Consider the following 144,179-nt stretch of genomic DNA (forward strand, 5'->3'; position numbering starts at 1 on the left):
GATCTTTGACAAAGCAAACAAAAACATAAAGTGGGGAAAGGACGCCCTTTTCATCAAATGGTGCTGGGATAATTGGCTAGCCACATGCAGGAGAATGAAACTGGATCCTTATCTCTCACCTTATACAAAAATAAACTCAAGATGGATTAAGGACTTAAACCTAAGACCTGAAACTAACAATTCTAGAAGATAACATTGGAAAAACCCTTCTAGACATTGGCTTAGGCAAGGATTTCATGGCCAAGAACCCAAAAGCAAATGTCATAAAAACAAAGATAAATAGCTGGGACCTAACTAAAGAGCTTTTGCACAGCAAAAGGAATAGTCAACAGAGTCAACAGACAACAATAGAGTGAGAGAAAATCTTCAAAATCTATACATCTGACAAAGGACTAATATCCAGAATCTACAACGAACTCAAATCAGTAAGAAAAAAACAAATAAGCCCATCACAATGTGGGCTAAGGACATGAAGAGACAATTCTCAAAAGAAAATATACAAATGGCCAACAAACCTATGAAAAAATGCTCAAAATCACTAATGATCAGGGAAATGCAAATCGAAACCACAATGTGATACCACCACACTCCTGCAAGAATGGTCATAATTGAAGAATAAAAAAACAAGAGATTCTGGCGTGGATGTGGTAAACAGGGAACACTTCTGCACTGCTGGTGGGAATGTAAACTAGTGCAACCACTATGGAAAACAGTGTGGAGATTCCTTAAAGAATTAAAAAGCAGAACTAACATTTGATTCAGCAATCCCACTACTGGGTATCTACCCAGAGGAAAAGTCATTATTTGAAAAAGATACTTGCACACACATGTTTATAGCAGCACAATTCACAATTGCATAATCGTGGAACCAATCCAAATGTCCATCAATCAACAAGCGGATAAAGACACTGTGGTGGGCGTGTGTGTGTATATATATATGTGTATATATGTATGTGTATTTATATAATGGAATACTACGCAGCCATAAAAAGGAATGAATTAACAGCATTTGCCATGACCTGGATGAGACTGGAGACTATTATTCTAAGTGAAGTAACTCAGGAATAGAAAACCAAACATCATATGTTCTCACTGGTATGTGGGAGCTAAGCTATGAGGACACAAAGGCATAAGAATGATACAATGGACTTTGGGGACTTGGCCAGGGGGGCGGGGGGGAGGCAAGTGATTAAAAGACCACAAATATGGTGCAGTGTGTATACTGCTCAGGTGATACGTGCACCAAAATCTCACAAATCATCACTAAAGAACTTACTCATATAACCAAATACCACCTGTACCCCAGTAACTTATGGAAAAAATTTTTTTTTTTTTTTCCAAAACAGAGTCTTGCTCTGTTGCCCAGGCTGGAGTGCAGTGGCACGATCTCGGCTCACTGCAACCTCCGCCTCCCAGGTTCAAGTGATCCTCCTGCTTCAGCCCCCCTAGTAGCTGGGACTACAGGTGCACACCATCATCCTCGGCTAATTTTTGTATTTTTAGTAGAGATGAGGTTTTGCTGTGTTAGCCGGGCTGGTCTCAAACTCCTGACCTCAGGTGATCCACCCGCCTCGGCCTCCCAAAGTGCTGGGATTACAGGCATGAGCCACCGTTCTTGGCCAAAAAATAATTTAAAAAAAAAAGTCACTGCCCCCCCCCCCCCAAAAAGAAAATTACAAGAAGCTACATTAGCTGGGCACTGGGTTGCATGCCCATAGTCCCAGCTAGGAGGCTTAGGTGGGAACGTCAGTTGAGCCCAAGAGTTTGAGTCCAGCGTAGGCAACACAGTGAGACCCCCATCTCTAAAAGTTAATTTAAAAGTAAAATAATAATGAAACTACAAATAAACAGTCTCTTCTCTAGAACAGCAATGCTTAGATATAATTCAAAACAGCAACAACCATGAACATATAAAACTGAATGCAAAAGTCACATAAAATTTTAAATTATAAGATTAGAATTCAAAGAAATTTTACTCTTCTAAAGCATTAATTCAGGCTGTTTCCAAATATCACAGGAATATTCATTTACCTTTGTTACTAAAGATATTCCAGTGGAAAAGTTGGCGAAGCTCCAACCTGTGGTGACTTAGGTTATTTTCACACTAATAAGAAAGTCTAACTCAGCAACCATTTACTGCGAGTTTCTTTTTCTCTTATAGTCCCTATGAGACTTTATGGGATAGGATGTTTTACTCTTCTTTATACCTTCCTGTGGCAGGCTGAACACTGGCCCTCAAAGATACAAAGGTCTTAATTCCTGGAACCTATGACTGTTTCATTATATGACAAAAGGGACTTTACAAAGTATCTTGAGAGTATCCTTGTTTATCTGGGGGGTCCTTAATATAATCACAAATGTCCTCATAAGAGAGGCAGAGGTGACTACAGATGAGAAAGTGGTATAATGATAGAGTGATGTGCTGTGCAGAAAAGAGCCACAAGCCAAGGAAGACAGGCAGTCACTACAAGCTGAAAAAGGTAAGGAAATGGATCTTCCTTTCACAGCCTCCAGAAGGAATTGGGCCTGCAACACTTTGACTTTAGTCCAGTGAAAGTGATTTCACACTTCTGATCTCCAGAACTAAAAGAGAATAAATGAGGCTGAGCATGGTGGCTCATGCCAGTAACGCCAGAACTTTGGGAGGCCAAGGTGGAAGGACTGCTTGAGCCCAGGAGTTTGAGACCCACCTGGACAACATAGTGAGACCTCATCTCTACCAAAAAAAAAAAAAAAAAGGAAGAGGTGACTCTCTTGAGTAAATCTGCACTCCCCTTTCTTAAGTGTGTACTTTTCACCAAAGGAAAAAAAAAGAAAGAAAGAAACAAAGGCAGAAAGAATAAATGTGTGTTATTTGAAGTCACTAAATTTGTTGTAATTTGTTACAGCAGCTATATGAACTAAATACATCCTTTTGACAGTTTGGCGATAATCTGTACATAATCTGCCCTAAAATATTGAACAGAATTAACATAAAGACCATTCCAGTTCAGATTTATCAAAATTCTCTTGTATTTTCTACCAAGTAAATGAAAATATCTTAAATACATAGAAATCATTGAAAATGTAGTTCTTTAAAGCACATAGGGAAAAAGTAAAAAAGCAGTAGCATCTTCAGTCGTATTTGCAGCTCATAGTATCAGTTGCAGAAAAAGTAGTTATGACTTTAGTACAAAAGTACAACTCAAAAACTTCAGGGTTTGGCACAGTGGCTCGTGTGTAATCCCTGCCACTTGGGAGGCTGAGGCAGGAGGATCACTTGAGCCCAGAAGTTCGAGGCTGCAGTGAGCTAAGACTGTGCCACCGTACTCCCGTCTGGAAAAACACCCTGCATGGATCATAATACAAAGTGAGAGAAAAGAACCCAAAAAGTAGTTACATGGGCTTGATTTTACTTTTGCTTTACAATAGCTACAACAGTCTAAGGTAAAGAATACAAACCAGGTAAGTAACATAGCTGCATTCACAGGAAAGTATTCCTGAATACCGAACAAGGAGATAAGCAGTCCATAGACGTTTCAGAGGATTTCTCACTTCAATGGTACTTGACTGCAAGTTACCACTGTTTTACTCGGCCATAGGTTGCAGGGCAGTCCAGGCTCCACAAGAAAGAATTTGAAAAGCAGAAACAGTCACTTGGCTTTCATCGGTAACATATTTTGTATCTATTAAATTTTTTAATCCTCAGAACTCTAAGTAGTCAAGTTTGGTATTTATTTCAATTATACAGGTGAAAAAGCTGATGCTGACTTGTCCAGTCAAAGGTCAATAACTGGCGCCTACTGCGATGTCTTTCCTCTAGATCATTTTACTTTGGTAACAGTCAATTAATTCACTTCTAGGTGTGTTTTATTGACTTTTTTTTTTTTCTTTTTTTTGAGACGTTGTCTCACTCTGTCGCCCAGGCTGGAGTGCAGCAGCACGATCTTGGCTCACTGCAACCTCCGCCTCCCGGGTTCAAGAGATTCTCCTGCCTCAGCCTCCCGAGTAGCTGGGACTACAGGCGCCCGCCACATTTTTGTATTTGTAGTAGAGACGGGGGTTTCACCATGTTGACCAGGCTGGTCTCGAACTCTTGACCTGGTGAACCGCCCGCCCCGGCCTCCCAAAGTGCTGGGATTACCGGCGTGAGCCACCGCGCCCAGGCTTTTATTGACTTCTTAAATAATTTCAAACTAGTAAAGAAAACGGCCGGGCACAGTGGCTCACGCCTGTAGTCCCAACACTTTGGGAAGCAGAGGCGAGTGGATCACCTGAAGTCAGGAGTTCAAGACCAGCCTGACCAGTATGGTGAAACCCCCGTCTCTACTAAAAATACAAAAATTAGCCGGGCGTGGTGCCAGGCGCCTATGATCCCGGCTACTCGGGAGGCTGAGGCTGGAGAATCGCTTGAACCCGGGAGGCAGAGGTTGCAGTAAGCCGAGATCGCCCCACTGCACTCCAGCCTGCGCGACAGACTGAGACTCCATCTCAAAAAAAAAAAAAGAAAAGAAACCAGCAGCAAAATTTTACAAATTATACCATCTTTTAATTTTACATCCATGGAAGCTGAATGCCACAATTTGTCAGAGACAAGCTAAAGAAAACACAAGAATGAGTAATGTCTAACACTGCTCCTTCCCGTGAAAATGAGAACACTCACAGTACCTACCTCTTTAGATAGCCATGTGGTTTAAATGATATAATAGACCAGTTGCTGGTATCATACCACATCCCATACTACGGGTCGTCTCTTCCCAAGTGAAAATCTGCTTTCTGGCCTACAAAAGGATTATACTAAACCCAGAAGGTGGTGGGGATAGTATCCGTGGAGAGGGAAGAGCAGGAGGAAACAGATCTTTCCCTGAAAATGAGCAAGGGCGTTTGGCTTTTACTGAAAAACGCCCCAGAGGAAGTACTGGGAACGGCAGCGGCAACAGCAGCCTGATCCGCAGAAGGTTCTTTGGCCAGGGCCAGCACAGGTTTGACCCGATGGCTCCGACCGCGGAGCGAGACTTCCAACACGTGCACGCTCCGTCCAAGACCTCCCACTTCCCTCCGCGCTCCCGCGATAGCTGTCCAGCGACTCTAGCTTTCTAGACTCAACCACGGCGTCGCCGCTCGTCGAGAAGGCTGCCCATCCCGGGGACCCGCCCAGCCTGGCCCAGCAAAATGTACCTTTGTAGCCTCAACCTGCACCGGAGAAAACGCTGGTTGCGCGGCGGCTTAGAGCGGTCAACTGGAATCCCGCCTCGACCTCTCTGATTGGGTAATGCGCACAAGAAAATCAAGAGGATTCGTCGGCTGCAGAGAGGCGGGCCGTAACGCCACGCGAAAGAAGTGGGGCATAGAGGCCCGGGGAATTCTTGATAGCTTCCGATTGGACGAGAGTATAACGCCTGCGCCTTCGTAGACCCAGCGTACGTACAACGCTCACACCACCACGCCATACGCTGCGTTAGCGGAAGTTTAATGGCCCCATTGGTGGGATGCGTGGCCAATAAAGGGCAAGAATAAGGCGGATTCCGCCTTCCTCGTGGCTGACTGGATGCATCCGCTGGTACTGATGTACGGGGGCTGAATGGATGCATCCGCTGGTACTGATGTACGTGAGTTTCAGCATTTAGAAGTTCCGAGTTTCCACCGAGCCAGAGTTGGGTAGAGAGTTATTAAGATGACTAGGAGACTAATGCGGGGAGAAATAATTTAGTAGTTAGACTTAGGCCCTGAAACTACAACTCGTGTTCAGAAAGTCTACGTAATACCTTATTGTTTTCACGCGAAGAAACCAGCTCTTCAGGCCGGGCTGAATGTGGTTTAGGGATTCTCTGGCTGTCATTGGGTGAAAAAGCTATCAGTTTGAAGGTAGCTCCGCCTCGGCTCTAGGGAACTCTGGGATTTGTAGTCCGGAACTTTCGAGTCCTGTAGCTTTAAATGTGGTTGTTGCTACTGAGTTCTTCCATATTGTTAATAACACCCGTTGACATTTATTGTGGTTTGTTGGACTTTTTATCCTTTCGTTTATCAGCAGCATTAAAGACAACATTTAAGAAATGTGTAAACACTGCATGTATGTTCGTAAACAATAAATGTTAGTGTTTCCAACAATTTACTGCTGTGCCTAGCTCTATGCTGTATGTTCATGATTACTGTACTAAGTAGATACTAAAATTATTTGTTTCTAAAACTTTTGCTGTTACAAAACAGTCTGATTTTCATATTAGTGTCCATTTACGATTATCTGAACCCTACATTTAGCAATTATGTGTACTGTGATGCCATGGGTAGCAGCTGCTTCCATGAATCAAGTGTTGTTATGACATGAAGCAGAACTGGCTGCTGTCTTGACAGGAAAATAGGGCTATGCTTAAAATGTCAAGCAAGACCACCATCAGGAGAAATACACATTGTATATTATTAAAGACTGTATTATAATGTCTATTTTCAGCCTTTATTAAAACAGTTTAGGACAGGCTTTTCCTGACTCTATAGAATCCTGAACTCTTCTGTGAGCTAATTTAGCGATATTTCATTTTTGTGTCTAGCAAAAGTAAAACCATTAATAAATACCAAAAACTTCCTGAGTAGACTTTTCGCTTTCGAAAAATTTTAATATTTTTTTCCTATTTTACATGTAATACAAACTTTCGACTGTAGAAGGAAAAAAACATGATATCGAATGTATATAATACTTCTACATTTCTAGATTAAAATTAAGTACACTTTACAGAATTAAAGCTAAGCAAAAACTGCTTTCATTACTGATGCTTGTGATTATTGCATTTTTGTTTAAAATATTGAATTATTTTTGTCATTTTTGTGTCTTATTTCTAAATGATTAGAGAAGGTTTCAGGTTGTTTGTAAAGGAAACATTACCGATTTAGCTCTTTGTTTTGTTTTGTTTTGTTTTGGAGACAGGGTCTCGCTCTGTCATCCAGGCTGGAGTGCACTGGCAGGAGGTGGGATCATGGTTCACTGCAGCCCCGACGTCCTAGGCTCAAGTGAGCCTGCCACCTCAGCCTCCTGAATTGCTGAGACTATTGGCACACGCCACCAAGCCCAGATTTTTTTTTTTTTTTTTTTTTTTTGAGATGGAGTCTCGCTCTGTCGCCCAGGCTGGAGTGCAGTGGCGCGATCTCAGCTCACTGCAACCTCCGCCTCCCGGGTTCAAGAGATTCTCCTGCCTCAGCCTCCCAAGCAGCTGGGACTACAGGCACGTGCCACCATGCCCGGCTAATCTTTTGTATTTTTAGTAGAGATGGGGTTTCACCGTGTTAGCCAGGATGGTCTCAAACTCCTGAGCTTGTGATCCACCTGCCTCGGCCCCCAAAAGTGCTAGGATTACAGGCGTGAGCCACCGCGCCCGGCCATATTTTTTGTGTAGACAGAGATTCACTATGTTGCCCAGGCTGGTCTCGAACTCGAGTTCAAACGAGGCTCCTGCCTCGGCTTCCCAAAGTGCTGGGATTACAAGCTCCTGCTCGTTTTTATTCCCAATAAATGAACAGGGAAATTGGGTGTAAATCATCGATATATTTATCCTTGTAATATTCTATATGATGTAGTAGGTGAAACGTATGGATGGGTGAAGATGACTCTGTGGCAAAAATGCAGAATTACATTTTTAATGCTTTTCATTAGCTAGCATTTTAATGGTATTTTCCTTTTGCCTCTTATTTTAAATCAGTAGTTCATTTAACATGTGAATTAAATGTCATATAACTAAGAATAAACACCATTAAAAACTGAATCAAGGCTACTGTGGTTAGCGCTGTTTAGCTGAATGATAGATTAGCTGAGTGACTAAACTGTGGCCACATTTGGCTGATTTAAATTCTAAGTGTTCTCTTAGCACTTTTGGAAGCTTCTAAAATGTTTCATTTATTTGTTTATTTTTTAGATGTAGTCTCCCTCTGTCACCCAGGCTGGAGTGCAGTGGCACAATCTCGGCTCATTGCAACCTCCACCTCCCAGGTTCAAGCGATTCTCATGCTTCAGCCTCCCGAATAGCAGGGATTACAGGCGCGTGCCACCACGCCCAGCTAATTTTTTCTATTTTCAGTAGAGACTGGGTTTTGCTATGTTGGCCAGGCTGGTCTTGAGCTCCTGGCCTCAAGAGATCCACCTGTCTTGGCTTCCCAAAGTGCTGGGATTACAGGTGTGAACCACTGAGCTGGCCAAAATGTTCTATTTTAAAGAAAAAAAATTATTATGTTGAGAATTTAAAAAACATATTTAAACAGGCACCATTACTACCTTTAACAGTGTGAACCTGTGAATCACCTTTGTACTCTGTTGGGAAATAGTTTAAGAAGTGAACTCAGGCTGGGTATGGTAGTGCACACCTGTAATCCCAGCAGTTTGGGAGGCTGAGATGGGAGAATTGCTTCAGCCCAGGAGACAGAGGTTACAATGAATCATCATCTCGACACTGCACTCCAGCCTGGATGACAGAGTGAGACCCTGTCTAAAACAAAACTAAACAAAAAAAAGAACCAAGTAAACTCAAAGTGAGATGAATGAAACGACTCTTGAGATGCAGGAAGAGAATATTAGAACCCTTATTTGTATGTCCTTTTTATTCTCAACATTTTTCTTTACATTTCTGTGTTTTTAAATTTTTTACGTATAACAATATAAGCGTTTTAAAAAATCTTTTGTTTGTTTTTTGTTTTGTTTTGAGACAGAGTTTCGCTGTTGTTGCCCAGGCTGGAATGCAGTGGTGCGATCTGGCTCACCACAACCTCTGCCTTCCGGATTCAAGCGATTCTCCTGTCTCAGCCTCCCCAGTAGCTGGGATTACAGGCATTCACCACATGCCTGGCTAATTGTATTTTGAGTAGAGATGGAATTTCTCCATGTTGGTCAGGCTGGTCTCGAAGTCCCGATCTCAGGTGAGCCACCATGCCTGGCCCCTTTTTTTTTTTCTTTAATAGGGGCAGGGTCTCACTATGTTGGCCAGGCTGGTCTCAAACTCCTGGCCTCAAGTGGATCCTTCCACCTCAGCCTCCAAAGTGCCAGAATTACAGGCTTGAGCCACCAAGCCTGGCTGTTTTTGCAATGTATATGTAAAAATATATATGTATTGAGTAAGTGGTAAAATTTTTTTGAGAAGTATGTGATCAAAACCATATTTGGAGGTCAGTGATTTAGGACATGACAACTGCAATTTGAAGATCTTGTGGGGAGAGAAGTCAAAGAAAAAAACACGAATGTTTTAGTTAGTATCTGATATGAAAGAATGATATTGGCCAGTTAGCTCAGGTGGTTAGAACTGTGAAAAGAAGATAATCTCAGGACCCCAAAATCACTAAGCCAAAAGGAAAAGTCAAGCTGGGAACTGTATCGGGCAAACCTGCCTCCCATTCTATTCCTCAATGAGGTAGCTGCAAGGATAAAACAACTGCTTACCTCCTTCATCACAATTTGCCACAAGGAAATTCCTTGTGGACTTCCTCCCTACTTCAAGTTATTCCACCTTTCCAGACTGAACCAATGTACATTACATATATTAATTGATGTCTTGTCTCCCTAAAATGTATAAAACCAAGCTGTGCCCCGAACACCTGGGGCACATGTCCTCAGGACCTCCGGAGGCTGTCATGGACACATCCTTGGCAAAATAAACTTCCTAAATTGATGAGGCTTGTCTCAGATACTCTGGTTTGCATAATGTATTGCTGATATGAAGGAAAACTTGAGTTCTTATATCTAAAGTAGAAAAAAAATAGGCTGAATGCTATTCTTTAATTTGTCACTTAAGAGCTACTTAGAAGAAAAAAAAAAAAACCAACTTTTTATCTGAAGAATGCAAGCCCTGGCTGGGCGCGGTGGCTCACGCCTGTAATCCCAGCACTTTGGGAGGCCGAGGTGGGTGGATCATGAGGTCAGCAGTTCGAGATCAGCCTGATCAACATGGTGAAATCCCCTCTGTACTAAAAATACAAAAATTAGCCAGGTGTGGTAGCGGGTGCCTGTATTCCCAGCTACTGGAGAGGCTGAGGCAGGAGAATCGCTTGAACCTGGGAGGCAGAGGTTGCAGTGAGCCAAGACTGCACCACTGTACTCCAGCCTGGGCAACAGAGCGAGACTCTGTCTCAAAAGAAAAAAAAAAAAAACAGAATGCAAGCCCCTTTAAATTATCAGGCCCAGGGAGGCATTTGCAATGTAACAGCATTCTTGTCTCACTCTCCCTTGCACTAAATAATTACTCTTGAAACCATTTGTTATATAGTCTCTAGACTGACGCCAAGTAGCCATAGAATGCCATGCATCCTGTAATTCAACAGTGTATAGCCAATCACTAGCCAATGTTATTTCTGTAAACCAGTGAGAATTCCTAATGAACAAGTTTTTTAATTGTCCCTTCTCCTGATTCATCCTATTTTCTTCAAAAACTTGAGCCTCTCTCTGTTTTGTTCTCTGGAGCACTCAAGGCAACTTGGAAGTGTCCTGAAATGCAGTCCTCAAGCTTAGCCCCCTCAAAAGTTACTTTTGCCTCAACTTCTTCCTTTTAGGTTGATACTACCATGAAAAAAAATGTAAAGAAATGGTTTTAAATTGCAGCGTTAAGGGTTTAAGTCATTAAGAAACGATTTACCATTAAAAATTATATATACCCACACATACACTCATATATATTGTTAAAATATGCCATGAAGTCCAAATTATACACAATACTTAAATAAATAACTAATGAGCTGGGTGCAGTGATGCACCCTTGTAATCCCAGCTACTTGGGAAGCTGAAGCAAGAGGATCACTTGAGCCCAGAAAGAAGTTCAAGACCAGCCTGAGCAACATAGCAAGACCCTGTCTCAAAAAAAAAAACAAAAAAAACAAATTGTATGTCATACTGCTTGCAAGTTCTCATGCTCAATCACTGTATCAGGGCTCCATCAGGAAAATAAAATCAATAGGAGACATATATTAAGGTTTTTTTTGGCAAGGAGTTGACATACAGTTGTGGCAGCTCCCTAGGTAAGTCTAAAATCGGTAGAGCAAGCCATCAGGAAAGGCAGGCTGGAACTCAGGCATGAGCTGAAGCTGCAGTCTAAAGCAGAATTTTGGCTGGACGCGGTTGCTCATGCCTGTAATCCCAGCACTTTGGGAGGCTGAGGCAGGAGCATTACTTGATCCCAGGAGTTCAAGGCTGCAGTGAGTTAATGATCACAGCACTCCATCCTGGGCAACAGCGAGACTCCATCTCAAAAAAAGAGAAGGAAAAGCAACTCAGAGCAGCCTAAGCTATGTGAAGTATGCAAAACTTGTTAGGCTTACAGAGACATGACTTTGAGACCTCAGTCATCCCCCACCCACACCAACCCACGCTGTAACTGCCCGGTGGATTCACCTTCCCCGCTGCCTAGACAGAGGTGATTTATCAAGACAGGGGAATTGCATGGAGAAAGAGTAATTCACATAGAACCGGCTGTGTGGGAGACAAGTATTATTACTCAAATCAGTATCCTTGAGCTTGATCAGAGTTTTTAAAGACAATTTGACAAGTAGGGGCTTGGGAAGGGGGAAGTACTGATTGGTCAGAATGGGGATGGAATCATAGGGGGTCAAAGTGTGTTTTTCTTGCTGTTTTCTGTTCCTGGGTGGGATGGCAGAACTGGTTGAGCCAGATTACTGGTCTGGGTCTGGGTGGTGTCAGTTGATCCATTGAGTGCAAGGTCTGCAAATATCTCAAGCACTGATCTTAGGTTTTACAAAAGTGATGTTATCCCCAGGAGCAATTTGAGGAGGTTCAGAGGAGCCGGAGGTTGCATGGTTGCATGACCCGTAAACTAATTTCTAATCTTTTTTTTTTTTTTTTTTTTGAGACGGAGTTTTGCTCTTGTTGCCCAGGCTGGAGTGCAATGGCATGATTTCAGCTCTCCGCAACCTCCGGCCCCCGGGTTCAAGGATTCTCCTGCCTCGGCCTCCTGAGTAGTTGGGATTACAGGCGCCCGCCACCAAGCCTGGCTAATTTTGTATTTTTAGTAGAGAGGGGGTTTGTCCATGTTTGTCAGGCTGATCTTGAACTCCCGACCTCAGGTGATCCACCCGCCTTGGCCTCCCAAAGTGCTGAGATTACAGGTGTGAGCCACCCTGCCTGGCCCTGTAATTTCTAATCTCGTAGCTAATTTGTTAGTCCTGCAAAGGCAGACTGGTCCCCAGGCAAGAAGGGGGTCTTTATGGGAAAGGGCTGTTATCAGTTTATTTTATTTCATTTTTTGAGACAGAATCTTTCTCTGTCACTCAGGCTAGAGTGCAGTGGTGTGATCTTGGCTCACTGCAATGTCCACCTCCCGGGTTCAGGTGATTCTCCTGCCTCAGCCTCCTGAGCAGCTGGCATTACAGGTGCCTGCCACCATGCCCAGATAATTTTTGTATTTTTAGTAGAGACAGGGTTTCACCATGTTGGCCAGGCTAGTCTTGAACTCCTGACCTGAAATAATCTGCTCTCCCTCTCCCTCTCCCTCTCCCTCTCCCTCTCCCTCTCCCTCTCCCTCTTTTCGGTCTCCCTCTCCTTCTTTTTTCGGTCTCCCTCTGTTGCCGAAGCTGGACTGTACTGCCGGGATCTCGGCTCGCTGCAACCTCCCTGCCTCGGGCTCCTGTGACTCTCCTGCCTCGGCCTGCCGAGTGCCTGGGATTGCAGTCGCGCGCCGCCACGCCTGAATGGTTTTTGTATTTTTGGTGGAGATGGGGTTTCACCGTGTTGACCGGGCTGGTCTCCAGCTCCTGGCCTCGAGTGATCTGCCTGCCTCGGCCTCCCGAGGTGCTGGGATTGCAGACGGAGTCTCGCTAACTCAATGCTCAATGGTGCTCAGGCTGGAGTGCAGTGGTGTGATCTCGGCTCTCTGCAACCTCCACCTACCAGCCTCCTGCCTTGGCCTCTTAAAGTGCTAAGATTACAGCCTCTGCCCCACCGCCACCCCGTCTAGGAAGTGAGGAGCGTCTCTGCCTGGCCGCCCATCGTCTGGGATGTGAGGAGCCCCTCTGCCCGGCCGCCCTATCTGGGAGGTGAGGAGCGCCTCTGCCCGGCCGCCCATCATCTGGGATGTGAGGAGCGCCTCTGCCCGGCTGCCACCCCGTCTGGGAGGAAGTGAGGAGCGCCTCTGCCCGGCTGCCCCGTCTGGGAGGAAGTGAGGAGCGCCTCTGCCCTGTTGCCCTATCTGGGAAGTGAGGAGCGCCTCTGCCTGGCCACCACCCCGTCTGGGAAGTGAGGAGCGCCTCTGCCCGGCTGCCACCCCATATGGGAAGTGAGGAGCGCCTCTGCCCAGCCGCCCCTTCTGGGAGGTGAGGAGCGCCTCTGCCCAGCCGCCCCGTCTGGGAGGTGAGGAGTGCCTCTGCCCGGCCGCCCCGTCTGGGAGGTGAGGAGCGCCTCTGCCTGGCCGCCACCCCGTCTGAGAGGAAGTGAGGAGCACCTCTGCCCAGCTGCCCCGTCTGGGAAGTGAGGAGCGCCTCTGCCCAGCTGCCACCCCCTATGGGAAGTGAGGAGCGCCTCTGCCCGGCCGCCCACTCTGGGAAGTGAGGAGCGCCTCTGCCCGGCCGCCCACTCTGGGAAGTGAGGAGCGCCTCTGCCCGGCCGCCCACTCTGGGAGGTGAGGAGTGCCTCTGCCCGGCCGCCCCGTCTTGGAGGTGAGGAGCACCTCTGCCTGGCCGCCACCCCGTCTGGGAGGAAGTGAGGAGCACCTCTGCCCGGCCGCCCACTCTGGGAGGTGAGGAGCGCCTCTGCCTGGCCACTCCGTCTGGGAAGGGAGGAGCGCCTCTGCCCGGCCACCCCGTCTGGGAGGTGAGGAGCGCCTCTGCCCGGCTGCCACCCCGTCTGGGAGGAAGTGAGGAGCACCTCTGCCCGGCTGCCCCATCTGGGAAGTGAGGAGCGCCTCTGCCCGGCCGCCACCCCATATGGGAAGTGAGGAGCGCCTCTGCCTGACCACTCCGTCTGGGAGGTGAGGAGCGCCTCTGCCCGGCTGCCACCCCGTCTGGGAGGAAGTGAGGAGCACCTCTGCCCGGCCGCCCCGTCTGGGAGGTGAGGAGCGCCTCTGCCCGGCCGCCCCGTCTGGGAGGTGAGGAGTGCCTCCGCCCGGCCGTCACCCCGTCTGGGAGGAAGTGAGGAGCACCTCTGCCCGGCTGCCCCGTCTGGGAGATGAGGAGCACCTCTGCCCGGCCGCCCCGTCTGGGAGATGTGGAGCACCTCTGCCCGGCCGCCCCGTCTGGGAGGTGAGGAGCACCTCTGCCCGGCTGCCACCCCATCTGGGAGGAAGTGAGGAGCGCCTCTGCCCGGCCGCCCCCTCTGGGAAGTGAGGAGCGCCTCTGCCTGGCCGCCACCCCGTCTGGGAGGAAGTGAGGAGCGCCTCTGCCTGGCTGCCCCATCTGGGAAGGGAGGAGCACCTCTGCCCGGCCGCCACACCGTCTGGGAAGTGAGGAGCGCCTCTGCCTGGTCGCCCCGTCTAGGAGGTGAGGAGCGCCTCTGCCCGGCCGCCCAGTCTGGGAAGTGAGGAGCGCCTCTGCCCGGCCGCCCTGCCTGGGAGGTGAGGAGCGCCTCTGCCCGGCTGCCACCCGGTCTGGGAGGAACTGAGGAGCGCCTCTGCCCGGGCGGCCCCGTCTGGGAAGCGAGGAGCGCCTCTGCCCGGGCGGCCCCGTCGGGGAAGTGAGGAGCGCCTCTGCCCGGCCGCCCCGTCTGGGAGGAGAGGAGCGCCTCTGCCCGGGCGGCCCCGTCTGGGAAGCGAGGGGCGCCTCTGCCCAGCCGCCCTGTCTGGGAGGTGAGGAGCGCCTCTGCCCGGCTGCCCTGTCTGGGAGGTGTACCCAACAGCTCCGAAGAGACAGCGACCATCGGGAGCGGGCCATGAGGACGATGGCGGTTTTGTTGAAGAGAAGGGGAGGAAGTGTGGGGAAAGGAAGGAGAGATCAGATTGTTGCTGTGTCTGTGTAGAAAGGGGTGGGCATAGGAGACTCCATTTTGTTCTGACTAGGAGAAATTCTTCTGCCTTGGGATGCTGTTGATCTATGGCCTTTCCCCCAGCCCCCTGCTCTCTGAAACATGTGCTGTGTCAACTCAGGGTTAAATGGATTAAGGGTGGTGCAAGATGTGCTTTGTTAAACAGATGCTTGAAGGCAGCATGCTCTTTAAGAGTCATCACCACTCCCTAATCTCAAGTACTCAGGGGCACAAACACTGCAGAAGGCCGCAGGGTCCTCTGCCTAGGAAAACCAGAGACCTTTGTTCATGTGTTTATCTCCTGACCTTCTCTCCACTATTATCCTATGATCCTGCCATATCCCCCTCTCCGAGAAACACCCAAGAATGATCAATAAATACTTCAGAAATAAAAAAAAAAAAAAAAAGAAATAATCTGCCTGCCTCATCCTTCCAAAGTGCTGGGATTACAGGCATGAGCCACCGCGCCTGGCCATGTCATGAATTTTGTTTCATAGTCAAACCATGAACTGAATTCCTTCCCAAAGTTAGCTTGGCCTACGTGCAGGAATGAACAAGGACAGCTTAAAGGCTAGAAGCAAGATGGAGTCAATTAGGTCTGATTTATTTCACTGTCATAATTTCCTCAGGTATAATTTCGTCGGTTGTAATTTTGCAAAGGCTGTTTCAATACCCAGGGGCAACTGTTTAAAGACGTTTTATTCTGTCCGGGTGTGGCGGCTCACGCCTATGATCCCAGCACTTTGGGAAGCGAGGCACATGGATCACTTGAGGCCAGGAGTTCTGAGACCAGCCTGACCAACATGGTAAAACCCCGTCTCTACTAAAAATACAAAAATTAGCCGGGCATGGTGGCGCATTCCTGTAATCCCAGCTACTCGGGCGGCTGAGGCAGGAGAATCCGTTTGAACCAAGGAGGCAGAGCTTGCAGTGAGTCAAGATCGCACCACTGCACTCCAGCCTGGGCAGCAGAGTGAGGCTCTGTCATCGCGAGGCTCTGTCACAGCGATGACAGAGTGAGGCTTGGCACAGCGATATATATATACATGTATATATATATATATCATGTGTATATGTATATATATCATATATACATATATGTATCGTATATATACATATATATGATAAAGATATTTTATTCTTTCTTTCCCTGTAGTTGCCAGACTAGCTGATAAATTACCTAAAAAAGTAGGACCCTCACCCATTATCCTCATGTTCCTGGAATTTGTGGTACAAGGAACAGTGTATTGCCAATCAATAGCTTATGTTATTTGAATGAACCAATGTAAGAACTGCCCCACTCTTTAAAACCCCCCTGAATATATGCTGCTAATCAGAGCATATATTCAAGGCAACTTGAATCTGTGTCTCCCAGGTTGCAGTCCTCAAATTTGACCTAAATAAACTCTACTTATATTAATTTTTGCCTCAGTTTCTTTAGGTTGACAGTCTTATATTTGTGGGAGTGAGTCAGTATAAGCATACAAGATGTACAAACTAATCCTATTTTCCCCTCTTTTTTTTTTTGTTTGTTGTTGTGGCAGGGTCTTGCTCCATAGCTCAGGCTGGAATGCAGTGGTCCAATCTTGGCTCGATAATCCCTCTCTGTTAAAATACATTTAAAAGGAACAGCCCTAACCTCACACTCCATTCCAGCCTGGCTGTCTCACCCTCAAACTCCATTCCAGCCTGGCTCTCTAACTTTCTGCCTCATTCCACTGGCTAGTCCTTAAAACCCTGACCTAATACTCTCTTTTTGAAGTCTCTGGCTCCAATCTTAAGCACCATATTCTTTTGCCCAAATCTGGAATCCCAGGGCCTCTTGAAGGTTTCCCAATACATGTAAGGCCCACTCATAGGCATGTATGCATGCCTCTACTATGTAAGGAGTACTTCTGGAAGCCACCAGCTCTAGAGTTTCCGAAAATGTCAACAAGACTGCCTTTGAAACCAGAGGGTGGGTGGTGGTGAGAACATCCTGTGAAGGGTGCCAGCTGGTTTATACCAGTCAGTGTGCCAAACTGCTCTTCTAAAGATAAAAGGTGGTGCTGTTTTAATTCCTTCAGTTTTAAGATGCACTTTACTATTACCCTTTTTAGTTTAGAAAGATGAAAGTTGACGAAGAGGCAGGGCTAGCTCTGAAACCGATAATTATGTTAATCAAAAATCCCACCCACCTCCAGAAAACCTTTTCACAGAGCTGCCAAAAGTGGTGAATTGATTGGTTTAAGCTGTATGTTCTCTTCATGCCACTTTCTTTTTTTTTTTTCTTCCTGCCACTTTGAAGCTAAAAGAGTGAACAAATAGTAAAATAGCTACACTAAATGGAGTTAAGAGGAGAAAAAAAGAAGTCCAGACTATCTAACAAACCAGTGTCTGGGTCTTCTATTTAAGAATTAGAGGCCAGAATTCCAGCACTTTAGGAGGCCAAGGTGGGTGGATCACCTGAGGTCAGGAGTTCAAGGCCAGCCTGACCAACATGGTGAAAGCCTGTCTCTACTAAAAATACAAAACTTAGCCGGGCGTGGTGGCAGGCTCCTGTAATCCCAGCTACTTGGGAGGCTGAGACAGGAGAATCACTTGAACCCTGGAGGCAGAGGTTGCAGTGAGCCAAGATTGCGTCATTGCACTCCAGCCTGGGCAACAAGAGAGAGACTCCGTCTCAAAAAAATAAATAAAAAATAAGAATTAGGACCATACTTTTATTTTATTTTATTATTTTTTAGACAGGAACCACTCAGACTGCATCCTTTCTTTCTTACTCTCCTGCAGGAAGAGAATGATCATGAAGGGTAAATGGCAGTGAAGCAAGAAGAGCTGGCTTCAGGCTCAGAAGAGAATGCTGTGCCTCTTCCTCATGGTTTCTGGTGCCCTGCATGTTCAGAGAAACTTCTCTAGTAATGAATGAACTATAGAAATGATCCCTGAAAATATGGTCTTGATACTTTATTTTTGTGGTGGTTTTTTTTGTTTTGTTTTGTTTTTGATGGAATTTTGCTCTTGTTGCCCAGGCTGGAGTGCAATGGCACGATCTCCACTCACTGCAACCTCCACCTCCCAGGTTCAAGCAATTCTCCTGCCTCAGCCTCCCAAGTAGCTGGGATTATAGGCATGTGCCACCACGCCCAGCTAATTTTGTATTTTTAGTAGAGACGGTTTCTCCATGTTGGTCAGGCTGGTCTCGAACTCCCTACCTCAGGTGATCCACCCGCCTTGGCCTCCCAAAGTGCTGGGATTACAGGGGTGAGCCACTGCACCAGGCCAGGGCCAAAAGGAGCAGCTTGGGATCCTTGTTCTGTGAAAAGAAGTTCACTTCTTTCTTAATTAAGATTTTATGCTGGGCAAGGTGGCTCACGCCTTTAATCCCAACACTTTGAGAGGCCAAGGTGGGCAGATCACTTGAGGTCAGGAGTTCGAGATCAGCCTGGCCAACGTGGTGAAAACCCGTCTCTACTAAAAATGCAAAAATTAGCTGGGCGTGGTGGTGCACACCTGTAGTCCCAGCCACTCAGGAGGCTGAGGCACAGGAATCCCTTGAACCCAGGAGGCAGAGGTTGCAGTGAGCGAGATTGTGCCACTGCTCCCCAGCCTGGGCAACAGAGCAAGACTCCGTCTCAGGCAAAAAGAAAAAAAGAAAAAAAGATTTTAAAATACCTATTTGCCAATTCATATGTAGCTGATTTGGAGCATGTACTACAAGATTGGTTCTAAATATACATAAATTAAGAGCTGAGAAAGTTATTGCTAAGCTAAATTCAACCAATTACACTGTTTTTTCTGCTCTCTCCTTGCACCTATTTTATTCTAATTCTGTTTGTCAGGCTACTTACTTTTATAATCTTTTTAGTGTGGAAACAGTAGAAAAAAGGTAGAAAAAAATGATATCATGAACACTTGTTTTTAATTAAAAAATTTGTTTTTAAATAGAGATGAGGTCTCACTATGTTGCTCAGGTTGGTCTCAAACTCCTGAGCTCAAGCGATCCTCCCTCTTTGGCCACCCAAGGTGATGCGATTACAGATATGAGCCATCACAGCAGGCCCAAAGCAGATGTTTTAATAAGCACTATTACTCAAAGCTAGATATGTGATTTTGAGCAAGGTATTTTATTTTCCTCTAAACTCCAAATTACTCATCAAGTGACAATGTCTCTTGTTCAGGGGTTTTATGAAAATTAAGTAACAATAAAAGTAAGATAGCACAGTGTAGGCATTCAGGAATTATAAGTTGAAGTTCCAACTCTTCCTCTACCTATAGCCCTTACTTTGTGAGATTACAGGAAGGATGACAAAAAAGGATATGTTGGGGTTTTTTTTATTTTTTGTTTTTTTCTTTTGAGACAGAGTTTCACTCTTGTTGCCCAGGCTGGAGTACAATGGTGTGATCTCAGCTCACTGCACCCTCCACCTCCCAGGTTCAAGTGATTCTCCTGTCTCAGCCTCCCGAGTAGCTGGGATTACAGGTGCATGCCACCACGCCCAGCTAATTTTTGTATTTTCAGTAGCATTTCATCATATTGGTCAGACTGGTCTCGAACTCCTGACCTCAGGTGATTCACCTGTCTCAGCCTCCCAAAGTGCTGGGATTACAGGAATGAGCCACCACGCCTGGCCTTTTTTGTTTTTTTGAGACAGAGTCTCCCTTTGTTGCCCAGGCTGGATGGAGTGCAGTGGCACAGTCTCGGCTCCCTGCAACCTCCGCCTCCCAGTTTCAAGCGATTCTCCTACCTCAGCCTCCTGAGTAGCTGGCATTACAGGTGTGCTACCACACCCAGCTAATTTTTGTATTTTTAGTAGAGACGAGGTTTCGCCATGTTGGCCAGGCTAGTCTCGTACTCCTGACCTCAAGTGATCCACCCACCTCGGCTTCCCAAAGTGCTGGGATTACAGGTGTGAGTCACTGCGTCCAGCCCAAAAAAGGATATGTTTGCTGAGCCCTTTAATTGTTGAAAATGAACCTTGAAAAAAAGAAAAATTAATGATAGGACTAGGAATGTACACCAGCCAGGAGGTAGAATTAAGAAAGTTTAAATGCAATAGATGAAAACTATACTCAGGCTGGGCGCAGTGGCTCACGCCTGTAATCATAACACTTAGGGAGGCCGAGGCCGATGGATCACTTGAGCTCAGGAGTTTGAGACCAGCCCGGGCAACATAGTGAAACCCCATCTCTACAAAAAAAATACAAAAATTAGCAGGGCATGGTGGCTCATGCCTTTACTCCCAGGTACTTGGGGGATGAGGCGGGAGGATTGCTTGAGCCCAGGAGGCGGAGGTTGCAGTGAGCCCAGATCTCTCCACTGCACTCCGGTCTGGGCGACAGAGTCAGATCCTGTCTCAAAACAAAAAAGAAGAAAATTATAGGCAAAAAAATGTAGATTTCTTTTATTTAATATTTAAAAGAGTTGTTGTGAAGTTGATATGAATTTATGTGAAATAAGACTACCAAGGCCGGGCGCTTGGCTCACGCCTATAATCCCAGCACTTTGGGAGGCCAAGGTGGGAGGATCACCTATGGTCAGGAGTTCGAGACCAGCCTGGCCAACATGGCGAAACCTCGTCTCTACTAAAAATACAAAAATTAACTGGGTGTGGTAGCGCACCTGTAATGCCAGCTACTCAGGAGGCTGAGGCAGAAGAATTGCTTGAAACTGGGAGGCGGAGGTTGCAGTGAACTGAGATTGCACCACTGCACTCCAGCCTGGGCAACAGAGCAAAACTCCATCTCAAAAAAAAAAAAAAAAAAAAAAAGACTAGCAGACTAATGTGGTATTTTTAGGATTTTTTCTTTTTTTCTTTTTTTTTTTTTGAGATGGCCCGGCCTGTTCTTTTTTATCATATGATCTCTAACTGATGTATGTGACACAACAATACAAAACTATTTGAGCTATGAAAGAAATATGAAAGGCTTCTGTTTTCTTTTGTAGGCCTTCTGGAACTTTTTGCCTCAGACTCAAACACCAATGAGTCCTAATCATACCAATATCCCTACTCATTGCCTACTTGTTTCTGGATTTACATATTATTTGACTCTCTGATCTCATATCCTAGAGAAGTATTTAGTAAGAGTTGGATCTGTCCAGGTAGAGTGGCTAACACCTGTAATCCTAGCACTTTGGGAGGCTGAGGTGGGTGGATCACCTAAGGACAGGAGTTGGAGAGCAGCCTGGCCAACATGGTGAAACCCCGTCTCTACTAAAAATACAAAGATTAGCTGGGTGTGGTGGTGGGCGCCTGTAATCCCAGCTACTTGGGAGGCTGAGGCAGGAGAATTACTTGAACACTGGGGGCGGAGTTTGCAGTGAGCCAAGATCGTGCCACTGGACTCCAGCCTGGGCGACAGAGTGAGACTCTGTCGCAAAAAAAAAAAAAAAAAAAAAAAAAGTTGGATTTAATTTCCTAAGCATTAGGTTAAAATTTTTTTGCTAGATAGCACGGTGTCCTGAGATAAGCCAAGCATTATAAAGATGGCTCTGATGATTGCCAGGAACGTATTATGTATGCAGTAATAATAACACATTGCAACAAAGCCATGTTTTCTCCCATTTTTAAAAACATGTTTTGATGATGAAGGATATAAAATACAGAGTCACAGTGAAAGCCTGCAGCTTGAGTACATTTGTAATCAGATGATTACAGATGATTGCTATGAGGCTAATGAAGTGAAATTTACTCCTAGGTTTGAGAGTAGATGATAAAAGGAACATTAAGAAGATTATAGTCTCAATCATTAATTAACATTTTCCTACCTTTGAATTTAAATATCAAAAGTTGATACGTGATAGTTGTTGATTTGTAATACAAAATTTACTACTTTTGATAGTCATTTCTCACTTAAGCTTGTAGCATGTAATAATTTTTTTTTCCCACAAATCTTTTCCTGCATTAAAAAAAATACATAAAAAACTTGGCTGGGCGTGGTGGCTCTCACCTGTAATCCCAGCACTTTGGGAGGCCAAGGTGGGTGGATCACCTGAGGTCATGAGTTCGAGAACGGCCTAGCCAACATGGCTGAATCCCGTCTCTACTAAAAATACAAAAATTAGCCAGGCATGGTGCCGCATGCCTGTAGTACTAGCTACTCAGAAGGCTGAGGCAGGAGAATCACTTGAACCTGGGAGGCGGAGGCTGCAGTGAGCCAAGATCGTGCCACTGCACTCCAGCCTAGGCAACAGGGCGAGACTCCGTCTTAAGGAAAAAAAAAAACAAAAAACTTATTTGGGTTGGGCACAGCGGCTCGCGCCTATAATCCCAGCATATTGGGAGGCCATGGTGGGCGGATCACTTGAAGTCAGGAGTTTGAGACCATCCTAGGCAAAATGGTGAAACCTAGTCTCAACAAAAAATACAAAAAACTAGCTGGGTGTGGTGGCACTTGCCTGTAGTCCCAGCTACTGGGGAAGCTGAGGCATGATCACCTGAGCCTAGGAGGTGGAAGCTGCAGTGAGCAGAGATTGCAGGATTACACCACTGCACTCCAGCCTGGGCAACAGAGTGAAACTCTGTCTCTAAAACAAACAAACAAACAAAAAAACCTTATTTGACTACTTCTTAAAGCAAAATGCACAGTGAAAAGAAAACTGTTTCCTTCAAAAAACAAAATCATAAATATATACCTAGTATAAGCAGGATAAATTATACCCTTTGTCCTCAGCCCCTGCGAGAATGCTCAGGGCAGAAGATAAATCTCCCTTTCCCCATACAGATGCCTTAACTACCTATTTGATCAGCTAAGATAAGGAAAAGCAAGGATTTCAAAGCCTTGCTGGGTCCTTGAGTATTAGATGATAGCCCTGCAGGTAGAAGACTCTGTAACATGAAACTATCATTATGGTTCTCATTCCTTATGTGCAAGTAGGCCCTGGGCGTGATTAGGAAATTGGAGGATAAAAAATGAGGAACAGAAACCACTCTGCACAAATAACATAAAGTACTACATTACATGGAATGTGTTTTATTTAGAAAAATATTACTCTTTAATGTGATTCATTCAAGAGATGTTATTCATCACCTATTAGCGCCAGATATATTCTGAGTCCCGGAGAGACAACATTTAACAAAGTCCCTGTCCTCATGTAGTTTATTTTTTCGTGGGCAAACAGACAATATCTATTATTTTTATTAAAAACAATATAACATAATTTCAGCCAATGATAAGTACGCTGCTGGGTGGGATATTCAAAATATTTAACACAGGTATGGCCAGCTTGGTATCACATCTTCATGTTCTCTCTTGTATTTGCTGTCTTCCTTCCTGCCTCACTTCCCTTTCCTGCTCACTCCAATTTCCTTGACATTGAACTTCCCAAAAAAGTGTTAGTATATAAGCTTTAGTTTGTGATTGTGTTCCTTTATACTCCCCATCTTACCCCCACATCACCCCCAATTAGAACATAGGCCAACCTTAGCCTTCTTGTGACTAGTGTTATACTTTTAGTTGCTGGATCTTGGGAAGGTCTAGGAGATGCTGGGATAGCAAGATCAGGGGATGTCTTGGGAAACACCACACCATCCTCTAGTTCTCCTCCATCCCAGTTCTCTTTCAGTCCCTTTGATTCCCCTAAATGTAAGTGTCCCAAAGTCCACAAAAAACTTCTGTGTTCCCTCTTTTAGTGGCTTCACCATCCCAGTCAACCACACTAAAAGACTTAACATCACTTTTGACGCTCAACCTAATCCTCTGCGCTTGGTCACACATTCATAGCACTGTGTGGGGAAGAAAAAGCGTTTTCATGCACTCTTGCTGTCCCTCTGGATAACACCCTAATTCAGCCTGTCATTATGATTTGTTTGGATTTTGCAATAGCTTGAAACCAACTTTGCATGCCTCCATTTTCCACCTCTTCCAGCCCTTTGTATTAAGGCACCAATGTTTTAGTGCCTTAAAAGATCCGGTGGATCGCTTGATGTCAGGAGTTCAAGACCAGCCTGGCCAACATGGTAAAACTCCGCCTCTACTAAAAATAAAAAAATTAGCTGAGCGTGGTGGCATGCGCCTATAGTCCAAGTTACTCAGGAAGCTGAGGCAGGAGAATCGCTTGAACCCGGGAGGCGGAGGTTGCAGTGAGCCAAGATCGCGCTAGTGCACTCCAGCCTGGATGACAAAAGTAAGACTCTGTCTCAAAAAATAAATAAATAAATAATAAATAAATAAATAAAAAGACGAAATCCTTAACTCTCTTACAATGAACTTTTGGTTTAAATAGTGGAGTACCGTAAGAGCATCTCACTTCTTTCTCCCATTTTATTTTTTCTTTTCTTTTCTTTTTAGATGGAGTCTCACTCAGTCACCCAGGCTGGACTGCAGGGGCATGATCTTGGCTCACTGCAACCTCCCTCTCAGATTCAAGCGATTCTTTCACCCTAGCCTCCCAAGTAGTAGAGACAGGGTTTCACTATGTTGGCCAGGCTGACCTCAAGTGATCTGCCCAACTCAGCCTCCCAAAGTGCTGGGATTACAGGTGTAAGCCACTGCGCCCGGCTTTTCTCCCATTTTCTTATTTATTTATTTATTTTAAATTATTTTTTATTTTTGTGAGATGGAGTCTCGCTCTCTCGCCAGGCTGGAGTGTGGTGGCGCGATCTCGGCTCACTGCATCCTCCGCCTCCCGGGTTCAAGCAATTCTTCTGCCTCAGCCTCCTGAGTGGCTGGGACTACAGGCAAGTACAACCAGGCCCAGCTAATTTTTGTATTTTTAGTAGAGATGCTGTTTTACCATGTTGGCCAGGATGGTCCCGATTTCTTGACCTTGTGATCTGCCTGCCTCAGCCTCCCAAAGTGCTGGGATTACAGGTGTGAGCCATCGCACCCGGCCTTTTTTTTTTTTTTTTGAGATGGAGTCTTGTTCTGTCGCCCAGGCTGGAGTATAATGGTGCGATCTTGGCTCACTGCAACCTCTGCCTCCTGGGTTCAAGTGATTCTCCTGCCTCAGTCTTCTGAGTAGCTGGGATTACAGGTGTCTGCCACCATGCCCAGCTAATTTTTGTACTTTTAGTAGAGACAGGGTTTCATCATGTTGGCCAGGCTGGTCTCAAACTCCTGACCTTGTGATCTGCCCACCTGGGCTTCCCAAAGTGCTGAGAACACAGGCGTGAGCCGCTGCACGCAGCCTTTTCTCCCATTTTCTAAGGTAACCATAAAAAATTTTCTTATCTTGGGCTGGGCATGGTGGCTCACGCTTGTAATCCCAGCACTTTGGGAGGCCGAGGTGGGTGGATCACGAGGTCAGGAGTTCGAGAACAGCCTGACTAACAGGGTGAAACCTCATCTCTACTAAAAATACAAAAAATTAGCTGGGTGTGGTGGTGGCGTGCACCTGTAATCCCAGCTACTCAGGAGGCTGAGGCAGGAGAATTGCTTGAACCCAGGAGGCAGAGGTTGCAGTGAGGTGAGATAGTGCCACTGCACTCCAGTCTGAGCGACAGAGCAAGACTCAGTCTCAAAAAAAAAAAAAAAAAAATTTCTTTTTTTTTCTTTTGAGACAGGGTCACGCTGTGTTGCCCAGGCTGGAGTGCAGTGGTGCAATCTGGGCTCACTGCACACTCCACCTTTGGGGCTCAAGCGATCCTCCCACCTTACCTCTCAAGTAACTGGGACTACAGGTATGCAACACCACACCCAGCTAATTTTTGTATTTTTAGTAGAGATGGGGTTTTTCCATGTTACCTAGCCTCACTTGCCTGCCCGCCTGCCTGCCTGCCTGCCTTCCTTCCTTCCTTCCCTCCCTGTCTCTTTCCTTTCCCTTCCCCTTCCTTCCTTCCCTCCCTGTCTCTCTTTCCTTTCCCTTCCCCTTCCTTTCCCTTTCCCCTCCCCTCCCTTCCCTTCCCCTCCCCTCCGTCTCTCTCTCTCTCTCTCTCTCTCACTCTCACTCTTCTTTTTCTTTTTTTGAGGTGGGATCTCACTATTCTGTCCAGGCTAAACTCCTGGGCTCAAGTCATCCACCTGCCTGGGCCTCCTCTGTAGCTGGGACTACAGGTGCACACCACCATTCCCAGCTTGGCTTTGAATTTTTAAAAGGCTAATAACCCAGAAGGACCAGGCACAGTGTTTCACACCTGTTAATACTGACACTTTGAGAGGCCAACGTGGGAGGATCACTTGAGTCCAAGGAGTTTGAGACCAGCCTGGCAACGTGATGAGACACTGTTTTTACAAAAAATTAAAAAATTAGCTAGGCATGGTGGCGCATGCCTGTAGTCCTAGCTACTCGGGAGGCTGAAGCAGGAGGATTGCTTGAGCCCAAGAGGTCAAGGCTGCAGTGAGCCATGATGGCGCCACTGCACTCCAGCCTGGGCAACAGAGTGAGACTCTGTCTCAAAGGAAGAAACAAATACCAAAAAAACCAGAAGGACAAAGCAAATGAGAGAAGAGATTTTAGTAGATTTATACAAGACAGGCCGGGTGCAGTGGCTCACACCTGTAATCCTAGCACTTTGGTATACTGAGGCGGGTGGATCGCTGGAGCCCAGGAAGTTGAGGTTGCAGTGAACTCTGATCATGCCACTGTACTCCAGCCTGGGCAACAGAGCGAGAACCTGTCTGGGGGGAAAAAAGAAAAGTATGGAAAGCAGAGATATAAAATAGGAGAAAAAAAAAAATTTTTTTTTTTGAGACGGAGTCTCACTCTGTCCCCAGGCTGGAGTGCAGTGGCGCAATCTCGGCTCACTGCAATCTCTGACTCCCTGGTTCAAGCGATTCTCCTGCCTCAGCCTCCCAAGTAGCTGGGATTACAAGCACATGCCACCATGCCCAGCTAACTTTTGTATTTTTAGTAGAGACTGGGTTTCACCATGTTGGCCAGGATGGTCTTGATCTCCTGACCTCGTGATCTGTCTGCTTCAGCCTCCCAAAGTGCTAGGATTACAGGTGTGAGCCACTGCACCTGGCCGAAAAATTTTTTTAAAGGATCACTTCAGGAGGTTCGATTAATATGACATCCAGAAAGGAGAGAAAACAGACACATTTATCAAAGAAACAATACAAGAACATGTCCTAGAACAGAAGGACATGAGTCTCCACTGTGTGCCCACTAAGATACATAATGTGAAATATCAGTATCCTAGGCCCACAGAGAAGACCGAAAAAGGCATCCAAATAACAAAGAGGATGGGCCATGGTAGAACAAATCCTCATCTGCTATGATGGGAAGTCAATATCTAAAGTTACTAAATCAGGCCGGGCACGGTGGCTCATGCCTGTAATCCCAGCACTTTGGGAGGCCAAGGCGGGCAGATCACATGAGGCCAGGAGTTTGAAACCAGCCTGCCCAACATGGTGAAACCCCATCTCTACTAAAAATATGAAAGTTAACCAGACATGGTGGTGAACGTCTGTAATCCCAGCTATTTGGGAGGCTGAGACACAAGAATCACTTGAACCCGGGAGGCAGATGTTGCAGTGACCTGAGATCACCCCACTGCACTCCATCCTGGGTGACACAGTGAGACTCTGTCTCAAAAAATAAACAAATATAAAATAAAATTGCCCAAGTCAAAAATTCCTCTATAGAACATTGTTTAGAAATATGGCTGTTTAGGTAGGTAAAGCTAGAAAGCTTGAGGACAGCTGTCTGGTCCACAGAATGGGAGACAGGTGGAGCAGGGAAATGCTTATAAAGCCTGTTAGTATTATGTCTTTGTCTTTTTTTTTTTTTTTTTTTTTTTTTTTTTTTTTGAGACAAGTCTTGCCTTGTTGCCCAGGCCTGAGTGCAATGGTGCGATCTTGGCTCACTACAACCTCCGCCTCCCAGGTTCAAATGATTCTCCTGCCTCAGCCTCCAGAGTAGCTGGGATTACAGGGGCCCACCACCATGCCCAGCTAGTTATTTTTTTGTATTTTTAGTAGAGGCGGGGTTTCACCATGTTGGCCAGGCTGGTCTCAGTCTCCTGACCTCGTGATCTGCCCGCCTTGGCCTCCCAAAGTGCTGGGATTACAGGCGTGAGCCACTGCACCCAGGCTGTATTATGTCTTTTTAAAAATTTAAACATGTATTGCCTTGGGAAAAAATTAATATTATTAATAAGAAGAAACCTTTAGACTGTACTTTCAGGGATCATTTCTGTAATTCGTTACTAGAGAATTTCTCTGAATGTGTAGAGCAGTTAATTTTTTTATTGTTTTAAATAAAATTAAAAAACAAAACTGGCCGGGTGCAGTGGCTCATCCCTATAATCCCAGCACTTTTGGGAGGCTGAGGCAGGTGGATCACGAGGTCAAGAGATCGAGACCATCCTGGCCAACATGGTGAAACCCCGTCTCTACTGAAAATACAAAAATTAACTGGGCATGGTGGCTCATGCTCGTAGTCCCAGCTACTCGGGAGGCTGAAGCAGAAGAATCGCCTGAACCTGGGAGGTAGAAGTTGCAGTGAGCCGAGATTGTACCACTGCACCCCAGCCTGGTGACAGAGCGAGACTCCAACTCAAAAAAAAAAAAAAAAAAAAAAGAAACCTTTCTAGCTTCCCTGTTCCCTTTTGCCTACATGACAAGGCTTAAATTGCCATATCGCGCTCTTTTAAATCAGGCCTCAGCCTGCCTTCTGAGCTCATCTGACAGCCTTCTCCCCAGCTTCACCCATGCCAGTCACACATTCCTTTAAGGAAATATATTGAGCACCTACGGTATGCTAGTGGGTATAGAAACATGAATAAGACATCCTTAGTTCCTCAATGAATTATCTAATGGCAGAAACAGATGCATAAAAAGTAAATACACTTCAGTGGATTTGATGCTGAAGTAAAAGCAAAGACAATGGCCTCTTCTATGGAAAGGCAAAAAGCAACACTTTGCCCCAGTTTGTCTGTCATTTATGGCTCCATGCCCTTGATAATGCTGGTTTGTTTGGTTGAGGTTTTGTGTGTGGGTGGCTGTACAGAAGGACAACATGACATTTTCTCTTAGCAGTCCTGCCCTCTCCCTCCCCCAAGAAACAAAGGGTTTTTCTTCCTTGCTCACCAATCAGTTTGTCCATTATGCTCTGATTCTATTTCAGTCAGGAAGCATTATAAGACAGTAATTAAGAAGGCCATGCTGGGGACAGTGGCTCACGCCTGTAATCCCAGCACTCTGGGAGACTGAGGTGGGTGGATCACCTGAGGTCAGGAGTTTGAGACCAACCTGGCCAACATGGTGAAACCCCGTTTCTACTAAAAATACAAAAATTAGCCAGCCGTGGTGGTGGGTGCCTGTAATCCCAGCTAGTTGGGAGGCTGAGGTAGGAGAATTGCTTGAACCCGGGAGGTGGAGGTTGCAGTGAGCCGAGATTGTGCCACTGCACTCCAGCCTAGGCAATACAGTGAGACTCTGTCTCAAAAAAAAAAAAAAAAAAAAAGGTAATTCAAGAACATTTAATGGAGACTTTGGGACCTGAACCGGAGTTAAAGGATGGATAACAGCCAGATGGCAGGAGTGGCCAGTGCAAAATTCATCTTTGGGAAAGAGCACATGCATGGGGACTAGTGAAGCAGTCAGCGTGGCTGCAGAGAAGGTGTGTTGCTAGTTAATGGGAGATAAGGTTGGTACATGGGATAAAGTTATGAGCATGAACACAGGCACAGGTGTTTATATCTGAAGTAAACAGGGACTCTGTAGGCTCTTGAGCAAAAATAATCAATACTTGAACATTAGTGTGAAAGTTAGCAGGATGCAAAATGAATTCCTGGAGTGCCTCCTTCCCAAACTCTCCACACTAGATTAGCCACCACACTTGGCATGGAGCTAAATGAAGACTATCCAAGTTTTAGCAACGAAAGGGAAAAAAGAGTCAATGGCTGCCTATAAAGAGCAGCAGGGTTAAACAAAGACAAATTTGAAAAGAAGAGCAGATTTGGAAGAAAACAGCAATATTGTTTTTAATTCACTAAATATTTATTGAGCCTCTAGTACATACAAAACACTGCTAAGTACTGTGCTGAATATACAGTTCCTCTTTTCAAGGAGAGAGTAATACAGGTACACAGCTCTCTATCATGGAATGCAAGAATGCTGGGAGAATAGGAATGAAGAAGAGAGTATTCTAGACAAGTGGCTCTCAAACTTTTTGGTCTCAGGACCCCTCCATACTCTTAAAAATTATTGAAGGCCTCAAAGAGCTTTTGTTTATGTGGGTTTTGTCTATCTATCGATATTTTCAATATTAGAAATTAAAACAAAAATCTGGCTGGGCACGGTGGCTCATGCCTGTAATCCCAGCACTTTGGGAGGCCAAGGCGGGCAGTTCATGAGGTCAAGAGATCAAGACCATCCTGGCCAACATGGTGAAACCCTGTTTCTACTAAAAATACAAAAATTAGCTGGGCATGGTGATATGCGCCTATAGTCCCAGCTACTTGGGAGGCTGAGGCAGGAGAATCGCTTGAACCCATGAGGTGGAGGTTGCAGTGAGCCGAGATTGAGCCACTGCACTCCAGCCTGAGCAACAGACCAAGACTCTGTCTCAAAAAAAAAAAAAAAAAAAAAAAAAAAACCCAAAGTCTAAAAAGATGTATTTACCCATTTTTGAGTAACGATATTAAACCCATTACATGTTATCATAAACATTTTAAGAAAAATGTATTTTCTAAAACAAAAATAGGTACAACAGTTATTCTGTTTAATATATTTGCAGATCTCCTTACTGTCTGGCATATAGAAGAAACCTGGATTCTCATTTCTGACTCTGTCTTCAAACTATTGTGATTTTTTTTTTAAGTATTTGAAGCAAACCTGTCCTCATACAGACATGGAGTAGGAAAAGGGAGGAATTTTCAGACGCCTTGAAAGAGTATTAGGGACCCCCAGGAGTCTAGTTAAAAAAAGGTAGTTCAAGCTTTTTTAAACTATAATTAGTTATATAATCCTCCAGTAGGATTTATTTGTCAAAAAAACTCCCTGCATTCCCAACACTAATGAGAGCTAATAGAATGGGAATGACACTTGTCAGTTGTTTTGTTTGTTTTTTTGCCCAGGCTGGAGTGCAATGGCGCGATCTCGGCTCAAGAGATTCTCCTGCCTCAGCCTCACGAGTAGCTGAGATTACAGGCGCATGCCATCACACGCAGCTAATTTTTGTATTTTTTGTAGAGATGGGGTTTCACCATGTTGCCCAGGCTAATCTCGAACTCCTGAGCTCAAGTGAGCCACCTGCCTCGACCTCCCAAAATGCTGGGATTACAGGTGTGAACCACCGCGACTGGCCTACATTGTTTTTTGTAATCTAAAAAGAGGAAACTAAATTTTACTAATTGTTGTGCCAAACCCCTATTAACCTCTGTAAGGAAGGCACCAGGTTCAAGAGGCCAAAGGAGAGACCCAGAGCCAGCAAATAAGACCTGGGGTTTTATTAGGGGATTACATACATGGAAGAGAATCCAGTGGCAGCAGGCTGGACAGGGGAATTGCCTTAATTATAGAAATGGTCCAGTGGCAGTGGGATGGACAAGATATCTGTCTTACCTACAACCCAATGGTGGCAGGTTGGACAACATGTCCCCCTTCCTATAGTCCAGGGCTGGTGCACTGGACAGCACAGCCACATGGCCCAGTGGCGGCCGGCTGCACAGAAAAACTGCAACCATTTGCAAATAGCATGCAATTAATATAGCATTTTCACCTAACACCCTCCCTCTAACAACCTCCACTTGGCAAACTGCATCCAACCCAAAACTCAGGGCCTTAATCCCCTGTATGGCCCCTGTTCCACTGTGTTATGGGATCCTTGGGGGTGTTGCTTTTCCAGCCGGAAACCTCTGTGGCCAGTGGCGCCTTTGCCTGAGTTTTGTTCAGGCCCACTGGGCCGAATCAGCCTGTCGGGCTGTGCTCAGCTCATGCTACTTGCCAAGATCCCACACTTTCTGAGGTGAGTGGAGTGGAGTGGTGACAAGTGTGTGAGCAAGTAAGCATGGGGCCCAGCCACTGCAAACAGCCAGGCACATTGGCTGCAGTAGGGCAGGCAGCTCCAGGCACCACCATGGGCACTGGCTCCCTGCGAGGCTGCAGCTGAACCAGGTGTACTACAAGTAGCTTCCACAGCTGGCACCAGGGAACGTGGTGCCGCCCAGAAGCTTGGAGATGCCAGGAAATGCAGTGTCAAAGAGTATGTCATAGCCTTGGCTTGGGGAGCTTCTAGGTCTGAGCTCATCAAAGGGCCACAGCTCTTCTCTCCTTGTCTCCTGCAATGTGGCAAGCAAGGGGTGTGTTTCAGCCGTTTGTGTTACAGCTCTTTTAGACCCGCCATGCAGCAGGTCCTGAGTTCTCGTCCTGTGTCCAGAAAGAATGAGGTACGTGGACAACTGGAGGGCGAGCAAGGCGAAGAGGAGCTTTACTGAGCAACAGAACAGCTCAGAGACCCACAGTGGGTAGCTCCTCTTTGAAGGCAGGGTGTCCCATCAAGTGTTCAGCTCTCAGCAGAGACGAGACCCTGGGGTGGGTAGCTCCTCTCCATAGCTGGTCATCCTGTCATCTCCCGGAGTCTGGCTGAGTCTGGGGTTTTCATCAGCAAGGAAGTGCTTGCTGATTGGTCCACGGGCAGCCATGGGCAGGCCCAGAAAAAAGCACAAATTCCCACTCTGGTCTGCAGGGCTGGCAGCCTGGTCCCCAGGCTTCAGGCCTTCCCCAGCTTGAAGGTGGGGCTTCACCAGGGACCTTCCCCTTTCCGCCCAGGAGCCTGCCTGCCTCCTGCCACTGTTCATGGTGCCCAGGCCGCTCTTGCAGAGGGGTGCCTGCAGCCGAGCGCTGAGCTGCCCTCAGACCCCACTCAGCCTCCCTCCCATGCTTGTTTGTGCCCAAAGCCCAGAGAGAGTCAAGGCAGCAGGGGGCTGGCATGTCAGCACTGCCCCAAGCATGAGCACACCTGGCTGGATTGCAACAGCACCTTGGCTCGGCCTCAACTTTGCACCAAGATCTGACTGGGCTCCAGGATTAAGGAGAGGCCAGGCAGTGGGAGCAGGCATTTCTGACCCTGCAGCTGCAGCTTGGGCGGCTGCAGCTGCATTCGGAAGGGTGGGGATCCTGCCTGCTCCATGGAATACACAGCCCCAGCCGCGCCTCCCGGCTGCAGTCAGCATTGTTAGAGAGGCTGCTCCAGATGGGCTGCCACTGCCATGAACAGGGCAGGACAGGGGTTCAGATGTTCATCATTGATAAGGAAAAAATGTCCAGGTTGGCCACTCCCAGATTCCCTAGCTCAGAACACACATTCAGATGCATCTGCCATACAGGGTCATTCTCAGGGTAGGCTTCAGTTATTGCTCTCAGGTGTGTTTACACTACACTAATATTTAGTGTGTAGGTTGACATTTGCATCTTCACCAGTCTGAAGGTCTGATGGTCACATCAGGTAGGGAGTATCAGGGACAAGAGCAAGAATTCCCTAAGTGCCACTTTCACTTGTTTGTTCATTTTCAGCATGACACATTGTACAATGGTTAAGTAAAAGATTTACCAATTATAATATTTAGCCTTAAGTAACTTCAAAAAATGGGTGTTGGTTCCCTGCCCAGATTCTACTTACTGGTCATTGTCCGCATTCCCTCCATGCTGTGACTCTTGGCTGCTAACAGCTCATACCTGTATCTTTCTGTGTAGAAGAACTGACCATAAATGATGGATGCTACCTAATCAGGAACATCACACTCTACCACCACCCTCCTGCACTAACTCTAGGCAGCCCATAGCCCATGACTGAATAATACAGGAATACTAAAGCTTGCTTCCTTGCCTCAAGAAGAGACAAGTCCATGGTGCCATCCACACTCCAGAGCTGCTCGTGGGATCAAAATGAAGATAGATTTCAGCTGAACCCATGTCTTTGCCTAGCCTCTTCCTCTGTCCTATTCTGTTTCTCTCACTCCCTTACAGGTTTCAGCTGACATCACTCTCTCAAAAGAATTGCTGGCACAGGAATCTTCATCTCAAGTTCTGCTTCTTGAGAACGTAGCCTAAAACAATCGTATGATTTTAAAACAATCATGCAAAGAAGACAAGGATTGAAAAGATCAATAATGAAGATAAAAGCAACAACAACAAAATGGCAGAACTAGTTCTTTTCCTACTTCTGGTATAATCTCTTCTTAGCCAAAATATGTGATAAAAATGACAGTTTAATAAAACCTAACAAGACGTCAGTTAAAAGAGAACTACAAAGAGGACTATTTGAAATAAAAATTTCTATCCGCTTTCTTTTTTTTTTTTTCGAGATGGAGCCTTGCTCTGTCAGCCGGCCTGGGCAACAGAGTGAGACCTTGTCTCAAGAAAATTTTTAAAAAGGCAGTATCTTCTGATATTAAGGAAGATGGGTATTTCTAGTGGAATTTCAATAAAAATTTTTGTATAAATAGGGTATAGGACTAAAAAAATGAGTATCCTGATTTTTTACTACTTCTTTGAATCTTGGCATCTTTTTCAGTTATGTTTCTCATCTATGAGAGATATTAAAACCAAGAATTAAAATAAATTGAATGTAAACCCATACCTCCTCAGCAGATCTGTAGAACTTATGTAAAAAAATAAAAATACAAAATAAATAAAACCAGACCTTCAAGCATCTTTATTTCCATGATATTAAACCAAGATTTAAAAAAAAAAAATCTAACGATGGCCGGCACAGTGGCTCACACCTGAAATCTCAGTGCTTGGGAGGTTGAGGCAGGAGGGTCACTTGAGGCCATTGGAGTTCAAGGTTGCAGTGAGCTATGATAATGCCACTGCATTCCAGCCTGGGTGACAGAGTGAGACATTGTTTCTTAAGTAGATAACTTTAATGATTACTATTTATAATGGTAGCAAAATATTTAAAAGTTATTAATAAATAAAGTAGTTGGAGTCTCCCTTACTTGCTGACTATAATAGTCAAAAGAGAAGTGCCACATTGAGCCTTGGCCTTTCACATATTAATTCCACTCAATATAGAAAGATGACTTAGTGGATGTCATATTCTCACCATTTCACCAAACAGGTAAGTCATCAGGATCTATATCCTAGAGCAAAAAAAATAAAAAAATAAAAAATAAATAAAAACAGGTAAATCACTCTTATACTCACAGAGGTGGGGAGAAGACAGCAGCTTCCCCCTTCAAACTTCCAAGAGGGCAGAAGTTTTGACAGATATTCCTAACTTATTAGCTGAAGCAAAAATGTACGAGAATGAGAGAATGGGTTCCCTCAAAAACAAAAAAATCCTAAAGGTAGCTGGTTACATATATAATATACGAAAATCAATAGCTTTCCCATAAATAAAAAAAATGGTTAAAAATAAAATGAATATAAGAGCTCTTATATTATTACAAGAAAAAAGATTATACACCCAGGGACAAACCAAAGAAATGTGCAGAGCCTGTATGGAGCCAACTGGAGGCTATTTAAGATGACTTGAATGTATTTTCCCAGAGTCAGCTCAGTTCTTACTTCAGGGAAGACTGCCCAGACACCCCACCCTCCCAATTAGATAAAATCACTTATTATAAGCTCACCATATCACCACATCTCTCTCCTTCTTAGCACTTCACAACTTTACATTTATTTGTGCAATTATTTGCTTGATCTCTATCTCCTCTTCTGAATTTCTTAAGATCCATGATTACAGATACATTACTTTAGTTACATTTATATCTCTAATGCTTAGCTGAGTTCCTGGTGTAATAAGTACTCAATAAATATTTGAGTGAATGAATGAGAGGAAAATATATGCCTCTAATCCCAGCACTTTGGAAGGCTGAGGCAGGCGGATCACCTGAGGTCGGGAGTTTGAGACCAACCTGACCAACATGGAGAAACCCCGTCTCTACTAAAAATACAAAATTAGCCGGGCATGGTTGTGCATGACTGTAATTCCAGTGACACGGGAGGCTGAGGCAGGAGAATCGCTTGAACCCAGGAGGTGGAGGTTGCAGTGAGCGAGATCATGCCATTGTACTCCAGCCTGGACAACAAGAGCAAAACTCTTTCTAAAAAAAAAAAAAAAGAAAAAAAAAATATATATATACACTGTGCTTCATAAAAAGACAATATTGTAAAAGTATTGTAAAAGTTGTATCTATGTAAATTAATCTGTACATGGATTATAATGACAATCAGAATAGCAACATAGCAACAGCAGTTTGTTTTGTTTTGTTTCTGAGACGGAATCTTGCCTGTGGCCCAGGCTGGAGTGCAATGGCGCAATCTCGGCTCACTGCAACCTCCGCCTCTTGGGTTCAAGCAATTCTCCTGCCTCAGTCTTCCATGTAGCTGGGATTACAGGCGCCCGCCACCATGCCTGGGTAATTTTTTTGTATTTTTAGTAGAGACGGTGTTTCACCATGTTGACCAGGCTGGTTTCGAACTCCTGACCTCAAATGATCCGCCCGCCTCAGCCTCCCAGAGTGCTAGGATTACAGACGTGAACCACCGTCCCTGGCCAACAGCAGTATTTTTTGAAACTTGACAAAATGTTAGTAGTAGGATTTATCTAGATTCCAGAGTTGCAAATAGTTGCACAACAATGTGAATGCACTTAATGCCACAAAACAGCATATGTAAAATAGTTAAGATGGTAAATTTTTTTTTTTTTTTTTGGACAGTCTCACTCTGTTGCCCAAGCTGGAGTGCAATGTCGCAATCTCGGCTCACTGCCACCTCCGCATCCCAGGTTCAAGCAATTCTCCCTGCCTCAGCCTCCCAAGTAGTTGGGATTAGAGGTGCCCACCAACACGCCTGGCTAATTTTTGTATTTTTAGTAGAGATGGGGTTTCTCCATGTTGACTAGGCTGGTCTCGAACTCCTGACCTCAGGTGATACGCCCACTTTGGCCTCCCAAAGTGCTGGGATTACAGGCATGAGCCACCATGCCTGGCCGAAGATGGTAAATTTTATGCTATATAAATTTTACCACAGTAAAAAAAATCTGGCTGGCAAAAAAAATTTATCTAGAAACATGAGAATAACCCAAAAAAACACTTAAAGAGAAATAAAAGATGCCTTGTTACAAATTAAAACATATTATAAAGCTACTTGAAACACTTTGTAGCCAGATAATAAACCAATAAAGCTGAATAAAAAGTCCATAAGTAGATTAATATTTATATGGGAATTTAGTATATAATAAGGATGACATTTCAATTCAATGGGTAAAAGATGGATTATTCAACAAGTTTTGGGGAAACAAGAGCGCCATTTTTAAAAAGGCTGAATTTGAATTATCAATTTCTTTAGAAAAATGGAGAAACAAGTCCTCTCATATGCCATTAGTGATACTATAAATTGATACAATCTATCTGACGATATTTATCAACATAAAAAATCCACTAAAGCTTTGACTAATCAATTTCACTTCCCACAAATGCATAAAGATGTATATGCAGTGATGTCACTCTGTCGCTGTAACTTTTATTTTTAGTGTATTTCTAGAGAGAGAGAGAGAGAGAGAGAGAGGGTCTTGCTCTGTCACCCAGGCTAAAGTACACTGGTGTGATCTCAGCCCATGGCAGCCTTAACATCCTGGGATCAAGCAATCCTCCCACCTTAGCCTCCTAAGTAGCTGGGACCACAGGGGTGGCCACCATGCCTGGCTATTTTTTTGAATTTTTTGTAAAGATAGGGTTTCACCATGTTGCCCAGGCTGATCTTGAATTCCTAGGCTCAAGCAATCCGCCTGTCTCGGCCTCCCAAAGTGTTGGGGATTACAGGTTTGAGACACTGAACCCGGCCCAGAATCTATATTCTTTGACACATAAGAATTGCACATATTTATGGGGTACAATGTGATATTTTTATAGTATACAATGCAGAATAATCAAGTCAGGGTACTTAGTATATGCATCACCTCAAACCTTTACCATATCTTTATGTTGAGAACATTCAAAATCCTCTTTTCTAGCTATTTGAAAATATGAATAAATTATTTTTAACTATATTCACTCTACGGTGCTATAGAACACTAGAATTTATTCCTCCTAACTGTAATTTTGTATCTGTTAACCAACTTCTCCCTATTCCTCTCTTCCCCCTATCCATCCCAGCCTCTAGTTACCACTGTTCCACTCTCTACTTCTATTTGGTCAACTTTTTAGCTCACTGTAACTTTCAAAACCTTGCAATATCATTTAAAAAAAGAAAGAAAAAGAAAAGAGTAAAAACAGAAAGAAAAAACCCTTGCAGTGTCCTAAATATATAAATAGAAAACTAGCTAAAATGTCTAACAAGAATACTATAATAGGCCAGGTGCGGTGGCTCACGCCTGTAATCCCAGCACTTTGGGAGGCCAAGGTGGGCAGATCACGAGGTCAGGCGATCAAGACCATCCTGGCCAACATGGTGAAACCCCGTCTCTACTAAGCATACAAAAATTAGCCGGGCGTGGTGGCACATGCCTGTAGTCCCAGCTACTTGGGAGGCTGAGGCAGGAGAATCGCTTGAACCCGGGAGGCAGAGGCTGCATTGAGCCGAGATTTCGCCACTGCACTCTAGCCTGGTGACACAGCGAGACACTGTCTCAAAAAGAATACAATAATATACAGTTATTAAAATTAGGTAGATCCTTCAGATACATTTCTAAGTGAGAAAAGCTGTACAGAGCCATATATAGCTCACTTTTATTTAAACTAGCTTTTAAAAGGACATATGTGTGTGTATATATTATTTATAATGAAAAAATTTAGGAGAAGGAACTAAGATGTCACTCTTAAGGGTGTAAAAAATGCTTTGAAACTGATGATGCAGATGTTTATTAAACCAGTACTACGATTTTCATTATAAATAAAATGTTGATTACTAAAGAGCATTTTCAATTTTTATCTTAAAAAAAAGGAAAATCAATGATCTTGGCCAGTTACACCAACACAAAATCACACAATTATTGATCTAAATGGTGGGGTCTTAGACCTTCCCTTGCCGATGCAATGTTGACAAATGCAAAGCTGGCACTTTCAGCTTCATGCCCATAGCACAGACTGACTGGTGGAAATTACAAGGACCAAATCACAGTCAGCAGAGAAGGTAAGGGAGGGCCTTGGGTAGCGAGCAAAGGTTCAGCCAAGTCAGCCCTATGACATGTAAATACTGGTTAAATAGCCTGTTTTCTGACCCTGCGTTGATATTATACGAAGAGGCTAGATTTTACTTACTTTAGGTTAAGACCTTAAACAGTCACAAGACTGAAAGGGAGAACTCAGCAAGAAGTAGCATGCTTTCTAGGTGAAGGGATCTTTTTAAGGGATCTGATTAGTTTGAAATGCAGCGCAATATGTAATGGAGTAATGTAAGAGATGTACAAATAAACTTATTTAAAAAACAGAAGACTTTTATTTATTTATTTATTTTGCAGGGCAGGTGCTGCAAATGGGCAGTGAGCCAAAAATTAACAAAACTATATTCCTCACAAATATGGCATAAATTATGTGCAGTTTTGACATGTTAGGCATTGGCTCTGCGTGCCTGAGACTTCTGAGTTCAAGTCATAGAGAGAGAGGAGGTCCTCTCACTTGTGGGGACTGCTGATTTCAAAGGGAATTTTTAGATCCTCAACGTGAAAAAATGATATTTTTTCCAGCTCAAATGTTTTTTAATAGATCACAGCTGGCCAGTCTGGTCCTCAATACCCTTAAAAGACTGTTAGTCTACCCCGACCACTTGAAAGGGTTTAGCATTAGAGAATCTAGGTCAGGCCAACGAAGTGGATTAGTAACTTAATAACTATGTGGTTTATTTAATGAGAAACTGCTGTTACAAGACATTAACTTGCGTGTGCATCTGAATGACCTAGTGGGCCTGTTAAACAAATTGCTTGGTCTTTGGCCCCCACATTTTTGATTCAGTAAGCCTGAGATGGGGCCCAGGAGTCTGCATTTCTAACAAGTTCCCAGGTGATGCTGATGATGCATATTAAGAATCACTGCTCCAGGTAGTTCAGCTAATTCCCTTGCCATGGTTCCCTAATATCCTTGTTGTTTGACAAATGCGAGATAAAAAGTAGATTAACGACTGGGTGCACTGGCTCACGCCTGTAATCCCAGCACCTTGGGAGGCTGAGGCAGGCAAGTCGCTTTAGCCCAGGAGTTCAAGAGCAGCCTGTGCAACATGGTGAAACACTGTCTCCACTAAAAATACAAAAATTAGCTGCCCGTGGTGGCGTGCATCTGTAATCCCAGCTACTTGGGAGGCTGAGATGGGAGGATGGCTTGAGGTGGAGGCTGCAGTGAGCTGAGACTGCACCACTGCACTGCAGTCTGGGCAACAGAGTGACATCCTATCTCAAATGAATGAATGAATGAATGAATGAAAAGAAGAAAAAGTAGATTAATGGTACTAAAATTTATTACTTAAGATCAGGTGCTACAGTCATTTGGGAGTTATTGTTCACTTTAGGTTTTACATTCTTCTTGATTCAGATAGTCTGATCTTAGATTCAATGAGAATTAAAAACTGTATATAATAAAATTCGTTCTAGCATGTACTATCTACCTATTTCATAAATCTTAACCTCGGATACGTACTTACCATCTCATTCCCTAATTTCTTTTTCCCTTTATTTGTTACAATCTGACTACTGCCACTACCACATACACCATTGAAATTGTTCTCTTAGAGGTAAACCAGAAACTTATGCAAGATGTCTGCCTTCAGCCTGAATCTCTCTACTAGTGTTTGATATTGTTTATTGATCACTTTGTTATGAAAACTCTCTTCTCCCTACCAGTGTGGATTTTAGGGACCTTTTCATTGGCTCCATCGTCTTCTATCTCCTCTCCCCCTTTCCCTAGGCAGACATCATTAACTGATCGTGGCACTCCTAGGGCTTCACAGCATAACCCAGCAGGAAAATGCTCTTAGTTGATTGGTGTTTGTCTGTGAGATGAAACGTGTTGTGAAGGCTCCAAACTATCTCCAGGCCAGGCACTGTGGCTCACACCTGTAATCCCAGCACTTTGAGAAGCCAAGGGGGGAGATCACCTGAGGTCAGGAGTTTGAGACCAACCTGCCCTACATGGTGAAACCCCATCTCTACTAAAAATACAAAAATTGGCTGGGCCTGGTGGCACATGCCTGTAACCTCAGCTACCATGGAGGGAGACTGAGGCACGAGAATTGCCTGAACCCGGGAGGTGGAAGTTGCAGTGAGCTGAGATTGTGCCACCACATTCCACCTGGGTGACAAGAGGGAGACTTCATCTCAGAAAAAAAAAACAAAAACAAGAAGTAGAGGAGAACAGAGAATGGGAGTAGAGCATGTCTGTGTGCTGTTAGTAGTGATTTAGTAGACTGAGAAAAGTTGATGTTTCAGGATAAAGATAACTCCAGGAGAGAAATCCTGTATGAACTCCAAGAGATATCATTAATTAAAAAAAAAGGGGGGGAGTGTGGGGGTGTGGGGAGGGGACTTGCAGAATATGTACAATATATTTTTAAAAACCTCAACTTTATATAACACAATTATATATTTCAACATACGTAAATATATAAAAACACACACACACACACACACACACAGAATATATACTCCAAACTGGCAACAGCAGTTACTTCTGAGAGGAGAATACAATTATTATAGTGGGCAAAGGAGGACTTTTTTCCCAAGTATAGAATATATTGCTATTAACTGTAGTCATCATGAGTTAAAATAGATCTCTTGCACTTATTCCTCGTCTGAAATTTTCTTTCCGCTCATTCATTGATGGACACTTAGGCTACTGTAAGTAATGCTGCAATAAACTTGAGAGTGCAGATATTTCTTTGATATACAGATTTCAAATCCTTAGAATATATATTCAGCAGTGAGATTACCGGATCATATGGTAGTTCTATTCTTAGTTTTTAAATATCTCCACACTGTTTTCCATAATGGGTATACTAAAAAGAGGATTTTTGCTGTTCTTGCCATTTGAATTAAAAAAAAAAAAACAAAACCCAGCAATGTATCTATAGATATCTTGTGTAATTTTTCGTAGCAAGTAACTTCTCATTTCCATGAAATAATTTCACTATATAAGAAAACAGCTGACTGACATTCAAGAATAACCTCATGTTTTCTAGCAGAATTTCTTATGAAATTAAAAAAAGACTTTCTGCAGTAGGCACTGTTACATTCTAGAAATGTTCTAATAAAGGTACTGATTTTTTGTTCTCTTTTTTTTTTTTTGAGACAGAGTCTTGCTCTGTTGCCCAGGCTGGAGTGCAGTGGTGTGATCTTGGCTCACCGCAACCTCTGTTTCCCAGGTTCAAGCAATTCTCCTGCCTCAGCCTCCTGAGTAGCTGGGATTACTGGCATGCACCACCACAACCAGTGCATGTATTTTTAGTAGAGACGGGGTTTCACCATGTTGTTTAGGCTGGTCTCGAACTCCTTACCTCAGGTGATCCACCCGCCTCAGCCTCCCAATGTTCTGCTTATTTTTAAAAAACCTTTATGAATAATGTGATTTGCAATTTAAAAATTTATTACAAGGATCTCATTTTCCAAAATATGATTCTGTAAAGTTCATATGAGTTTTATGAGGTAGTTTTACATTCTTTTTCCAGTTTCTCTTTTCTTAGTTCTGAATGAGATTTCTAAAGGAGAGACTTTCTTCTCTTTTTCCTTTACATATCCATCTCTGTAGCTGGCAAGATTTGTTGAATGAATTCTAGAATTACTGAGGTCTTTGGGGTCTAATCTGTCCCTCTCCCCCTCCCCCACTTTTTTTTTTTTTAAACAAAGAACTATCTCTTTAGAGCCACTTCAGCTCAGAACTACTTAGATAGTAGGTTGGATTAGGTTACTTAGGTAAAGTGACCTATTAGTTACTTTAAACCTTGTGATTTAAACAAAAGTTATGACTCTTCTAAAGCAATTACCTCATTGTCTTTCTTTGGTGAAATTTGTTAATTTCCTTAGAGGGGTGTATATACAAACTTTTTAGACAGGAAAAGAGGGAAAGGTTGCTTCAGTGACAAGACATGCTCTCCCAACTCTATTCCCTCAGTGAAGGTGCATTAAAATTCTTTTTGTTAAATTCCAGAATCCTAAGAAACAAAAATACTCCATTTCTTTTTGCACACTTGATCTAACAGAGTTTATTAAATTTTAATAGTGAAAGGGCTCTTAGAGAACATCAAGTCTTACCTCTTCATTTTATCTGTGAGGAAATCATTGATCATTCTGGTGCTAGTACCTAGTTGAAGGAACTTACAATTATAGTCCAAGACAAAACAAAGTCAAAACAAAAATCCTGGTCCTCTGACTTCAGTTAAACACTTTTTTTTTTTTTGAGACAGGTTTTCACTTCTGTCACCCAGGCTGGAGTGCAGTGGTGTGATCTGGACTCACTGTAACTCTGCCTCCTGGGCGCAAGGGATGCTACTGCCTCAGTATCCCAAGTAGCTGGGACTACAGGCATGTGCCACCATGTCCGGCTAATTTTTGTATTTTTAGTACAGACAGATTTTCACTGTGTCACCCGGGCTGGCCTTGAACTCCTGGATTCAAGCGATCCATCCTCCTTGGCCTTCCAAAGTGCTGAGATTGCAGGTATGAGCCACCACACCCAGCCTCAGGGGGAAAAAAAAAAAAGACACAGAATGGGAACATGAAAGTCAGTACAGGTTTGGCACCAGCATCTTCACAAAGAATAGAATTCAATGCAAACATTTTCACAGTAAGTCAATAAAGTGGTATGTCAGGATTTGGGAAATGCCACTGTTTGCAAGCACAAATCTAAAGTCTGTTTTATGACAGACTTGCAAGGGCAAGAATATGGTATAACATATCATGACTGGGAAAAGCTTAAAGCCTCCCAAAGACAGAAATCTGTAATCTTTCCCCCCTACTTAGGAAACCATCTCATGGAAGAGTCACCAAAAGTTTCTTTGAAATGGGAGTTTCAGGTTGATACATAAGGAATGGCTATCTTTACAGACCGGCAATGGCTAGTGACATGTTTGTGGGCCAATTATAAGGTAAATGTAAGTCAGTGTGGTCATTATGTCTTTTTTTATAGGTAATAGACAAACTAATGAGGAAGCCATTAGCCTCTCTGGAATAATACTGAATCAGGAAGAAAGAAGGTGGTTATGGGTGTATTGTGGATTACCTCACAGATGCAGAACATATTCAGGGTATCTCTGTGATTCTGTTAGAAAATATTATTCCTACACCCATGCCACAATCTTCACCAACAGTTGAGATTAGCCAGATGTGTGGTCAGGTCTGATCTCAACGCATAAAGGGAATCTCATGATCTCTTAAGTATGGTGGGATGAGAAATAAGTTCAAGAATACGGTTTCATAGTGAGCAGCAGGTGTATTCCAACCTACCCCTAAAGCCCAAAGAATAAGGCTGACAAATCCAGTTTCTCAGAAAGAAAATATTTCACAGAGATTTGAAAACATAAACAATATCTCAGACAACTGCGAGATGGTGGATCCTCACACCCGTCCTCCAGAAATTATCCTTTAGAAAGCAAGCCTTGGGCCAGGCGCGGTGGCTCACGGCTGTAATCCCAGCACTTTGGGAGGCTGAGGTAGGCGGATCACTGGAGGTCAAGAGTTCGAGACCAGCCTGGCCAACATGGTGAAAACCTGTCTCTACTAAAAATACAAAAATTAGACAGGCATGGTGGCACATGCCTGTAATCCCAGCTATTCAAGTAGGCTGAGGCATGAGAATTGCTTGAACCTGGAAGGCAAAGGTTGCAGTGAACTGAAATCATGCCACTGCACTCCACCTTTGGCGACAGAGCAAGACCCTGCCTCAAAAAAAAAAAAAAAGAAAAGAAAAGAAACAAAAGAAAAAAAAGCCTTTAGGATAAAGACATGTGCAGCTGTTACTTTCTTGTAGAAACTTGTGACCACTGGGGAGGTCAGATAAGCATCTTTATGAGGGTTGTTACAGGCATTGTTTAGAGAACTTGCTGCAGAACACTTTGGCATGCAGAGTCAAACATTAGTCATTACGGAGATTTCACTTCAAGATGGTATCACTCTTGCCATGCAACAGGCTATTTTCCTACAAACACCAACTTTATTCCCAGAGCATACCTGCAAATCCTAGATGGAGTAACTTGGAAGCTCGTCTTCCTTGTAGAACACATTGTAAACTCCTGGTCTGTAATAAAAGTAGCTAGGTCTGCAGACTCTTAACCTAATGACGTCAATCCTCATGGCCTGTGCGTAGGTTTCCAGGTAAGTCATTAATTTGTTACACAACCTTCTTGTGAGGGCTTGGAAGGTGAGGGGAGTATAGCTTCACATCCAAAGTTCTCCTAACTTCCTGGGGACTCCTCTTCTAAATAACAGCAATTATAGCAGTCATGATACCATGTCACCAAAATTCACAGCTTTGGGATTTTTCATGTAAAATCTAGCATTAATATAAAAATTGCCTTATTTCTCCTCTTAATAAGTAAACATGTAATTGTCTTCCGTTATCACAGATTTTAAAAAACAAAAAACCAAACACTTAATAATGAAGTATATATCAAAAAATACTTTTGATTACCTTCAAGTTAGGTGTAATTTCACTCATGAGCTAAGTGAGTAATAGTGCAGCCCTTCTACTGGCAAAGAAAGACAACACTTCACCACACCTATTGTTTACTGGATATTTTAACAAGCTTTTCAACTTTACTCTTACTACTCCCTTGTAGGTACCCTGATGCCCCAGACAAACTACTATTTGTTTGCCAAATATGTCTAACACATTCCCATCTCCATGCTTTGGTTCATCCAATTTCTTTTTCTCTTTTGAGATGGAGTTTTGCTCTTGTCGCCCAGGCTGCAGTGCAATGGCGCAATTTCAGTTCACTGCAACCTCTGCCTCCTGGGTTCAAGCGATTCTCCTGCCTCAGCCTCCCAACAAGCTGGAACTACAGGCACCCACCACCATGCCTGGCTAATTTTTTGTATATTTAGTAGAAACGGGGTTTCACCTTGTTAGCCAGGCTGGTCTCGAACTCCTGACCTTGTGATCTGCCCACCTCAGCTTCCCAAAGTGCTGGGATTACAGGCATGAGCCACCATGCCCGGCCAAATCAATTTGTTATTTTAAAAATTTACAACCTTTGTTCATGAATACTTTCAAGATTTTGAGAATATACTGCTAAGAAGCAAATATTTAAAAATTCTTATTTGTAAAGCTATTTAAAACATTTTATGGTGACAAATGTTGCAGGATTATTATTCAGTTTTTTTACTTTTAAGATTGTTATCACAGATTTCAACCAGTGTATTAGTCTGTTCCTGCATTGCTATTAAAAACTATCGGAGGCCAGGTGCGGTGGCTCACACCTGTAATCCCAGCACTTTCGGAGGCTGAGGCGGGTGGATCACCTGAGGTCAAGAGTTCAAGACCAGCCTGGTCAACGTGGTGAAACCCTGTCTCTACTAAAAATACAAAAATTAGCTGGAAATGGTGGCGTGCACCTGTAGTTCCAGCTGTTCAGGAGGCTGAGGCAGGAGATCCACTTGAACTTGGGAGGCAGAGGTTGCAGTGAGCCAAGATCATGCCACTGCACTCCAGCCTGGGTGATAGCAAGACTCCATCTCAAAAAGGAAAAAAAAAAAAAAAACCTACTGGAGACTGGGTAATTTATTTAAGAAAAAAAAAAAAAGAGGTTTAATTGGCTTATAGTTCTACCAGTGGTACAGGAGGCCTGGCTGGGGAGCCCTCAGGAAACTTACAATCATAGCAGAAGGTAAAGGGGAAGCTGGCACGTCTTACATAGCTGGAGCAGGAGGAAGGGAGGGTGAAGGGGGAGGTGCCACACACTTTTAGACAACCAGATCTTTTTTTTTTTTTTTTGAGACGGAGTTTTGCTCTTATTGCCCAGGCTGGAGTGCAGTGGTGCAATCTTGGCTCACTGCAATCTCCATCTCCCGGGTTCGAGTGATTCTCCTGCCTCAGCCTCCCGAGTAGCTGGGATTACAGGCATGCGCCACCATGCCTGGCTAATTTTGTATTTTCAGTAGAGACGAGGTTTCACTATGTTAGTCAGGCTGGTCTCGAACTCCTGACCTTAGTTGATCCGCCTGCCTCGGCTTCCCAAAGTGCTGGGACTACAGGCGTGAGCCACCATGCCCGGCCAACAACCAGACCTTATGAAAACTCACTATCAGGAGAACAGCCAGAAACATATCTGCTCCCATGATCCAATCACCTCCCATCAGACTCCTCCTCCAACACTGGGGTTACAATTTGACATGACATTTGGGTAGGGACACAAATCCAAACCATATCAACCAAAAATGAGCAAAAATACTGTGCATTAAAATGAGTTTGGTGAATGCTTCCCCTTAAATTAACCCAGATGAAAAAGGAGAAAAACCCTTAAATAGTAGGAAAATTATAATCCATCTTATTGTCACCAACCCCACTGATCCTCTGAATTTGGGCCTGGAGACCTTTGGAGACCAGGGTAGCCTTTCACTTCACTGAAGTAAAAAAAAACACTTGATATTCAAGCTCTGAATATATTTAATCTAAATTTTAATTATAAACATCACTTAAAATTTTTAAATGTAGTTGGTTTTATGAAAAATTAAAGATCAATTGTACAAAATAATATTCTCAGGAACACAATTATTTATTTATTACTAGAAACTAAAAGTTATATCCCTGTATATACAGAATATTTTCTTTTCAGATTTCATTTCAAGTTTAAAAAAAATAAAATCTTAAAACTAATTTGAGTACAACTCACATTCATACAATGGGGTACTGTAGTAATTACATACAAAACTTTCCTAGAATTAAATTATTAGCCCTTCAATATTTGCATGAAAAGGGACAAAATCCTTACTAAACTGGAAGCATTCATTTACAACCTAAACTTTTAAAACAGGTAGACTATTAAGCAATATTAAAATTTTTAGATCATTAATCTCTTTGAGAATCTGATGAATGTTGTAGAAATTTTCCCCAGAAAAATGCACATATTGAAGCCTAAGGACTGAATAATCATGTAATTCATTCAGTATATCCTAATTGAATGCCTACTGTGTCCCAGGGATCCAGAAGTAAAAAGATACATAAGGTCTTTTTCCTCATGAAGCTTACATCATAGGGATAATGACAGAAAACGTAAAAAGTAAATAATACTTCGCTCGCCACTCACTCTTACTGCATCCTACCGCCCTGTGAAGAGGTGCCTTCTGCCATGATTTTAAGTTTCCTGAGGCCTCCCCAGCCATGCAGAACTGTGGGTCAATTAAACCTCTTTCCTTTATAAATTACTCAGTCTTGGGCAGTTCTTTATAACAGCATGAGAATGGACTAATACAGTGATAGATTTCACTGATAGATACAGTAGATTTCAGTTAAGAGGACTCCTAATTTAGGACAAAGGATAAACCTCAACTCTGAGGAATTTTTTAAAAAATCCTTCTCTAGTAAGCATTTTGTCACTTTTCATGCAAATATTGAGGGGCTAATAATTTATTTCTATTGTGAGAATTTTTTTTAAAAAGAGAATCCATTTTATATCTCCTAAGAAAATGTCATCATACAAAAAAGAAAACATTTAAAATTTATTTTTTAGAAAATAGGAAAAAAAAACTCTTAAAAAACAAAAATATTATCATATCCTGTTGCTTGCTGTACCAGAGAATGAGCTTTCTAGACATCCAAGGAGAATGCAACAAAATTAAAAATGATGAAAGGAAAAAAAAATACTCTCTTAGGGGCTCTGGAGCAATGAAAGAATCTGGTTTTCATATTTATAGGCAAGAAAGCTTTCACAATCACTAAGTGAACAGTCAGTACAATAGTTATCAAAGTATATTTTATTCTGCTCATAGACTGCCGCTATCAGATGTAGAATCCCATATTTGGGAGAGAAAGGAAGGAAGGGAAGGGCAAATTAGGAAAAGCCAGCTAGTTGAGATTTAAGAATTAACATTTCTAGCCTGGCACAGTGGCTCACCTACAATCCCAGCACTTTGGGTGGCTGAGGTGGGAGGACTGCTTCAGCCCAGGAGTTCAAGACCAGTCTAGGCAACATAGTGAGGCCCCATCTCCATAAAAATAAAAAAAACTAGCCAGACATGGTGGTACATGCCTGTAGTCTCAGCTACTCGGGAGGTTGAGGCAGGAGGATGGATTAAGCCCAGGAGGTAGAGGCTGTAGTGAGCAGTGATCATGCCATTGCTCCCCAGCCTGCGTGAGAAAGCAAGACCCTATCTCTAAATAAACAAACACATTTATTTCCTTAAACATTTTTATTTTTTTAAAAGTTTATTTTTCTTTGAATTTTCCCTCCTGTGTGTCTCACAAGGAAGGCTTGTTTCCTTATAGAGTGATCTGGTGGCCTTAAAATGAAGAGCTTTCTAAAAGTCCTTCAAAATTAGCATGTTAAAATTTTTATTGTGCTATGTATAACTTATTATAACCACAACCAGAATTCAAGTGTAAAGTTTTTTCTTTTTTCTTTGAGATGGAGTCTCACTTTGTCACCCAGACTGGAGTGCAGTGGTGTGATCTCAGCTCACTGCAATCTCCACCTCCTGGGTTAAAGCAATCCTCCCATCTCAGCTTCCCGAGTAGCTGAGACTACAGGCATGTGCCACCATCCTCAGCTAATGTTTTTGTCTTTTTTTTTTTTTTTTTAGTAGAGACTGGGTTCACCATGTTAGCCAGGCTGGTCTCAAACTCTTGACCTCAAGTGATCCGCCCGCCTCAGCCTCCCAAAGTGTTGGATTACAGGGCCACCGCGACTGGCCAAGTTTTTTCTTTTTAACTTACATATATATTTCAAAAGGAATGGAAGAACTTGATCAAATAACGAGAAAATACCCAGCACAGTAATATCTACTAATTACTTTTTCTCAAACTGCTACCTCTTCCCTTTCTTAAAAAACCTTATCAAACAACAAAAACCCTCTTCAGAAAATCTAATGCAGCTATCAAGTAAAATGTCAAAAACTGATCCTTATTGATGTCCAGATTAAACATTTTACTGGCCGGCTGGGATTACAGGCATGAACCACCACACTTGGCCACATGTTAGGTTTTAAATCTAGAATAAACATTCCTTGTTAATGAGAATAAAATTGTTTACCAATAAAAAATCTTTGTCATATAAAATTGTGTGATCATATCTTTCTCCACTCTCACTGCTTGAGTAGCCTTTAAAAATTTTTGTGATTATATATTTTAAAAAACCACTTTAGTATTTACTTATCTTTATTGAATGCTCTGTTAAAATTTGCCTTTAAGGGAATGAATGACAGGGAGGGTGAGGGAAAATTTGCTTTTAAATTCTATTCATTTCACTGAATTTTTATGTTGTCCTTGAAATATATATTTAATAAACACTACTTGTAAAGAAAGCTACAAAATAAAATAAAAATAATTGTGTCAATCTTGAAGTGGCATTGTTTTATATTAGGTCATATAATTAGTTTCTGGCAGACCTGGTTTTTGCAGTTCACACATCAAGGCATTTTAAAATTACAAAATAAAATGTCCATATGTTTTATTCTGCTTGAAAAAGTACCTGTTCCTAGTTTTATGATTAATCCTTGACATTCATGGAAAAGCAGTAAACTACCTACAATACTATTAGTCACATTTTAGCATGTGCATTTTTGTGCATAAGCTTTTTAAAAGAAATATTATGAAACTTTTTACTAAAAGTACAAAATTAGAAATAATCATAAATGGAACCAAAGTCAGTCTGTACCTCAAAGAATTTCTTCAATGTCTTCTATTGCCAAAACAGCACTTTGATTTTGGACAAAACGCTTCAGAGGAAATATGTGCTAGAATGAAAATCCAAGACATATTTTTAAAATCTCTACCAGATAAAACAGAAACAATTGCCCGGAAGGCAAACAAAACAAAGCAAAACCTTCTTCAATCTTCAATTTGGCTTTTATTTTAAAATACATTTAGCACAAAACTGTCATAGGACAGAAAATAATAAAACACAAAGAAATGGAACATTTTCAAATACCTTTTAAGCTAGACATAAAAATCAACAGGATAGCATAGGCCCAAATTATGGGAAACGGTCCCTAAAATTCAATTCATTAAACATACATTTTGAAAGTAAAGCTCTTATCACATTTTCCAACATACCAATATTTTCCTACATGCCTTGGTTTCCTTTTAACTAATAAGTAAAGGGTAAATTTAGTTGCTTTACTTAAAATTACCAGCTTCAGTTTTGGTAAAAACTACCATGCCCCTAAATTCTCAATCAGAATTATAAAAATATGAGCTCAAATAGTTATGGTGCCCAAAATAGAAACATCTGAAGTGATAGTTCTGGATAATCATATAGATATTGCACTAAAATCAGTAATTTCATACCTGGTATTTGTTTATATGGAAAGTTAATCCTCTTCTTTATGAAAAACTTTCTACAAATACACTTAATGTAAGTACAACCACACTTCAAAATATAAAGGCAGACAGAAAAAAGAATAGTTTAATACTATACGCAAATTTTCCACTGTGAAAATAATAGAAAGTTGAAAAAATAATAGGATCTAAAATACTGATACTAATTTTAGGTTTTATAATTTACCTTAAATAGCCAATAAATGGGTATTAAAAGTTAATGGTGCTAAATCCAATTCTTTCCAAATTATTTAGAAAAATGCTTTGTTTACATATGAAGTATGTGCATTGTCCCATCTATAAATTTCAACTACATTTCCATTCACTGGAAATACCTACCTGCAGTATAAACAATCAAGACAATGTACAAAAAATATATCCTGTTCCTATAACTTACAATGCACAGAAAAATATCTACAAAAAGGGAAGTATTTATCCATTTAGCTTTCTAATAAATTGGTGAGAAAGTTTAGCCCATTCCACATTTCTTTCTAAATAAAGGCTAAAGAGTTAAGGGCAATTTACTTTTATGCCTGTCACCCTGACATACATTTTTAAAAATATTTGCTTGATTATATGTAACTTAAGATAAAGTTAATGTCTTATTTTTATATCACAGTATACATAGCATTTCTTAATTTAACAACGGAAAGGCACAATTAGCAAGCAACAAAATTCAGTACCTGAATTATTAAACTGACGTCCAGAATAGTTGCAAATAAAGTACATTCAAAACAGTATACAGAACTTAAAAAAAAATCCAAAAACTAATTTTTCTAAAAATTTGGTCCATTAAAAATGCCTCCCATGTTCAACATCATGGATAACATGAAAGGTAATGGCAGTGTAAAAACAGGCAGTAAATCAATGTATAGTAGCATATGCATTCTGGTCTAGTAATTACGCAATCCAATTAGGAAATGGCTCCCATAGTAAATAAATGTTAAATATATCTGTTAATAACAACATACCTGTATTTAGTTCAAATACACAGGCACAACTGTTTGCATATTATTATTGATTTTATAATACACTCCCATAGTTTAAAAAAACACTTAGGTATATTATTTTATATATAATATATATCAGATATATAATTGCATATTATGTACCTTATATATATTACATATAAGTTGAATCCATAATACAAAACTCTCCAAACATTACATGAACATTCTAAATGGATACTTATCATTTTCTCAGTAATGAAATAGCTCAGCTCACCTAAAACAGTATCTGGATGTGCAATGATAAAATGCACTGACTCTTATGAATTTACTTAAATAATTATTTAAGTTAAATTCCTGCAAAAGCCTAATTCTGACCTGGCTTTACTTGGAATATATTTTTCGGTATCAGTAACTGATACCCTCCTTTCTTATCATAAACAATATTTCTCCATCAAGAGATACCAATAAAGAAAAATATGTAAGGAACAAAAAATGTGATGGAGAAACCAACCATTCCATAGGTAATATACCGATAAGGAAGTTCAACTTCCATGTGCTGTCTTGCTTTTCGAATATCATCACACGGTATACTGAAGATTTTGCAGGCTAAAGGAATGGTGATCTTTTTCATTACATCTCTGACTATTAGTACAAATACCATCCCTATGAAGATCCGCAATACGGCTTTTCCAAACAGAGTCATAGTAATGGGGAGCCCAGCTAAAGGTAATGTATCTAGAGAAGGATCTAATACTAGACCCATGTTATAAGTAACATGAGATCCACATGCAATTCCAGCACCACTTCCTAGTATCTCAGCTGTGTCTCCTCGGGATGTGCTCCAGGTGTCAAGAGTGAAAGAAAAGATCCCCAAAGCTAAATGAAGCCCGATGATGATGAATGGAGCATATTTGTGAGTTTGGTTGAAGTTGTCAATCAGGTCCACAAATGGATAGAAGACAGCTAAGATTAAAATGGTATATAGGAATCCAGCAATAATATCCTAGGAAAAGATAAAAGTATCGTTGTTTAGTATAATACTGAATATTTTTGGCATTTAAAAAATAATTTATATTTGACATTTCAAACGTTGAATATATATAAATTTTTTAAAGTTGTCAAATTCTCAAAGTAAACTTTATTAACTGACCATATAAGAGGCACTAAAAACTGTATTAATAATAAAAGGATTTATATTTTCATAATTCTACCCTTTTATAAATTAACTACATAAATAATATCCACAAATTTATATTCAAATTCTGAACAACTATGCTAAAATTGTATAGTTTTGAATAATAAGTACACTTATTATTCAAAGAAACGGTTTTCATTTTCATATGTTTATGTATGTGATTATCTCCATGACCACACAGGATATACACCCTAGGTAATTTTCTTTTCTCATTCATTCATTCATTGAACAAATATTTATGAGTACCAACCCCTATTTTAGGGGTTGAGGATACATTGCTTTAAAAAATGACAAGAATGTGGCTGGGCAAGGTAGCTCATGCCTGTAATCCCATCCCTTTGGGAGGCTGAGGTGGGTGGTTCACTTGAGGCCACGAGTTCAAGACCACCAGCCTGGGTAACATAGTGAATCCCTGTCTCTACTAAAAATGCAAAAATTAGCCAGGTATGGTGGCTCCAGCCTGTGGTCCCAGCTACTTGGGGATGGAGGCATGAGAATCGCCAGGAAGTAGAGGTTGCAGTGAGCCAAGATCATGCCATTGCACTCCAGCCTGAATAACAGAGCAAGACTGTTGATAACCACATAAGAAAGCAGATAAATATTACAATTTCAGATTGTTATGAATCTTATGAAGAAACTAAAACAGGACAACAGAATAGTATGATGAAGGACACGATTAGAGTACTGATTGATTAAGGAAGCCTGTCTGAGGGTGGTGACACTTGAGCACAGATCTGATTCTAAACGGAGCCTGTATTTAGAGGCAGAGGAAATGTGTACCAGGTAGAGGGAATATCAAGTGCAAAGGCTTTTGTAGGCTAAGTAAGAGAGTAGATTTTATTTCAAAAGTGATAGGAGCTGGGTGCACTGGCTCATGCCTATAATCCCAACACTTTGTCAAAACTGCTTGAGCCCAGGAGTTGGAGACCAGGCTGGGCAACATAGTGAGACTTTGTCTCTTAAGAATAAAAAGTGAGGCCGGGTGCAGTGGCTCACACCTGTAATCCCAGCACTTTCAGAGGCCGAGGCGGGTGGATCACCTGAGGTCAAGAGTTCAAGACCAGCCTGGCCAACATGGTGAAACCCCGTCTCTACTAGAAATACAAAAGAAAATTAGCTGTGTGTGGTGGCACACACCAATAATCCCAACTACTCGGGAGGCTGAGACAGGAGAATCGCTTGAACCCGGGAGGCAGAGGTTGTGGTGAGTCGAGATCGCACCATTGCACTGCAGCCTGGGCAACAAGAGTGAAACTCCAACTCAAAAATAAATAAATAAATAAATAAACACATACATACAAAAATTAGTCGGGTGTGGTGGCACGTGTTTGTAATCCCAGCTACTCGGGAGGCTGAGGCAGGAGAATTGCCTGAACCCGGGAGGCTGAGGTTGCAGTGAGCCGAGATGGCGCCATTGCACTCCAGCCTGGGTGACAGAGCGAGACTTCATCTCAAAACAACAACAACAACAACAAAATTTTTAAAAAAGAATTGACAACTGTAACTTGATGATGGATTGAATGTGAGAAAGAGCAAGAAGAAAGAGAGGAATCAAAGATGGTTCCTAGTTTTAGGTAGGAGCAATTGTGTAGACTTGATAGAAGACGGTTTACTTGAGGAAACAAAGCTATTAAATAACTTTTTGAATCATTCCTGACAACATACAAAAATGTTCCATATTTCTACCTTATAACAAAACAAATCCCTAGGATCTACTACTACTGAAAAACTTATCAATGTTTATATTCACTGTCTCCACTTCCTCACCTCCGATTTTTCTCTAAATTCACCACTACACTGAAACCACTTTTTTCACGGATACTAGTGGTCTTCAAAAACAATCGTCATTTCTTTCTTTTTTTTTTTTTGAGATGGAGTCTCGCTCTGTCACCCAGGCTGGAGTGCAGCGGCGCGATCTCAGCTCACTGCAAGCTCCGCCTCCCGGGTTCACGCCATTCTCCTGCCTCAGCCTCCCGAGCAGCTGGGACTACAGGCGCCCGCCACCATGACCGACTAATTTTTTGTATTTTTAGTAGAGACGGGGTTTCACCGTGTTAGCCAGGATGGTCTCTATCTCCTGAACTCATGATCCACCCGCTTCAGTCTCCCAAAGTGCTGGGATTACAGGCGTGAGCCACCGTGCCTGGCCAGGTCATTTCTTAACAATATTCAATACAGTTAAGCAACAGACTAGTTGCTTGATGTTTTTGTCTTAACATTTTTTATTACATAGGATTTGATACATAACAAAACACATGTAGAGTGTATATGAAACTATAAAATTCATATCTATGAAATCACTTCCCAACAAAAGAACGATAATATTACAAGAATTGTCAAATCTACTGTTGTGCTGTTTCTCAACCTATCACTCTGCATTCCTCCCTAGAGGCAATTTGCAAGCATGAATTTTGGCTTCATAAATACCTGGGATTTTTTGTTTGTTTGTTTTGTTTTGTTTGTAGATACCAAGTTTCACCAGGTTGCCCAGACTGGTCTTGAACTCCTGGGCTCAAGTGATCCACCTACCTTGGCCTCCCAAAGAGCTAGGATTACAGGTATGAGCCACTGGGCCTGGCCATAAATACCTATTTTTTCAAATCGTTTTACCACATATCTTCAAGCAAAATATTACCTAGTTTGGCCCAGGGGCAGTGGCTCATGCCTGTATTCCCAGCACTTTGGGAGGCCAAGGTGGGAGGATCATCTGAGGTCAGGAGTTCGAGACCAGCCTGGCCAACATGGTGAAACCCCATCTCTATTAAAAATATAAAATTAGCCGGGTGTGGTGGCATATGCCTGTAATCCCAGCTGCTCTGGAAGCTGAGGCAGGAGAATCGCTTAGAACCCCGAAGGTGGAGGTTGCAGTGAGCTGAAATTACGCCACTGCACTCTAGCCTGGGTGACAGAGCAAGACTCTGTCTCAAAAAAAAAAAAAAAAAAAAAATTATCTAGTTTTGCTTCTTTCTGAGCTTTGCTAAAATGTTACAGCAGTCTCTTTTGAACTGCTTTTTACACTTAACATTGAGATTCATTCATTATATTATATGTAGTTATCGGTCATTCACTTTCACAATCATGTAATATTTTGCTGCATCATTATACAATTTATCAGTTTTCCCACTTATGGTCATTTAAGTTGTTTTTGGGTTTTGGATTAGTTAACTGATTACGGTTGAACTTCAATGCTTCTCTGTTTTTTTGTTTTGTTTTGTTTTTTGAGACAGGGTCTGTCGCCCAGGCTGGACTTTGGTGGCACAATCTCAGCTCACTGCAACCTCTACCTCAAGTTGTCCTCCCCACTTCAGCCTCCTGAGTAACTGGGACTACAAGCGTGCATCACCATGCCCAGCTAGGCTAATTTTTGTATTTTTTGTAGACAAGGTTTTGTCATGTTGCCAAGGCTGGTTTCCAACTTCTGAGCTCAAGCAATCCACGTGCCTCAGCCTCACACAGTGTTGGGATTACAGGTGTGAGCCACTGTGCCCAGTTGGGCTATTTCTTTTCTATGCAATAAAAATTGTGTCATGAATGACAGGGTCCGCAGTTGCAGTGCTTGAAGCCATTGTTCTAAAAGAGATATAACTCCAAATCAGAACACTTTGGAATATAAGAATAGCTGGAGAAGAAGATACTGATAATTATGAAAGAGAATACAGTTGAACATTCAACTATAAAATGGTGGGGAAATAGACTATGTTTTGTTCAACCTCAAATATTTTTTGGATGGATGAATGAATAAATAAACAAATCCTTCACATGAATTTGTTTTGTCTAGCAGAATCTACCAAATTACTTGTAAATGAATATCTTTCCTCTCTTTAAATGATGTACTACATGATAGATATAAGAAAATATTTTATTTATTTATTTATATGAGACTGAGCCTCACTCTGTTCCCCTGGCTGGAGTACAGTGGCACCATCTAAGCTCACTGCAATCTCTACCTCCTGGCTTCAAGCAATTCTCCTGTCTCTGCCTCCCAAATAGCTGGGGTTACAGGTGTGCGCCACCAACTACACTCAGCTAATTTTTGTATTTTTAGTAGAGACAGGGTTTCACCATGTTGGGCAGGCTGGTCTCGAACTCCTGACCTCAGGTAATCTGTCCACCTTGGCCTCCCAAAGTGCTGGGGTTACAGGTGTGAGCCACCATGCCCAGCCATGAAAAACATTTTAAAAATTTTATTTAGATATAAAACATATTTTGGCTGATAGCCTCCTATTCTACAATAGTAAGTAAAGTTGCTTAAAATTATAATTGTATTCTCTTTATTTAAATAAGTGATTCCTTTTTTAACAGGTCAAGGAAAGATATTACACAATCAATTAACAAAATGTTTACGCTTGATCTTAGACAAAAGGCTGAGAGGTGATCAATTAACAAAATGTTTAAGAAAGTATTGACTAAAGCAATAAATATCATGTGTGCATTCCAACTCTCAGAAGGACATATAAAGCATTTCATAACTGAGTTTTGTCTATCATTAAGTTTCATTTAATGCCAGATCCCAAAATGAATTTATAGACTATTTCTTCTTGTGTTAGAATTATCCTTCCTACCTATATTTCAGGCAAACTATTATATATTCTTTGAGATTCTCCTCAGGCATCTACCTCCTCCATAAACTTTCTTCTCCTACCCTGTAATAAGAAATTTTCTCTTCTTTGATTCCACTGCATCCTCCACATGCCTGCTATGACTGTTTTCCATTCTTTGCTTGTCTGTTTCTCCAGGAAACCAAAAGTTCATAACCCTTGCTGTAGATTAAAATCAAGTGGAGAACTTGATAAAAATACTGATGCCTGGGACAATATTCAGAGATTATGACTGAACTGAAGTGGGGGTAGGGCATCAGTATTTTTAAAAAATCTCCACAGTGATTCTAATGTACACCCCTGGTTGAAAACAATTGCACTACACTGTTTTATTACATACTGCATATTTAGACTGTGACTACTCAAAGGCAAAGACTTTATTTATACATATATTTTCAGTGCATGAAAAATAATTGTTTGGTTAGTTAAATTAAGACAGTTAAGGTAATTCTTTAAAAATAAAAATAAAAAACAAAAAGAGAAAGAAAAAAGAAAAGAAGAAAGGAAGAAAGAAAAAGACAGTTAAGGTATTCTTTAGACTCATCACATTGACTACATAACCCTGCCTGACAAGAGCTCTATAAAAGAAGCAGAGGATATATCATTTATTGAACCAGGCCTAAGACATTTTTGGAGAATAATAACTTTCTGTACTAAAAACACTGCTTCAATACTTTACAATTATTGTCACATTTAACCATAACAACCAACATGAAACAGCTTGCCTTGAAGAGTCCCATTTTGCTCTTGTCCCCAGGACAGGTATTAAAAGCACCTTTTTCCCTTTCAAAAGTGTGCAAATTTGATGGAAATTTATGGTTACCTTAATCAACAAGTTTTTAACGAAAACTGGAGTAAGGTCACACAGCTGCTTATTTAACCTCTTACATTGAAGGTACTTGACACAGTTGTTACAAAAAGAAGTGAAGAGAAACTAAAAGAGAAGAGAAACTAAAGTGAAGAGAAACTAAATGTTCAACTTCTTTTTTTTTTTTTTTTTTTTTGAGACAGGTCTTGCTGTGTCATTCAGCCTGTAGTGTAGTGGCGTGGTCATAGCTCACTGCAGCCTCAACCCCCTGGGCTCAATTGATCCTCCCACCTCAGCTTCCCAAGTAGCTGGGACTACAGGCGCAAGCCACCAGGCCTGGCTAATATTTTGTATTTTTTTGTAGAGACAGGCTTTCCCCATGTTGCCCAGGCTGGTCTTGAACACCTGGGCTCAAGTGATCCACTCACCTCAGCTTCCCAAAGTGTTGGAATTATAGGCATTACCCACCACACACAGCCTCAACATTTTTTTTTTTTTTGAACAGGATGTCTTCCGAGAAAACTCACTGATACATACTAAAAATTACCAAAGAATTCTGATCAACTGGATTTTATTTCAGTTACTCAAAGATTCCACAAGTGACTCAAACTCTGACCATGCATTTGGATAAGGAGATCTCAAATGATGTGACTGTTAAACCTCTATTCTTCATATTTCTTTTTTTGAGAGAGGATCTCACTCTATGGCCATGGCCTAGGCTGGAGGGGAGATCATGGCTCACCACAGCCTCGACTTCCTGGGCTCAAGCAATCCTCCCACCTCCCAAGTAGCTGGGACCACAGGCGCACACCACCACACCTGGCTAACTTTTTGTATTTATTTATTTTTTTTATAAAGACGGGGTTTTGCCATGTTGCCCAGGCTGATCCAGATATCCTGGGCTCAAGTGATCCACCCGCCTCGGCCTCCCAAAGCGTTGGGATTACAGGCGTGAGCCACTGCACCTGGCCAATTCTTCATATTTCAGAGCACAAATTGCCAAAACAATTTCACCTTATGAGGTTATATTCCCTTTGTTTGCTATCTTACCCTTACTTCCCTACCTTATAATTAAAGGCACAAGTCTTGGTAAATACCCATAGGATTTTGGCCACAAAAATAAAAGCTGCTGTTGCTTTATTTTTTATTTTAAATTTCATGAGTGATTTAGAATTTCATGTTATATGCTAAAGTGAAAATATTCTAAACTTTGCACTTTTCACATAGAATTTATATCAAGTCAGATGTTTCAGACAAATGACAACTGATAAGTTATTTACATAAAGCCATACATATTTACTCTAAGGTTAAGTGAAAGGAAGGGTTAACAGCTCTGAAGTTAGCTTTTTATTAATTATTTTTATTTTTATTTTTAGATAGGATCTTGCTCTGTTGCCCAGGCTGGAGTACAGTGGCAAAATCACAGCTTATTGCAGCCTCCATCTTCCTGGCTCAAGCAACCCTCCCACCTTGACCTCGTGAGTAGCTGGGACTACAGTACAAGCCACCATGACCAACTTATTTTTTAATTTTTTATAGAGACGAAGTCTCCCTACATTGCCCAGGTTGGTCTTGAACTCCTCCCGCCTTGGCATTGCAAATTGTTGGGATTATAGGCGTGGGCTGCTGTGCCCAGCCAGGTATTTTTTTTAAATTATGTAATTTTTCATAATAGATATAAGCATATGTTCAATCCTGTAAAATGTTTCTTTTATAGTACCTTAAAAAATGAAAAAACTGGCCAGGCACAGTGGCTCATGCCTGTAATCCCAGCACATTGAGAGGTCAGGGCAAGTGAATCGCTTGAGATCAGGAATTCGAAAGCAGCCTGGGCAACATGGCCAAACCCTGTCTCTTCCAAAAAGAAAAAATACAAAAATCAGCAGGGCATGGTGGTCCCAGCTACTTGGGAGGCTGAGGTGGGAGGATCGCTTGAGCCCAGGAGGCAAAGGTTGCAGTGAGCAGAGATTACGCCACTGCACTCCAGACTGGGTAACAGAAGAAGACCCTGTCTCAGAAAAAAAAGAAAAAATTCATTAAATATCTTTAAATTGTTATGTTTGATCTCTTTAACATTAAGAATTCTTTAAAATAATAACTTCTCATGTATCAATTGACATAAAAAATCCAATATTTGTTGTCCTCTACTTTTTGTGTATAGCTCCACAAGTATTAAACTTAAGATTGTTCCATACCTTGTCTGACCAGGGAAAAAAAAAAAAAACTTAGATTGCTACAAAACTAGACAAATCTGCTTCCTTTTCTGAGTTTTAAATTGTTTATATTTCCCTAGATAGGGTAAGATAGGGTATATTGAACTTCTATCCAATAGAATCAGAAAAAGAAACATTCAAATTTACGACATAACCATGTTGGCTATCATTTTGATATCAATATAATGGATAACATTAAAATGTATAACTAAGTGGTTTTAAGTGTTAGAGCACAAAGTATGCAATAAAGAACAATTAATGTTAAAGGTAACAAAGAGCTCAAAGTAGCAAATTTTCTAAAAGGAAATTTAGCAAATAATTTTAGCTATTTATTATTATAAATAACTCTTATACCCCCAAAAGTTGTTAATTACACATCTAAATGGAATACTCCAGGTTATCATCAATTTATGATAGATGATATTAAATACCATACATTTAATGAAGATTTATTACGTATTAAATTTGAAATTTTTTTTCATTTATAGTGATGAAACCTAGAGAGGCTAGTGATTTGCTGAGACTGAAATTCAGGTCTCCTATCTCATAATGGCTTTTTTGTTTTTATTTTAACTATAATATATTTCAGGTGTCCTGGTTCCAGTTTAAATATGACAATGATGACAACAGAGTTTCTGACAACAAAATGTATTGTTATAACGCACTGTTTTTGATTATAAAAGCTATGATTAGGGATGACTTTTGAAGTATCTATCTTCTTTCATTAAAATACACATTTAATACATGCTCACTACAGAAAAAGTAAAAATTATAGACAAAAAATAACAAGTAGTTTTTACCTAACAATAATCATTGTTAAAACTCTTAGTGTTAGGCTGGACATAGTGGCTCACATCTGTAATCCCAGCACCTTGAGAGGTTGAGGTGGAAAGATCACTTGAACCAGGAGTTTGGTACCAGCCTGGGCAGCATAGCTAGACTCTATCTCTACAAAAAATGTAAAAATTAGCTGGGCATGGTGGTGCATGTTTGTAGTCCTAGACACCTGGGAGGGTAAGGTGGGAGGATCGCTTGAGCCCAGGCGTTTGAAATTGCAGTGAGCTATGTTTGCACCATCACACTCCAGCCTGGGTGACAGAGCAAGACCTTGTCTCTAAAAAAGCAAACAAACAAAAAAGAACAGATATTGTCCATCCTGGATATTTGACTAACCCAACTAAACATTTCATTTTTTAAAAAGAACAGTATCAGCCAGGCATGGTGGCTCACACCTGTAATCCCAGCACTTTGGGAGGCCAAGGCGGGTGGATCACTTGAGGTCAGGAGTTCGAGACCAGCCTGGCCAACATGGTGAAACCCTGTTTCTACTAAAAATACAAAAATTATCAGGGCATGGTGGCATGCACCTGTAATCTCAGCTACCTGGAAGACTCCCTTGAACCCGGGAGGCGGAAGTTGCAGTGAGCTGAGATCACGCCTCTGCACTTCAGCCTGGGTGACAGAGCAAGACTCCATCTCAAAAACAAACAAACAAACAAAACCAGTTATCTTTGAGATTATATATTCAATGTAATCACATAGATTCTTTTTCTTCCTTGTATGATAATAATGAGTCAAGGGATATTATCTAATATCTTTTTTTCCAAGAAATACCAGGAATTCACTTTTTATCACTAAAGATGCATAACCATTTGGTAGTTTTTTTAGAAGCAGTGATGCTAACTTTTAGGGGTGGAACAGAATAACTCTAAAAACACACAGAAGATAGAAAACATTTTCTTGAAACAAGTATTTGATTTTGCATAAAAATATACTTAATCTGATTACAAAATTAGGAGAGATTAGTCAGAAAGAATTGTATGTAAATTCACAATTCATATTAAATACAAATAATTATAAAAAGTCAAACACAAATAATTTGTTTATTAAAATAGTGTTTAGGGCTGGGCGCAGTGGCTCACATCTGTAATCCCAGCACTTTGGGAGGCCAAGGCAGGTGGATTACCTGAGGTCAGGAGTCTGAGACCAGCCTGGCCAACATGGTGAAACCCTGTCTCTACTAAAAATACAAAAATTAGCCGGGTGTGGTGGTACATGCCTGTAATCCCAGCTACTTAGGAGGTTGAGGCACAAGAATCGCTTGAACCTGGGAGGCAGAAGCTGCAGTGAGCCGAGATTGCGCCACTGCCCTCCAGCCTGGACAACAGAGCAAGACTCTGTCTCAAAAAGAAAAAAAAGTGTTTGGTAGGGACTCTAAAAGGAGAGAAGGGAGAGGGAGGGGGAGGAAAGGGCTGAAAAACTTCCTATTGGGTACTACATTCACCATCTGGGTAATAGGATCAATAGACGCCCAAATCTTGGCATCATACAATATACCTTCGCAAACAAATCTGCTTATGTACTCCTTGAATCTAAAATTACAATTTAAAAAAACCTAGAAACAATGACTAACCCCAAAATTACAGCACACCCTGCCTCCCAACAAAATAAAATAGTGTTTGGGACTTCTGGAAATTTATCTGTGAAGGAGCAGGTGATGGAAGCAAGAAATTTGAGATAGAAACCAACATTTCTGTAACTAAGAAATAAGAGAACGAAATAATATGAGAAAAAAATTCTAAAAATGTTAAGCTGTTAAGGACAAGAAAAAAAACTGATATGACCCATTAGAAACTAGAATTCCATGAATTCTTCCACCTTTTTTTCTGATCCTTTATTTCCATAATACATAATTCATTCATAGATGCCTCATGAGACACCATGTTGGATGCTAAAGGTAGAGTTAAAACACACAGTTGCTGTTCTCAAGGAACTTGGAGTCTAGTATACTTGACAGATAAGGAAAAAAGCAATTGCAATTTAGGATAAGTGGGAAGGGTCACCTCACAAGTCTTGAGAAAGAGAAGATGGGGAAGGTAATAAGGCCTTGAGGGGTTAAGAATATCAATAGTAAGTCTTGAAGAATGAATGGGATAGTTAAGGTAAAGAAAGTGAAAAGGGCATTCCAAGTAAATGTTACAGCATTTGTAAAGTTATGGAGGTAAGAAACCCTTTGCATTGGAGGAATCCTAATAATTCAGTATGGCATCATATTTGTGTTTTGGAAAGTCTACTAAACAGACTGAATACTGGTGGAGCAGTGTCAAACTGGAAGCTGGCTACTAATTAAGACACTATCACAGTAATCTGGTCAAGATATGTTGCAGGCCAGAGCTAAGGGGGTGTCAATAGGGACAGCGAGGAGGGAAAGTGAATGGGTGTGGCTGCAAATAGTACAGGGTCCCTGTGCTGCTGCTTTGGGAACCGAATTGCATTCTCAAAACACAATGTCCACTGTGAGTCCTAACATACTGATGGGAAAGAGAAGAAAAGTAGAATTTAATATGTAAACACAAATGGCACCTGGAAAGTTCTAGTCACTAGTTCTTCAACAATATTTAGGAGCTCTCCTTGGTTTCTGTAGTCACATTGCTGGTTTAGACTCAGTGATAAGAGAGACACAGAAAAGACTGCAAAGGAAAATAAAAGTGAGACTGGAAGGAGGAAGAAATGTTATCTTGATTATAATACTTGGCTATTGTGATTGCTGGAAACTGTTTCTATGAAATATGTGACTACTACATTAATAATTCATAAGTCATCATGTTGATATTTTTGCAAAACAAAGTTAGACAACTTACAATATTTTCTCATTTAGGCTTCAGGTAAGTTTGCAAATGATTAAAAATTATAAGATTTCCTGTCAATGTCATAAAAAATAAAGTATTAAGAAGACAACATTTTCCTTACCAGAATGGAGTGCATTCCCATGTAAATTCTACTTAGGCAAACTAGAGAACACCAGCAGGGAATAAGAATCAGTCCATATATAAGAGGATACTAAAGGGGAAAAAAAGTAAAATTAGTTAAACAAATTTAAGTTAGATATAAACAAACAAAAGACAAATCAAATCACTATTCTATAAAGTCCACTAAAACAAGAAATTTGTGTTTTTACTCCCCATATACTCCCAGCACCTAACCCTGAGTATGGCACACGGCAGACATTCAAGAAATACTTTTCCACAAATGAACAAATGAATGAAATCTCATGTGTCTACATTCTTTATTGTGGGAACTGGCTCATTTCTGCTTCTATGATGAAGATTCAACCACTGGCATGGTATAGGAGGAGAAGGACAGGTAAGAGACATACTTTTAATATGTCCACCAAAATGAAAGGGCCTCTGGAATAGTACCTGAATTTGGTCCATGTAAATGTTTTCATTTTAAATACAAATAATTATAATTTTCATGGAATACTAGGAGCAGAAATCACAAAAGGGAAAAGCATAAACAGAAAGTGTAGACAATTCTTGGTATCAATGGCACTAGTGGAAGAGTTGGCTGTGAATGTCCTGAGACTGGAGGGAAAGAGGAAAGGATGGATGGGCATGGTGGTAAGTTTGTAAAGGGAAGAAGGGAGGGCACATTTGGGGCTGTTTATGCCTGATGACTTCAAATTTCTCAATGAAATTGAAGCCAAGGTGGTTAGGGAAGTTGGGTTGAAATAAAGGAGCAAGGGACTTAAGTAAGCTCGTAAGAAGAGTAGAAAATATTTAGTACGAAATTGTTGTTTTTTGGTGGTTTGTTTTGTTCTGTTTTTTTAGAGAGACAGGGTCTCACTATGTTGCTCAGGCTGGAGTACTGAGGCTATTCCCAGGTGTGATAATAGCTTACTAACACCTTGAACTCCTGGGCCCAAGTGATCCTCCTGCCTTAGTCTCCTGAGTAGCTGGAACTACAGGCAGAGTTGTTTTGTTGTTGTTGTTTGTTTTTTTTACATATCTACTACATTTAACATGGTCCCTCACTTTCTCCTTGAAACTCTAAATACCCTTGATAGTCACAGCTTCATACTCTCCCGGTTCCCCTTTCACCATTTATTTTTTGCTGCATTTCCCACACAAGAGCATACCTTCCTCTTTTTGTTCTTTAAACATTAGTATAAAGAAGGATTCTGTCCTTAGTAGTTACTGACAGTCTTACCTTTTCCTTTTTTTTTTTGAGACAGGGCCTTACTCTGTCACCAAGGCTGATGTGCAGCAGCACAATCATGGCTCACTGCAGCCTCAACCTCCCAGGCTCAAGAGATCCTTCTGCCTCAGCCTCCCAAGCAGCTAGGACTATAGATGGGTATCTCAAACTCCTGAGTTCAAGCGATCCACACACCTTGGCCTCGCAAAGTGCTGAGATTACAGGTGCAGTGAGCCAATGCACCTGGCCCCCTTTCTTATTTTTTAACTGCTACTAGGCATGCTGTAGACCTACCCATTTCCCCGGGTTTAAGAACCATATATCCAACTCTGCACATATCTCCACCTTGAGGTCCCTATGGCGGTAAACCCACTATACCTCAAACCAAACTCATCATCCTATCACCCACACTTGTTCCTCCTCTGATATTCCCTATTTCATTTGGAAACACCAAAAACCATGTAATCCAAATGAGAAACATGAATTATCCTTAATTCTTTCCTTAGCCGTGTAGTCAACAAATAATCAAGTTTTACTAATTTTACACTCTAAATATTCCTTGGGAGAATAATTATATTCTTTTCTGGGAGTATAAGTTCCTATTCTTGCTAGAAGAGGCACTAAATAGTAAACACAAAAGCATGCAAATGATATGTAAATATGTATGTTATATAAAATATATAAATCATATAATAAAACCTGATAGGTAGCATGAAGAAAATAAAAAGAGAACATGTGTTGAAGAAATAGTAATGCTCATTAATATTCCTTGTGCTCCTCCTACATTTTGGATTCACTTACATTAGGGTCATGCAACTAATTTTGGCCAGTGAGCTGGGGAAAAAAGTGACTTATGCCACTTTCAATCTTCCTTTGAACCCTCTCTTTCCTATAGATGTGATCCTGGGAAACTACATGTTGAGATGCATCACAACACAGGCAAGCTTCCATCAGCCTAGGTCCCTGAAGGTCAAAGTGGACAAAGCTGTTTGCTAATGCATAATGGATTTGTAACACAAGATTTTTTTTTTTTTTTTTTTTTTTTGAGATAGGGACTCGCTCTGTTGCCCAGGCTGGAGTGCAGTGGCATGATCTCGGCTCACTGCAACCTCCACCTCTCAGACTCAAGCAACCCTCCTACCTCAGCCTCCAGAGTAGCTGGGACTAGAGGTGTGTCACCACATCCAGCTGATTTTTTAAAAAATATTTTGCAGAGACAGGGTCTCGCCATGTTGCCCATGGCTGGTCTTAAATTCCCGGGTTCAAGCAATTAGCCTGCCTTGGCCTCCCACAGTACTGAGATGAGAGGCCTGAGCCACCACTCCTGGCCAAGATACAAGATTTTGTTGTGTTAAGTCATTGCAATTTGGGGATTAAGTCATTGCCACAGTATAAAAAAGTCTATCTTAATTAAAACAGAAATAAAAATAGGGTCATGAGTTTCAGAGTGTAAATGGGGCAGGTTACAGTATTACACAGAAGATAGTCAACGTAGGCTTTATTGAGAAGTTGAGATTTGAGGCAAGATGGAATGGAGGTGAGGTGAGTATACTTGCCAAGCAGATTATCTGTGGGAATAGCATATACTAGGAGGGGAAATCAGTGAGCAAAGTTTCTGATCACCAAGTATGACTGGCAAGGAGGCTAGCTGTGGCCATAGTAGAGAGAGCAAGTAGAAGAGGTTAGGGAGGTAATGGGGGGCCAGATCAAGTAGAGCCTGGGAGGCCACCATAAGAAATCTGGCTTCTATCGTGAATCAAATGGGGAGCCACTGCAGGGTTTTGAGTAAAGCTGCTATGTAGAGATTAAATTTTAAGAGAGTAAGGCGAAAACAGGGAGACCAGTTAGGAGGCTGTTGGTATAATCTAGATGAGAGATAACAGTGGTGTCTGCCTCTACAGCAGGGACTTGACCTTTAAAGTCTTTAAAAACCTTTAAAGTCTAATTTTTAAAAAGCTGTTGACAGCAAAAAAAAAAAAAAAAAAAAAAGAACTAAAGAAGTGAAAAAAAAAGCCAACTTTAAAAAAATCTTTCTGCGCTTCCTTCTCTTTTTTAACTTGGACTCTATAAGGAAGTAAAAATGTACAAAATTACTGATAAGCGTTCTTTATACACAACAGACTGAAGAAAAAATTACCTATAGAGTCTCAGAAACTAGGGCTGAAGGTAGGGAGGGGAAGGGTAGAGATTTTAAATAGGAGCAATGAAACCAAGTATGACTTAACCCACATTTATTCAATTTTACTATGTCCAAGGTGTTTAAAAAGGAGAGTTGGAATGTTATCAAGCCAGATGCAGAGGCTAAAGAAGCTGAGGCTTTCCTTTTCTCTGCTCCATGGCACCTTCAGATTTCACTGGGATGAGGTGACTAAAGAAAACAAAATAAGTCATTTTTATTGACTGACTTTTTTGGGTCTTTAGTCTCTACCTTTATGATATGTTCTCTAGATTTTTTTATGGAAAAAAAACATTTTGGGGCCAAGCACGGTGGCTCATGCCTGTAATCCCAGCAGCACTTTGGAAGGTCGAGGCAGGCAGATCACTTGAGATCAGGAGTTCGAGACCAGCCTAGCCAACAGGATGAAACCTTGTCTCTACTAAAAATACAAAAATTAGCCAGGTGTAGTGGCACGCACCTGTAGTCCAAGCTACTTGGGAGGCTGAGGCATAAGAATCGCTTGAACCTGGGAGGCAGAGGTTGCAGTGAGCCGAGATCGCGCCACTGCACTCCAGCCTGGGTGACGAAGCGAGACTCTGTCTAAAAAAAAATAAAAAATAAAAAAAATTTTTGGGAACACTTGATCCAGTTCTGACTACATGATGACTTTCATATTTACTCTCCGTTGAATAACAGAATTCTGAACTTCTAAGTGTCAAAGTAAAAAAGAATTTCATCAGTAAGCAGACAAAAAGACTACAGATCTTAATGACTAAAGGAAATAACAAATTGGATAAAGTGATATTTCTTTTTTTTTTTACTGTGCCTAATTTATAAATTAAACTTTATCATAGATACATATGTACAGGAAAAAAACAGTATATATAGGGTTGAGTACTATCCACAGTTTCAGGCACACACTGGGAGTCGTGGAACATATCCTCTTATCCTCTGCTGATGAGGGGGGCTACTACATCCCTATTCACAGATGCAGTGATCCTAAAGATAGAAAATCTCAAATAATCCATGAAGAAAACATATTAGAATTAATAAATGAATTCAGATAAGTTGCAGGGTATAAGATCAACACTCACAAATCAGCTGTGTTTCTATATACCAGCAATAAAAAAAATCCTAAAATGAAAGTAAGAAAAATAATTCCACTTTCAATAGCATCCTAAAGAATAAAATACCTACACCTAGGAATAAATTTAACTAAGGAAGTGAAAGGTTTGTCCAATGAAAACTATAAAACATTACTGAAAGAAATTAAAGACCTAATTAAGGCCAGGGGCAATGGCTCATGCCTATAATCCCAGCACTTTGGGAGGCTGAGGAGGGCGGATCACAAGGTCAAGAGATCGAGACCATCCTGGCCAACATGGTGAAACCCTGTCTATACTAAAAATAGAAAAATTAGCTGGGCGTGGTGGCACACGCCTGGAGTCCCAGCTACTTGGCAGGCTGAAGCAAGAGAATTGCTTGAACCCGGGAGGCAGAGGTTGCAGTGAGCTGAGATTGCACCCCTGCACTCCAGCCTGGCGACAGAGTGAGAGAGATTCCATCTCAAAAAAAAAAAAAAAAAAAAAAGACCTAATTAATGAAAAGACATCCCATGTTTATGCATTAGAAGACTTAACACATTAAAACTTAATATGTTAAGATGGCACTATTATCTAAAGTGATCTATAGTCACAATGTTATCCCCATTGAAGTTTTTCTTTTTTTTTTTTTGGCGGTGGGTGGGGAGTGGAGTCTCACTTTATCACCTAGGCTGGAGTGCAATCTGGCAGTGGTTCAATCATAGTTCACCATAGCCTCCAACTCCTGGACTCATGTGATCCTCCCAATGCAGCCTCCCATGTAGCTGGGACTACAGGTGTGCACCACCATACCCTGCTAATTTTTTAATGTTTTATAGAGATGGGGGTCTCACTATGTTGCCCAGGCTGGTCTCAAACTCCTGGGCTCAAGTGATCCTCCCATTTTAGCCTCCCAAAGCACTGGAATTACAGGCCTAAGCCACCATGCCCAGCCCTTCTGTCAAAGTTCTAATTGCATTTTTGCAGATACTGAAAAGCTGATCCTCAAATTTATATGGAATTGCAAAAGGTCCTGAAGAGCCAAAACAATACTAAAAAAGAAGAACAATGTGGAAGACTCATATTTTCTGATTTCAAAATTTACTACGGTATTCAAAACAGTGTGATACTGACATAAGGTCAGACATATAGATCAGTGAAATAGAATCATGGGCCCCAAACTAAACCCATATGTATGGTTAACTGATTTTCAATAAGAATGCCAAGACCATTAAACAGGTAAAGAATAGTCTCTTTAACAAATAGTGCTAGGATGTCTGAATATCTACACGCAAAATGATGAAGTTGGACTCCTATCTCATACCATATATACACTCAAAATGGGTCAACAACTTAAATATAAGAGCTAAAAACTTTTAGAAGAAAACATAGGGGCTGGGTGTGGTGACTCACACCTGTAATTCCAGCACTTCGGGAGGCCGAGGCAGAAGGATCGCTTGAGCCCAGGTGTTCAAGACCAGCCTGGACAACACAGTAAGACCCTGTCTCAATAAAGAAAGAAAATCTTAAAAAAATTTTTTTAAAGAAAACACAGGGATAAATCTTTATGACTCTGGATTAGGCAACAAATTCTTAACTCTGACACCAAAAGCATGTGTAACAAAAGAAAAACATAGGTAAACTGGAATTTCATCAAAATTTACAACTTGGCAGGGTGTGGCGGTTCAGGCCTGTAATCTCAGCACTTTGGGAAGCCTAGGCGGGAATACCACTTGAGGTCAGGAATTTGAGACCAGCCTGGCCAACATGGTGAAACCCTGTCTCTACGAAAAATACAAAAAATTAGCCAGGCGTGGTGATTTTGTGCCTGTAGTCCCAGCTACTTGGGAGGCTGAGGTGGGAGACTCGCTTGAACCCGGGAGGCAGGGGTTGCAGTGAGCCAAGATCATGCCATTGCAATCCAGCGTGGGTAACAGGGCGAGACTCTGTCTTTAAAAAAAAAACAACAAACATAACAAAACACTCATGTACATCAAAGGAAATTATCAAGAAAGTGAAAAGACAGTTTACTAAATGGGAGAAAATATTTGCAAATGATATATTTAATAAGGATCTAGTATGCAGAATTTGTAAAGAACTCTTACAACTCAAAAACAAAAAGACAATACAACTGAAAAATGGGCAAAGGACTTGAATAGACATTTCTCCAAAGAAGATATACAAATGGCCAACAAGCACATGAAAATATGCTCGCCTGGCATAGCGGCTCACACTTGTAATCCCAGCACTTTGGGGGCCGAGGTGGGCAGATTGCTTGAGCCCAGGAGTTTGAGATGAGCCTGGGCAACATGGAGAAACCCCATCTCTAACAAAAATACAAAAATTAGCCAGGCGTGGTGGCGTGCACTTGTGGTCCCAGGTACTTGGGAGGCTGAGGTAGGTGGATCACTTGAGCCTGGGAGGTAAAGGTTGCCATGAGCTGAGATCATGCCATTGCGTTCTAGCCTGGGTGACAAAGTGAAACCCTGTCTCAAAAAATGGGAAATGAAAATGAAAAATGAAAATCAAAATCACAGTGAGGTACAACTTCATACTCCACTAGGATAGCTATAATAATTAACAGAAAGAAGAAAGACAGGAAAGTAACAAGTATTGGTGAGTATGTGGGGAAATTGGAAGCTTTGTACATTGCTGTTGGGATGTAAAATGATGCAGCTGCTATGAAAAGCAGTTTAGCAGTTCCTCAAAAAGTTAAACACAGAATTACCATATGACCTACACATTTCCACTTTTAACTATATCCCCTCAAGAAATGAAAACCAGTACTCAAACAAATACATTTATACATATGTTCATACCAGTACTATTCACAATAACCAAAAGGCGAGCATAGCCCAAGTGTTCATCAACAGATGAATGGGTAAATTATTTGTGGTATATACAAACAATGGAATAGTAGTCAACACAAAAGGGATGAAGTACTGATGCATGCTACAACATGGATGAACTTTAAAAACATTATGTTAAGTGAATGAAGCCAGACACCAAAGGTCACATATTATACAATTTCATTTATATGAAATATCCAGAATAGGTAAACCTATAGAGCCACAACATGGATGATTGCCAGAAGTCACGGGGAGAGAGAAACGGGGAGCAAATGCTTAATGGGTAGAGGGTTCCCTTTTGGGGTGATGAAAGTGTTTTGGAACTAGATAGAAACAACGGTTGTACGACATTGTGAATGTACTAGAGCTGAATTATTCACTTCAAAATTATTAATTTTATGTAAGTTTTACCTCAAGTTAAAAAAACAAACAAAACCAAAAATAAACATATCCAGAATGTGACCACTTCTACCTCTACCATTATTACCTGCTGTAAGCCACCAGCAATTCTCTCCTGCCTGTATTACTATAATATGTGTCTGGCACATAGTGGGCAGTCAATTAATACTTGTTGAATGAAGTAAACATAAGCCTTCAGCCACCAGTCTTACCATATTATATTCATGAAAACATGTGTCAAAGGCCATAGTATCATTCAGTTCCTGGCATCAAATATGGGCTGTGTTAACCCTTAGTTCTAAGAGCATCTGTGAAATCCACCATAACAAATTGCAATCCGAAAATCCTTTTGAGTAAACTTAAGAAACAGAATCCCAGCACTTTGGGAGGCTGAGATAGGTGGATCACTTGAGGTCAGGAGTTTGAGACCAGCCTGGCCAATGTGGCGAAACCTTGTCTCTACTAAAAATACAAAAATTAGCTGGGCCTGGTGGCATGCGCCTGTAGTCCCAGCTATTCAGGAGGCTGAGGTGGAAGAATCACTTGAACCTGGGAGGCAGAGGTTGCAATGAGTGAGATCATGCCACTGCACTCCAGCCTGGGCGACACAGTGAGACTCTGTCTCAAAAAAAAAAAAATTACCCATATGTAATCATTTAATGCACACATTAAATGACAAAAATATAATTTAAAACATTCTCAATCTGTGGTTTTGACCTATTCGCATCTAATGTCAGTGTTATTACTGTTTCTCTTTTGAACTCTTAAGTTACAAAGAATCAATTTAGCAACTGAACTCACCATATACACATTATAATTAAAAATATATTTTATATCAAAAACCACAGTAAGGGAAGTGCTATTTGCTACCATACTAGTTGATATAATCTTACGTTAAAAAAACAGGATCTGTGTTCCAGTTCCTATTAAGGAAAGAATCTGTGAAGAAAGAGTAGGGCTACATGTTATAGCTTGTAACACATCAGAGCTGCAGGCAGGCCCCAGCATTCCAGATGATGAGGAAGAAATTCCTGATTGCCTCTCCAGAAACCAATAAATATAGACTTCCAGGCAGTTTCCAAGTCATTAGTACTTCTTCATTATCTACTGATTTTTTTTTTTTTTTTTTTTTTGAGATGGAGTTTCTCTCTTGTTGCCCAGGCTGGAGTGCAATGGCGCGATCTCGGCTCACCGCAACCTCTGCCTCCCGGGTTCAGGCAGTTCTCCTGCTGGTCAGGCTGGTCTTGAACTGCCAACCTCAGGTGATCCACCTACCTCAGCCTCCCAAAGTGCTGGGATTACAGGCATGAGCCACTGCACCAAGCCCTTATTAAGTATTTTTTTATGTCTTAGATAATCCAGCCTCATCTGCTTTGAGGCTCCAGAAAACTTCTCCAGTGTCTTGTGTGGATTCTGTGCAGATTTTTTTTTTTAATCCCTATTCAAACCTCCAGGGTTGAGAACAAATCTAGTCTGTGGTGACAATAGTTGTATAGCTGCCTCGGCACTCAGGAAAAAGTGAGTGTGGTAGGCTCATTAAGTACAATAACTTTCAAAATACAAAACGCATTACAATAGCAAACTCAAATTCTGTCTTTTCCACATTAGTAAATTTAGCAATTCTGTAAGAGCTTAGTTTCTATTTTATAAAAAGTCAGAACTAGGGGGACTATCTCTTCCCCCATTTCTCAGTCACAGCAATCTAACTGACCTTTCTTTTGTTTCTGATACATATTTGTGGTATCATCCTCCACTCTCCCCACTTCTTTTCTATTCCTACCTAACCCAATCTTTCTTTTTTTCTTGGTACTCACTGGCTACAGCAGCAATCCTTTTTTTTTTTTTTTTTTTGAGACGGAGTTTCAGTCTTGTCTCCCAGGCTGGAGTGCAATGCCCCATCTTGGCTTACTGCAACCTCCGCCTCCTGGGTTCAAATGATTCTCCTGCCTCAGCCTCCCAAGTAGCTGGGATTACAGATGCCCACCACCACGCCTGGCTATTTTTTTTTTTTTTTGTATTTTTAGTAGAGATGGGGTTTTGCCATATTGGCCAGGCTTGTCTCGAACTCCTGACCTCAGATGATCTGCTAGCCTCAGCCTCTCAAAGTGCTGGGATTACAGGCCTGAGCCACTGTGCCAAGCCAGCAATCCTTTATTTCTGACCGTTAATTTGGCTAGACTTTTTTAAGCCAAAATTCAATTCTAGGCAGACATCAGGAGAAATGAATATGGATTTATTATTTACTGAGAGGTTAATAATTTTTATTTGACATACAATTTACTACATACCAGGTGCTATTCTAAGAGCTTTACAAATATTAACCCATGTAATCATCAGAACCATATGGGGTAGCTATTCTAATTCACCTCATTTTATAGATGAAACTGAGGCACAGCGGGGTCAAATTTTTGCCCAAAGTCAACCAGCTATCAGGTTATGGATCTGTGATTCAAGTACAGGAAGTCTGATTCCTGAGTCTGAGCTCTTAACTACTACACTATGCTGCCCTTCATATATAAAGTTGTTCAAAGTGTGTTTAATTTCTTTTATCCTTAGGATCAAGTAGAATATCACTCAAATATTTTTTAAGTTTTTCTTAGAATGAAGGCTAAATAAAAATTTCATTTAATTAGAGGTAGAAGAGATCTTAAAGATATTAATTCTGGCTGGGCGTGGTGGGTCACACCTATAATCCCAGTACTTTGGGAGGCCAAGGTGGGTGGATCACCTGAGGTCAGGAGTTCGTGACCAGCTTGGCCAACATAGTGAAACTCTGTCTCTACTAAAAACACAAAATTAGCCGGGTGTGGTGGTGGATGCCTGTAATTCCAGCTACTCAGGAGGCTGAGGCAGGAGAATTGCTTGAACCCAGATGGCAGAGGTTGCAGTGAGCTGAAACTATGCCATTGCACTCCAGTCTGGGCAACAAGAGCGAGACTCCATCTCAAAAAAAAAAAAAAAAAAAAAAGCTATTAATTCTATCCCTCTCTCTTTACAGTTAAAGAACAGACCTATGGATGCTAAGTAACATTTAGTATTATATTCTAGTGACCTATTCTAATTCCTTTTCCAATTTATCATTGCTTCTTACTTTATACTTTTATCATTACACAAATGGGTAACAATTTTAAATTTGGCGGGGGTTTCCTGGCTTCTGTTTTCGTTTTCATAGAGAATGTTGAGCTGTATCTGTGGCATTTATGTATTTCCTCTAATAACATTCTAATGTATTTCCTCTAAACATCTAATAAGAATGTTTTTACTGAAATTAAATCTTTAGATCTTATAGAGTAGAAAGTAAAAATTACAAGTCCTTCACATTATTTTCAAATACATAAAAATGTACCAAACCCAAAACAGATCATATGACATCTAGATGTTTTTAATTTCATACCACTATCTAATCTTTTCACTGCACATCCTTGATCACAAGAAAATTTATCTAAACGTTTCCCTCAATTATTCTACCAAACGGCTTTTTTCTTTCTGATATATTTTTCTCACTATTATACATAATAAGAATTATTTTGTATATTTTGGCATGTTCCATTTACATTCATTGAAGGTAGTAAATTAAGTCAATAAAATCACTTGCAATTAAAACAATTACAAAAACTGTCTTTAATACAATTTAAATTTTTCAGAGTAACTTAAATATGGGAGGCAGGCACAGGAAAATTTCTGTTCAATTCTAGGAATGAATAGTATACATGTAAACAGATGACAATAATGGCACATTAAAGATAGACATGCCTTGTTCTCATACATTACTAGTATAATGAAAACTGATACAATCTTTCTGGAAAGCATTTTGTCAATACACAGAAGAGCTCTAAATGTTCATATATATTGACCCAGCAATCCTAGAATTCTATACTAAGGATATAGAAATGTAGGTAAGGATTCATATTTTTAAATGTTTGTCATAAAATTATTGATAACATATAATAATTATAAATCAAATTTATTGGTTATAATGAAGTAGTTAAAAATATGAGTTTATACAGCTATATAGACCTGACTATCACCATTTACTTCATGCATTATATTGGAACTCCAAACATGTAAATAACAGAAACCAATTTAGATTATTTTAAGAAGAAGAAAAGGAGATGTATTAAAAGGATAGACAGCGTCTCGCAGAACCCTAAGGTAGAATGAGGCTAAGCTTGGAGAAGAAACCACAACTATAAACAGAACAGTCACAGGACCATCTTTTCTTTCTATATTTCTGCTTCATTTTTCTTTTTCTACAGACCAGCTTCTCTGCCTTTCAGTCCACATGACAGACAAAGGCTTCTGAATTTACTTCCTTGTTGAGAAAACCAGCCCAGACTCTGTACCTGTTCTCAAATCCTAAGGGACGAGATCACACAAAGAAAATATAGTTTCCCTATAGGTAAGGGAGCTTTTAGAGAGTTATAAACTAGGCAGACACCCCAAAAGCTACTTCTTCAGTTGTAGGACCATGGGCTAGGGCTAGCCACATAATTTCTTTACCTCTCAGTTTCCTCATCTATAAATGGGGATACTAAGACCTATAATAATCATAACCCTACAGTATAAAAACTATTTCATAGGAATATTTTTAAAATTTCATTCATTAAGATCGTTTTCTTTCTTTTTTTTTTTTTTTTTTTTCAGACAGAGTTTCACTCTTGTTGCCCAGGCTGGAGTGCAATGGTGCGATCTTGGCTCACTGCAACCTCTGCCTCCCGGGTTCAAGCAATTCTCCTGCCTCAGCCTCCCAAGTAGCTGGGATTACAAGCGTCCACCACCACGCCCAGCTAATTTTTTGTATTTTTAGTAGAGACAGGGTTTCGCCATGTTGGCCAGGTTGGTCTTGAACTCCTGACCTCAGGTGATCCACCCACCTCAGTCTCCCAAAGTGCTGGGATTACAGGCGTGAGCCACTGCACCTGGCCATTAAGATTGTTTTCTAGGGATTTATATTGGTGGGAAAATTCTTTACACAATGTATTACTCAGGGTTCTCCAGAGAAACAGAACCAATAGGATATGTATATCTACATATACAAAGAAAAGTTTATTTTAAGGATTGGTCATGCAGTTGTAGAGGCTGGCAAGTCCAAAATCTGCAGGGCAGGCCAAAAGGCTGAAGACCCAGGGAAGAGTTAATGTGTAGCTCAAGTCTGAAACCATTCTGTTGGCAGAATTCACTCTTCTTTGGGGGAGGTCAGTCTTTCTTCTCTTAAGGCCTTCATTTAATTGGATAAGACCTACTCACACTATGGAGGATAATCTGCTTTACTCAAAGTCCGCTGATTTAAATGTTAAACTCGTCTAAAAACTACTTTCAGAAAAACATCTAGATGTTTTGATCATTTTTGATCAAAAAGCTGAGTACTTTGGCTGGCCATGGTGGTCAAGGCCTGTAATCCCAGGAAGGCCAAGGCGGGCAGATCACTTGAGGTCAGGAGTTCCAGACCAGCCTGGCCAACACGGCAAAACCACATCTCTACTAAAAATATAAAACTTAGCTAGGCGTGGTGTTAGGCACCTGTAATCCCAGCTACTGGGGAGGCTGAGGCAGGAGAATCGCTTGAACCTGGAAGGCAGAGGTTGCAGCGAGCCAAGATCGCACCACTGCACTCCAGCCTGGGCAACAGAGCAAGAGTCCATCTCAAAAAAAAAAAAAAAAAAAAAAAATCTGAGTACCTTTACTCAAATAAACTGATATATAAAATTAATATCACATATAATATTAAATAAAAAGAATAAACTCCACATATAATATGGTCCCAACTATTTTCAAACTGTAAGGAAATAAAAAATTAACATTAGCTTTTTCTTTTTTTAAAATTTATTTTCTAAGTCTTCTATAAATTTCAGTACTTATCTTGCTTGTTCTCTTAGCAGAATAACAATGTTAACAACTTTTCTTTTCTAGAAACACCCTCTCTCTTACTTTCACTTCTGGCTTCCCTCTGTACTACATTCATTTTATGATACTGTCCAATCTACACGCCTCTCTTCTGAAAACTTCCCCCACTTGGACCCAGCAGTGTGGCCCTGGAGACATGCTCATCCCCTGTGATCCTGCTCCCTTGAACACAGCTACTTGGATCAGGAATGGACACTTGGCCCTAGGGAAGCAAAACCATTGGCTGTGCTGAGCCAATCAGATTCTTTTTTCTAAAAGTAGCTGCAAATAAAGTCAGAAAGAGAGTCTCTACTGTGTGCTTGAACTTCTAAAAATAAAACTATGAGTGAGGCAGACATGTGCGTATGAAAACAGAGAGAGACAAGAAAGCAGCAGAAATAAAAGACCATGCAACCCTAAGAAACAAAGATTGAGAGTGGGCCTTTAGTTCTGATAGGGGTCCAGAGCCTGGCTCCAATCCCTCAGAAGGTCCAACGGCTCTTTCTTACCCTTGGCTTCCATGAGATGCCCCTTCGAGCCTTCAAATAAATTTCCTCTTTTTGCTTAAGCCAGTCCAATTAAGCTTTTTACTAGAACCCCCACCACACACACACACTATCCCTAAGATATATTCTTACCTCTCAAACTGCTATTTTTCATATTCTGTTACAGGTTTTCTTCTGTTTTCTTTGAGACAAGGTCTCACTCTGATACCCAGGCTGGAGTGCTGTGGTGCCTTCAAAGCTCACTGCAGCCTTGACCTCCTGGGCTCAAGGGATCCTCCCGTCTCAGCCTCTTTAGCAGCTAGGACTACAGGCATGAGCTGCAACACCTGGCTAATTTTTTTTTTTTGTAGCACCCGGGTCTCACTATGTTGCCCAGGCTGGTCTCGAACTCCTGGGCTCCAGCAATCCTCCCGCCTCAGCCTCCCAAAGTGCTAGGATTACAAGCATGAGCCACCACATCCAGACTTTCAAGTTCTTTTTACTCTATCCATTCTTCGAATATTGATACCTTTAAAGATTCTTCTCCTAGACCCTCTGCTATTTGTTTTGAGAAAAGATCTCACTCCATCCCCCAGGCTGAAGTACAGTAGCACAATCGTGGCTCACTGTAGTTTCAACTTCCCAGGCTCGGGTGTTTCTCCCACCTCAGGCTTCCAAGTAGTTGGGACTACAGGCACACAGCACCATGCCTAGTTAATTTTTTTTGTATTTTTCATAGAGAATGGGGTTTCGGCTGGGCGCGGTGGCTCATGCCTGTAATCCCAGAACTTTGGGAGGCTGAGGTGGGTGGATCACTTGAGGTCAGGAGTTCGAGACTAGCCTGGTCAATATGGTGAAACCCCATCTCTACTAAAAATACAAAAAATTAGTCAGGTGTGGTGGCAGGCGCCTGTTAATTCTAGCCCCTCAGGAGGCTGAGGCAGAACAATCGCTTGAACCCGGGAGGCGGAGGTTGCAGTGAGCCGAGATCGTGCCATTGCACTCCAGCCTGGGCAACAAGAGCAAAACTCTGTCTCAAAAAAAAAAAAAATGGCGTTTCACCATGTTGCCCAAGCTGGTCTCGAGCTCCTGGGCTCAAGCAATCCACCATTCTCAGCCTCCCAAAGTTCTGGGATTACAGACATGCGCCACTGTGCCCAGCAGACCCTCTCTTCTTCTGTGTGTACTCTTTCAGGGCAATATTATCCACTCTCACCACCTCATTTTGCACCTATATGCTGATGACAAGAAACTGGTCCTGATCTTCATGTATAGAACCATCTCCTGGACAGCTCCAGATGACTTACAGACGCTTCAAACTCGAAATACCTAAAACTGAAGTCATCTCCATGCCGTTGCCACTTTCCCCAAATCTGACCCACTTTCATTATTTGCTATTTCTATAAACCAAACTACTACTTCTCAGCTTGCCAAGCAGGAAACCTCAGAATAATACTTTTTATCCTTCTTACTGATATATCCAATTAGTCCCATGTTTTGTCAATTCTACCTCTTAATATCTATCAAATTCACCCATTTCTCTCTACTGCCATTGACACTAAGTCAGGGACTGGCAAAGCTTTTTGTAAAGAGCCTGATAGCAACTATTTAGGCTCTGTGGCTTAAACAGTCTATGTCAGAACTGGTGTCAGTCATAATCCCAAAAGACATAATCCTGAATGTTGAAATCCCAAAAGATCAAAATCTCTAAAGTCTAAAATTTCTAATATCTAAAATCCTGAAAATTACAAACCCAAAATATTAAAATCTTGGAATTTGAAAGCCAAATTCTAGGGAAGAAATTTAGCACATTTTTGGTTGTATGTGGGGTAGCCATATCATGTTAGGTGAAGTATTTTCTTGCTATTGTCTTTACATGGAAATTGTGTATAGTTTATACATATGGGTGTGAAGTTGACAAGGTTTGAATTTGTGGACTTAATTTTAGGTGTCAGCTTGACTGGATTAAGAAATATCTAGAAATCTGGTAAAGCATCATTTTGGGTGTGTCTGTGAGCATGTTTCCAGAGGAGATTAGTGTATGAGTCAGAGTGGACTAGATGGGAAAGATCTGCCCTCAGTGTTGGCATGCACCATCTAATCTGCAGGAGGCCCAGACAGAACATATCCAGAAGGTGAACTGGATTCTTTGGGAGCTGGGACAGACTTTTCTTCTGCTGCCTTGGATGTTAGAACTCCAGGCTCACCAGCCTTGGGATTCCAGCACATACTTACACCAGCAACCACCCAGATCCTGAGGCTTTCAGCCTTGGACTTGGAGTTACACCATCAGCTTCCCTGGTTCTCAAGGTAAAAATGTAGAAACTTAATAAATGAAGTGATGTACATCTGCATTTGTGAAAGATAAAATTTCTTGAGATCTTGACTCTTTGGGTGACTGCACATGTGGTAGCTGGCCCATGTGGTTTTTGATGGATCTCATCAAAAGGCTCAGATTGTCTATCATGGTATTTCAGATGACCACAGTTAATAAAGTGGAGTGCACACAATTACCAGCCACAGTGATAAATGTTTGTACTTCACTTTTTTAACTTTTTTTTTTAATTTTTCATTTTTTACTAACAGAGTCTCGTTCTATCTCCCATGCTAAGACACAGTGGCATGATTATAGTTCGCTACAGCCTCCAACTCCTGGGCTAAAGTGATCCTCCCACCTCAGCTTCCCAAGTATCTGGGACTACAAGTATACACCACCACACCTGGCTAATTTTTAAATTTTGGTAGAGAAAGGGTCTTGATTTGTTGCCCGGGCTGGTCTCGAACTCCTGGCCTCAAGTGATCCTTCTGCTTTGGCTTTCCAAAGTGCTGGGATTACAGGCATGTGCCACCATGCCCAGCCTTGATCTCCTTCTATTTTTTTTTTTTTTGAGACAGGGTCTCACTGAGTTGCCCAAGCTGGAGTATAGTGATGTGGTTACAGCTCACTGCAGCCTCAGGTGATTTTCCCCACCTTAGCCTCCAGAGTAGCTGGGACCACAGGCACACACCACCACGCCTGGCTAACTTTCTATATTTTTTGTAGTGATGGAGTTTCACCATGTTGCCCAGGCTGGTATCCTGAGCTCAAATGATCCTCCTGCCTCAGCCTCCCAAAGTGCTGGGATTACAGGCATGAGCCACTGCTCCCGGCCGACCTCCATTTTTTTTTTTTTTTTTTTTGAGATGGAGTGTTGCTCTTGTTGCTCAGGCTGTGATCTTGGCTCGCTGCAACCGCCGCCTCCCGAGTTCAAGGGATTCTCCGCCTCAGCCTCCCGAGTAGTTGGGATTACAGGCGCCTGACCCACGCCCAGCTAATTTTTTGTATTTTTAGTAGAGACAGGGTTTCACCATGTTGGCCAGGCTGGTCTCAAACTCCTGACCTCAGGTGATCCGCCCACCTCGGCTTCCCAAAGTGCTGGGATTACAGGCGTGTGCCACGGCACCCAGCCAATGACCTTCTTCTTTATGAATACAGTTCATCTGCTCATAACTGTTGTACCTGTGCAACTGTCATTAGTATACCTGAGTATGCTTATAAAAATATGTATGTTATTATTGTCTATTTTATTGTTTAAAGTGACTTATGAAGCATTCTGTTGTGTGTTTATATGTTGTTCGAATAAATCCCCCTTTTTTTTGAGCCGGAGTTTCACTCTTGTGAAACTCAGATCCATGAGAAAAGGGAAACAAATGAGCCCTGTGATTGCATTATCCTGCTGCTACAGGCAGTTTCCAGGCTGTAGCACAGGAGGAAGAATCAAAACTGAGTCCAGCAGTTTCCCTGAGTTAAGGGGAGAAAGACTAGTATCCTCAGAGGCCAAAGAGGCTGTAATTTGCAGGACAGAGTATTGGAGAGACAAATCTCAGAGACTGAGCCCTGGAGATATGTAGAGGGAATTCATGAAGTTGCTGGCTGAGTACGAATCTGTGCATGCATGGGGAGAAATCCACCAGACTGTAGAAAAAACTACTGGAGAGGAGCAGGCCAAGCAATTCCCAAAGCTCATATAAGCTTGCAATTGCTTTCCCATCAAGCAGTGAAGAGGGAATTAGGCAGAATGGTTAAAAGGTTATCATGTAAGTAGTGAGGCTAAATTAGCCTTAGCCTACGATTATTCTGGACCATCCTATCAAACCTAGAAGGATTTAAACTGACAAGTAATTTAACTGCACACCAGAACAAAGTCCAAGACTATGTAAAGAAATACAACAAAATCCAAAACTCTATAAAAATTACCGAGCAAGGAATTAGGAAAATATGGTCTATAATCAGGAGAAATAATAGAAACACACAAAGATGACAAAGATGATGGAATTAGAAGATAAATACCTTAAGATTGCTATAAAACATCTTATAAACTGGCTGGGCAAGCTACTGTATGTAATCCCAGCACTTTGGGAAACGGGGGTGAGAGGATAGCATGAGCCCAGGAGTTCAAGACCAGCCTGGCCAATATGGTGAAACCCCATCTCTACTAAAAATACAAAAATTACCTGGGTGTGGTGGCAAGCACCTGTAATCCCAGGTACTTGGGAGGCTGAGGCAGGAGAATCGCTTGAATCCGGGGGGTGGAGGTTGCAGTGAGCCAATATCACACCTCTCTAGCCTGGGCAACAGAGCAAGACTCCGTCTCAAAAAAACAAACAAAAAAATTAAAAATATAAAATCAAAAAATTAAAAAAATTAGCCAGGCATGGTGGCACACACCTGCAGTCCTAGCTACTCTGGATGCTGAGGCAGAAGGTTCCTTTAAACCCAAGAGTTCGAGGCTCTTGGGTTTAAGATCTCACAATTTCACCCCAGCCTGGGTGACAATGAGTCTCTGTACCCAATAATAATTTTTTTTTTTTTGAGATACAGTCTCATGCTGTCACCCAGGCTGGAGTGCAGTGGCACAATCTCAGCTCACAGCAACCTCTGCCTCCTGGGTTCAAGCAATTCTCCTGCCTCAGCCTCCCAAGTAGCTGGGATTACAGGCGCCCACCACCATGCCAGCTAATTTTTGTATTTTTAGTAGAGAGGGGGTTTCTGCATGTTGGCCAGGCTGGTCTCAAACTCCTGACCTCAGCTGATCCACCTGCCTTGGCCTCCCAAAGTGCTGGGATTACAGGCATGAACCACCATGCCCAGGACCCAACTGTAATTTTTAAAAATCTTCTGAACTTACTCAAGAATATAGAAATATAATGAGCTGAGAAATTGAAGATTTTTTAAAAGACCCAAATGCAATTTCTAGATATAAACTACACAGAATCTGAAATTATACCCTATCCTACTTGATAAAATTACCAGAAAATTAGAGATTGCAAAAGAACAGGTAAGTGAACTTAAAGCCATTGCAACAGAAACTGTAAAAAAGGAAGCAGGGAAAGCAAAAATGCTTTTAAAAAAAAAAAAAGAATAGAGCTTCAGTGACCTGTGAATGAACAGTTTAAAACACATGAAATTGGAATTTCTCTTTTTTTTTTTTTGAGATGGAGTCTCACTCTGTCGCTCAGGCTGGAATGCTGTGGCGCGATATCCGTTATCTGCTCACTGCAAGCTCCGCCTCCCAGGTTCACCCCATTCTCCTGCCTCAGCCTCCCGAGTAGCTGGGACTACAGGCACCCGCCATCATGCCCAGCTAATTTTTTTGTATTTTTAGTAGAGCCGGGGTTTCACCGTGTTAGCCAGAATGGTCTCCATCTCCTGACCTTGTGATCCGCCAGCCTCGGCCTCCCAAAGTGCTGGGATTACAGGCATGAGCCACCGCGCCCGTCCTGAAATTGGAATTTCCAAAGAAGAGAATGGAAGTGGGGAAGGGAGAGGAAAAAGATTCTGAAAATAATGCTGAAGATCTTCCAAATATAATGAAAACTACAAACCCATGGATTCAAGCTCAATGACCTTAAAGCAGAAGAAATATAAAGAAAAAAGCATGTTAAGTCACATCATTTTTAAATTGCTCAAAACTAGGGAAAAAGAGAAAATTTTAAAACCAGACAGAATAAAAAATACATATTAAGTACTGGGGATCACAAATAAGAATTTCAGCAGATATTTTGTCAAAAACTATGCAAGCCAGAAGGCAATGGTACAACATAGTACTAAAAGTACCAAAAGTAGCCGGGCACAGTGGTTTACAACTGTAATCCCAACACTTTGGGAGGCTGAGGTGGGCAGATTACTTGAGGTTAGGAGTTTGAGACCTGCCTGGCCAACATGGTGAAACCCTATCTCTACTAAAATTACAAAAAAATTAGCCAGGCACGTTGGTGCTCGCCTGTAGTCCCAGCTACTTGGGAGGCTGAGGCAGGAGAACTGCTTGAACCCAGGAGGTGGAGGTTGCAGTGAGCCAAGAGTGGGCCACTGTATGCCATCCTGGGGAACAGCGCAAGACTCCATCTCAAAAAAAAAAAAAAGTGCCAAGAGAAAAAACAAAACTATCAACCTAGAATTCTGAATTATGTATCTTTATTTTTGGATTCTGTATCTCATGAAAATATTTTTCCAAAATTAATTCAATATATTTTTCAAATAAAAGAGCTAAGGAAATGTTATCACCAGCAGATCTATAGTAGAAAAAATGTGAAAAGAGGCTCTTTAGGTAGGAGAAAAATTATACCAGTTCCAAAACCATATTAGGACATTCTATATCATATACAAAAATAATAACGATGAATTGTGAGCCTTAGGACATATGTAGATATAATGCATGACAAAGAGGGGGCGGGGATAAGTGGAAATATACTGTTGCAAGGTTCTGATGCTATACTTGAACTAGTGTAATATTATTTTAAGGTGAAGCAACCACTAAAAAAAGATACAGTTTTTAAAAATCAACATGTACCCTATAAATATATGCCTATTAGAAATAAAAAAAACTTAAAAATCTGTAAAGATCAGTAAGTAAAATAACAATAATCTAAGTGAAAAAAATAAAAGAAACACTTTGAATAGACAGCTCACAGAAATGGAAACGTTAAGTGGTCAATAAACCTACGGAAAGTTCTTCAACTTTACTGATAAGACTAATTCAAATTAAATACAATGTTAAAATTACTTTGTCATCTGTAAAATGAGGATAGTAAAAATTCATATATATGTATATGCATATATATATATATATATATATTTTTTTTTTGACATGGAGTTTCGCTCTGTCATCCAAGCTGGAGTGCAGTGGCATGATCTTGGCTCACTGCAACCTACGCCTCCCAGGTTCAAGCGATTCTCCTGCCTCAGCTCCCAAGTAGCTGGGATTACAGGTGCTTGCCACCACACCCAGCTAATTTTTGTATTTTTAGTAGAGACAGGGCTTCTCCATGTCTGACCTCAGGTGATCCACCCACCTCAGCCTCCCAAAGTGCTATGATTACAGGCGTGAGCCACCACGCCTGGCCACATAAAAATTATTTTTTAAAATTTTAAGAAAAATTATTTTGAGGAAGATCAATAAATTTGATAACATACTGCAACACTGAGAGCATAGGAAACCAGATACTCTCATACATTTCCAGGAGGAATGTAAATTAGTACAATCTTTATGACAGGCAATTTTACGTTATCTGTTAAAATTTAAATGCCTATATTCTTTGACATAGTAATGTGTTCCAATAAACAGTCACTGTGCCATTATACTAGCAAACGATTGGAAAACTAAAGGTATTTGAATATTTCTTGAGGGGAGCTCTGGGAAAATAAATAAATAAATAAATGTATAGAAATAGTCAACTTATTAAATTATGTCATATTAATATATTGGAACAGCATGCAAATGTGAAAAAAATTAGATAGCGTTTTCTCTCTCCTTCTGTTTGCCTCTCTCCCTCTCTCTCTCTATATATATAGAAATAATTTATGTAAGGCATTTTTAAAAATCATAGACACATAATTAATATTCATTAATTGTTGGACTTAAAAAAGAAAAGAAGGCTAGGCACGGTGGCTCACACCTGTAATCCCAGAACTTTGGGAGGCAGAGGCAGGCGGATCACCAAAGGTCAGGAATTCGAGACCAGCCTGTCCAATACGGTGAAACCCCATCTCTACTGAAAATACAAAAAAAAAAAAAAATTAGCTGGGCATGGTGGTAGGTGCCGGTAATCCCAGCTATTTGGGAGGCTGGGGCAGGAGAATTGCTTGAACCCGGGAGGCAGAGGTTGCAGTGAGCTAAGATGGCGCCACTGCACTCCAGCCTGGTGACAGAGGGAGCCTGCATCTCAAAAAAAAAAAAAAAAAAAAAAATGCTGGGCATGGTGGCTCATGCCTGTAATCCCAGCACTTTGGTAGGCTCAGGCAGGAGGATCATTTGAGCCCAGGAGATTAAGACCAACCTGGGCAACATGGTGAAACCTATGTAAAAACAAAAATGGTAAGAAAAAAAGAAGAAATAGAAAGAAAGGAAGGAAGGATGGGAAGGAAAGAGAAAAAGGAAAAGGATGGATGGATGGAAGGAAGGAAGAAAGAGGGAGGGAGAGGAAGGAAGGTCTTTGCAATATATTACTAAGTGATAAAAGCAAGATCCAGAACAGTACAGTACCTTACCTTGTGTATGAATAATAAACTATATAGGCCAGGTGTGGTGGCTCATGCCTGTAATCCCAGCACTTTGGGAGGCTGAGGCAGGTGGATCACCTGAGGTCAAGAGTTCAAGACCAGCCTGGCCAACATGCTGAAACTCCATTTCTATTAAAAATTTAAAAAATTAGCCAGGCGTGATGGTGGGCACCTGTAATCCCAGCTAGTTGGGAGGCTGAGGCAGGAGAATCACTTGAACCTGGGAGCCAGAGGTTGCGGTAAGCCAAGGTCGCACCATTGCACTGCACTCCAGCCTGGGCAACAAGAGCAAAACTCCATCTCAAAACAAACAACTATATAAATGTATGTCTGCAAAAGTAGAGACTACCTCTGGGAAGCTACATAAGAAATGTCTAACACTGAATCCTTTACAAAAAAAGACCCTAGAAGCTGTGGGACAGAGAAAGAAAGGTACTCTTCTCTTCATGTTTCTTTTTTTGAGAAGGAGTCTCGCTCTGTCAGCAGGGTTCAAGCAACCTCTGCCTCCCAGGTTCAAGCAATTCTCCTGTCTCAGCCTCCCAAGTAGTTGGGACTACAGGCACCTGCCACCACACCTGGCTAATTTTTGTATTTTTAATAGAGACGGGGTTTCACCATATTGGTCAGGCTGGTCTTGAAACTCCTGACCTCAGGTGATCCGTTCGCCTCGGCCTTCAAAAGTGCTGGGATTACAGGCGTGAGCCACGGCACCCAGCCTAATTTCTGTATTTTTAGTAGAGACAGGCATGGTGGTGGGTGAGCCAAGATCATGCCACTGCACTCCAGGCCGGGCAACAGAGCAAGACTCCATCTCAAAAAAAATACAAAAATTAGCCAGGTGTGGTGGCACACACCTGTCATCCCAGCTACCCAGGAGGCTGAGGTAGAAGAATCACTTGAACACAGGAGGCGGAGGTTGTAGTGAGCCATGATCACGCCACTGCACTCCAGCCTGGTGACAACAACAAGACGCCGTATCCAAAAAAAAAAAAAAAAAAGGAATTAGTAATAAGCACTTATAAACTCAGGAAAACGTGAATTTCAAACACAAGTATCGTGCTCCTTAAAAAAGAGGCAAATCAATTCAATTTTTTAATAAACTGTGTTTCTTTCCAGAATTACCATAGTGATCGATTTTTCTTGGATCTTGCAGCCTCCTCTGGTCTTTATTGTGACCTACTTTTGTAACTCTTACTTTTTGCCTTTCTTCCATTTATCTTTTCATGACCTCACAGATATCTTCTTCTATTATTTACAGTAAACCATATTTTGACAGAATATTCTTATGTGTCTTTCTTTTCCAAAGCTCTTACTATGTTTATCAAATTTTTTATTTATATTAGGTGACAAATCAGCATTTGATTTCAGTCAACATCTTAATACATGTTTAAAACACAAATATTTGTGGTTGTTGCATATGTATGTACATACACAAACACAAATTATCTTCTCAAGGTATATAAAAGCTATTCTTGTATTTTAAGAATACAATCATATATTTCAAAAATAATATTACTGCAAGCATACCTTAAAAATCACACACAAAGTGTGATTTTAAATGAATTTTCTATATAAGCTGCTGAGTCAGTCTGAGCCCCTGCCACTTACTGGCTAGGTTACTTTGCTTAAGTTATATAATATAACCTCCCTGAACCTCAGTTTCCTCACCTGTAAACCCATGCTAATAATAGGAACATTGGGAAATTATAGAAGAGTAAATGAGATAAAAGACATTTCAAACAATGTCTGATTCATAGTAAGTGCTTAAAAATACATATTAACAGCTGGGGGCGGTGGCTCATGCCTGTAATCCCAACACTTTAGGAGTCCGAGGTGGGCAGATCACAAGGTCAGGAGTTCGAGGCTAGCCTGACCAACATGGTGAAACCCTGTCTCCACTGAAAAAAAAAAAAATACAAAAAAATTAGCCGGACGTGGTGGTGCGTGCCTGTAATCCCAGCTACTCAGGAGGCTGAAGCAAGAGAATTGCTTGAACCCAGGAGGCAGAGGTTGCAGTGAGCCAATATCGCACCACTGCACTCCAGCCTGGGCAACAGAGTGAGACTCCATCTCAAAAAAAAATAAAATAAAAATAAAAATAAATTAACAATGTTATAACATTATTAATATATTATAAAATATAATTTATTATAATAAAAAGTAGTAAAAGCACATAAAATGAAAGACTAGTTGGCAATGAGTTGTCTATAAAGTAAGTGTTACAGCTAATTTTTAGCAGGGCAAGGTGGCTGACGCCTGTAATACCAGTACTTTGGGAGGCTGAGGTGGGAGGATCACTTGAGCCCAGGAGTTCGAGACCAGCCTAAGCAACATGGCAAAACCCCATCTCTATAACAAACAAACAAACAAAATTAGCTGATGGTAGTGTGTGCCTGTGGTCCCAGCTACTTGGGAGACTGAGGTGGGAGGATCACTTAAGCCTGGGAGGTCGAGGCTGCAGTGAGCCGGAATTGTGCCACTGCACTCCAGTCTGAGCGACAGAGTGAGACCCTGTCTCAAAAAAAAAAAAAAAAAAAAGACTAATTTTTAAAAAATGAAATTAATCTAAAACCTTATAATTAAATATTCAGTTAAAACTGATTACACTCCATATTATTTAAAAATTAAATTAATTCAAGTCAAACAGAGCTTTAAAAATTAAGAAATTTTATTTTTGAAACGAACATACAAACATAAATGGAAAAGGAACATCATATTGTTTATCTTATTCTTCAAAGGACCATTTATTGTCTTTATATCAGATTCTCCTTATTTCTTAATTTTTTTTCCAATTCAGGCTACAAAAAATTCCAATAAATAATATGAGAGCAATAATCATTATCCTAGGCAATGGATCTCAAGTTATTTAATCCTTGGGAAAAGGTCATACATTTTCTATCCTCCATCACCATAAAATATATATACAAAACTCTTTAAGTAACTACTTGGAGCTATACTATTCCAATCTCTCCTTTGTCTTATAACGTACCTGAAAAAAATTCAGGCGGGGTGCAGTGACTCACGTCTGTAATCCCAGCACTTTGGGAGGCTGAGGGGAGTGGATCACAAGGTCAAGAGATCGAGACCATCCTGGCCAACATGGTGAAACCCCGTCTCTACTAAAAATACAAACATTAGCCGGGGGTGGTGGTGTGCACCTGTAGTCCCAGCTACTGAGGAGGCTGAGGCAGGAGAATCGCTTGAACCAGGGAGGCAGAGTTTGCAGTGAGACAAGATCACACCACTGCACTCCAGCCTGGGTGACAAAGAGAGATTTCGTCTCAAAAAAAAAAAAATTCAAAGACTGGAATTTCAAAAAAGCTGAGACAGCAATCTTTCTTCAAGAGTTTCTTCAAGGAGAAACTATCTAATGGGTCAGAATCTCTGGGAAACTTACCCTGGGAAATGTAGAAATCTGCATTTTTAAACAACCCCCGAGTTTGTACACTGTCTTTTTTTTTTGAGATAGGGTCTTGCCCTGTCATCCAGGCTGGAGTGCAGTGGTGCAATCACAGCTCACTGCAGCTTCAACCTCCCAGGCTCAAGTGATGCTCCCACCTCAGCCTCCCTAGTAGCTAGAACTACAGGCATGTGCCACCATGCCCAGCTGATTTTTTATTTTTTTTCGCAGAGACAGGGTCTCACTATATTGCCCAGGCTGGTCTCCAACTCCTGGGCTCAAGGGATCCTTCCGCCTCAGCCTCCCAAAGTGCTAGGATTACAGGGGTGAACCACTACACCTGGCCATATACTGTCATTTTAAGTGTGAGTGAGGAATAATGAAACAGAAAGGATTAATTTAAAATGCTCTGGGTGGTGATTCTTGAGCAAATTTCAATGAGGGCAGAAACATTAAGTAGTAGGTAGTAGTGAAGTAGTAAAGCCAAGACAAAGGAATGGTATAGAACTCAGTTTCAAGAGATGTTTCAGCACTCTAGGCATATATAAGTAACCATACCTGTCCCAAATAAGCAGCTGAGGCACAGCAGATGGGCAAGACTGCCAACCAAAACTTATTAGAAAAACACCAGGCTTTCATTATTTAATTCTTCCCCCAGTTTCTAGGGGAAAGGCTTTCTATATAAGCCTCCAATGCAGTACAATACTAATTCACAGAGTAGAGGACCCAAACAACTGAAGCAAAGGAAGGTACTTTTGTTTTCAATAGATAATAAGGATCTTTAAAAAAAAAAAAAAAAAAAGGAAAAGGAGGCCGGGCGCGATGGCTCACGCCTGTAATGCCAGCACTCTGGGAGGCCGAGGCGGGGGGGATCACAAGGTCAGGAGATCGAGACCATCCTGGCTAACACAGTGAAACCCCGTCTCTACTAAAAAATACAAAAATATTAGCCAGGCGTAGTAGCGGGCGCCTATAGTCCCAGCTACTAGGGAGGCTGAGGCAGGAGAACGGCGTGAACCTGGGAGGCGGAGCTTGCAGTGAGCCGAGATTGCGCCACTGCACTCCAGCCTGGGCGACAGAGCAAGACTCCGTCTTAAAAAAAAAAAAAAAAAAGGAAAAGGAAAAGCTGGCACTTGAGAGGCAAAGGAGGGAGGATAACTTGACCCCAGGAGTTCGAGACCAGCCTAGGCAATATAGTGAGACCCCGACTCTTAGGGAAAAAAAAAAAAAAGGAAAAAGGTTAAAAAGCCATCTTGTTTTTTGTACTGGAATATTACAGTCAAACATTTATAAACACAGAACTTTCATATAAAGGAGGCTTAGGCCAGGCGCGGTGGCTCACGCCTGTAATCCCAGCACTTTGGGAGGCCGACGTGGGTGGATCACCTGAGGTCAGGAGTTCAGGACCAGCCTGGCCAAGACGGTGAAACCACGTCTCTACTAAAAATCCTTAAAAAATTAGCTGGTGTGGTGGTGGGCGCCTGTAATCCCAGCTACTCGGGAGGCTGAGGCAGAGAATCGCTTGAACCTGGGAGGCAGAGGTTGCAGTGAGCCGAGACTGTGCCACTGCACTCCAGCCTGGGCAACAGAGCAAGACTCCGTCAGGAGGCTTTCTTTCAGAACAGCTAACCAAAAAATTATGCAAATTTAGAGTGAAAAAATGTAAAATAAGAAATTTAAAGCATTAGAAGATTAATTTTAATGTAACTGGTCAGTTTGCACATCTGTAAAATGACAGTTTGAAACTAGGTGATTTCTAACATCCGGTCTACTTCAAAGTCTAAAATTCTATGATATGCAAATTTCTTAAACTTTGAATTAAATATACTAGGTTGCTTAAAAACTAAATCTAAGCTTATTCTGATAATTCAAATAACCCTGAAATGTTAGAATATCAATATCCCATAAACGATTCAGCAGTACTGTTTTCAGACTTCCAGTCAGTATGTGTCCAGAACAAATAAAGAGCAAAAATAGCTATTTTCTCTTACTTTGACTGCTAATACTAATAGCATACAAAATAGCTACTCACTGAGAAGGCATCATAAAAGGCTCTATTGTTACAGAATCCTAAAAGTCTCATGAAAATAAGAGAAACATCATCAGCTAACATCACCAGGCCAAACACAGCTCACCGAAAATCTTAAATTCGGAAATATTTAGATTAAATGAAAACTTCGAGATATTTATCTATTACGCAAAACAGGTAGCACTGCTTCACAATCTGAACATCACCGTATAGCTCCTTTGGTTAAACAGAAAAAAACTTCCCATGGTACTCTTTCCTCCTAATTCTGCCATTCTTACTATGCACAATGCGTATTTTCCATATACTGTAAGAGAGATGCACTACACAGAAGTATCCATGGGGACAAAATTTTATCTACACTGAAATTTAATGTGGGATAAGTAATTTTATCATAATGGAGTTTTACACAGAATGTGTATTTCTCAGTGTAAAATGATTTTGTGAAGTAAAGGGGGAAAAAACAGAGGAAGTTTGTTTCCTTAGAGTCTCCATAATTACGCACTTTATTCTTAAAATAAGGGACTGGTCTGCAGGATTAACAAATCTTACAATTCAAAGACAGATAAACATTGAAAGGCCAAAAGAAGTAAGCAAAATAAAAACGATTACCATTAAAAACTCTTCCCTTGGCAGTTTTCAGAGAGGGTTAAAAAAAAAAAAATTTTCCTGATTGTCAGGCTGACCCTGCTGTCATATTTGCCATTTTTATAAACCCACTAGTCTGATCAAGAGCCCTATCTTTAAGAATAACTTTTAAACCATGCATTTTTAGAGTTAATGAGGCAATAACATTATAGTATTACAGTTGTAGCTCAACAACTGTTAGATACTACAGATCAGTGATCCAGAAGATAATTAAACTTTATCAGCAAAGTAGCAACCACACCCCTTAAATACAGAACTCACACTGTGCTCCATTAACTTCCATAAAGGGAATTTCGATGAAAATCGATTACTTCATTGCTTGGAACTAGCATGTTTGTTTTGGAATTACACTAAGGTTTTGTAAACACTGTCTTACGGTAAAGCTAATGACTTTACCTCTTTCTGAAACAGTTTTAGGGAAGGCACCATATATTACGGTGAAACCGGGTCTTAGTTTACATAGCGATTATTCTAAAAATTCACTTCCACTGTGCATTCCAAGAATTAAAGCCGTTTAAAAAACTCAACCAAAGCCCAATGACAATGTATTACTCTAGGAAAAGTGTGTCCTTTGGGTTCTAAGAAAGGCATTAAATTGGAATTTAATATTAAAATAGAATTCAATGGCTAAGTATCTAGTTTCCCCCAATCACTTAATTTTTCAAAACCCAGAAAGGGCCTGTTTGCGAGTACTGTGAAAACCTGTGAAAAGAGAGGCTTTGGAGGGGAACGGTCGAATTAAAATAAATGCAGAGAGCAAAGAGAACTCCGAGTTCTTTGAACTCCCCCAGGCTGAACAGGACGAGAGGGAACCTTACCTGCCAGCGGCCATAGGTGAGGAGGACCATAGAAATGGGGATGGCAGTGCCGGACATGGCATGGGTGGAGGGCATGCTGTACTCGGAGTTGTAGAAGACCTCCAACTTGACCACGGGCGGCGAGGCGGGCCGCGGCCAGCGGATGATGTCCTTGGTGCACTGGCCCAGGTACATGACCAGCACCCAGATGACCACGAGCCTCCGGCCCACCAGAGGGTCTAGGTTCCAGATCCAGAAGGGGAAGAACAGGATGTAGAAGAGTTCGTTGCCCAGCTCCGTGCCGAAGCAGAACAGGCAGTAGAGCGGCCAGTTGCTCACGCGGGCCAGCTGGCCCTCCTCGCCCGTCAGCGAGTTGCGGCGCAGGGCGCCCGCGCGCCGCGGCGAGGCCGGGCCCAGCTCGGCCGCCAGCCCGTTCCGCACGCCGTTGGGGGCGCCGCCGCCGTCCGGCTTGGCCGGGCACTGATTGCGGTCGCTCCCGGGCGGCTGGGGGCCTCCGGGCGCCCCTGGCTGCCGCCCTCGCAGTCTAGGGTCTCCGGCGAGAGGCGCCTCCGCCTTCTCATCCTCCCTCGGGTCTGCTGAGCGGCGCGGCGGCGCTTCCACCCCGCACAGCCACTGGAAACGGGCCACTTTCTGCGGGTCCTGCAGACGGCCAACCAGCTGGGCCAGGCGCTGCCTCAGCGACATGATAACGGAACCCCCGGGAAGGCGGGCCGGCCCCCCGGCGCAGCCCCGAGCTGTCCCCGCGCTCCTGGCCAGCGGCAGCGGAACCGGCACAGCGATCTACCCTCCGGAGTCTGCCGGGTGACGGTGCCACAGGCCGCGCGCCCCACTCCCCGCCCCGCGCGCGCCCCCGCCCCGCGCGCGCCCCTCCCTCGCCGCCCGCGGCCACCGCGCGCGCGCCGCGCCCCGCCCCGCCCCGCCCCGCCCCCACCCGGGCTCCCTGAGGGGCCGGGCCGCGCGGGTCCGCCCTGAGCGCATCCGGCGGCGGCTTGGCGCGGAGGATCGGGGGGCGGCCGCTTTGAAGTCCCGGGTAATACCCACCAGCAGGCGTCGCGGCGTTCGTCTGGTGGGACGCGGCGTGTCTCCCTGCTCCACCTTCAGCCCTTCTTCCCCGCGAGCTAGTGTCGCCAGATTCCCTCAGCCAGAAGTTGACTTGAAGAGGCCACGATCCTGGTGCCAGCTTGCGCAATGCCTGTGACCAAGCAGCCGGACGTCCTGCTGGCACACAACCAAATGGTGAATGATCAGTGAAGGCGAAGCAACCACCATGAGTTCGGAATCATTCGACTCAAGTAATTAACGAGTAATTACAGAGCTGTCCCAGACGACTGACGTTCGGAAAACCATGTGCCAATTGACCAGTGGTGGCAAGACTACATGTAGATCCCAAGACAGGGCCAGGTGATATTAACAGGTGTGGTCTGCAAAAGAAAACCCAGCCACCTACAAATTCAAAATACTGTGTCATTTATCAAATATTTTGGTATATGTTAAGGGAGCACAGGGGTTCTTAAGTGTAAAATTTCCTTTTCACGGATTCTAACACCTAGGGGGCTTGCACAGAATAAATGTAGAGAATGAATGCAGTATATAGATTTTTGAGTTTGATAACGTTAATTTAGACCCTTAACTTCCCTGTCTCACAAGTTACCAACTTGACTTTTAGCTAGAGCAGTTTATAAGGTCTCTGAACTCCTCAGGTCAGGTGAATGTCTTTTATATATACCTAGAGAGAGAGAGATGAGACAGGGTCTCGCTATATTGCCCAGGCGGGTCTCGCTATATTGCCCAGGCCGGTCTCCAACTCCCGGGCTGAAGTGATTCTCCTGCCTTGGCCTCTCAAACTGCTGTGTTTACAGGCGTGAGCCACCACACCCAGCCATGATCAGGTGAAAGTCTGTAATTAAAGAATGTGAACTACTTCCAAGAAACAGGTTTGAAATTGTCCCATGCCCTTAAAACAATAGAAATATTTTCCTTCAGGTGTGGTAGTTCATGCCTATAATCTCAGCACTTTGGGAGGTCGAGGAGGCTTGAGTCCAGGAGTTTGACAACAGCCTGGGCAACATAGGGAGATCCCACCTCTACAAAAAATGAACAAAATTAGCTGGGCAGGGCTGGGCGCAGTGGCTCACGCCTGTAATACCAACACTTTGGGAGGCCAAGGCAGGCGGATCACCTGAAGTCGGGAGTTCAAGACCGGCCTGACCCACATGGAGGAACCCTGTCTCTACTAAAAATACAAAATTAGCCGGGCAGAGTGGCACATGCCTGTAATCCCAGCTACTCTGGAGGCTGAGGCAGGAGAATTGCTTGAACCAGGGAGGCGGAAGTTGCGGTGAGCCGAGATCACGCCATTGCACTCCAGCCTGGGCAACAAGAGTGAAACTCTGTCTGAAAAAAAAAAAAAAAAAAGAAAATTAACCAGGCATGGTGGCCCATACCTGTAGTCCCAGATAACTGGGGGACTGAGGCGGGAGGATTGTTTGAGCCTGGGAGGTCAAGGCTGCGGTGAGCCCTGATTGTGCCATTGCATTCCAGCCTGGGTAACAGAGTGAGACCCTATCTCAAAAAAAAAAAAAAAAAAAAAAATACTTTCATTTCCCAGGGACAGGTACTCTCCTCCTCCTACTCCACTTGCTAGGCTGTGGCCATAGAAAGAGGAATAAATCATCACCCATGCTCTCAAGTTGTTCACATTTTAGGGGAGATAAGAAAGACAGGACTACTTCTAGAGTATAGAGCAGATGGCAAGTGTAAAACAGACATAAACAGCATGCCTCAGAAAGGAGGACAAGTTTGACTAGGAACAGGAAGAAAGGTGTTAGGAGGTGATCCTGTAGAGCTGGATTGTTTTACAGAGCAAAATATGAATAGGTGAAGAAGCCCATTTTAGGAAGAGAAAGTGAAGGAAGATAGGGATATGCAAAAATGTATTTGGTAAACCATAGTCCATAGAGACCAGGTGCAGTGGCTCACTCCTTTGATCCCAGCACTTTGGGAAGCTGAGGTGGGAGGATCACTTGAGGTCAGTAGTTTGACACCAGCCTAGGCAACATGGCAAGACCCTGTCTCTACAAAAGTATTTTCTAAAAAATTAGTTGGGGGCCTGGTGCAGTGGCTCAGGCCTGTAATCTCAGCACTTTGGGAGGCCAAGGCTGGTGGATCACTTGAGGTCAGGAGTTTGAGACCAGCCTGGCCAACATGGTGAAACCCCATCTCTACTAAAAATACAAAAATTAGCCAGGCATGGTGGCAGGCACCTGTAATCCCAGCTACACGGGAGGCTGAGACAGGAGAATTGCTTGAACCTGGCTGGTGGCAGTTGCAGTGAGCCAAGATTGTGCCTCTGCACTCCAGCCTGGGCAATAGAGCTAGACTCAGTCTCAAAAATAAAGAAAAATTAAAAAATTAGCTGAGTGTGATGGCACATGCCTGTAGCCTTAGCTACTTTTAAGGTTGAGGTGGGAGGATTGCTTGAGCCCAGGAGTTAGAGGTTACAGTGAGCTACGATTGTACCACTGCACTCCAGCCTGAGCAGCAGAGTAAGACCTTGTCTCAAACAGTAAAAATTAAAAAATGAAAAAAACGAACAAACAATAGCATATAGCATAGAGTAGCAAGGGTGATTGGAAGTGGGATTACAAAGGGAGGCGAGGATTAGGTTGTAAATCCTTGAATACCAAAGGGATTTAATTTTGTAGGCAGTGGGAGCCATGAAAGGCTTTTAGGCTAGGGAGTGACACCATCAGAACTGTGTTTTAGGAAGATAACTGGGAAAGAAATCAAAGACGATTGTCAGAGGTCAGAGAGTGAAAGCTAGGTAAATAATTAGATTACTGCGGTCATCAGGTGAGAAACAATGAGAGCCTGAACTAGGACCTTGGTTCTGGGGGGTTGGAAGGGAGGGGATAGATTTGAATGAGATTTTGGAACTAGGAAAAAATTAAAGTGTTTCATTTGAATTCATAGGACTGCAGGCAAATATTAGTCCGTTCCTGGTTGGAACAAACTTGTGTCAAATTTTTTTGAGACGGAGTCTTTCTCTGTCACCAGGCTGGAGCATGGTGGTGTAATCTCAGCTCACTACAACCTGTGCCTCCTGGGTTCAAGCGATTCTCCTGCCTCAGCCTCCTGAGTAGCTAGGACTACAGGCGCATGCCACCACACCCAGCTAATTTTTTGTGTTTTTAGTAGAGACAGGGTTTCACTGTGTTAGCCAGGATGGTCTCAATCTCTTGACCTCGTGATCTGCCTGCCTCGGCCTCCCAAAGTGCTGGGATTACAGGCATGAGCCACCGAGCCCGGCCAACCCTTGTATCTAATATTGAAGCATTAGCAATGTACTGAAGGAGAGAAACATGAGAAAAAGATACAAATATATTCAAAGAAGGTGTAAAGCTAGTATACTAAACAGCTCTGGAAAATGAGACATGAAGTAATCACTGTGGAGTAAGCAGAGAGGTGGCATTGGATTCTCTATGAATGGTTCTGTGAAACAGATGATTCGTTGGCATTTGAAGACAAGGAGCATCTTGGTTTATAGAGAGAAGGGGAGAATAGCGTCAGTCTGAGGGATTGTGTATGTGCTTTTCTGTCAAAATAATTTGTTTACAAGGGAATTATTCAGATTCATCTGAGGAATTTCCTATTCTAGGGTCTGTTTATCCCAGAAATGGCAGAGGAAGAGGAAAGTATATAAAACAAAGTAGAGGTGATCATTATATCCCATGGCTGCATTATGAGTCCTTTAGCGCTGGTATATTTTGTCAGAATGCAATATCCCCTTTAACAGTAGTGGGAACAAAGGTGATGGAGAAATGGAAATTTGACCTATAACTGCACTAAATAGGAAAAATAATACAAGCTGACAAAACTTGAAGGAGCTGACACTGGTGCAATAAATCATTGTTAATGAGAGGGACAAGGTCTTACCTACATGCCAAAGAGTCATGGTATAAAGAATAGTAGTTTTGGTGGTTTCTATCCACATTCCCTCTGAAATTTTCCTAATAGAATACCTTAAAATTTAATAGAAGTTTAACTATAGGCCAGGCACCGTGGGTCATGCCTGTAATCCCAAAATTTTGGGAGGCCAAGGCAGGAGGATTGCTTGAAGCCAGGAGGTCAAGACCAGCCTGGGCAATGTGGTGAGACCCTGCCTCTAAGAAAATGAAAAAAGTAAAAAAGAAAACAAAAAAATTTAACTATATTAAAAGATTCAAATATAAACATTCTATGGCAAGTATTTTTATCACAAAGCATAAAATTTTAATTTTTTAAATTTTTGTTTATTTTCTGCATTCTCTCAGAATGTGAAGAAACATTTTTTTGAAGAAAAAATATTGTTGCCAAGTAGGGATATACTACGTGGGTATGATTCAGTGTCTTTCCTGCAAAGCCAAATAAAGATATCCTATGATATGAGAACTGTGTCATATCCATGCTTCATAATTAACATGTTGATTTTCTTATATCCTTCTCTGTGCTTGACTTTATTTTTATTTTTATTTGAGATGGAGTCTTGCTCTTTCGCCCAGGCTGGAGTGCAGTGGTGTGATCTCGGCTCACTGCAATCTCTACCTCCTGGGTTCAAGCAATTCTCCTGCCTCAGCCTCCCGAGTAGCTGGGATTACAGGCATGTGCCACCACGCCTGGCTAATTTTTGTATTTTTAGTAGAGACGGGTTTCGCCATGTTGGCCAGGCTGGTCTTGAATTCCTGACCTCATGATCTACCCACCTCGGCCTCCCAAAGTACTGGGATTATAGGTGTGAGCCACCTGGCCCAGCCCTGAGTTTAATTTTATACATTACTAAAATATTTTTTTGACATAGATATTCTATAAAGGTAAAATGTTGCTGTCATTTCTAATGGAACTTTCATAAAAGTAGTAAGGAAACAATATGCAGTCTTAGCCTTGGACATTTTACCTTCCATAGGCAAATTAAGTTTGTACTTTATTATATTGGGTTGAGATAAATCACTGATTCAGCTACTTTTACAATGAGGTCAAAGAACTTTATCTTTAGAAATATACATTCTAAGTAATTTATGTTCACAACTATTTTACTTAAAATTATAATATTCATTTTAAACTGAATACTTATTGTCATTAACTCATTTTCTTTTGCCTATCTGGAAGCTAATTTAATTTTTTATTGTTAAATGATAAAATGTATATATTGCAAACTATTTGCCATAAATTGTTAATATTATAGAATTTTTTTTTTCTTTGAGACAGAGTCTCGCTCTGTCACCAGGTTGGAGTGCAGTGGTACGATTTTGGCTCACTGCAATCTCCACCTCCTGGGTTCAACCAATTCTCCTGCCTCAGCTTCCAAGTAGCTGGGATTACAGGCATGCGCCATCACACCCAGCTAATTTTTGTATTTTTAGTACAGATGGGGTTTCACTGTGTTGGCCAGGATGGTCTCGATCTCCTGACCTCATGATCCACCCCCCCCTTGGCCTCCCAAAGTGTTGGGATCACAGGCATGAGCTACCGTGCCCGGCCCATTATAGAATTTTTTTATTTTTATTTTTTTAGGGACCAGGTCTCACTATGTTGCCTAGGCTGGTCTTGAACTCCTGGCCTCAGGCAATCCTCCTGCCTCACCCTCCCAAGTAGCTGGGATTACAGGTGCAAGCCATGGCACTCAGCTATTACTAGAATATTTGTGATATGTTGATATCAGTAACAGTACATTATGGGCATCAATAAATATTCATTATGAATATGTTATTTTTGAAAAATTAAACCTATGTTAATTAAATTATATATACAACTAATGATTTTATCCTGCATCTTTGATTAGTTTTATTATATTTCTCAAAAATAGGATTTTTTTCTGAATTCTCAAAAATCTCTGTGATAGCACAAATGTAAATAAAATGTGTCATGTATATTAATAAAATTTTATCATTAATGGTTAATGAATTTTCTGTCCTCTAAGGTTTTTATGCCTCAGTGTTTGAATCACCTTCTCCCAAGGTAAAATTCTAAGGGAAAGTACCTTACACAGAAATGGTCTAAAAGTATCCCAGGCAAAAAGCAAAATTAGAACAAAATAAATGAATGATAATAAATGGCCCATCACCCACTTTATTTCTAGCCCACATAGGCTGAGCTGACCGTGGAATTCTTCCTTATCATAGAGACCATTTATACTCAGTTTTCCTTTCCCCGAACTCTGTAATATTTTTTTAAAAAATACTCCCTAAGACTTTTTTCCTCTTTCCTTGTTAACAATTCTCTTCTCAGTCCTACTTTTCTTGCTCTTAAAATCATTGGGCCGGTCGTGGCGTCTCACACTTGTAATTCCAGCACTTTGGGAGGCCGAGGCGGGCGGATCACCTGAGGTCGGGAGTTCAAGACCAGCCTAACATGGAGAAACCCCCGTCTCTACTAAAAATACAAAATTAGCCAGACATGGTGCCGCATGCCTGTAATCCCAGCTACTCAGGAGACTGAGGCAGGAGAATCGCTTGAACCCGGGAGACGGAGGTTGCAGTGAGTGGAGATTGCACCATTGCACTCCAACTGACCCGTCTGACTTCCGGTCCGTTCTGAGCCCACTCGAGCTGCAGCCATGTCTGGGGACGAGATGATTTTTGATCATACTTTGAGTAAGAAGAAAAAGGAGAAGAAGCCTTTTATGTTAGGTGAGAAAGGGGATACCCAAACAGAGGAAACTCAGCCCTCAGAAACAAAAGAAGTGGAGTCAGAGCCAACTGAGGACAAAGACTTGGAAGCTGATGAAGAGGTCAGTAGGAAAAAATATGCTTCTGATGATCTAGATGACTTGAACTTCTTTAATCAAAAGAAAAAGAAGAAAAAAACTAAAAAGATATTTGATATTGATGAAGCTGAAGAAGGTGTAAAGGATCTTCAGATTGTAAGTAATGTTCGAGAATCAGCTGAACCAGAGGATGACCTTGACATTATGCTTGGCAATAAAAAGTAGAAAAAGAAGAAGATCAAGTTCCCAGATGAGGATGAAATACTAGAGAAAGATGAAGCTCTAGAAGATGAAGACAGCAAAAATCATGATGGTGTCTCATTCAGTAATCAGGCCCTGCTTGGGCAGGCTCAGAAAGAGACTACACATATGAGGATCTGCTGAATCGAGTGTTCAACATCATAAGGGAAAAGAATCTAGATATGGTTGCTGGGGAGAAAAGGAAATTTGTCATGAAAACTCCACAGGTCATACAAGTAGGAACCAAGAAAACTTCGGTTTTTTTTTTTTTGAGACAGAGTCTTGCTCTGTTGCCCAGGCTGGAGTGCAGTGGCGCAATCTCAGCTCACTGCAAGTGCCACCTCCCGGGTTCACACCATTCTCCTGCCTCAGCCTCCCGAGTAGCTGAGACTACAGGCACCCGCCGCTACGCCCGGCTAATTTTTTGTATTTTTAGTAGAGACGGGGTTTCATCGTGTTAGCCAGGATGGTCTTGATCTGCTGACCTCGTGATCTGCCCACCTCGGCCTCCCAGAGTGCTGGGATTACAGGCATAAGCCACTGTGCCCGGCAGAAAACTTCTTTTGTCAACTTTACAGATACCTATTAACTATTACATCGTCAGCCCAAACATCTTGCATTTTCGTTGGCTGAATTGGGTACAAATGGTTCTATAGATGGTAATAATCAACTTGTAATCAAAAAAAGATTCCAACAGAAATAGAGAAAATGTCTTGAGAAGATATATCAAGGAATATGTCACTTGTCACACATGCCAGTCACCAGACACAATCCTGCAGAAGGACACGCGACTCTATTTCCTACAGTGCGAAACTTGTCATTCTAGATGTTCTGTTGCCAGTATCAAAACCCGCTTCCAGGCTGTCACTGGCAAGCAAGCACAGCTCCGTGCCAAAGCTAACTAATTTGCTAATCACTGATTTTGCAAAGCGTGTTGTGGAGATGTGGCTGGACAGGTTTGCAATTAGAGTGGATATACCGTTGTATTAAAAACAAGATAAAAAAGCTGCCAAGTTGTTTGGAGAGTGGTTGGTTGGTCTGAAATCCTTGCAAGACGCTGATGCTCAAGCTGTTGACATACTCATTGCCTGCTTTAACAACTATCAGAGAAACGTGGTATGGGGTAAGGAGGTGCTTTTTAAAAATCATTCATAGACTTCTGTAAAATGCAAGATAAATTAAAGTTATTATAACAGTGAAAAAAATCTGATTGATGCCTTTTTTCTCCCCCAACAATGATTGGAAATATAGATGTCTTACTGGTTCGAAAGATTTTTTCTTTTAAGTTCTCAGGTCTTGAAATCTCCAATCACATCTCCACATTCACCATTTAGACATCTTGGTAGGTGTTGATTTGCCCCTAATATTTTAATGTTTATAATAATGAATGTACTAGAGTAAATTCTCAATCAGAATGGAATATTCTAAGTGCTACAACTCTTTTAGAATTTGCCCATCAGACTTTACGGTGCTTACCAGAAAGCTCCCCTGGCCACCCTGCAAAAAAGAGAATGGAATATTCTAGTTAATTAAATTTCCTGAAGAATGTAAACTTTTAATAAACTTTAGTCCTTGGTGAAAATCATTTATAAAATGTGTTTAATATATTTTTGAATACCTATTTTTATAAGTATACTAGAATTTACAGCCCTTTTGCATATTTTTTGTTTTATTTGTGTATTTATTTATTTATTTATTTTTACAGAGACAGGGTTTCACCATGTTACCCAGGCTGGTCTCCAACTCCTGAGCTCAAGCCATCCACCAGCCTCTGCCTCCCAAAGTGGTGGGATTACAGGCGTGAGCCACCAAACATGACCATCTTAACCTTTTTAACAATCTATCATTTTTGTGTGTAGATATTTGAGGACTTTCATGACTTTTAAGATCAAGATGAGAAATAGACTCAAAGATTTGTGGAGCTGGAAGGGGCTTAGAGGCCATCTTCTTAATTTCCTCATTTTATGAGAGTCACTCAGTTTATTATGTGGTATTTGCTGACTGTGCTACATTCTTGGAGATGCAATGTTAATAAGACATAGCACCTGCTTTCAAGATGCTTGTGTCAAATAGTCTTTGAGAGTGCTATCCTTCTTCTAGGTTCCAGATTAGACTGGGTGTTTTGTTTTTAGCTTTCCTTCTCTGAATTCTCTCACCCATTCTTCATTCCCACTGCTACCCTAACCTAAGTTCAATTAAGACAAGGAAGGGGTATTCTAGATTTCTTTGTTATAAAGTTAGATTTCAGAAGTCATAGTTGAATCTGTACAAGAAACCTATAATGGCTGCTTCAAATAGAACAAATTCTATGTTTAGCTTTTTGGTCCATCATAATCACTTCCTACCCTAGCAATTCATGTTTATTTCCTATGGGAACAAGGACCTAGCTTTGTCCTCCAGTCAGACTTGTCTTTTCATTCATAGACTACCTACATCACTAACTCAAGGCTTCTTTCCTCTACCTGGAACAATGGCTTTCTATCCTACCTAACTATATCATCCCCCGTATTTAAGATTTATGTCTTTCATATAATACTGAAGAAAATTGGCGCCTGTGATGATCTTGCTAGAACTCTCTGGAATGCATTCCTCTGGTAACCACGGATTGGGTTCCCACCCTCTGCTGGGCCAGGGAGTGGGTTCCCTGAGATTTTTGTACTTTCAGACAGTGAGAGATTGGGGTGGTTTCTCTCCAGTGGTTAAACCTTTTAAGTCTAAACTTAGAAACATAGTAGACATATGTCCTACCTTTAGAGAAAGGTGGTTAGTAGTGAGAGAAAGTGAAACTGCCATACCAAAAACAACAGAAGCAAGACTTGGAAAGACTCCTAACAAGGTTTGGGCCCCTTGTTTCACCTCTGCAGCCCTGCCTTTTGTTTGTTTGTTTTTTGTTTTGTTTTGTTTTTGAGACAGGGTCTCGCTCTGTCACCCAGGCTGGAGTGCAGAGGCTTGATCATGGCTCACTGTAGCATCAACCTTCCAAGCTCAATGGATCCTCCCATTAGGCACGCACCACCATACTCAGCTAAGTTTTGTATTTTTCATAGAGATGGGGTTTCATCATATTGCCCAAGCTGGTCTCAAACTCCTGGGCAAGTGCTGGAATTACAGCCTTCCCACCTCAGCCTCCTCAGGTGCTGGAATGACAGACGTGAGCCACCATGCCCAGGCTAGCCCTGCCTTTCTGAGACAGAGTCTGACTCTGTTGCCCAGGCTGGAGTGCAGTGGTGTGATCTCGGCTCACTGCAACCTCCACCTCATGGGTTCAAGTGATTCTCCTGCCTCAGCCTCCCCAGTAGGTGGGATTACAGGTGCCCAACACCTCGCCTGGATAATTTTTGTGTTTTTAGTATAGACGGGGTTTCTCCATGTTGGCCAGGCTGGTCCTGAACTCCTGACCTCGGGTGATCCACCCACCTCAGCCTCCCAAAGTGCTGGGATTACAGGCGTGAGCCGTCATGCCAGCAGCCCTGCCTTTTTTGACACCTGATTGTTTAATCCTTCCTTGGATTTCATGAGCCAATAAATCCCCCCCTCAATTTAGATTTGTTTGAGTTCAGTTTCTGTTTTTTCTTTTTTTCTTTTTTTTTTTTTTTTTTTTGAGACGGAGTCTCAGTCTATCGCCCAGACTGGAGTACAATGGCGTGATCTCGGCTCACCACAACCTCCGCCTCCAGGGCTCAGGCAATTCTCCTGCCTCAGCCTCCGGAGTAGCTGGGTTTACAGGCATGTGCCACCATGCCCAGCTAATTTTGTATTTTTAGTGGAGACGGAGTTTCTCCATGTTGGTCAGGCTAGTCTCGAACTCCCGACCTCGGGTGATCGGCCTGCCTTGGCCTCCCAAAGTGCTGGGATTACAGGCGTGAGCCACGGTGCCCGGCTGAGTTTCTGTTATTTTCTAATAAAATATAATCACACAAGTGGTTAGAGGCAGAATTAGAACCAGAAGCCAGATCTGACTGTCAGTGTACAGTGTTGTCTAAAAACAATACTGCTCTGTGTGTGTCTATGTGTGTGTGTGTGACGGGGTCTCTCTCACTCTGTCACCCAGGGCTGGAATGCATTGGTGCTATCTCGGTCCACTGCAACCTCCACCTCCCAGGTTCAAGCGATCCTCCCACCTCACCCTCCCAAGTAGCTGAGACCACAGGCACCTGCCACCATTCCTGGCTGATTTTTTGTGTTTTTTGGTAGAGACAGGGTTTCACCATATTGCCTAGGCTGGTCTTAAACTCCTGTCTCAGGTGATCCACTGGCCTTAGCCTCCCACCAAAGTACTGGGATTACAGGTGTGAGCCATGGTGCCCGGCCAATACTGCTATGTCTCAGAGGCAAGGGCCCGACCTGATCTTCTAATTTTTAAAGTTTTTACTAACATAGTGCTGGGAGCAAAACAGACACTGATGGGCTATACTACAAGTGTATATAGTACACTGTTATGGAGCAAACACTATCCTGAATCGGAAAAGCTAGGTTTGTAGCCAGACATGGTGGCTCACACCTATAATCCCAGCTACTGAGGCTGAGGCGGGAGAATCACTTGAACCCAGGAGACAGAGGTTGCAGTGAGCTGAGAGCATGCCACTGCACCCCATTCCTCTATGATCTTAGGCAAATAAATCATGTACAGTCTGAGAGGTATTATATAACTCCTCACTGCAAAGTAGGAAGAATAATTGTCCTCTCTGCCTTGTAGGATTATGGAAAAAGGCTAAAATGACATTATCTATATTAAAACTTCTTAGACTATAATGTGAATTAACAACCACACACATATAATCATAGTAGTTGTAGGAAATTGGACTGAGAGTATGCTAAGAATAGAATATACCTTGGAAACTGTATTTGAAGTACTGAATCTGATGTCTTACTGTGATCTTAACATCTTAACCATTCAAATGTCCACCACTACCTCAAGCTCAACATCTCCAGACAGAATGCATTCTCTTCTCCATACCTCTGCCTCTGTTTGCCACCCCTCAAATATCTTTTCCACACTGCTTTCAAAACTGCTTTCTGAAAAGCGCACTTGCTCACAGTTCTACCCTGCTTGATAACCTTCCATGTTTCCCCTTGCCTTAAAGTTGAAATTCTGATTTTTTTTGGCATTCATGAAGGACTAAATTTAGGTTTCTCAAGATACCTGAGGAACAGCAGGTACTTGAGGTTTAATTTACAAAGAACATTGATTTCACAGAGGCTGTTTGGCTACCCACCTCACTTTTAAATATGTATATACAGGGTTTTGCCTTGTTGCCCAGGCCAGAGTGTAGTGGCTATTCATAGGCCAATCACAGGGTACTGAAGCCTCAAATTCCTGGACCCAAGCAACCTTTTGCCTAGGCCTCCTGAGTAGCTGGGTGACAGGGGCACACAACAGTGCCTGGCTCTCACCTGGATTTTTGTGCTTTTTGTTTTCCTGACCAAAGCCATGAGGCATGCAAGCTGAGGGAAGCCAGGTGCTAACCAGGCCTCACATGTGAGGTCTTCATCATCCTGCTCCCGCTTGCCTTTCTTACCACTGTGCTGTATCCAGTTATTCTCACCCGATGTTCAATTATTCTGAAATGAAGTTCCCTGAATATTCCATGCTCTGTGTGTTTAGACTATTTCTCTGTATATATATGTGTGTGTGTATATATGTTTATATGTATATATACATATAAAGATATATATGTATATATGTATATATACGTATATATGTATGTGTATATATATGTATATATACGTATATACGTATATATGTGTGCGTGTGTATATACATATATACACACGCACACATATATATAATTTGGAGGGTAGATGTTCAGATTTGTTACATGAGTATACTATACTGCATGATGCTGAGATTTGGGGTACAATTGATCCCATCACCCAGGTAGTGAGCATAGTACTCATTAGTTTTCAGCCCTTCCTCTTCACCTTTTGGAGTCCCCAGTGTCTGTTGTTTCCATCTTTATGTCCATGTGTACTCAAAGTTTAGCTCCTACTTATAAGTGAGAACATGCAGTATTTGTGTTTTTCTGTGTTAATTTGCTTAGGTAATGGACTCCAGCTGCATCCATGTTGCCTCAAGGGATATTACTTCATTCTTTTTTATGGCTGTGATTTCTCTGTCTTGAACTCGCTTCCCTCCATTTCTCACCTGGATGAGTCCTTCAAGACTGTCTTCTACATTGGTTCATGAGTTAGTCGAAGACAGGAACTGTGTCCTTGATTTCTATATTTCTAACCCAGAAATTTTTTTTGTTGTTTGTTTGTTTATTTGTTTGTTTGTTTTGAGATGGAGTTTCACTCTTGTTTCCCAGGCTGGAGTGCAATGGTGCCATCTTGGCTTACCGCAAACTCCGCCTCCCGGGTTTAAGAGATTCTCCTGCCTCACCCTCCCAAGTAGCTGGGATTACAGACATGCACTACCACACCTGGCTAATTTTGTATTTTTAGTAGAGACAGGGTTTCTCCATGTTGGTCGGGCTGATCTCGAACTCCCGACCTCAGATGTTTCGCCTGCCTCGGCCTCCCAAAGTGCTGGGATTACAGGCATGAGCCACCACGCCTGGCCCAGAAATGTTTATTGAATAAATATCAGTGAATAAACTTTAGAAGTCCATTCTCATACAACTCCCCTACAAAGATATTGAAGCCTGAAGGATGATTAAAACTTGTTTGAACCTGATTATTTGACATTGCTCTTTCCCAGGACAGCTCTTCTCTGGTCCTTATATGAATCTTTGAGGAGATCTGATGATCCTAGAGATGCCACAGGTTCTGGTCAAACCAGTATGTTCAGTAGCTATTTGGTAATCAATTCTTTGGAATTATTTCACTTAAATGATCTCTAGAAAACAACAAGAAAGTGAAACTTTCTCTTTTTGGATAGCCAATTTTAATAATGAAGGTAACTTTTATTGGTACTTATGTGACATGTACTATCTGATGTGCCTTGCAGAGAGTAACCAACTTAATCCTCACAACTATATGGTAGATTTTTTTTCTATCCTCATCCCACATATGAAAATTTGAGGTATAGAAACATTAAAGAATATATTCAAAGTCATCTTCAAGGTCATCTAGTAGCTAGTAGAGCCAGAACTCAGAAACTAAAGTCCACACTCATATATAGTATGCTATGTTGACTCCCAAGAACTCTTTCTTTAAAAATATATTTTTTTTTATATTTATAATTTATATTTATAATTTATATATATTTTATATTTATATTATTAAATATATATATATTTCTTTCTTTCTTTTTTTTTTTTTTTTTCCTGAGATGGAGTCTCCCTCTGTCGCCCAGGCTGAAGTGCGGTGGCATGATCTCGGCTCACTGCCTCCTCCGCCTCCCAGGTTCAAGGGATTCTCCTGCCTCAGCCTCTTGGGTAGCTGGGACTGCAGGCGCCCCCCATCACGCCCGTCTACTTTTTTGTATTTTTAGTAGAGACAGGGTTTTAGCATTTTAGCCAGGATGGTCTCGATCTCTTGACCTCATGGTCCATACGCCTTGGCCTCCCAAAGTGCTGGGATTATAGGCGTGAGCCACCATGTCTGGCCCTTATAATTTTATAAAAATAGACAAGGTCTCACTATGCTGCCCAGGCTGGTCTCAAACCCTTGGGTTCAAGTGATCCACCCGCCTTGGCCTCCCAAAGTGCTGGGATTGCAAGCATGAGTCACCAAGCTTGGCCAACTCCCGGGAACTCTTAAGAGTACCTGTTCAATATTTTCTATTCACTTGTAACCATTATTTTAGGAAATTCCATCTTCTGCCTTACAGCAAACAACATTCAACTGACTTCTGAGTCCTGAACTTTCACATTATATTTAGTTTAGATATAATAAACATATGTTACACAAAATGTTATGTGAGGCCAAAAAGGAAATTGTTTTCCATTCATTTTAATGAAAAGAACAAATATTGGCCGGGCGCGGTGGTTCACGCCTGTAATCCAAGCACTTTGGGAGGCCGAGGAGGGCAGATCACAAGGTCAAGAGATCGAGACCATCCTGGCTAACATGGTGAAACCCCATCTCTACTAAAAATACAAAAAAATTAGCCGGGCATGGTGGCGGGTGCCTGTAGTCCCAGCTACTTGGGAGGCTGAGGCAGGAGAATGGCATGAACCGGGGAGGCAGAGCTTGCTGTGAGCCGAGATCGCACCACTGCACTCCAGCCTAGGCGACAGAGAGACTCCATCTCAAAAAAAAAAAAAAAAAAAAAAAAGAACAAATATTGAATGCTTACCAAATGCAAGGTGTTAGGGTAAGGGCTAGAGAAGATACAGAGAGGAATAAGACACTGTCTTGCCCTCAAGAAGCTCATAATCAGAAGGGCAGATTAAAAATATATATGGCATATTGTAATGAAAAACAATTGTGTTAAAACTTTAAGGGAATGGGCCAGGTGCAGTGGCTCATGCCTGTAATTCCAGTATTTTGGGAGGCTGAGGTGGGAGGATCGCTTGAGCCCAGGAGTTTGAGACCAACCTGAACAACACAGTGAGACCCTGTCTCAAAAAAAGAAAAAAAAAAAAAGAGAGAAAGAAAAAAGCTTTAATGGAAGTACAGCCACAGTATCAGGGGAATAATAATAGAATAATCAAAGAGATTATTTCCCAAACAGGGAAGAAATAGCATTTGTGTTGACTAGAAATTCAAAGGGGGAAATTTGGGGTGTTTTTGTTGTTGTTGTTGTTGTTGTTGTTGTTGTTTTTTGAGACAGAGTCTCACTCTGTCGCCCAGGCTAGAATGCAGTGGCACGATCTCAGCTCACTGCAACCTTCGCCTCCGGGGTTCAAGCAATTATCTTGCCTCAGCCTCCCTGTTAGCTGAGATTTTAGGCACTCACCACCAAGCCCAGCTAATTTTTGTATTTTAGGAGAAACGGGGTTTCACCATGTTGGCCAGGCTGGTCTCGAACTCCTGACCTCAAGCAATCTACCTGCCTCCACCACCCAAAGTGCTGGGATTGCAGGCATGAGCTACGGTGCCCGGCCCAGAGGGGGAAATTTTGGAAGGAAACCATTCAAGACACAGAAAAGGAGAATGAGTGAACATAGTGTTGAAGTCATTAGAATCATTATGGGATCACTTGTCTTAAAAAACAAAACAGGCCAGGCGCAGTGGCTTAGCCTGGCCAACAGGGCAAAACCCCATCTCTACTAAAAATACAAAAATTAGCCGGGTATGGTGGCACATGCCTGTGATCCCAGCTACTTGAGAGGCTGAGGCAGGAGAATCACTTGAACCCAGGAGGCAGAGGTTGCAGTGAGCTGAGATCATGCCATTGCACTCCAGCCTGGGCGACAGAGTGAGACTCTGTCTCAAAATAAAATAAAATAAAATAATAAAATAAAATAAAATAAATAAAATAAAATAAAGTAAAATAAAATAAAACAGCCAGGCATGATGGCTCATGCCTGTAATCCCAGCATTTTGGGGGGCTGAGGCAAACGGATGGCTTGAGCTCAGGAGTTCGAGACCAGCCTGGGCAATATGGTGAAACCCGTCTCTACCAAAATACAAAAAAATTAGCCAGACATGGTGGTGAGCGTCTGTGGTCTCAGTTACTCAGGAGGCTGAGATGGGAGAATTGCTTGAGCTCAGGAGGCAGAGGTTGCAGGGAGGCAGGGTCACACCACTGCGCTTCAGCCTGGGTGACAGAGTGACACCCTGTCTCAAAATAAAATAAATTTTAAAAATTAAGAACAAAAACCTTTTCCAAGCATAGCTGTGTTAAAAAAAAAAAAAAAATGTCTTCCTTTACCTCCTTGAATATGCGTCGTTTACTATGGCACATTGCAATGTCCTATTCCCAAATAAATATAATTTTTGTTTAGAGAGCCTCTGTTAATTAGGGTAACAATGGTGAGACTAGAAATAGCTAGGTAGGTTTTAAAACAGCTGAAAGTGTTCATGAGAGAATGAAGAGATGAGGTTAAACCTCACTGTGGAAAAATTTAAAATCGATGCTACAAAATTGTACTTTATTCTTTGGCAACAGAGAGCTACAAAAAGGAACAAAAAGAGGACAAAAGAATGCTGGGATTGGAGTAGTAATCTTTAGGAAGACTAATTTGCTAGCAATAAGAAAAATTAGGCCAGGTGCAGTGGCTCATGCCTGTAATCCCAACACTTTGGGAGGCCAAGGAGGGAGGATCACCTGAGGTTAGGAGTTCCAGACCAGCCTGGCCAATATGGTGAAACCCCATCTCTACTAAAAATACAAAAATTAGCCAGGAATGGTGGCAGATGCCTGTAATCTCAGCTACTTGGGAGGCTGAGGCAGGAGAATTGCTTGAACTCAGGAGGTGGAGGTTGCAGTGAGCCAAGATCGCACCATTGCACTGTAGCCTGAGCAACAAGAAAAAAAAAGAAAGAAAGAGAAGAGAGAGAGGAGAGAGAAGAGAGAGAGAAAGAAAGAGAGAGAGAGAAAGAGGAGGGAAAGAAGGGAGGGAGGGAGGGAGGGAGGGAGGGAGGAAGGAAGGAGAAATTAACTAAGATGGGAGCTGAGGAATCCAGATAGTAATGCAATGGGGAAAGATGAGGTTAATAAGGTCCTGAACAAGAGGAGTGGCAAGGGATAGGAGAGACAGAGGTAGGGTATTCAGAAAATATCTCCTGTTAGAATAAAATAATATAAAATCAATTTTTAGAATTCTACATACAAAGATAGACTATGCCAACTAAAAACCAAATCCAATAGAATTATCACAGTGGGGAGAAGACTGCTGCAGTCCTCCCTCAGTATCCATGGGGGATTGGTTCCAGTACTGCCTCCTAACTGCCCTCATACCTTGTAATCACCCATGGCACAAACAAAATCAATTCACTGAGACTGCAGCAGTGCAGTAGAGAAAGAATATAATTGACACAAGGCTGACTCATATGGGAAAAAACTGGAGTTATCATTCAAATCAGTCTCTCAGAAGGCTCAGAGGCTGTGGTTTTTATGGACAGTTTGGTGGGCAGTGGGGGCTAGGGAATGGGTGCTGCTGACTGGTTGCGGATGGAATCATAGGTGTAAGGAACACTGTCTTCATGCACTGAGTCCACCTCCGGGTAGGGCCACAGGAGCAGTTGAGTCATGAGTCACAAGTACAGGTGGGGTCCGTCTGAAAAACATCTAAAAATAAAACCAATCTGAGGTTCTACAATAGTGATGTTATCTATAGGAGCAATTGGGGAAGTCACAAATCTTGTGACCTCTGGCCACATGACTCCTGAGCAGTAGGGGGTTGGAAACTATGCCTACATTTTAGCAGAGTTCAAGCATAGCAGAGTTCAAGCCCCTCCCATAATCCTATTTTTGTGACCTTTCATTAGTCTTACAAAGGTAGGTTTTGGTCCCTGAGCAAGGAGGGTGTTAGTTTTAGGGAAGGACTATTACCGTCCTTGCTTTCAAGTTAAAGTATAAACTAAATTCTTCTCGAAGTTAGCTTGGTCCATGCCCAGGAGCGACCTTGGTGTCAGAAGCAAGATTGAGCCGACTATGTCAGATTTCTCTTACTGTCACAGTTTTGAAAAAGTTGGTTTCACAACAAAAGCTGCAGATGCTGAAGTCTGTGATATAAAATGGTATAGTATTCACATATAACTTACACACATCCTCATGTACTTTAAACCGTTGCTAGTTTATTATAATGCCGAATACAATGGAAATGCTATGTAAATAGCTATTAGTTTTTTGTTTGTTTGTTTGTTTGTTTGTTTTTGAGATGGAGTCTTGCTTTTTTGCCCAGGCTGGAGGGCAGTGGCACGGTCTTGGCTCACTGCAACCTCCGCCTCCTGGGTTCAAGTGATTCTTCTGCCTCAGCCTCCTGAGTAGCTGGGATTACAGGCGTGCCACCACACCCAGCTAATTTTTTTGTATTTTTAATTAGAGACGGGGTTTCACCATGTTGGCCAGGCTGGTCTCAAACTCCTGACCTCAGGTGATCCGCCCACCTCAGTCTCCCAAAGGGCTGGGATTACAGATGTGAGCCACCGCACCCGGGCTTGGTTTTTAAATTCGCATTATTTTTATTGCTGCATTGTTATTTTGTATTTTTTAAACATTTCTGATCCGTGTTTGGTTCAATCCCTGAATGCAGAACTGGAGGATACAAAGGGCCAACAGCATTGCAATAGAAACATGTGACCTTAAGACAGGTAAGTTCTCAAAAGTTAGGCAAAAAGGGTTTTTCTTTTAGAGAAAGAACTAGGCTAGAAAGAACCAGATATGGGAAAGTGGGATAAAGGGTGGACTGATGGGAGAGTACCCTGAAGGCCCCCTATCCTCAGGGAGTGCCCTTAAGGAGTGGCTTTCTGCTGGTCAGGGTCCTGGGGGAAGGAAAAAAAGAACCTTAACCAAAGTGTGGTTTAAAACCCTTTTTTTTTTTTTTTTTTTTTTTTTTGAGCCGAAGTCTTGCTCTGTTGCTCATGCTGGAGTGCAGTGGCACGATCTTGGCTCACTGCAGCCTCCACCTCCCAGGTTCAAGTGATTCTCCTGTCTCAGCCTCCAGAGTAGCTGAGATTACAGGCGTGCCATCACGCCTGGCTAATCTTTGTATTTTTAGGAGAGATGGGGGCGGGGGGGTTCACCATGTTGGCCAGGCTGAAATGAACACTTTTTGTTTCTGTTGATCAGTGAGGACAAAACATTTCAGCTAGTTATTTGTGAGGCGAGGAATGGAGATTTGGAGAGCCTGTGTCTGGCACTGTCATAGCTAAACAAGGCAGGCATTCCTGACTCATATGGGGGAGTAGCTATTTTTTTAGAACACAAAAAGATGAAGGGATTTCCTAACCTTCAGGTTAAGTTCAACATTGTTGAATAAAATGGCATTATTTTCTACTCAGATTCCCATTAAGGAGTAAAAGTATTAGTATTCCTTGGGTGTCAATGGCACCACCATTTGAGTTTCATTTCAACACCCAGGTGTCATCATTCACTCTGACACACCCACATTCAGTGACAGGACAAGGACTCTAGTATTTTTACATTTATGGAACAGAAGTGGTTGCAATATGCTAAAATTGTTGCTGAAAAGTATACTGCAAGTGGAAGAACTTAGGTTATGCAAATGGAAGATATGCTTCAAATCAGCAGTTTGAAAACTGTAGTTTTAATGTTACTAATTTAGTATAACAAGGGGAAGCAACCTTAGATGTTTCTCAACTTAAGGCTAGAAAAAGCTGTTATTTTGTTATTTTCTTCTTCTTCTTCTTTTTTTTTTTTTTTTTTTTTTGAGACAGCGTCTCAACTGCAGCCGTGAGCTCTTGGGCCCAAGTAATCCTCCCACCTCAGCCTCCCAAGTAATTGGAACCACAGGTGTGCACCACTGATGCAGGAGTTAAAAAGAAATTATTTAGGCAGATAGTGCCGGTAAGGAAGTCCTCGGGTAAGGTTTTCCTTTTAATGAAAAGCAGCCCTGCCGGGCGCGGTGGCTCACACTTGTAATCCCAGCACTCTGGGAGGCCGAGGTGGGCGGATCATCTGAGGTCGGGAGTTTGAGACCAGCCTGACCAATGTGGAGAAACCCCGTCTCTACTAAAAATACAAAAACTTGGCCAGGCTTGGTGGCGCATGCCTGTAATCCCAGCTACTCCGGAGGCTGAGGTAAGAGAATCACTTGAACCCAGGAGGCGGAGGTTGAGGTGAGCCGAGATTGCGCCACTGCACTCCAGCGGGGGCAACAGGGGCGAAACTCCATCTCAAAAAAAAAAAAGGCAACCCCAAAATAATTTTCTTTTCTAACAAAGAGCAGCAGCCTGTAAAATTGAGCTGCAGACATAGACAAACAAGCTAGAAGCTTGCACAGGTGAATGCCAGCAGCTGTGCCAATAGGAAAAGGCTACCTGGGACTAGGCATATTCAGAACGGTGGCTCCATGTTCCCTTCTCTTTGCCAGTCACATGTGCAGCAAGGAGCGGACAACACCGCGCCGGCCAAGTGGAAAGTCCATTTGCATAATAAGATTAGGGTGCAGTGGCCAGCCTTCCCCACGCTCTATGTAAACATCACACCTGGTATAACCAATCTGTGCTTATGTAAATCGGACACTGCCTCCTCCAGCCTGCCTATAAAATCCGGTGTACTCCCATTCCAGCCCAGAATTCCCATTCGGGGGCCCCTGTCTCTTGCAAGAGACAGAGATGTACTCCTTTCTCTTTCTTTGCCTATTTTTCTATTTTATTTTATTTTATTTTATTTTTGAGACGGAGTCTCGCTCTGTCGCCCAGGCTGGAGTGCAGTGGCAAGATCTCGGCTCACTGCAAGCTCCGCCTCCCGGGTTCATGTCATTCTCCTGCCTCAGCCTCCTGAGTAGCTGGGACTACAGGCGCCCGCCACCACGCCCAACTAATTTTTTTGTATTTTTAGTAGAGACGGGGTTTCACCGTGTTCGCCAAGACGGTCTCAATCTCCTGACCTCGTGATCCGCCCGCCTCGGCCTCCCAAAGTGCTGGGATTACAGGCGTGAGCCACTGCGCCCCGCCTTTCTTTGCCTATTAAACCTCTGCTCCTAAACTCACTCCTTGTGTGTGTTCATGTCCTCAATCTTCTTGACGCAAGACGAGTAACCGCAGGTATTTGCCCCAGATAAGGATGCCACTTCACCACCACACATGGCTAATTTTATTTATTTATTTTATTGAATAACTTTTAATAATAAACCTCACCTGGATTTTTAAAACAAAATTTTATTTAATATCTTTTTTTTTTTTTTTTGAGATGGAGTTTCGCTCCTGTTGCCCAGGCTGGAGTGCAATGGCATGATCTCGATCATGGCTCACCGCCACCTCCACCTCCCGGGTTCAAGCAGTTCTCCTGCCTCAGCCTCCTGAGTAGCTGGGATTACAGGTGCCCGCCACCACGCCCGGCTAATTTTGTATTTTTAGTAGAGATGGGGTTTCTCCATGTTGGTCAGGCTGTTCTCCAACTCCTGACGTCAGGTGATCTGCCCACCTCGGCCTCCTAAAGTGCTGGGATTACAGGCATAAGCCACCATGCCCGGCCCTTTAATATCTTTTAGTAAGAACATTTTTAATTTTTTTGTATTTTTTACTTATTTTTTGTTCGTTTGTTTTTTTGAGGGAAGGTCTTGCTCTGTTGCCCAGGCTGGAGTACAATGGCACCGTTACAGCTCACTGCAGCCTCAACCACCTGGACTCAAGTGATCCTCCTGAGTAGCTGGGACTATAGGTATGTGCCACCATGCCTGACTAATTTTTTTTGTATTTTAAAATAGAAACAGGGTTTGGCCATGTTGCCTAGGCTGGTCTCAAACTCCTGAGCTCAAGGGATCCTCCTGCCTTGGTCTCCCAAATTGCTGGGATTACAGGCATGCTCTACTGTGCCCAGCCCATTTTTCTTATTTGTAGGGATGGGATCCCACTATGTTGCCCAGGCTGATCACAAACTCCTGAACTCAAGTGATTCTCCCACCTCAGCCTCCCAACGTGATGGGATTACAGGTGTGAGCCACTACACCTGGCCAAAAGCTGATTATTTTAACCATCAAATCAAGAGACAGACATCATTTCCACAAACAAGAATATGTACATATTGAGAAGTGTGATATTACTTCAACAACAGGTTACTATTGTTTTTTTTTCTTCTTTTTCGTATAGTTTTGATTTGGTAAACTTGATTATTTATTTTCATGTATAAATTATGAGTGCTATAAATTCGTACCATTTCTACTTACTATCCACAATGACCAGAATAATCTCTTAACTTCATAATTCCAATTGTTTCTATCGTTTTACTTTACCACTAATTTCAGCCACTTTAGATTTTTAAAAGTAGGTGCTTTATAATACATTTGCTTCAAAAAATATATTTAACTGAAAAAGTTAAATGAAATACATTTATACATTGAATTACCAAGAATACCAGTAATACATTTTCATAAAATCGAATACATTATTTCATTTGATCTTTACAATGTTTCTGAAATAAATTATCACCATTTTATAGTTGAGGCAAGTTAGTGGCAGAGCTGGAATGAGATTTAAATACTGATTGATTTACTTACATTGCTCTATATACTATATAATCAGAACATTTTATGTAGGATAGTAAAAAGATTAAAATATCCAATAAGAATGATAGTGTAAGGCCGGTCACAGTGACTCATACCTGTAATCCCAGGGCTTTAGGGCACTGGGGCAGGAGGATCACCTGATCTCAGGAGTTTGAGACAAGCCTGGGTAACATAGCAAGATCCGTCTCTACAAAAAATAGCTGGGCATGGAGGCACCTGCCTGTAGTCCCAGCTACATGGGAGGCTGAGGCAAGAGAATTGCTTGAGCCCAGGAATTTGAGGCTGCAGTGAGCCCAGTGGGTTCACCTTGCCCACTGCCTAGACAGAGCTGATTTATCAAGACAGGGGAATTGCAATTGAGAAAGATAATTCATGAACAGCTGGCTATGCAGCAGACCAGGTTTTATTATTCACTCAAATCAGTCTCGCTGAGCATTCAGGGAGCAGAGTTTTTAAGGACAACTTGGTGGGTGGGGGGAAGCCAGTGAGCCAGGAGTGCCCATTGGTCAGGGATGAAGTCATAGGGAGTCAAAGCTGTCTTCTTGGACTGAGTCAGTTCCTGGATGGGAGCCACAAGATCAAAAGAGCCAGTTTATTGATCTGGGTGCCAGCTGACCAAGCGCAGGGTCTTGCAAAATATCTCAAGCACTGATCTGAGGAGCAGTTTAGCGAGGGTCAGAATCTTGTAGCTTCCAGCTGCAAGACTCCTAAAACAATAATTTCTAATTTTATGGCTAATGTTAGTCCTACAAAGGCAGTCTAGTCCCCAGGGAAGAAGAAGTTCTTCTTTGGGAAAGGGCTGTTATCATCTTTGCTTTAAACTATAAACTAACTTTCTCCCAAAGTTAGTTCAGCCTACGCCTAGGAATGAACAGGACAACTTGGAGGTTAGTCAAGTTAGTCAACTAAGTTAGATCTCTTTCACCGTCTCAGTCATAATTTTGCAAAGGCAGTTTCAGCACCACTGCACTCCAGCCGGGGCAACAAAGTGAGACCCTGTCTCTAAAACAAAGAATGGTAGTATAAGTGAAAACCATGGTCGGGTGTGGTGGCTCACGCTTGTAATCCCAGCACTTTGGGAAGCTGAGGTGGGTGGATCACCTGAGGTCGAGAGTTCGACCAGCCTGACCAACATGGAGAAACTCCATCTCTACTAAAAATACAAAATTAGCCGGGCATAGTGACACATGCCTGTAATCCCAGCTAGTTGGGAGGCTGAGGCAGGAGAATCGCTTGAACCTGGAAGGCAGAGGTTGTGGTGAGCCAAGATAGAGCCATTGCACTCCAGCCTGGACAACAAGAGCAAAACTCTGTCTCAAAAAAAAAAAAAAAAAGAAAGAAAAGAAAACCTTTACCTTAACTTTGAACATATATGTATCTGTCCTACATGAATTCTTTAACTGGTTCATCTTCGACATAATACAAAAATCTCCATAAACAGAGGAATAGTGTTTGTACATAAAAATGGATAAATTTTTCTTCCATGACGAAATAACACTCTTAGACAATTTTTAAATTTATTAATGGAGATAGGTTGAATTAATGTTTGGGGGAAAATACTACAACTTGGCGTGGGGCAGTGGCACATACCTGTAATCCCAGCACTTCCAGAGGCCGAGGCGGGCGGTCACTTGCGGTCAGGATTTTGAGACCAGCCTGGCCAACATGGCAAAACCCCATCTCTAATAAAAATACAAAAAAATTAGCTAGGTGTGGTGGCACGCACCTCTAATTCCAGCTACTTGGGAGGCTGAGGCAGAAGAATCGCTTAAACCTGGGTGGAGGAGGTTGCAGTAAGCTGAGATCACACCAATGCACTCCAGCCTGGGCGACTCCATTTCAAAAAAACAAACAAAAAAAAGTGTAAGTTGATATACTATTCTATTATTTTGGGAACTCCAGATCTGATATAGCTGAATTTCTAGAGGTACCATTCCATAGGGTAATATTTAATTAATTAATCCGTTACTCTTTGTTTAAATTTCAATTTCAGAACTATCACAAGCAGAGGGGATAAATTTTCTTTCTAAAAGGATCAAAATTTAAGAAATTAACATTGCAATTGAGTTATATTTTGGTTGACCATTTATTTTATTTTTTAAAATTTTTAATATTTTTTTTTCCTTTTTTGTTTTTCCTTTAATTTTTAAATTTTTTTAAAAAGTAGAGACAGTGTCTCACTATGTTGCCCAGGCTTGTCTTGAACTCCTGGGCTCAAGCAATCCTCCCATCTTGGCCTTCCAAAGTGCTGGAATTATAGGCATGAGCCACCCCACCCAGCCGTGGTTGACCATTTTAAATTTATTTTCAGTCCATAAAAATAGGCCGGGCACTGTGGCTCATGCCTGTAATCCTAGCACTTTGGGAGGCTGAGGTGGATGGATTGCCTGAGGTCAGGAGTTGGAGACCAGCCTGGCCAACATGGTGAAACCCCGTCTCTACTAAAAATACACAAAATTAGCTGGGCGTGGTGACAGGCGCCTGTAATTCCAGCTACTTGGGAGGCTGAGGCAGGAGAATGGCTTGAACCCGGGAGGCGGAGGTTGCAGTAAGCTGAGATCCTGCCATTGCACTCCAGCCTGGGCAACAGTATATATTTGTGGGAATGGTGGCATGAACCTGTAGTCCAAGCTACTCAGGAGGTTGAGGTAAGAGGATCTCCTGAGTCTAGGAGTTCAAGGCTGTAGTGCACAATAATTGTGCCTGTGAATAGCCACTGCACTCCAGCCTGGACCACATAGCAAGATCCCCATCTCAAAAATAAAATAAAAATAAATAAAATTACTTAATTTAGAAAATTTTGGAATGGTAAATTATTATTATGCAATATGTGTGATGTTCACCTGAACATAGATATATAAAGGTAACATTATAATCTTTAAGTGATTCATGAACTCAATATGGTGACAATAAAAAAAAGTGGGTTTAATTAATTAAGATTGATAGCCACATTCTACTAAATCAATAAAACACTGGGAACAGTTTTAAAATTTACAAGATATCATACCTATTAAAGATATGGAATAAGGAAAATGCATGGATGACAGCTAGATAATTTTACTTGGAGTCGGAATTTTAAATTGGCAGTTATGAAGTACATGATACATAAAGAGAAAACCTATGGGCTAGGCGCGGTGACTCACATCTGTAATCCTAGCACTTTGGGAGGCCGAGGCACGTGGATCTCACTTGAGGTCAGGAGTTCGAGATCGGCCTGTTCAGCATGGCGAAACCCCGCCTCTACTAAAAATACAAAAAACAATTAGCCAGGCATGGTGGTGGGCACCTGTAATGCTAGCTACTCGGGAGGCTGAGGCAAGAGAATCACTTGAACCTGGGAGGTGGAGGTTGCAGTGAGCCAAGATCACGCCACTGCACTCTAGCCTGGGCGACAGAGTGAGACTCCATCTCAGAAAAAAAAAACAACAACAACAACAAAAAGAGACAACCAATGAAATACATAGATGACCATAATTTTGAAGTTTTAGAAACTTACAACCCACAGAGACCTTAGGTTGGATTCCCTAACTATTGTTGCACGGTATCTCTCATGACATTTTTGTGAAAAAGAAAAGAGGTGAAAAAAGGGATATTATGAAAGTAAACATAAAAATTAAAAAATTTCCTTGCCACACTTAAGAATGAATACTGTTTTTAGTTGGTGTGCATGGGTGTGGTACCTGTGTGATAACATTCTGCATTGAGTTAGATAAGTGCTTTTAATTTGAGAAGTATGGCTTAAAGTCTGTATTATGTTACATTTACACATTTTTGGCCAGTAAATTTAAATAGATACGCAGTTAAAGGTACCAACTACTATTGCAATATTCTTACCATCCCGAGTCTATTATTAAAAGAGTTATTAAAAACATTCCCGATGCAGTTAACAAAGAACCTTGGCAAGTGAAGACCTCCTTTTATTTTTATCCTTTTTGTTATATATACAGTTACATTTGAGTGAAAGTAAGCCATAATTTTAAAGATTTTCTAATAGTATTTCACATTAATTGAACATTATAAATTGGAAAATTTTGGATATCGTTGGAATATACAAACATTGGAAATGCTGGAAATTTTATAAAGGATAAAAATTTTAGTCATGTGTCTGAACAGTGAGTTTTACTGCTAGTGGATTAAAAGAAACACTTTTTTAGTCATGCTTGTTCAGAGAACTTAACTTTTATTGGAGTAAGATTGTATCCTCATGCATATGAAAAGTAATAAGGAGGCTGGGTACGCTGGCTCATGCCCGTAATCCCAGCACTTTGGGAGGCCAAGGCGAGTGGATCACTTGATGTCAGGAGTTTGAGACCAGCCTAACCAACATGGTGAAACCCCATCTCTACTAAAAATACAAAAATTAGTCAGGCATGATGGCACACGCCTGTAGTCCCAGCTACTCGGGAGGCTGAGGCAAGGGAATTGCTTGAATCTGGGAGGAGGAGGTTGCAGTGAGCCGAGATTGCACCACTGCATTCCAGCCTGGGCAACAGAGTGAGACTCCACCTTAAAAATAATAATAATAATAATAATAATAATAATAATAATAATAAGGCTCAGATATTAATTGAACCCTAAACCTATTCAAAGATTTGTCCACTAAATGCTGTTAAATGTACTAGCCTCCTCTTAGTTTAACCTAAAACTAAAAAGGATTAATTCTCTTTAGTTAGCTGTCTCTTGTCAAGTATTTGTTTTCAGTAATTTAGGGCAAATGACCAAAGAAAGGAATACATGGATTAAAGAAGGATTACAGTAGTGAAAATAGTTGTTTCATGTTTCAAAGAATGCTTTCGGTCTCTTTTATTCTTTATAGCATAAGCTGATTATTTTGTTTGACATGTTTTTTCAGTGACTGCTATTGATAGCACCTCTTTGTTTTGGATGTTTTCTTTTATTTTCTTTTCCTGACTTTGTTGGTTTAGTTTAGCTTATAATTCCAGCCTTTCCTTACTCTGCACCCCTACCTGGCTTTTGACGTATCCTTCTTTCTGTTGCTTACACAGGAAGGCTAACTTTTTTTCTACAAATAGAAATTCTAGACAACAGCTTAAGGGCACTGGTGGAAATGATATAGTTGTAGTGACTCCGTGGTTTTATTCACTGTGCCTTCAGACCTTCTGGAAAGAGGATCCTTTGGCAAAAAAAAAAAAAAAAGACTGGAAGAAGATACATAAAATGATAACAGTTGTCTCGCTTTTTTTTTTTTTTTTTTTTTTTTTAGACAGAATCTGGCTCTGTCACCCAGGCTGCAGTACAGTGTTTCGATTACAGCTCACTGCAGCCTCGACCTCCCAGGCTCAAGAGATCCTCCCACCTCAGCCCCCTAAATAGCTGGGACCACAGGCACATTCCACCATGTCCAGCGAATTTTTGTATTTTTTGTAGAGATGAGGTTTCAGCATGTTGCCCAGGCTGTTCTCGAACTCCCAAGCTCAAGTGATCTGCCTGCCTCACCTGCGCAAAGTCCTGGGATTACAAGTGTGAGCCACCATGCCTGGCAGTCCCATGATATTTTGCCTTCATTTTATATTCATGTCATTTTCAAATTCTCTTAATTATTTTTACAATCTATAAAAATTAAACAAGACTTTATTTTAACTTGATTTTTAGTATATAATGAGTATTGCAAAGGTCAACAGTCCAAATGCAATAATTAAACAACTTATTATCTAGCTATGCATTTCAGTTTATTCCCTTTGAAAATTTATCCTACAGCCTTCTCAAAATATAAACAAAACATATGAAATCAAAGCGTACCAACTTTAAATGAGTGGTATTCAAACTTTTTTTGCATGTTATTTACTTATACATTGTGTATGTATATTACTGTATTAATATATAACATATATTATGCAATATATAGACATTTTTAAGGATGAAATAAAAATATAAAGAGGCTTCTTTTTTCTTTTGAGACAGAGTCTCCCTCTGTCACCCAGGCTGGAGTGCAGTGGCGTGACCTTGGCATGGTGATGTGTGCCTTTATTCCCAGCTACTCAGGAGGCTGAGGTGGGAAGATCCCTTGAGCCCAGAAGTTTGAGGTTGCAGTGAGCTATGATTGCATCACTGCACTCTAGCCTGGGTGACAGAGCGAGATCTTGCCTCCAAAAAATCTGTAGAACTAGTTTTTTTTTGTTTTTTTTTTTAATTTTAGCATATGTGCTGCTGAAGCGAGGACAGATTTTTTTTTTTTAAAGAATATTTTAGGCCGGGCATGGTGGCTCACGCCTATAATACCAGCACTTTGGGAGGCTGCAGTGGGCAAATCACGAGGTCAGGAGTTCAAGACCAGCCTGGCCAACATAGTGAAACCCCGTCTCTACTAAAAATACAAAAAATTGACCAGGCGTGGTGATGGGCACCTGTAATCCCAGCTACTGGGGAGGCTGAGGCAGGAGAATCACTTGAATCCAGGACACGGAGGTTGCAGTGAGCAGAGACTGTGCCACTGCACTCCAGCCTGGGCAACAAAGCGAGACTCAGTCTCAAAAAAAAAAAGAATATTTTAAATTTATTTACATGCAGGCCAGGCACGGTGGCTCACGCCTGTAATCCCACCACTTTGGGAGGCCGAGCCTGGTTAGGAGTTCTAGACCAGCCTGGCCAACAAGGTGAAACTCCATCTTACTAAAAATACAAAAATTAGCCGAGTGTGGTGGCACACACCAGTAGTCCCAGCTACTTGGGAGGCTGAGGCAGGATAATCGCTTGAGCCCAGGAGGCAGAGGCTGCAGTGAGCTGAGATCGCGCCACTGCACTCCAGCCTGGGCGACAGAGTAAGACTCTGTCTAAAAAAAAAAAAAAATTGTTTACATGTTGTATTTCCATTATTTAAAAAAAAAGATTTGAGAGTAAATAGCAGAACAAGTAAGAACCAAATTTTTGCATGCCTTTGTGCTATACTTTGCATTCGTTTTTTTGAGGATTGGATTTATCTACTAGTCAGGCTCAAAATTTGGCATCCCCTGCTCGAAATCATGTTTTCTAGAATTTTATAGGAATGGTTGAAAGCAAAAATGAAACTGTCAGGCACAGTCCATGAAGAAGAGGATGTGGGCAGAGCGAGGACAGAGCATGTCTAAGACTTACTTTACCATGTGATCTAGGAAGCTGTCACTGTACAAAGACGACCACTGCTGGTTTGAATTAAAATAATTTTTGGCTGCTTCTCTTCACCTTCTTGGAGATCCTTCCTCAGGAATAAGGAAATAATTCAGGAAATTCACGCAGGAGCTCAGAATGTATTTCCAATCTCTGTAGTTTCCATTTTTGGCAGGCACACAGATAAGGGGATGGGAAATTAATATTGAGCCACACACAGGGGGAAGAAAATCTAATGTTCCTGAAGAAAAGGAACCTTGTTCACTGACACAAGAAAATATTAAGGAGTAAGGCTTATCAAGTATTAAATTTATATTTACTAAGCCACTCAGTGTTAGGTCAATATCCTAAGTATAAAAGATCAAGGAGGTAATAAACTGAAAGAAATTTTTTTTAAAAAGTTCTGAATCTCCATCTGTAATAGAGATTTGTTTTTGCATTTTGCTTCTCTTTTAGAGATTGAAAGTCAGAGATAGGATTGACACACTTCTACTTGTTTTTTAAGACTCAGCACAAATATTACTTCTGATATGAAACTTTTGAGGTTACCCTGTAGTTTCCCTCCTATGCTTCCTCATAGCATATTGTATTTTTTTTTTTTTTTTTTTTGAGACAGAGTCTCGCTCTGTTGCCCAGGCTGGAATGCAGTGGCATGATACCAGCTCACTGAAACCTCAGGTGATCCTCCCACCTTAGCTTCCTGAGTAGCTGGGACCACAGGAGCGTGCCACCATGCCCGGCTAATTTTTTGGTAGTTTTTGTAGAGATGCGGTTTTGCCATGTTGCCCAGGCTGGTCTCGAACTCCTCACCTCAAGCAATCCACCTGCCTTGGCCTCCTAAAGTGCTGGGATTACAGGCATGAGCCACTGCGCCGGGCCTGTACCTCTATTTTTATTTATTTATTTATTTATTTTGAGACAGAGTCTCGCTTTTCTGCCAGGCTGGAGTGCAGCGGCATGATCTCAGCTCACCTCAACCTCCGCCTCCCGGATTCAAGTGATTCTCCTGCCTCAGCCTCCCGAGTAGCTGGGACTATAGGCGTGCACCACCAGGCCCAGCTAATTCTTGTGTTTTTAGTAGAGACGGGGTTTCACCATGTTGACCAGGATAGTCTCAATCTCCTGACCTCGTGATCCGCCCTCCTCAGCCTCCCAAAGTGCTGGGATTACAGGTGTGGGCCACCACGCCCGGCCTTGTACCTCTATTTTTGAAAAGCATTATGATATAATTGTTACTTTCAAATAAAATGTGACTGAGGCCGGCACCATGGCTCATGCCTGTAATCCTAGCACTTTGGGAGGCTGAGGTGGGTGGATCACCTGAGGTCAGGAACTAGAGACCAGCCTGGCCAACATGGTGCAACCCTGTCTGTACTAAAAATACAAAAATTAGCCGGGCGTGGTGGTGGGCGCCTGTAGTCCCAGCTACTTGGGAGGCTGAGGCAGGAGAATTGCTTGAACCTGGAAGGCAGAGGTTGCGGTAAGCCAAGATCGCCCCATTGCACTCCAGCCTGGGGGACAAGAGCAAAACTCCGTCTCAAAACAAACAAACAAACAAAAACAAATAAAACATGACTGAGACTATGTGTTGTTGTTTTTTTTCTTTTTGATCCACGGTACTGCAGGGTGAAAGAACTATTTTCCTTCCCATCTGAGGTTCATGACTGAGACCCCGTAATAAAAAATAGATTAACAAGGGAAAAGCATACACATTTATTTAATGTAAGTTTTACGTGATGCAGAGCCTTCATAAGGAAATGAAGAACTGAAACAACAGTTAAACAGAAATGTTTTAATGCTAGATCTGATGAAGAAGTGGATAGTACTTCTTTTTTTAAATAAATTGAGACAGGGTCTTGCTATGTTTCCCAGGCTGGTCTCAAACTCCTGTATTTATGGAGAAGTATGGCAGGAAAAAGGAGGTATGATCTAATGGCAAGAAGCTGGAGGGCATTTTGCAAGTCCTGTTTGTTCAGATTCTTCTCTGAGTTCCTGTGTCTTCGTAGATAAGGATGTTCCTTTTCTTCAGGTATAGGGAGGGTACTTCTCTAGTGAGGGACTTATGACCTGCTTCAGAGAAAGGCAAAAACATCCTTTTCGGCTTTATGACCTGCTTCTGAAGAAAAAAGGGGAAAGGTGAGAATGAGCCTCCTCCTTCTGCTATCTTCTCAAATGCCAAGGTGTTGTATTTTGGGATAGCACGTCATGAATTCCATCAGCATCTACCACAGTGAAAGTGTTCAGGACACCGCCAAACCTCTCCCAGAGTCAGGCGTGTAAACCAGCCCGAGCGGCGGCGGCAGCTGTAGGACGGCGGTGGCGACCACAGTAGCGACCCGGCGAGAGCGGCACAGGGTGACGCTGGCTGCGGGGACCCAGTGACAGCGTGAGAGGTAATAGGTTTTGACAAGTTTGCATCATGTGTGAATATAAGCTAGTCGTTCTTGACTCAGGAGGCGTTGGAAAGTCTGCTTTGACTGTACAATTTGTTCAATTAATTTTTGTTGAAAAATATGATCCTAAGATAGAAGATTCCTATAGAAAGCAAGTTAAAGTGGCCAGGCGTGGTGGCTCACGCCTGTAATCCCAGCGCTTTTGGGAGGCCGAGGCGGGCAAATCACCTGAGGTTGGGAGTTTGAGACCAGCCTTGACCAACATGGAGAAACCCGTCTCTACTAAAAACACAAACAATTCGCCAGGCGTGGTGATGCATGCTTGTAATCCCAGTTACTTGGGAGGCTGAGGCAAAAGAATAGCTTGAACCCGGGAGGCAGAGGTTGCAGTGAGCTGAGACCATGCCATTGCACTCCAGCCTGGGCAACAGGAGTGAAACTCCATCTCAAAAAAAAACAAAGTTTATTGGGACAAAAAGAAGAGAAGAAACTGTCAAGAACTTTTTTTTTTTTTTTTGGACAATTCAGGAAACTAGAATGGACTGGATCGTTAAATGCCTTGGCCGTAAATATGGTATTGTGGTTATGTAGGATAATTTTTTCTTTTTTTTTTTTTTTTTTTAATAAACTGAGACAGGGCCTCCCTATGTTTCCCAGGCTGGTCTCAAACTCCTGGGTTCAAACAATCCACCCACCTTAGCTCCCAAAGTGCTGGGATTACAGGTGTGAGCTACCATGCATGGCCAGGAGAATGTTCTTGTTCTTAGGACATACATGCTGAACTATTTAGTGGTGAAATGTCATGATGCCTGCAACTTACTTTCAAATGGTTCAGAAAGAGAGAGAAAAAAATGCAAATCTGTAGAATGCTAACAAATGGTGAATCCAGGCAAAGATTATATGAGGATGTATTATGCTGTAATTTTCTTTACTTTTTCTAATTTGAAATTAAAAGAGAACGTGATTTAAAACAAGTTTTTTATTTTGTTTTGTTTTGAGACAGAGTCTCACCTGTGGCCCAGCCTGGAGTGCTGCGGCACAATCTTGGCTCACTGCAACCTCTGCCTCCCAGGTTCAAACAGTTCTCCTGTCTCAGCCTCTCCAGTAGCTGGGACTACAGGCGCCCACCAACACACCTGGCTAATTTTTGTATTTTTAGTAGAGTCAGGGTTTCACCATATTGGTCAGGCTGGTCTCAAACTCCTGACCTCAGGTGATCCACCCGCCTCGGCCTCCCAAAGTGCTGGGATTACAGGCATGAACCACCATGCCTGGCCAACAAAAAAGTTTTTAAAGCCTTAAAAGAGTTTTCCTCCTGGAAGCCTACTGTAAAGAAGTAATGCCCATGGTTTTTAGAAGCAAAATAAAGCACATTTTAACTCCTGAATCACATTTTACTTTATTTTGTCTATTTTTTTTTTTTTTCAAGAGACAGAGTCTCTGCCTGGTTTGGTGGGTCAGCCTTGTAATCTCAGGACTTTGGAAAGCCAAGGCAGGAGGATTGCTTGGGGCCAGGGGTTTGACACTAGCCTGGGTAACATGGCGAGACCCTGTCTCTATAAAAAATAATAATAAAAAATAAAAAGGCCAGCCATCATGATGGCTCAGGCCTGTAATCTCAGCACTTTGGGAGGCTGAGGCGGGAGGATTGCTTGATACCAGGAGTTCAAGCCCAGCCTGGGCAACATAGCAAGACCTAAAAAAAGACAAGGTCTTGTTCTGTCCCCCAGGCAGGAGTGCAATGGCATGATTATAGCCCAGTACAGCCTCAAACTCCCAGGCTCAAGTAATTCTCCCACCTCTGCTTCCCGAGTAGCTGGAACCACAAGGGCGCATGCCATCATGCCCAGCAAATTTATTTTTTATTTTTTGTAAAGATGGGGACTTGCCCTATGTTGCCCAGGCTGGTCTCCCCTCAAGGGTTCACCTGAAGCGATCCTCCTGCCTCTGCCTTCCAAAGTGCTAGGATTACAGGTGTGAACCACTGCACCTGGCCCTGAATCATATTTTAATTTACAACTGAGTTCTAAACTTTTGTCTTCCCAAGAATTTTCAAAGGAAGGCAATATAGATAACTCAAAACAAATTTGTAAAATGGAATTCATTGGCATCAGACCAGGAGAATTAAAATTTGGGGGCTAGCTGTTAGGCATAAGTAGAAACTATGACTTAATCTGGGAATGTCTGGTCACAGATAAAACTGACATACATGTGAGTCTACAGACTGGATTAATGACATATACCTGAAAGCTTAGAAGAGTGTTTTGCAAAGAGCCCCACTGTTTGTATCCGTGAAAGTCCAGTCAGAAAAATAGAAGCCACTGTTTGAAAGAGAGAAACTAGTTCAGGGAATTGTTTACACGGGGGATGAACGCTGAGGCTAAGAAGTTCAAAGTGGACAGTGAGGGCCAGGTGCAATGGCTCACGCCTATAATCCCAGCACTTTGAGAGGCCATGGTGGGAGGACTGCTTGGGCCCAGGAGTTCGAGACCAGCCTGGGCAACATAGGGGGACCCCCATCTCTAAAAAAATGTTCTTTTGACCCTTTATTTATTTATTTATTTATTTATTTTACTTTAAGTTCTGGGATACATGTGCAGAACGTGCAGGTTTGTTACACAGGTATACATGTGCCATGGTGGTTTGCTGCACCCATCAACCTGTCATCTAGGTTTTAAGCACTGCATGCATTAGGTATTTGTCCTAATGATCTCCCTCCTTTTGTCTCCCACCCCACAAGAGGCCCCAGTTGTGATGTTCCCCTCCCTATGTCCAAAAAATTTAAAAATTGGTTGGGCGTGGTGGCACACACCTGTGGCCCCAGCTACTGGGGAGGCTGAGGTGGGCAGACTGCTTGAGCTGGAGAGGTCGAGGTTGCAGTGAGCTGTGATTGTGCCACTGCATTCCAGAGTGGGCAACAGAGTGAGACCTTGTCTCAAAATAAAACAAAACACAACAAAACAAAACAAAGTGGACAGTGAAGCAACTCAGAGTTAACATCAGCAGAAAGCCACGACCACCCCTACATGTCATCATCCTCAGGAGCTACAGCCAGGGGGTCAAGGAGGAGCAGGAGCCCCTGAGGAAGGGGCCGTTCTAAGGGTAAAGGAGAGGGGGGGAGAAATCCCACCTTTCCTCTTCCTTCCATCCTCTAACTTTTCACCATGACTAAGCCCAGGGGTAGGTCAAGGGCAAGGGAGTTTGGGGAAAATAGTTTCTTGTGATAAAGAGCAGAGTAGCAGAAGGGCAAGGGATGGATCTGAAAACAAGTAGCTAGAGAAGAGGCATATACACTATTCTATCTTTTTTGCTTTTTGCTAAGATTTCTTAAATTCATACTCATATGTGATAGACTTTTTTTTTTTTTTTAATTTTTTTTTGAGATGGAACCTCACTCTGTCACCCAGGCTGGAGGGCAGTGGCACGATCTCGGCTCACTGCAAGCTCTGCCTCCTGGGTTCACACCATTCTCCCACCTCAGCCTCCCGAATAGCTGAGACTACAGGTGCCCGCCACCACTCCCGGCTAATTTTGTTTTTGTATTTTTCAGTAGAGACAAGGTTTCACTCTGTTAACCAGGATGGTCTCGATCTCCTGACCTCGTGATCTGCCTGCCTCGGCCTCCCAGAGTGCTGGGATTACAGGCGTGAGCCACCACGCCCAGCCCATATGTCATCAACTTTTAAAAAACAACAAGAAATATGAAACTCTGGTAATAATGGTTGAGTTGATTTAAGACTAATGAAAAGACAGGATTTGAAAAATTATGTCTTCTGACCATATCTGGATTTACATAGGATTGCTGCGAACATTAAGTTTCATTTTGCATCTTCAATAAATAATCTATTTAAAAAAAATTATATCTGCCCTGGCCAGGTGTGTTGGTGCACGCCTGTAGTCCCAGCTACTTGAGAGGCTAAGGCAGGAGGATTGCTTGAGCCAAGAGGTCGAGGCTGCAGTGAACCATGATTGTGCCACTGCACTGCCACCTAAGTGACAGAGCAAGACCCTGTCTCAATAAATAAGTAAATATATATATCTGCCATTGGTACTACCTAACCACTCTTGCATGGGTAAAAATCTCTTAAGAGTGGATTTTTTTTTTTTTTTTTTTTTTTTTTAGAGAGTCTTGCTCTGTCGTCCAGGCTGGAGTGCAGTGGCAAGATCTCGGCTCACTGCAACCTCCACCTCCCAGGTTCAGGCGATTGTCCTGCCTCAGCCTCCTGAGTAGTTGGGATTACAGGTGCCTGCCACCACACCTGGCTAATTTTTTGTATTTTTAGTAGAGACAGGGCTTCACCATGTTGGCCAGGCTGGTCTTGAACTCCTGACCTCAAGTGATCCGCCCGCCTCAGCCTCCCAAAGTGCTGGGATTACAGGCATGAGCCACTGCTCCCAGCCAATAGTGGAATTCTTTTTCTAGGAGAATGTATAATGCTAAATTTTGAATACTTGGTTGCCTGAAAGTAAAGCATCATCCCTGTGATACTAAAAAAGCTCCTGGAACAGCTGGTGTCACCTGGGGAGCAGTTTCTTTGTTGTTGTGTGTTTTAGTATTGTACCATATACAGTTATCCAGTGGCAGGGAGCTGTGCAACGTGACAAGATTCCAGAAGTGCAGGTTTAGCAGTGGCAAAGAGCGCCATTAATTATTCTTCTAGGTGTACTGTTCTCCAGACAGGAAGGAAACTCTGGGACAACGTTGTTTAAACTTTTCAGTCTGTAGACCACTTCAGGGAAAGAAAAGAAAACCTTGTATTTCACCTCTCCCACTCACTCTCCTTCCCTCTAAAGAAAACCTCTCTGGGGAAAGAGGGACAAAAGGCCTTAGATCTCCTTCTTTGTTAGCAGAATCACTTAATGATACTGGAAGCCAGTGAATGGGGTTGGGATTGAAGGTAGGTAGTACAGAGGAGACAGGGATGAGTAAAACACCAGAGGAAACAAGATGCAATGGGCAGAAGTTGGTGAGTCCATGATTAGAAAGTTATCATAAAATTTAGAGTCTAAATTAAATACACCTTATCAAGCAGAGTCAATAAAATAAAAAATAAAAATAAGAAAATAAATTAAATATGCCAAAATGGCAGGGAAGTTTTGTTCAGCTTGCGCAATCTTTTATTTTCTTTTATCTTTTTTTTTTTTCTTTTGAGATGGAGTCTGGCTCTGTCGCCCAGGCTGGAGTGCAGTGGCGCAATCTTGGCTCACTGCAATCTCCACCTCCCAGTTCAAGCAATTCTCCTGCCTTAGCCTCCCAAGTAGCTGGGATTTCAGGCGCCAGCCAACACGCCCAGTTAATTTTTGTATTTTTTTTTAGTAGGGATGGGGTTTCACCATGTTGGCTAGGCTGGTCTTGAACTCCTGACCTCAAGTAATCCGCCCACCTCGGCCTCCCAAAGTGCTGGGATTACAGGCATGAGCCACTGTGCCCGGCCAATTTTTTATTTTTTTAATTTTCCTTAGTTTTTTAAAATTGTGCATGTATCTCATCTTATGCACAATCATTTAAATTAAGTTATTTGACATTAAAAATAGAGAATTTCATATAAAAATCGAAATTCTAGCTTCTCTTATAGATTGGGATGCTGTGGCCACACTGGGCCCTGATTCCTACATGGCAGTCACTTGAACCCTCTCCAGTCCACCATGTCCCAGCCTTACCTGGTTCAGTCATGTATGTTACTTGCCTGGCCCCTGTATGCAAGTAATCCTTTTTCCTTTCTTCTCCCTGCATTCTAAATTGCCTAAGCGTTTGCACTATCACCCTCATATTCTATCTTTTTGTATTGAATCAGCTTCTGTAATGATTAGTGTCCATTTGTTAAGCCACTATTTGAATGAATAAAAACTCATCTCAGAAATTGCAATGAATATCCCCCATGATACATCATTTCAAATTTTTTTGTGAAAGGAGGGATATATGAAAGCCATTGTGTAAGCTGGGCACAGTAGCTCATGCCTGTAATCCCAGCACTTTGGGAAGTCAAGGTGGGCAGATTGCTTGAGTGCAGGAGTTCAGGACCAGCCTAGGCAGCATGGTGAAACCCCGTCTTAACAAAAAATACAAAAAATCAGCTGGGCTTTGGTGGTACCTCTGTAGTCCCGGCTACTTGGGAGGCTGAGGTGGGATCGCTTGAGCCCAGGAGGTCGAGACTGCAGTAGCCATGATCATGCCACTGCACTCCAGCCTGGGTGATGAAGTGAGACCATGTCTCAAAAAAAAAAAAAAAAAAATTTGTATGATTACACACACAAACACATCTCTGCCTACAACTGAAAGAATTTGAGTTGACTTGAAGTAAAATTAAATTATAACAACAAAACAAGTGACAAACCACCCCACAATTAAAGGCAAAAATCCAGTGAAAAATGTCAGTCAGCTGAGGTTAAGCCTTCATGTTGTAAACCTCCTTTGGGTCATTCCCTTTTGTAGTACTTACCCAGTTAAAACTTGTTTGATGCCTTAAACCCCTGCTAGACTATAAACTCTTAATGGCAGGGACTTTGTCAATCTTATACATTACCATATTCCAAAGTGAATAGCATAGAGCCTCATTAGTTCAATAAATAGATGAAAATGTATCAGGAAACTTTTTTGCTCAGTTGCTGCTAAAGAAAAGCTATAGCAATCAAACATAAAATTGTTTTTCAAACTCTTAGCAGCCAGGACAAAGAAAGAAGCAGCCAAAGATCTTGGCCTGTAGCCTGTCCATATTGTAGGATTAGCCCCTGTCCCAGAAAGCAGTGTGGATAAAACAAACAAACAAACTAAACCTCTAGCTAAGAAAGTTGCTCTGGATTCCTAGTTGTTGATGCCTTGAGGAGCAAGGTACAAGGTGCATATCACTAGTCTGGTTTCCATGACAGGACTTTGATCACTTGGAGATCACAGTCATAGAGGAACTGGTTTTCAGACAGGCACCTAGACGATAAAGAACAAAACACAAGACATATTAATTGCAATGAGGATTTAGGAGGTGGCAGAATCCTATTACTACGTCTAGCCAATAAGATTAGAAGAGGACAGGTTGAGCATGGTGGCTTACATCTTTAAGCCCAGCACTTTGGGAAGCCAGGGCAGGAGGATGGCTTGAGCCCAGGAGTTTGAGACCAGCCTGGGCAATACAGTGAGACCTCATCTCTAAAAAATTGTTTTAAAAAAGATTAGAATAAAACAAGCTTAACTTGTAGGAGTAACCAGAGCTGATGAAGTAAACTTCCACTTTCAGAATTGATTCCAGCATCTAGAGATAGGTCAAGACTGTAGTGCCTGGGGAACAATCTAAGAATAGAGAATCAGGAAGGCCATTAAATATTATAGGGGTAGGCCAGGCATGTTGGCTCATGCCTGTAATCCCAGCACTTTGGGAGGCCAAGGCAGGGAAATTGCTTGAGCTCAGGAGTTCAAGACTCACCTGGAGGCCAGGCACAGTGGCTCACGCCTGTAATCCCAGCACTTTGGGAGGCCGAGGCGGGTGGATCATGAGGTCAGGAGATCGAGACCATCCTGGCTAACATGGTGAAACCCCGTCTCTACTAAAAATACAAAAAAATTAGCCGGGCGTGATGACAGGCGCCAGTAGTCCCAGCTACTTCAGGAGGCTGAGGCAGGAGAATGGCATGAACCTGGGAGGCGGAGTTTGCAGTGAGCCGAGATCGCGCCACTGCACTCCAGCCTGGGCAACAGAGCGAGACTCTGTCTCAAAAAAAAAAAAAAAAAAAAAAAAAAAGACTCACCTGGGCAAGAAGGTGAAACCCTGCCTCTAAAAAAATAAAAAAGAAAGAAAAAGTAAAATCAGCTGAGTGTGGTGGCATGCACCTGTGGTCCTAGCTACTCAGGAGGCTGAGGCGGGAGGATCACTTAAGCCCAGGAGGTGGAGGTTGCAGTGAGCCAAGATTGTGTCACTGCACTTTAGCCTGGGCAACAGAGCCAGATCCTGTCTCAAAAAAAAAATTCTAGGGGCAACATATATATATTTGAGATAGGGTCTTGCTCTGTTGTCCTGACTGGAGTGCAGTGGCACAATCACAGCTCACTGCAGTCTTGACCTCCGGGAACAAGCAATCCTGCCGCAGCCTCCCAAGTAGCTGGGACCACAAGTGTGTGCCATCATGCCTGGCTAATTATTTTTTATTTTTGTCTTTTGTGGAGACAGTGTCTTATCATGTTGCCCAGGCTTATGTATAATATTGAACTAGTTATTTCATCTCCTGATGTCTTATTGTACATAGTCATATGGAAAAACAAAGTTAAAATAATGAAATACCAGGGGAAAGATGTGACATACTGCAAAAATACATTAAAACTCCAAGATCTTGATGTAAGCAATAGTGAAAAGTACCCATAAAAATGTTAAGTAAAGCTAAACTCCCCTATCCTGTGTGGACTTGAATGCTATTATGCTACATTCATCGACCTCTTTGGGCTCCCTCTGGTGGCACATTAGTCCTCAGTGATAACTGAGGATTTTGGAGAATTTCTTGTAAATTCCTGTGGATGAAAGCTTCATTGAATAGTTCTTTAGCTAACCAGTCGTAAATATTCAAAAAAGTATAAAATGATGGCTGGGCACACTGGCTTATGTCTGTAATCCCAGCACTTTGGGAGGCTAAAGCAGGAGGATCACTTGAACCAGGGAGTTTGGGACCAGCCTGGGCAACATAGTGAGACACTGTTTCTACAGAAATAAAAAAAAGGGGTGGCACATGCCTGTGGTCCCAGCTATTCAGGAGGCTGAGGTGGGAGGATCGTTTGAGCTCAGAAGATTGAGCCTGCAGTGAGCTGTGATTGTGCCACTGCACTCCAGCCTGGGTGACAGAGCAAGACCCCATATCCACTGTGTGAGCCACTGTGCCCAACCAAACATTTTTCAATAAAAAAAAATTTTAAATTCATCAACCCTGGCTTACAGAAGTCAATTTAAAAAAAAAATAGAGAGACAGGGTCTCACTATATTGCCCAGGTTGGTCTTCAACTCCTGGCCTCAACTGTTCCTCCTGCCTGGGCCTCCAAAAATGCTGGGATTACAGGGATAAGTCCTCATGCCCGACCTAAAATCAGTCAATTTTTGATGTTGGTGAGGAAATAGAGTCACAGAAACCCTTGTACACTCTTGATGTGACTGAAATTTTGCTAATGACTTTGGATAAAAATTTGGTATTGTCTTAAAAATTGAAAATGTCATTTCTAATCCAGCAATTTCACTCCTAAGTATTTACCTTAGAGAAACTTTGCCACAAACACCAACAGACGTATGCGGGCATTTCTTGGCTAAAGTGTTCATAATAGCAAAACCTGGAAACGTCATAGAAGGATAAAACTGTAGTGTATTAAAAACATGAAACACAGGCCGGGCACGGTGGCTCACGCCTGTAATCCCAGTATTTTGCGAGGCTGAGGCGGGTGGATCACCTGAGGTCAGGAGTTCGAGACCAGCTGGCCAACAGGGTGAAACCGAATCTCTACTAAAAAAATACGAAAATTAGCTGGGCATGGTGGTGTGTGCCTGTAATTCCAACTACTCAGGAGGCTGAGGCATGAGAATCGCTTGAACCCGAGAGGCGGAGGTTGCAGTGAGCCAAGATCACACCACTGCACTTCAGCCTGGGTGACAGAGTGAGACTCTGTCTCAAAAAACAAAAACAAAAACAAAAACTAAAACTGAAACACTATACAGCAGTGAAAATGGGTAAATTTTAGCTGTAGGCATGAATATGGATGAGAACCTCAAAAATGCTAAATGGGGAAAAAACTATCACAGAAAAATATATAGAGTATGATTCCATTATGTAAAGGTCAAAGACAGGCTGGGTGCAGTGGCTCATGCCTGTAATTCCAGCACTTTGGGAGGCCAAGACGCACGCATCCCTTGAGCCCAGGCATTTGAGGCCAAGTGTGGGCAGCATGGTGAAACCCTGTCTCTACAAAAAATACAAAAATTAGCAGGCTGTGGTGGTGTGCATCTGTGGTATCAGCTACTTGGGGGGCTGAGGTGGGAGGATTGCTTGAGGCCAGGAGGTTGAGGCTGCAGTGAGCTGTGGTCATGCCACTGTACTCCAGCCTGGGCGGCAGAATGAGACCCCATCTCAAAAACAAAAAAACAAACAAAAAACCTTGGCAAACAATACTTCTTTTCTCCATCAAGCTACCTATTAGCAATACATCTTTTACTTTTAAGAAATCTAAGCTATAGGTCGGGCGCAGTGACTCACACCTGTAATCCCAGCATTTTGGGAGGCAAAGGTGGATGGATCAATCACTTTAGCAGGAGTTTGAGACCAGCCTGGCCAACATGGTGAAACCCTATCTCCACTAAAAAATACAAAAATTAGCTTAGTGCGGTGGTGTGCACCTGTAATCCCAGCTATTCGGGAGGCTGAGGCAGGAGCATCACTTGAACCGGGGAGACAGAGGTTGCAGGGAGCCGAGACCATTCCACTGTACTCTAGCCTGGGCAGCAGAGCAAGACTCTGTCTCAAAAACAAAACAAAACAAAAATCTAAGCTATATTACTTTTATTTTTTTGGAGACGGAGTTTTGCTCTTGTTGCCCAAGCTATAGTGCAATGAAGTGATCTCAACTCACTGCAACCTCCATCTCCCAGGTTCAAGCAATCCTCCTACCTCAACCTCCCGAGTAGCTGGGATTACAGGTGCGCACCACCACACCTGGCTAATTTTTTGTATTTTTAGTAAAACGGGGTTTCACCATTTTAGCCAGGCTGATCTCGAACTCCTGACCTCAGATGATCTGCACGCCTCGGCCTCCCAAAGTGCTGGGATTACAGGCATGAGCCACCGCACCCAGCCTATATTACATTTTAAAAGAAGTTATTTGCTATTTTATTATTGTTTATTATTCATATAATAAATTTTACTGTTTAAACTCCATTTTATTTGTTATTATAAATTTATTTAAATGCTATTTACTTTATTGCTTAAATTTTTTTTTTTTAGACGGGGTCTCACTCTGTCACCCAGGCTGGAATGCAGTGGCTCAGTCATGGCTCACTGCAGTCTCAACCACCCGGGCTCAAGCAATCCTCCCACCTCAGGCCCCTAAGTAGCTGGTACCACGGGTGCACACGACCATGCCCTGAGAATTTTTGTATATTTTGTAGAGACAGGGGTCTTGCCATGTTGCCCAGGCTGGTCTCAAACTCCTGGGCTCAAGCAATCCACCTGCCTCACCCTCCTAAAATGCTGGAATTACAGGTGTGAGCCACTGCTCCTGGCCAATACACTATATTTTTTAAAGTCTATTTTAAAAATAAGTTTTTTGTTTGTTTGTTTTTACTTTTTTAGAGATGGGAGTCTCACTATGCTGCCTGTGCTAGAATATAGTGATTATTTACAAGTGCAATCATACCATGCTATAGACTGAAACTCCTCGGTTCAAACAATCTTCCTGCCTCAGCCTCCTGAGTAACTGGGACTACAGGCATGCACCAACATGCCCCGCAAAAAGAAGCTATTTTTAATATGGTTATTATGAGCAAGATGGTCATATCTAAAGCAACAGACTTCAGTTTTACATGAAAAGTGCAGATACCAATGCATTCACCTCTGATGATCTGTGATTATCCTTCTGACAGAATGATCTCTTGTTTGAGCTAAGCACATCTTGTTTGAAATATGATTATATATTTAGCAATCCTGACCTCTCATAGGACTTTTACACCTATAATAAAATTATTAATGCTTTGCATTTGTAAGGCATTTCATGGATTTTCAAGTGTCACTAGAAGACGTTTCCCTCATTGTACAGTTCAGAAAACTGAAGACAAGAGGCTGGGTGCGGTGGCTCATGCTTGTAATCCCGGCAATTTGGGAGGCCGAGGCGGGCAGATCACCTGAGGTTAGGAGTTTGAGACCAGCCTGGCCAACATGGTGAAACTCCATGTCTACTAAAGATACAAAAATTAACCAGATGTAGTGGTGGGCACCTGTAATCCCAGCTACTTGGGAGGCTGTGGCAAGAGAATTGCTTGAACCCGGGAGGTGGAGGCTGCAGTGAGCCGAGATCGAGCCATTGCACTCCAGCCTGGGTGACAGAGTGAGACTCCGTCTCAAAAAAAAAAAAAAAAAAAGAAAAAGAAAAAAAGAAACGAAAAAAGAAAACTGAAGACAAGAGAGTTTTTTTCTTTTTTTTCTTTTTTGAGACAGGGTCTCACTCTGTCACCCAGGATGTAGTGCAGTGGTATGATCACGGCTCACTGCAGCCCCGATGTCCCAGGATCAAGCAATCCTCCTGCCTCAGCCTCCCAAGTAGATGGGACTACAGATGTGCATTACTACACTTGGCTAAAGAGAGATTTTAATAAATAAAATAGCTATAATTTGATAGGTAGAATTTAAATTATTGTATTAATAATTGTCTTCATATGTTATAACAAAATGCCATAAATTGCATTAAATACATTAAAATACTACATTAATACATTAAACAACAGTTTAAGCCATTTAATGAAATGCAAGGCAGCATGTTAGGCACTGACAGAATTACAGCATTAATAATATGACATGATCTGTGTCTCCAAGAAGCTTACAATGTGGGAAGGGCAATCTGCCAGTATTTAATTTAATTTAATTAATTAATTTATTTATTTATTTATCATTTTGAGATGGAGTTTCACTCTTGTCGCCCAAGCTGCAGTGCAATGGCATGATCTCGGCTCTCTGCAACCTCCACCTCCTGGGTTCAAGTGATTCTCCTGCCTCAACCTCCCAAGTAGCTGGGATTACAGGTGCCCGCCACCATGCCCAGCTAATTTTGTATTTTTAGTAGAGGTGGGGTTTTGCCATGTTGGTCTGGCTGGACTCGAACTCCTGACCTTGGGTGATCCACCGCCTCGGCCTCCCAAAGTGCTGGGATTACAGACATGAGCCACCACGCTTGGCCTTTATTTACTTATTTTTTGAGATGGAGTCTCACTCTGTTGCTCAGGCTGGAATGCAGTAGTGTGATCTCGGCTCACTGCAACCCCTGCCTCCCAGGTTCAAGTGATTCTCCTGCCTCAGCCTCTGTAAGTATCTGGGATTACGGGTGCCTGCCACAGTGCCCAGCTAATTTTTGTATTTTTAGTAGAGACCGGGTTTTGCCATGTTGGCCAGGCTGGTCTTGAACTCCTGACTTCAGGTGATCCACCTGCCTCGGCCTCCCAAAGTGTTGGGATTACAGGCGTGAGCCACTATGCCAGACCTATTTTATTTATTACTATTTTTTGAGACAGGGTCTCACTCTGTTAACGCAGGCTGGAATGTGGTGATGCCACCATGGCTCACTGCAGCCTCAACCTCCTTGCCTCAAGTGATCCTCCCGCCTCAGCCTCCGAAAGTAGCTGGTACTACAGGTGCGTGCCACCACCCCGGCTTTTTTTTTTTTTTTTTTGTAGACATGGGGTCCCACTATGTTGCCTTGGCTGATCTGCCAGTATTTTAGGGGAGATATAGTAATAGCTTTTGTTAATGGGCTAAAAAAACTAGGCTTCTTCTCAGGTAACACATTAAAAAGAGCCCCTAGTACTTTTCCTTTACCATTAGAAGCATTCAGAGTGCATTCGGTAAATTAGCAAGCACACCAAGGAGGAGGCAACACACTGACCTATATAAGTGTATTGTTTTTCATTTAAATAGCATCTTAATTCACTGGAGACTTTAAGTGAATGTTTATTAGAATATTTACTCCTATTGATTACCATGGTAGCAGATGATTAGTGAGTTCCATGCCACAATTAAAATGAAAATTCCTACCGCTCTGATGAACAGGAATGTCCAGATGATGGCAAGTCTGAAACTTGCAACAAATCAGATAAATTATTGCATGAACCCTTAAGCAATGACAATCTTTTGTAAATATGTCTGATTCTAGAAGGTTCACATAATTATAGCTTTGGACTATTGAGAGGGTCTTAGTCCAATGCTGCTGCACACGTGCCTTTGAACTTAAGTAACATCTACTGTGAATAGCACACATTTCTCAGCACAAATCTCTTTGTCTTTTAGTTTTACTACCATAATGAAAATGTTAAATAGTACAGAATAATAATATTTATGTCAAAAATAGTAAGAGAGTTTTGCATTATAGATCCTTGGATGAATTCAAATAGAAAGAAATCAGAGGAATATTTTACTGACAAATGATTCCACCTGCTGTCAAGTGGGCAGGGCTTTGAAGATCACCCAAGACTGGGAATTTCTTTTTTTCTTTCTTTCTTTCTTTTTCTTTTTTGAGACGGAGTCTCACTCTGTTGCCCAGGCTGGAGTACAGTGGCATGATCTCAGCTCACTGCAACCTCTGCTTCCTGGGTTCAAGTGATTCTCCTGCCTCAGCCTCCCAGGTAGCTGAGACTACAAGTGTGCACCACCACCACCCAGCTAATTTTTGTATTTTTCATAGAGATGGGGTTTCACCATCTCGGCCAGGCTGGTCTCAAACTCCTGACCTCAAGTGATCCACCCACCTTGGCCTCCCAGAGTGCTAGGATTACAGGTGTGAGCCACCATGCCCAGCCAGAACTGGAAATTTCTAAGCCAAAGATTATTTTTGTACACATTCACCATTCCTCTATAGGCAAACAAACTAAAATACATTGTTATTTAATTTTAGAGACTCCTAGAGATTTTCTAAACTAGGATTTACAATTGTTTTTAAAAAACAGTGGCACACTACCTTTAAACAAAATCACATACAGCAGCCCAACATATAAAACTACTGTCTGGGAGGAGGTAGGAAATTCTTTATCTAACAAATGGGGAAAATCAGTAAGCTATATTACAAGGCTTTTGATGAGTAAGATGACTCACAGCTGAAAGAATTTGCCCTTGACTGCTATGACAGAATACTTTGTTAAAACAGAGGACAGTCTTGCAATTCAGAGCAAGAACAGTGGGAAACCATATTTTCTATTCCATTCCCAGAAAATAAATTATTATGAATGGAAATATGTCCAAATATGGTTAATATCTTCTACTTATACTTCTCATACAAACTGGTGTATGGGCCAGGTGCAGTGCCTCATGTCTGTAATCCCAGAACTTTGAGAGGCTGAGGTGGGAGGATTGCTTGTGCTCAGGAGTTCAAGGCTGCAGTGAGCACCCTAGGTGACAGAGCAACACCTTGCCTCAAACAAAACAAAACAAAAACAAATTGGTGTATGTAACCAGTCTGAGAACTTCAACTTTGAAGACTCACAGAAGATAATTACTATAATTTAAAATTTTCCATGTTACAGTTCTATAATAGTGAAGTAGTTTGTATTGGATCAACCTTCCCACATACAATAATAATACATTTTTTAAAGACAGGGTCTCCCTCTGTCACCCAGGCTGGAGTGCAGTGGCTCAATCATAGCTCACTGTAACCTGGAACTCCTGGGCCTAAAGGATCCTCCAGCCTCAGCCTCCTAAGTAGCTAGGACAACAGGCGCAGGCCATCATGCCTGGCTAGTTTTTAAATTTTTGGTAGAGGCAGGGTCTTGCTATGTTGCTCAGGCTGGTCTCAAACTCCTGGCCTCAATTGATCCTCCCATCTCAGCCTCCCAAATGCTGGGATTACAGGCGTGAGTCACCATGCCTGACAGAGAGTAGATCTTGAATGTTCTAACTACACATGAAAAAACGGTAACTATGTGAGGCAATGGATATATGATATGATATGGTTAGGCTTTATGTCACCACCCAAATCTCATCTTGTATTGTAATCCCCAGGTGTTAAGGGAGGAGGCTGGTGGGCGGTGATTGGATCATGGGGGCATTTCCCCGCATCCTGTTCTCCTGATAGTGAGTGAGTTCTCACGAGATCTGGTGGGTTTATAAGGCAGTTTTCCCTGCTCTTGCTCACGCCCTCTCACATGCCCCGTTGTAAGATGTGCCTGCTTTCCCTTCCTCTGCAATTGTAAGTTTCCTGAGGCCTCCCCAGCCATGCAGAACTGTGAGTCAATTAAACCTCTTTTTTTAAATAAATGACCCAGTCTTGGGTTTGTCTTTACAGCAGTGTGAAAATGGATGAATACATGCTAATTAGCTTGATTGTGGTATTCATTTAACACTACTATGCATATGTGAAAACATCATGTTGTACACCATCAATATATACAACTTTTAATTTTATTATTTTATTTATTTGTTATTCTTAAAATTTTTCCTGAGACCGGGTCTTGCTCTGTCACCCAGGCTATAGTGCAGTGGCATGATTATAGCTCACTGCAGCTTCAGCCTTCTGGGTTTAAGTGATCCTCCCACATCAGACTCCTGAGTAGCTGGGACTACAGGCATGCACCACCATGCCAAGCTAATTTTTGTCATTTTTGTAGAGACAGGGTTTCACTATGTTGCCCAGGCTGGTCTCAAACTGCTGGCTTCAAGTAATCCACCCACACTGGCCTCCCAAAGTGTCAGAATTACAGGTTTGAGCCACCACACCTGGCCCATTATTATTTTTTTGGAATGGGGTCTCACTATGTGGTCCAAGCTGGTG

General features: G+C 42.1%; 2 protein-coding genes, 1 non-coding gene and 1 pseudogene across 3 annotated transcripts; 2 read left to right on the forward strand and 2 right to left on the reverse strand.

The window, feature by feature from the left end:
- Positions 1 to 17,640: 17,640 nt before the first annotated feature.
- LOC112128963 (small nucleolar RNA U3) lies at positions 17,641 to 17,848 on the reverse strand. Its single transcript, XR_002911400.2, has one exon. It is a non-coding gene; the product is annotated as a small nucleolar RNA U3 (small nucleolar RNA).
- A 10,092-nt stretch (positions 17,849 to 27,940) lies between these two features.
- LOC112128967 (small nucleolar RNA U3) lies at positions 27,941 to 28,013 on the forward strand (annotated as a pseudogene).
- A 22,665-nt stretch (positions 28,014 to 50,678) lies between these two features.
- On the reverse strand, positions 50,679 to 95,038 carry SGPP1 (sphingosine-1-phosphate phosphatase 1). The gene is made up of 3 exons (XM_002824834.6): positions 94,200 to 95,038; positions 64,686 to 64,775; positions 50,679 to 53,124 (listed from the first exon to the last, which is right to left on the reverse strand). The coding sequence occupies exons 1-3, from the start codon at positions 94,881 to 94,883 to the stop codon at positions 52,573 to 52,575; spliced, it is 1,326 nt and encodes a 441-aa protein (XP_002824880.4). The 5' UTR covers positions 94,884 to 95,038; the 3' UTR covers positions 50,679 to 52,572.
- A 6,737-nt stretch (positions 95,039 to 101,775) lies between these two features.
- LOC100459203 (eukaryotic translation initiation factor 2 subunit 2-like) lies at positions 101,776 to 102,390 on the forward strand. The gene has a single exon (XM_054530184.1). It carries the CDS (start codon positions 101,791 to 101,793, stop codon positions 102,163 to 102,165), a length of 375 nt encoding a protein of 124 aa, XP_054386159.1. The 5' UTR covers positions 101,776 to 101,790; the 3' UTR covers positions 102,166 to 102,390.
- The last annotated feature ends 41,789 nt before the right edge of the window (positions 102,391 to 144,179 follow it).

This window comes from Pongo abelii, chromosome 15 (assembly GCF_028885655.2).
Source record: "Pongo abelii isolate AG06213 chromosome 15, NHGRI_mPonAbe1-v2.0_pri, whole genome shotgun sequence".
NCBI lineage: Eukaryota > Metazoa > Chordata > Mammalia > Primates > Hominidae > Pongo > Pongo abelii.

What these genes read in the sequence shown, in the direction of transcription:
- SGPP1 (XM_002824834.6), bottom strand. Translation starts at nt 94,883, where the DNA reads ATGTCGCTGAGGCAGCGCCTGGCCCAGCTGGTTGGCCGTCTGCAGGAC. An exon ending in TCACCTATGGCCGCTGGCAG is followed by an intron (nt 64,776 to 94,199) that starts GTAAGGTTCCCT and finishes TTTCCCCTTTAG; the next exon opens with TATCCTCTTATATATGGACT. An exon ending in TGGGAATGCACTCCATTCTG is followed by an intron (nt 53,125 to 64,685) that starts GTAAGGAAAATG and finishes ATCTTTTCCTAG; the next exon opens with GATATTATTGCTGGATTCCT.
- LOC100459203 (XM_054530184.1), top strand. Translation starts at nt 101,791, where the DNA reads ATGTCTGGGGACGAGATGATTTTTGATCATACTTTGAGTAAGAAGAAA.